The 123,037-nt window shown below is 44.7% G+C and overlaps 4 protein-coding genes across 5 annotated transcripts; 3 read left to right on the top strand and 1 right to left on the bottom strand.

The window, feature by feature from the left end:
• Nucleotides 1-7,168: 7,168 nt before the first annotated feature.
• Nucleotides 7,169-15,255, top strand: CDX4 (caudal type homeobox 4). The gene is made up of 3 exons (XM_033072620.1): nt 7,169-7,601; nt 12,462-12,607; nt 15,049-15,255. Exons 1-3 carry the CDS (start codon nt 7,169-7,171, stop codon nt 15,253-15,255), a joined length of 786 nt encoding a protein of 261 aa, XP_032928511.1.
• A 7,798-nt stretch (nt 15,256-23,053) lies between these two features.
• CHIC1 (cysteine rich hydrophobic domain 1) lies at nt 23,054-42,254 on the top strand. Its single transcript, XM_033072617.1, has 6 exons — nt 23,054-23,270; nt 29,526-29,580; nt 35,787-35,942; nt 37,531-37,587; nt 37,768-37,827; nt 38,499-42,254. The coding sequence occupies exons 1-6, from the start codon at nt 23,101-23,103 to the stop codon at nt 38,547-38,549; spliced, it is 549 nt and encodes a 182-aa protein (XP_032928508.1). The 5' UTR covers nt 23,054-23,100; the 3' UTR covers nt 38,550-42,254.
• A 3,397-nt stretch (nt 42,255-45,651) lies between these two features.
• On the top strand, nt 45,652-67,520 carry LOC117003017 (pre-mRNA 3'-end-processing factor FIP1-like). The gene is given in 21 exon segments (XM_033072616.2): nt 45,652-45,745; nt 46,994-47,033; nt 49,834-49,918; nt 50,778-50,884; nt 51,591-51,649; nt 52,663-52,754; nt 52,756-52,774; nt 55,149-55,229; nt 55,232-55,278; nt 55,977-56,061; nt 56,064-56,100; nt 57,048-57,153; nt 58,144-58,342; nt 59,184-59,210; nt 59,744-59,801; nt 60,281-60,336; nt 61,303-61,507; nt 63,323-63,440; nt 63,442-63,482; nt 66,210-66,258; nt 66,260-67,520. Coding segments are annotated over 21 exon segments (1,689 nt in total). The 3' UTR covers nt 66,344-67,520.
• A 1,238-nt stretch (nt 67,521-68,758) lies between these two features.
• Nucleotides 68,759-97,184, bottom strand: LOC117003016 (ligand of Numb protein X 2-like). 2 transcript variants are annotated; one of them, XM_033072615.2, is made up of 10 exons: nt 97,021-97,184; nt 84,721-85,161; nt 82,051-82,277; nt 80,605-80,801; nt 79,093-79,455; nt 77,016-77,198; nt 75,853-76,027; nt 75,487-75,697; nt 71,597-71,755; nt 68,759-70,813 (listed from the first exon to the last, which is right to left on the bottom strand). In XM_033072615.2, the coding sequence occupies exons 2-10, from the start codon at nt 85,107-85,109 to the stop codon at nt 70,678-70,680; spliced, it is 2,040 nt and encodes a 679-aa protein (XP_032928506.1). In that variant the 5' UTR covers nt 85,110-85,161; nt 97,021-97,184; the 3' UTR covers nt 68,759-70,677. The 2 variants fall into 2 exon arrangements, with proteins under 2 accessions (XP_032928506.1, XP_032928505.1); XM_033072614.2 differs by lacking the exons at nt 68,759-70,813; nt 71,597-71,755; nt 97,021-97,184 and adding an exon at nt 92,809-93,294 and having other exon boundaries at nt 72,358-75,697.
• Nucleotides 97,185-123,037: the final 25,853 nt, after the last annotated feature.

Below are 123,037 nucleotides of genomic sequence, written 5' to 3'. Positions count from 1 at the left end.
AAGGGTGATGGTAAAAGAGAAATTAGAGGAGCATGGGAAGAGCAGGATGGTTCAGGAAGCTGGCAGCTTTCAATACTTTGTAAATTGATTTATCATTTTGTTTGCAAGAAGGACAGTGCTAAACAAAGGAAGAGTTCAATGAAATGGAGAAGGTGCACTGTAAAATTCCCACTCATTCCTGTCCCAGTGCTCCATTTGCTGCCAACAGCACAGGTAACAGAGGGGAGAGGAACAAGCTGCAACTCAAAGTTCAGCAACAGAAAGTCTTGGGAACAAAAGGGATTTCCCATCCTCATCACTGAGCACTGCAACCAAACTGCTCAGCCAAAAAAGAGCCATTGGATTTACCCAAAAGAGGAACTCACTGGAAATACACAACACAGCCATTGTGCTGGCACAGGGAAATGTTAGAGATTTTATTCACATATACATAAATATTTAACTTAACAGAGACTGGAAAAAGCTTCAACAGGAAAAGCATCCTCACATCGGCCAATTAAATGGAACTGTGCTTGCAGACTAGAGAAAAAACAATAAAAAAATCCAGGTTTAGACTTTCAAAAGGTAAGAATACAGAGGGAAACTTTGTCTTTTGCACTGATATACAAAAAATTAAGACCTAGTTCTAGCTAAGTGATCAGAAGCCTGGCCCCAGGGCTCTGCAGAATCAAGTACACAGCTACCTATTTTAGTCACATTTTCATGACACAGCTTAATTTCACATTTGCATTTCTAAAAGGAAAAAATACTTCAAGGAAGAACTTTAAGAAATGTGTCTGAACACAACTTCTTTCTCTTTAAAATTATTTAAACATCATTCAAAGAGAGTGGGATCTGGCAGAATGACCTGGTTTATCTTGTTTACATGTAGAAGAGTTATTGAGGAAGATAAGTGACCACTTTGAAGATCTGCTTCATTTCTGCTCCAGTTTGCTGAAAGCATGCTTGCTATAGGTTGCTATGTGTTTCCAATCAGAAGTTGTTAAGTACACAAAATAAGGCTGGATTTTATTTGCAGAAGCACATGTTCAAAGGTTAAAATTTATTGCTCCAAAAGCAGTATCTATAAACCAGGGCAATAGCTTAGAGATTATTAACCTTCTAGTTATGCCAGTGGCTGTTTTAAGTAGCTCGATTTTTTTGTCAGAATTCTCAGCAATCTCTCCAGTTAAGTATTTCCAATGGGCTCTAAATCCTTTAAACAGTTGCCCACCAAACCCCAAAGGAAGTGATTTTTCTCTAAGAAGCTTGTGCAGTGCTGTTAACTTGCTGCACTCTGTCCAAATAAAAATAAGAGAGGCAGAAAATTGCAGACAAATCAGCTAAAATTACTTGGGTGCAGCACTGTGGGTTATGAAATACTGGTGCCATCCTCAGGCTAATACTCACTTTCTTCCTGACTTTGGGTATATCAAATAACTCATCACTTTTATCACATCTGAAAACTCAGGACACTAAAGCAGAGTCCTGTGAAGATTGATTGGTTGTTAGGGAAGTGCCTTGAAGAAGAAAAGCATACCTTAGGCTACATCACAGGAATATCTAAGCCCTTAATCCTAATTGTGATTAAAAGAACTATCAAGGAATTCACTAAACTTTAAACCCTGATCTAGATGGCACAAAAAAAATCAAGCAAACAGCACCTTCTACCAAATCTTCTTGCAGTTAAGTAAAATATACAATTGAAATGATATTTCAATTTTTGCTTAGGGGTTATGCAATCATTAAGGGACATAGGTGAGAGCATCAAATATGTGTCACCTTCTACCCAAGGAGGAAATTCAAAAGTATATTAATTGTGGATATCACCATAAAAATGAAAAAGCAGATTTCTGCTTTAGCTCCTTTGTTTGGTTTTCTGGGGCAGTCCAGGGGCACTGAAATGCCACATCCCTGAAAACGACTCACAGTCACATTTCAGATGGCACTGGGTGTTAGCTGGACACAATATTGTGCAAAATTCTCCAGGTAAAGAAATAGGCACAGGTTTTATGATGAAAATGTTTGCCAGCTGTTTTCATACCCAGAGAGCACAAACTCTTTCAATTCTCTAAAAAAAAAAAAAAACTGTTGGTAAATGTCTCACAATAAATGGAGAGAATTGAGATACACCTGGATGCTCTTGGCCATCTAAGCCACAACAGAGTCCCTCTAAGGCAGGAGAGACTTTACATGGACAATAATCCCAGAGTTAAAAGTGTGGGGCAGAAATGCCAGGCTGCCAGCACCAGAAATCCGGGGGTGGCAGGCACACAGGGAAGGCAATCGATTCCTTTGTTAGCTCCTGTGTAAGAAACCCCAGCCCCAATAATGGCTGCAGGATTCCCAGGGAGCACCCAACAGTCCCACCCGGCCGGCAGGGGTTAGCTCAGTAGCCACGAGCCCTGCACTGCTCGGGAAGGAAACAAATCAATGGCAATCGCGGATCTGTTGTTCTTTTTCATGGTTCTGCTAAAGAATTGATTTACCCTGGGGTCACACACGGGCTCTGTAACTCCTGCTGAATTCAGGCTGCTTGTGGAGCAGTAAGGATTGCTCTTATTTCTGCCAGTATTGATTTTGAAGCAGAAGTTAAATCATTTTGATTTCAGAATACTAAGACCCTCCTTTAGCTTCAGACCATTTCTTCCTGGCAAAAGGGATGCAGTTTGTCCATGAAATATAGTAGTAAAACACATTTTAACTTTTAGAAATTAAAGTAAGTAGTTAGCAGTTAGAAAAACAGAAGTGGGGTAGACAGAAGGATTAATACAATCAGCTCTCTACCAGCCACTTTTCATCATTTTTCAAAAGCATTTGTTAACAACCAAAACTTCAGAGCATGAAATTAAACCCAATACCACTGAGGAAGGCTTCACATACAGCTGGCATCTTTATTTCTTCTGTTGCTCTCTTATGAAAAACAAATCCCCAGTAGGGATCAGGGACACAGGGCAGAGCTGAAATTGTGCTATACCCCTTCTTCCTTTTCCCCAGAAGATTCAGTTCAGCAAGTGAGAACAGCTCAGTCAGCACTGCTCCTTCAGCTCTCTGGCCTGGGCCACATCTGCCATGTGCACATGCTTGCATTTCAAGCCCTGAAAATGAGACTTAAGTAGGTTCCTGTATATTAAAAAAGCCCAATCAAAAAGGGGAAGTAAAATTTTCAGAAGCTTTGTGTTTGTTGAAGCTTCAGTAAAAGCAAAAGTCACCTCTTTAGCTGTGTTTTAAGGTTTTTAAACCCCTCTGCCTTCCTTCATCACCAGTTGGGTTTTTCCCCAAAGAACTGCCCTCAGCTGAGAGCAAACCATGTCCTGACTGAACTTTCCTTAAGATTCCTACAGCTGCCTAAGAATTTTAGGAGGAATGAATGTGCATGCAAACCCAGCTTGAATATAGGGTCAGTAGCACCTCCAAAAAACTGCATCAGAACGATCAGCAATACAGAGTTCTCTAACAAAGCCCTGAGCATGAAATTCCAAGCATGCAGCTCTAAGAGTATGGGCAAGGAGCATTCCTAAGCCTGCAGTGTTACTGGAGTGGTCATCTGGAGGCAGAAAAACAAACATCTCTTCCTATCACCTGATCCACAAAGGGGCACACTCAGCTCACCTGCTTTTGGATTCTCCAACACAAGAGATTTCACATCATTTTCACGCTCCAAAGACAGACAGATTATTGTCTTCTTATCTCCATATAAAAGGAAGAGTAATTTTATGAGTAAGGGTTCCTAATAAAAACTATCAGAGTTGTAAACACCTTTAATGTAAGTTATCATTCTACAGACAAGTTTTAAAGTAACAGTAGCCCTGAAATTGCAGTTTTAATAGCTGTCATTAAAACACTTAATTGCACGATTGTGATTATGTTATTATTACTGGGGTGGAATTGCTCTCCAGAACAGCTCATATACAATAGTGCACCATCTCCACTGCCTGTACAAACAAACCCTTCAGAGTTCCATGGTGAGCACCACACTTGTAATTATTGACACTTTTTCATCAGCCACTTGTTAGAAAACTAGAAATTTTTCTTCCCCCAAGATTTTAAAGTGCATTTCATTTAACACACATAAAACTTCACTTTAACAACCACTGAGATAACTCCTGTGGCCACTGCTTTAGTAGATAAATTGCACCTGGCATTTGAACAGGTGAAGAAAAAAAACAACCTTGGAGTTCAGTTTTCCTGGCAATCCATCTCTCTGAATTCTGCCAAGGAGCACAGCACTGTTGCTGCTGGTGCCACACAGATCTGCCTGTTCTGCCTTTATTACCCACTGCAGAAAATGGTGCAAATACAGGATTCCACCTGGCTGAGATTTGTGGATTTTCATGGCAGCCCACTGCCTGAGAACTGTTTTCACTTCCCCACCAGCCCAGAGTCTGGAGAGGGCCCATGTTCCACCAGCACTGTACACAGGCAGGACACCAAACCCTTTCTCCACCCACTGCCATGCTCCACACAGTCCAAGGCAATGGTAGTTCACTTTTTCCCTTCTTTTTTGCATTCCCTGAAAGCCATCCCACCAGAAACGTGCATGGAACTGCAGTTTATGTTACTGCACTGAAGGTTCAGTGGCTCTGAAGCTGCTGACATGCTGGGCCTGAGCAGGAAGGAGCTGAGCATGGCCATGAAATGATCCTTGGGAAGGCAGACTGGGGTTATCAGTCAATGAGCTCTCAGCAAACAGTTACCCCAAAGTTTTGGTAGTCTCAAACTACAAGACAACATGCAAAGGGACGGCTCCTTTTTGATATCTCCACCCTGTTCTGTTACACAAAATAGGAGAGATCAGACCCAGGGAGCAGATCATTTGAACATTGCCATTTTAGTTATCTTATTCTCACTTTGGTGTTAAAAATCTGCAGTCCACCCCAGCAATCTTATCCTGCTATGTAAATCTTTTTAAACAAAATGCCTTATTCAAAGCTTACTATTGTTAGCTGATATCAAATCAGTGTAGCAAATTGCCATCGGAGTATCTTGATCTAATTATGTTCTGGAAAGAATCGAAATAGATCTGAAGAAAATTCAGATAATGGAACAGGCAAAACAAGAAAGGGAAAGGAGGAGCATAAACAAAAGATAAAAGAAGAACAGAGAATAAAGGATAATGTTCTGAGATACAAAAAATAGGATTGATACTGAAATAGTTGGGGGTATGTGCAGAGACATCGATAAAGCAAGAGGAAGCCCAGGGATTAAAAATGTTCCCATCATCTACTGCAGAATATGAGCTTACATCACTCACAGAGATGTGAAAATGGTGTGCTTGGGGAAAGTCAAACATGGGGCTGAGCTGAAATCTCTGAGCTGCCAATGTTCAGGGATACCCCATCAGTGGATGCAGATGCAGTCAATGGAGCCAAAACCTTCCCCTCCTATGGCTCTGCTGTGACTGACAGCCCTGCACAGTGCTCAGCAGTGCAGGGGAATAATGCCCACAGACAGCACAAACAGTCCCAGGATACAGGAAACATCTTTAATTTGTGTTCCAATTCTTTATCTTTCGAGATAAAGGGAATAAGTCTCTTTCCACTTATTTTTAATGTCGTTTTTATAAGGGTACATCAATTACAGAAGATCACATTTTTTTCCATGCCCTATCCCATGCAACTTGCCTCAACCTTCTGAGGATCCCAATGCTTAATGCAGAATTCTGTAAATATACCAAAATTAATTACAAAGATTTTGCTACACTTCTCAGTACAAATTCTTTCCCCAAAAAGGCCAGTCCCAAAGAGGAGGAATATCTTTCCTGTCTGTAAGTACACACTTAGAATCCTTTAGTGCTGGAATTAGAAGGGATGTGTGAATACGAGCAGTGTCAAAATACAAAGGATACTGAATGAAAACCCACACCTCCGTAAAGGGAAACAACTCATTGTAATTTGCACCTCTTTTGCAAGCATGGCCCTTACAAATAGCGCATTGCAAAGAAACCCATCCAAAATAAAAATACAGCAAATTCACTCCACAAATTGCAGCTACACAAGGCGGAGAGGCAATTCTAAAGTCCGAGGGTGTGGTTCAGTTCTCCTGTTAATAACAAGCTGTTAGTAACAGGATCTAAAGCCACTTTCAGAATCAATTTTCTCAGAGGGACACAGACATTGACCCAGGGAGTACCCGTGTGTCACAGAGCAGCATCGGAGCACTTCTGATCCACAAACTTAACAACCCAGATGTCTCTCCCTGCTGATTTCCCTGGCCCAAGCTGCCAAGGGGAGCAGACTATAGCCAGCAGCCTCAGAGGAAGGAACCAGCCTCCTTTCAGGCAGATAAAGCTTGGCTTGAAACAGAAGCCAACAATATTCCTGGGCCCAATCAAAGACTTTTTTCACTACTTTTTACTGTCATTTTCTTTGTACTTCTGGCACCATCTTTGTTAGGAAGATTTATTGTCTGCTTTTTAAAATTTATCAGTTTGCAACAGCCACCAGATGAAGGGATCTCTTAAATCACTTTGTACAGGGAGAGAGTGAACGTGTGTCTTACAGCCAGAGCTTTAAACTCTCCCATCCTAGAAAACCTCTTACAAACATCAACGAGAGGAACTTTTTGAGAGGGTTATACTCAAGATACGCTGTTTACAAGGTGCTCTATATTTTGAAGTTCTTGAATTACAATTATTCAAATTGACTGTGCCTGTTAAAGACTAAAAAGGAGATATTTTTAATTATATGAAAAATTAAGAGAGCAACAGATTTATTTGTTGATTGATAATACCTGACAAGAAGAATGTTAAATATTGCTATTATAGTTACCACTCTAATTTCTTTTTAAAAGGTGTATTTATTTAACCATTTAAGTTACAAATCCAAGCAACTGTTGCATCATCTCGCAGGACTGGGATCGCTGTTGAGTATCAGGGCAGGATAACAGGACAGATAAAAGTTCTCTGAAAGAGAAAGCCCCAGAACCAGCAGCAAGGTGGGGTTGGTCAGCCCTTCATTTGAATGTAAATGTAATTATGAGGCAGGCAGTTGGGCTGACGTCAGACAAGATCTTGGTAAACCATTACCACCAGCACCTGGTAACACAGTTGATAATAAAAGAGGATGAAGTAGAAGATTCCAAGCAGAGTGGCATTATTAGAGAAAACCAAACACAAATATTTTTGAGCAGTAAAAGAAGACACTGAGGAACAAGATGTTGTGACGCCGCGTTTCCATCTGGGACAGCCATGTACGTGAGCTCGCTCTTGGAGAAGGAGCCCAGCATGTACCCAGGATCTGCCAGGGCCACCAGCAACAACCTGCCCGTGCAAAACTTCGTGTCTGCTCCAGCCTACTCTGACTACATGGGATACCACCCTGTGCCAGCCCTGGACACCCACGGGCAGGCAGCCCCAGCCTGGGGCTCCCACTACGGCCCCCAGCGCGAGGACTGGAGCGCCTACGGCCCAGGCCCTTCCAGCGCCGTGCCTGCTGCCCACATCAATGGCTCGTCCCCTGGCCAGGGCTCCTACAGCTCTGCTGATTACAGCTCCCTGCACCCCGCTGCTGCTGCGCCCTTACCTCCTGTAGATACAATTCATGCCCAGCAAATCTCTCCCAACAGCCAAAGGCACAGCTCTTATGAGTGGATGAGGAAAACGGTGCAAACCAACACTGCTGGTGAGTGCAAATTCAACTTCCAACCTCAGAAAGCATCTTCTGCTAGCATGGAGCTTAGAAATAATTAACTTTACTTGAAGCACATAGGTTGGTGGGTCATTTATGACATTTATTTAACCTACTGCTGTTTAATGCAGTTTTAACTAAATTTGTGGTAGTTTCACTTTCTCCCATAAAGGCTTGATGTGGTTGCTGTAGTGGAATGGCTGATGTGGTGAGACATGGCTGGAGCTCAGCTCCAGGATTCCCTGTTGGAATATTCTGTAAAGCTTTTTGTGTGATAAACATGATAATCATGGAAGTATTATGGAGCAATGCAGCAACATTTAACAGTTACAGACAGAAACAGTTATTTTGTGCTGCAGGGGAAATATTAATATAGAATCAGGTTGATCTTTTTAAACCTTACAGACTCCTCAATAATTATAAGGAAAACTATGTGCTCTGATCTAACTGCAGAAATTATGCAATTTTCTGCAATTTTCCTGCTATTTTTCTGCCCAGATTTATTAGGTGAGCACAAATATTCCTAGAGAAGCAATCTGACTCAAACAATCAGCATAGACTATTTTGTTTCCAGATCACATAATTCCTTGGTTAAGCTTTCTTTTCATTTAATTTCACATCAGTTTTACTTTTCTTACACGCCAGAATCTTTCAGCTTCCACAATTACACAATTAAAAATCTCTTTCCTGTAAGTGCCACTCACTGATGTTCCTGTCCTTACCACAAGCTGCCTGCCAGATGAACCTTTCCATTTATTTTCCCAAGGTGGAAACTGGGTGTAGCAAGGTTTGCTAAATCTGTTGGTAAGGTTAAAAGTAGTAAGCGTGTGTTAGGGAGCATCAAAGAAATGCTCGAGAGAAAGCAGAGCAATTTCAACTGGAGCAATCTTAGAAGACACAGAAAATCTGCATTGCTGCTTCAGACAATCCTCCTTCAAATGGTTATTACTCAGGAGCAAAATTAGCCTGGTAATTGTTTCTTAATTATAAAGCAGGCACACATTGTTTTGTCTCTGTTACTAAATATAAAATGCCTGGTGAACATTAGGATATCACAATGCTCTCCTGCCACTTGGAGCCTCTACAAAGGCTTTCAAAGCCAGGCAGATTCAGTCTGCTTTCCCCCCCTTCTGTATACTCATGTAAATCCCAGTAACTTCATTAACATCATTGGAGATTGCCAGGTGTAGAAGTGATGCAAGACTTGAGTGTAGATCAAATTCAGCTGAGACTACTGAATGTCAATGAGGCAGCCCTGGCTGTGTCACTTGGCACTGAATTTTCAATGTGTGGCATTCTTGAAGAATGACATTCTTAAAGTTCAACACACTTGAAAATCTAAATCCTTGTTTTACACTTATTGAACAGTCTTGGAAGAGCCTGAAAGGTTTCTCATGTGCTTGTCCAAATTTGTAAAATATATTTGCAGTTCAGAGACACAGTTTTGGGCCTAAATTCATGTCTATTTTGAAAAGTGCTTACGCAGAATTTACACACATTCTGAAATACTTTATGAACCATTGGGGACAGGTGGAACAGAGCCCATCGATAGCTGCATGTCCTGAGGCCGTGCATTCCTAGAACCCGGTCCTTTGAAGTGGTAAAAACAGTGAGGACTTCAGAGAAGTGAGCTCAAGGCATCAACCCACCTTAAAAAAAGAGCTCATGAGAGTAAAGAACAAATGTAACTGTGCAAAACAAGAAAAGTACCAAAGAGATCTGGCTTTGCATTGGTATTTTTTTAAAAAATGGAAAATTTTAATTCTGACACAGAAAGACTTGTGACAAATGGAAGAAAATTCAAATAAATTACAAGGCTAAAATGATGCATGTGACTGCTCTGTAGCACCTTATCAATATTTTCTCTAGAAGAAAACTGACTTGATGCCATTATAATCCCTCTTTGAAGCACCACTTATTTCTCCTTATTGCCATAATATTATTTGGGTTATCAAAATAGCTACTGGTTCATCTCCTTCGATGTTATCACTGCTTAATAAAGTTTATTGCCTTAAAATCCCAGAATTACAGCCCTAAACTCTACAAATGCATTTCTATGCATAAACACTTGTACATCCTGAACTCCACCAGTGTGTACACACATCAATGTACATGAGCAGAACGGAGCAGCACAAACCACAACACACCTAATTAGATGAGGACGCCTCCTGAAATACTGTCCTAAAGACACTGGGAATTATTTTGAGTGAGGGGATGTCAGTGAGAGTGGTTTCCTCTCTGTTTAGACTCTATTAAATGCACTACATTGTGATTCAATATTCTTATTTAGCATTTGATTAAAAGAATCAACGGCAGGTAAAGTGAAATGAAACTTTACCTGATCAAGTCAATCTTCAGGATGAAACAAGATCACAAAGACAGAAATACTCTTTCTTTTCAACAGGTAGGACATGATTTGAAATTATACATGCTCTGACTAAAAGACTCTAACTGTGTATTCAGAACCAACCCTTGTTTTATTTCAAACACAAACATTGCACATATACAAGGCAATAAGAAATTTTTTAAAATACAAACATAGAAAGTGGGCTTGGTAAAGAGACCTTCCCAGTCAGGCCCTCCAAGTGAGGAAAAGAACATCTAAAGAATTCCTGACAGCCTGATTCTGGTTTTACTGAAAATCTATGATAAAATCTGCCATTGACTTCAGTTATGCTGGAGCAGAACTTCCAATTATTTTCTAATCAAGGTAAGATGTGTATTCTCTGACAGCAAGAGAACCTTCAAAGTGTAAAACTTACTGAAAAGGTATCTAAAGGGCCTAGGAAAAGGTTTTAAAACTTCATATGAAACTTCATCTGGAAATGTCCCTTCTCAGAAAGGGAAGGGGCTTTAACAGGACTAAACAAAAGGTGATTTCATATGTTACAAGCTCAGCCACAGGATTTTTTTTAACTATAGCCAACACATTTTATGTCTTTGTTTGAACGAGCAGCGATGTACAATTAATTCTGATTACAGAACAGCACAAACATGGCCAGAAAGCAAAACAGAAAAGCAGGAAAAAAGGGCAGGCCCCTGCTTTAATGCTAATTTATTTTGCTTTGTAAATTAGTTGTGACATCTATTTTCCACTGGCCTACATTGTCTGAGGTTTTGAGGCCTATCTGTCATATTGAGGCAACAGACCCTTTTAACACTTCACTTTGCTTTGATATGCACTCTTGTCTCTTCCTTCTCCCTCCTTTCTTCAGGAGTTATATTGCCGGAAAGGGTGATGATTTTCACAGCAAATAAAGAGGCCTTCTCCCAGCTTTATTGTCTTCAGAAGAAATACTCTGTGAATTTTATGACCAAGGGGAATGGGGAAAACTACTCCTTTTCTCCACCCCCTCAAATCATGGTTATATTTGCTGATTATAGTGAGGCCGGAATAACCTTGTTGAATTTTAACTTGTTTTCAAAGATTCCCTCTAAGCCCTCAGTTTACAAGGAACCTGAATATCTATACTATTGTTAGCATTAGAACTAGCACTGAGGGCAAATATTTCAAAGCCAACGATTTGTACTATGAAAAAAGTAAACTTAGTTGGATGATTTAGTCCTGCAAATTGAGGCAGCAAAATCTTCTGTGCTGGAAGTTGAAGTGGCATAGGATTTGGGAAAATATCCCTAATTATGTGTATTTCAGCTATGTCTACCTTCAGATAAAAATATCCCAGTCTGTCCTCGGTGTCGGTCCAAAATTAAAGAGAACTGAGGAAAAAATATTCCTTCATCTATTTCTGTCCCTTTTTCCTCTGCTAAGATGAAAGCGTCTGACATTTGTTTAGGGCTTGTAAATTCCAAACCAATTGGTTTGTGTTTCTGAATGTGAAAGGGGTTCTTGATAAGATCTCCTTGTCGCTCCTTTGTGTGGCGTGTGCTTCATCTTAACACCTCAATGGATTTTAGGGAACCACTTTAAAGGAGTCTTTGTCCTACAGTTTGTCCCAGAAAACTCACATCAAAAAAAAACTGGGAAGATCAGAAGAAAAAAGGAAAACTATCTAGTTGGCTGTTGAAAGTGCAAAGGAGAACAAATAAGTTGAAAACTGATCTCTCTGGATTATTATTACATGAAGAACTGCTGAAAAATTATATTAAATGAGAGATAATTCTAAACATTCACTCTAGCATTTATCCAACATATCTAAGAATATTTCTTTTATACATTAGAGAGAGGATGATCCTGAAATCTTTTTACAAGATTTTATTGCCTCATCTTACAAATTGTCAAGTACCTCCAACTCTAAAGGGAGGCCCAGCACAGAGTAATCTCAGGAATATCCTACAGGCACTCAGCACCTTGCAAGACTGGACCTTTCTGAAAAAGTAAATAAATTATTATTGAACTTCTAAGTTTATCCTATGGCCACACAAGAAAGGAAAAGCCTTCCTAGTAGGACATACTTTTGTGCTAAAGAAACAATCTTCAGAAACTCAGATAAAGAATTAGGCCATGGTACAACTGCACAAATTGTGACTGAAGCTCAGTCTTGAAATCCTGGGTATTTATGTTCTCATAGACACAGAAGTCACTTCACTGAGCACTGAAATGAAACCCCTTTGAGATTAATACAGCCAGCACCAATTATGTACTGCTGTGAATTATTTAAGATGCTTCAGGGTGTTTACCACTTAAGATCTTCACATTTAAATGTATGTTTATAGAGAGAGGGAAATAAAGAGGGAAAGACAGTTATGGTAACCAATACTCTGTTACTTCACCCTGCACCCCTATTCCTGCTCTGCACCACCGCAAACAATCCCATACAAGTATTCTGTGGTTTAATTAATGTCTGAGATGGAAAATCCAACTCAATATATGAATAATCTTCCTTTCCTCACCAGGTAAAACAAGAACAAAAGAAAAGTACCGGGTTGTTTACACAGATCACCAGAGACTGGAATTAGAGAAGGAATTTCACTGCAACAGATACATCACAATCAGGAGGAAGTCAGAGCTGGCAGCAAACCTGGGACTCTCCGAAAGACAGGTACAGAGAGCACCCTCAGGCACTGCCACTGCCAGGGGACACAGCAGCCACCTCCTGCCTCTCTGCATTTGTCACACAGAACCCACTACACAGCCCCACAGTTATTCACAGGCTCATCTGCCAGAGCCCTCCAGCTATATGGAACCCAACATCAGGAATTAACTTATACTTCAACATGTAGTGATTCTCACTTTCTAGCTTGCTAGCCAGCTGGAATTTAAACACTTCAGCTTAACAGGATCTTAACTATGGTCCCAATAGTTACAACATTCATCATTTCATTTCTTCTTGAAATCACACCAAATAATGGCCAGCAGAAAATCCAAAGCATTTGATACATTTCAGCTGGAAGACAGGAAAATTAAAACTCAATCCAATGAGATATCCATGGGGATTTTTGTTACAAATATATTGCCACAATTTCCAGGCCACATTCTTCCTCAGATTTCAGCATATTCAGGGGGGTTTATAGCCTTGGATTTTCAAGGCAGGATCTCTTTTTGCCTCACATATGTGTAGCCAGGACTATCCATCCAGGCAATGTTTAAGTGCATACTTGGATCACTGCTCCCATGGAAAGCAGCTCTGCATTCACTCATGTCTAGTACATATTTAATCTTTGTCCTGGATTAGGCTCCTGAGCAGGGCACAGCTACATTAGCTGTGTTCATACAGACTGTAGAGGAATTCAGGATGAAAATTCCCTAAAATCCCTAAAAAAGGTGTTGGAGAGCACCTTTCCCAAGCACAGCTCTGCAGTGTTTGGATATAATAACTGCTGGATCCAAGCCTCCAGAATTGCAATGGTTTTGCTACAGCTGGAGGAGAAGGGCAGATTTGATGATACTGAATTAGTCATCTCATTTAAAAACCAGATTATTGCCCCGAGGCAAATATAAACCAGAGATCTTTTTTTTTTTAGAATTTTACAAGCTCTTGTTCTTTCTAAATATACACATTCAGGTCTCTTAAAATGTTCCTCTTTCAGTGGCCTCCTCTGATTCTGCACTCAGTCTGTGGAAGAGCATGGAACAGAGAGGGAGGCTGGAAGTGTAGGAATGCAGAGACAATCACTGGTATTTTAGGCTCAAGCACTGGATTTTATGAACATATTTAGTGCAGTGATGTTCAGTCCAGACCCAAATAGCACAGAGGGTGCACTGCACAGACTGTGAGTGCTCCCAGGCAGGAACAACAAAACCAAGTTTATCATGGATGGACTGAAGTTTGTCACACAGTAGGACAGAGCTGCACTGGAAAATTTTCAGAGAACTGCAATTATGAGAGATTTGCAACCTCCACCTTAATGTTATGCAAGCTGGCTGATTTAGAACACAGCCATGCCTGGAGTCACCAGTAATCCTGCAGAAAATCAGCAGTTTCCTTTTACAGAGCTGCTGCTCCTAATGCCACCCCATTTTTAACTTGGTAAAGTTCCTTCAAGTATAATGTACACAAAATACATAATTGATCTGCATTTCCACAGGACAGACAAAGCTAAATGCTTCTTCATGCCAATACCAGCAAGGTAATAAAAATAATTATAAAACACTGAGATTTTTAATACAAAGCAAGGGTATAATTTCCTATATTGTATTGTGTTCAACACACCTTAAAGGCTGTAATAAATTCTGTGAATTAAGAACACAGCAAGAAGGAAAACACAAACAGAAGTTCCTCCCCATTCACACTTTCATTCACATAAGCAAAGAAAAGAGAGATACTTAGAGTAGATCTTAAACAAGCCTTTCACCTGCACAATGAACCTGGGAAATTTATTGTCTTTAGTAATGCTGATATATCTATTTATACATATAACAGTACATATGTATCTGTAAAATACATATTTAAATATATATTCCAGTAATAAAAAACACCAAAACTTTTTTAAATACATAAGAACGTATGCATACACAAAAATAATTCATAACATATATGAAGAAAAAAAAGAATCCTCACTAGTTGGCTTTGAATTAATCTGTAATATAGATAATAAAGAAATCTTCACAATTAATCCATAATTGCATCTTCCTGAATTATGACACTGGCAAAGCTGAAATTATGAACTCTGTGGCCTCTGAGTCTCAATGAGTTCATTGACTTCTGTGCTCCTAAATATAACACAGTGCATTCACTTTACAGCCAAGAAGAAATCAAGAAAGAATCAATTTTTCATTGATTATTATGCCAAAAATTAATACAGAATAATGCAACAACCTTCCACAGCACAAATTCAGTATTTTGGTTTGTGAAATACAAATTCACTATATTTGGTTTGGTTTTAGCTTTGGGGCTTTCTTCCTCATGGCTTTTTGTTTGTTTGCTTCAGGTTTGGGGTTTTTAAATAGTGTTTTTGAACTTACCTACATTTCCATTGCTATCATTACTGTAAAAATTGAGCAGCACTTTGAATTAATCAGGTATCATTTCTAATGCCCCAGGTGAAAATCTGGTTCCAGAATCGCCGAGCAAAAGAGAGAAAAATGATCAAGAAGAAAATCTCGCAGTTTGACGGCAGCGGGGGCTCAGCTCAGAGTGACTCTGGTTCACTCAGTCCAAATGAACTGTCAAATTCTCTGTTCCCACCACCACATGGAATAAATGGATTACAGCCTAATGACATTCATCAAGTCATAGTTTCAGAATGAACAGAGGGGAAAAATACAAAACAGAAAAAAAGAAAAAGCAAGAATGGATTTTGCCACCACTGCCACCCCCCACCTTGGAAATTCAACTTTTCAAGGCACCATTTTCATTTATCTGCCTTCAGGGTGCTGATTTCTAAGCAGGAAATCTGAGCCTATAACCAAAATACTTTAATTACTGCAAAAATCTCAGGGACTTTGTGCTGCTAAGATTCATCTCTTGGTATCTTTGCTAGCAGGTAATTTGCTTCAGACACTGACACAAAGAATGATGCAGCTGAAGATTCAGTACAGGTAGTTCTAGTCTGATCATACATATACACAGAAAACTAAGAGAACTGATTGTAAAATAGAGTCCTATTGCAGAAAATATAAGAACCTGGGTGTGTTTGGTTTGTTTCATTTACATAATTAGAGGAAACCGTAGATGTTAATAAATATTTACACTTAAATGGACTGAAAAGAATGCTACTTTTTGAAAACAGCAAAACCATTTAAAACACTTTTAAATGCTCAAGGGACATAATAATATTGCTATGCCAACATATTGCATTTAATTAAATAACACAGATCATCTCTGCCCTATGGAATTGTATTCAAGCAATAGTTACAGACACAGAATACACCAAACTTGCCAAGATTTGTCCCACTGTAAGAAATGCAGCAATTTCTCACATACATTAGGAAATGCCAGATAACTTGGGAGATAAGTATTGCCTCAATCTTCTAGGACTGCACATATAGTTGTACAAAAATCTGAGCACAAATGGAAGGGAAACAGAACTGGTACTACAAGCAAAGCACCTAAAAGCAAATAAAGAATTTGCTTGACATCTTTAAACGTTTGAAGTGAAACAGGAGCAGTCCCAGGCCACTGATTTCATCCCTGACACTTACTTGGGGCTGAAGGCAACAACTCTCCCAAAGCAGCTGAGAGGGTATTTTGAAGCTGTCACCTGCAGCTGAGCAATCACAAAAGAGATGTTCACTGCATGGGCACTCCTGAAAGAGCACAAATTAAGGACACAATTGCAGTGGGGTTTGCTTTAATTACTGCTCCGTGTTGGCAGGTGAGAAGGTATCTTAAAGACAAGTGATGAGTCTGGAAAAAGCAGAAAGAAAACCCAAAGCACTAAAAAAATCCCCAAGCCCTTCAGTAGTACTATTCTTTGGAATGTCTTAATATGACCTTTTTGCTGGTATACAAGTGAACAGCTCTATTGGGAAAATTTCATATTCCTGAAAATGTCAAGGGTAGCAAAGGTAATAAAAAGGGAAAAAAGCAGAACATAAAAAGAAAATAGCATTATGAAAATCATGCATCACTTATTTCAGCAATATCAAACTCTTGCTCTCAGAAACAGCAGAAAAAATTCTGCTTTTCTTTGTGTCAATGAGCATTGATAATGGACTGAACACCATGGACAGAACTCATCAAAGCTCTCATCATCTGGATCCAAACCACCAGAAAAACTTGAGGATATGCCTCACTATTCCCTGTTTATTTGAAAATAACTCTGTTAGAGTAACTCCATGAAAGCAATTCTGTTGGAAGTTACAAGAATAACACTCATCAGAACTAAATTCTGAATGATATCTTTGTAGCCATAAATGCCTCAAACTACACTAGGAAGAAATCCTGTACCACAGATTAAAACCTTACTCACTGTAAACATTTTGTGGGTGGTTCCCCAATATATTTTCTAGTCATCTCCTATCATATGGCTCAAACAAATGGGTGTATTCTAATGTAAACAACTGTAAACAGAAAGCTTGTGTATGTAAATAGTTATAAAACTCAGCCTGATGAGAAATTGAAACTACATCTGCATGGCTTTAACTCAGGATCTCCTAGATTTACTCACTGATGTTCCAGTGGGATCATAGGGACATTTTAGGAGCTAGAACATGTTGTGGAACCTGCACACACAGAGCTGCTTCTGTTCATATTCACAGAAATGCACATGTGACACAGAAATGCACCTGTGACACACACATGCCTTTTTTCTCTGCTCTTCAGTCAAATAAATCTGCATTTTTTCCTTGGGAGAGGAAGTTCCCCCAGTTCCACCAGCCCCTCTACCTGGATTGCCCTTCTCTACATGAAGGATGTAGAAGATAAAATAATCTCTCAGGAAACTCAGACTTTATATATGCAAGAAAAAAGGGAAGTGAACCTTTACCTCAAATCAGCAGAAGGGCCATTTCTATGGAAACCAGGAGAGGCTTTTGTGAGGCTTAGCAGTGGCACAGAAATGGAGACAGAGAAAACTTCTAGTTTTCAGATTTTTTTTTCTCTGATCAGTTTTCATATCAACAAGGAGAAATGGCAAATACAATAACACACAACACACCATTCATTGTATTTGTGTATTAGAAATGCATTGCTTCAGATTTCCTTCCTCATTTGGGACAAAATTGAAATGAAAGTTATTTACCAGGTTCACATTCAACATATTCAAGTCATCATCTTGCAGATTCTAACCAAGCTCCTGACAAACTGCTCAGAGGAGCCACTGAAGCCGCTGACTGCACTCAGAACACAGCTGACAAAGGAATCACTCTAAGGGAGCCCATTTCAGATGTTTTTAGAGTTGGAATGGGATACAAAGCACCTCCTCTGGCATGTTTCATATCAGTCTTGTCAATAAAAACTGGTTTTCTTTTTCATGATCTTTATCCCGAATTTTATCCATCAGATGTGTTTTAAATGTATCCCAAGCATATGTTAATACATATTTAGGGGACAGTCTCTTTCATCCACGAGATAATGATCTCTAAGCCTTCAGAGTGGATCAGATTAACTTCTCTGACTGCAGTTAAGTAAGAAGTTATTCCCCTTATCTGTTGCTGTGCATGACTATCCCCAATATGGATCACAACATCCCTTTCAGCCTCAGTGCAGTGGCACAGCTGTTTCTCAAAGTAATCTAAGGAAAAAAATATTAAACTCTTTTAGACTGATCAGGATATGTTTTAGTAAATTCCATCAAGGAGTAACTGCAGTCAGAGTATCAGCTCAGGAGGCTGCAAAGCCAGAGAGAGGGAAAATGGCAAAAAGCTCAAAAAAAATCCTTACCCTGCCTCTCACAGGCCTCAGACACTTTATCAGACTGCAGCTACGCCATGAGCCAGGAAACATCACCCCAAACCAAAATATAAACTGAGCACTCTGTGCTAGAACATTTCAGAGGCTCATTAAGGACTCCAGGCCAGGTTGACAGAAGCCCACCCATGGGAACACAAGATCAGGATGTGCACTTGGATGGAGACACCAAGTCTTTGCATTCCACCATTTCTGGGCAGCTGTGTTTGACTCTTCAGCATTGCTTCTGTGAAGGAGAAACTTCAGCAGATGTGATCAGCCCCTGTATTTCAATCTGTATTTACAAGGATGAAACACTAAAGGCTATAAATAACATTTTTCAGTATTTATCTTTCTTCCTTTGAAGACTTCTCCAGAGACTTTAGTTAGGCTCTCCCTTAGCACTGTTAAGCAGTTAAAATAATAATAATAAATCAAATGCCACACTTTGCACTCAGTGGGTCTCTTCCCCCAGCTCTCCAAGTTTCCTGTTTTTTACTGTGTGTAAATAGAAAATCATGACACTGAATTCAGCTGATTGACTGGTGGTTCCAGTCTGCAAGGCAGTGAGCCCCTCTAACACCATGCTGATATCAGAAGAAATCTCTGCATCACACAACTGTGTAATTCCAGCAGCCAGCAAATCCCTTCTGACATTAATCTGAATCACCTCAATTCTTATCAGAATCCTGGGAGGTGCCAAAGCTTTGGCAGAGCTGCCCTCCTCAGTCCCATGCCCAGAGATATTTCATCAGGAAGGGCTCTGGCACAAACTGCTCCTGCTCACACTCAGTGAAGCACCATGGTGAATTTGCTTTATTAATTAACTTCTAAATATTGATTAGTGGGGGGAAAGAAAGAAAAATACAGCTGGACCCTTAATTACAGATAGCTTAGACTAGAAATGGGAAAGTACCTCATTATAAGATATTTGCAGGATCAGTTTACAAAGACAACATAATTTAAACCCCTAACTGGCTGTTTGTAGTAGTCATCGTGGTGAAAAAAAAAACCCTGCATTAGAAACTTGACAACCTCTTGAAACTTAGATTATTTTTGAAAATTGATCTACATCATTTTCAGTATAGGCAGCACAGAGCTGCAGACCCCTGCACAAAGCCAAAACCCTCCCAGACATTACAAAACACTTGTATCACAAAATCAGTTTCAGTGAACCTCACACACAACTCTTGACTTGCCTTTCTTAACAAATGAACATATCCACATTTGCCTAATGAGCTCCACATTTCTACTCCTGAACAAAGCAATGGGAACCTGCAGTGAGATGCAAATCACCTTGGGAGAAGTTTGCATTAGTTGATTAAGAAGCATGAGGGTTTGTCCAACACATTCTCCAAACCCCAAGAGCATATTCCCATTATCCAACAACCTCTTCCTGTCTGGGAGGGAATTTTGGCAGCCAACCTGGCATCACTTGCTGTATATTCTTCCTCCTGAAGAATGCCTGTGTGGTGGTGATTTGTGTGGAATAAACAGAAAAAAAAGGACACTGGAAGAAAACTCAGAATCTCCCAGGCCCACATTAACATTCCCTTTCCATGTTCTCCCAATAGTGCCTTTATTTAATATGGTGGTTTGGTTTAACTCCTGGCTTTTCTGCTCTTTGTGTTTCATGCTCTACATAAGTACACTTCTCACTCCAAGAAAGAAGTGATTTATGTGGATAAACATCACCAGAGACCATCATCCTTCCACAAATCTTTCTGGTTTTATGGCATAATAGTTTCATCCAATAAACAGCATCCTAAAGAAGTACTGAAAATGCAGCTACTATTTCTTCCTGTGAAGCCATAAAGTTTGATGTCATGCTGAAAAAATTCCCTCTAGTATTTACTTCTCAGACTCAATACTAAACAGGCATTCTTTAAATACAGACATGGGACACAAAAGGTGCTTTTTTCCTAAAATAGTCTATTTTTACCCATAGTCATTGTTCCTATGGGAGAGAACACATACACATTAAAAAAAAAAACAGTCTACTGAAACTTCAGCTGAACTTTGACTTCAATTTAAAAGTACAAAATGTTAAATATGAAGCTGTTATAGCAAAATACCTTTTCCAATTAAAAACACTCTATTTTTGGTTTGTTAACACCTCAGACCCTCATTACAAAGAGGTCACACAGTAAGTTATGCTTCATTTTACACTCAATTCAGCAAAGTATTGCACCACCTGCCTTGGAGCTCATGCCTTAATGCCATCACATGTGTCCTTGTGGCACAACATCCATTTAAATGTCTGTAACATTGGCTTGTTTATTAAATCAAAACCCAGGATGCATTAAATGGAGGTTTTTCAATTAAACACGAGTGCAGAATGTGTTCCTGTTTGCCACACTTTGCCCTGAGTGTCACCATTGTCATACTGAATGTCACAGCTGCACATCCTTGCAGACAGGTCCATGGGATTTATTTCACTTTCCAGCACACATTCTGCTTGTCCCTTGCTCTTTCATCCTTGTGAAACTTTCAAGATATTTTTATTGGAAAAACACTGAACACATGCAAGCCCTGGAAGTGTCCAAGGCAAGGCTGGACAGGGCTTGGAACACCCTGGGAGAGTGGAAAGCGTCCCTGCCCATGGCTTTAAGTCCCCTTTCAATACAAATCATTGTTGTGACCTTTCCCCAAAGCAGCCATGAACCAAGACCATCTCAACTGAATATTAAACCCATAATGTAAATGCACAGCATCAGAGCTATCATTTCTTCCAGGGCTCTCAGTTACAGCACTCACCTTTCTGGTTTTCACACCAGTTAAAGCAAACATCCAGAATTTAACTGAGAGTAAAATAAAGACCAGTAACTTATTAACAGCCCTCTATATAACTTTATTTCAGCTGTTCCAATACTTTCTTCCCATTGGTTAGGAATCCATATAAAGATGAGTAGAAAAAAAAATCAGACCCTTAATATAGAATAATTTTTTCTTTTTTTATCATGTTTCTAAACAGGATGTGTCTTCAGATTTGGTCAATTACCTTCTCCACAATTTACTGCAACATTCAACACTAAATAAGAAAAAAGTACTTGGACAAAAATAGAATAAAATTTCACTCTATCACAATTTGCCTCTTATTTTTTTTTCTCTAGCTTAGAGTGTGATTTACCTGCAGCTCCACATGAGATGGATAATGTGCTGAAGTAAGAGCACGCAGCACTAATAAAACTGTAGCTCATCAAGTGTTATTTTCAGAGGCAACAAAATTTTCACTGTCAAGTCATCTGCATTTTGCAGCAGTCTACAAACTCCTGAAAAACAATAAAGATGATTTATGAGGTAAGTATTTTCCTGGAAACAACAGACAGGGATGGAGACGCGTTTTTACCTCATGCAGGAGGAGGTGAGCTCATTCTTTAGAGTACCTGCAGGTCAGGAATTCTGATTCGGACACATACCAGAGCCAACACTTTATAGGAGCTGTGATAATACTAAAAAGGACCAACACCCCCCTCATAATTTTGTTTTCAATTCTTCTATTGCAACTACAAACACCAATAGTTTTTGGATTATTTTCCATTTGCAGTAGGTGAGTAATTAAGTGCTATTACTTCAATAATAGCTTACACCTGTGTGCTGATGGGGGCATTCCCTGAAGTATTCTGAGAATGTTTTCCCATTTTTGCTATTTCTGTGTGAGTTTTCCCTCTCACCACCCCATTACCCACAAAACTCACTTTCCAAACCCACCAACAAATCCCCAAACTCCGGGAAAACTCCACAACCCCCGCCCTCCCCTATCTTCGCCTCAGGTACCACGGGGAGCGACACAGCGGGCAAAAACAAGAGGGGAAGGGCAGAAACGCTACTCGGCTGTTTTTATTAAAACTGTCACAAAAACGTACCTGGAAAAGAGGTTAAAATAAAGGAGGATCAGCACCTGCCCCGCCTTCCCTCAGGAGCCGCTCGCGACCCTCACGCACCTGAGGGAGGCGCGGGTGGGGGGGTTTGTTATAAACGCGGTAACAGTGGTACGGATAGTCAGGTCCTTTGTACGCCGGAAGTTTAGATGTGACTTTTTGTTGGGTTTTTTAAAATTATTTTTTAAAAGCAAATTAAAATCCAGTCAGTTCTTTTTTTCCCGGCTTCCCTGTAAATTAAAACTCCCTCAGGAGCCGCTCGCGACCCTCGCGCACCTGAGGGAGGCGCGAGGGGGAACCATAAATGCGCTAATAGTAGTACAGATATTCGCCAAGGGTTTTGAGGTGATTATTATTTGTGGTTGGTTTTTTTAACGCAAATTAAAATCCAGTGACTTTTTTTCCCCGCTGTAACCGGCAGATTAAAACTTCCCCCAGGAGCCGCTCGCGCCGGCTCGTGACCCTCGCGCACCTGAGGCGGGGGCGGCAGGAAGGGAGCTCGGGGTTGTTATCAACGCTAACGGCAGCAGGGCTATTCCGCCTCCTTGTACACAGAGCGAGTCTCTGGAAACAAGAGTTCAACGGGGTTATCCCGGCTTCGCTATAACCACCAACGCTAACTTCTCTCAGCAGCTCCCCGTGCCGGCTCGTTACTCGCCGCCTAGGAGCGGGGCGAGCGCACCTGAGCGGCAGCCCGGGCAGGGGGTGACCCGGACAGTCCGGCGCCATCCGCCACACCGGGAGTTCGGTACCGAGCTCCCCTCAGAGCCGCCACAGCCCCACCCAGCCGCGCTGCGCCTGCGCGCCGCCCTCCCGCCGCCGTGGCCGCGGCGCGGCCCCGCCCCCGGCGCGCGCTGCGCAGGCGCGGCGGGAGGGCCGGCGATGAGCGTCCTGCTGCCCAATATGGCGGACTTCGACACGATCTACGAGCTGGAGGAGGACGACGAGGAGGAGCAGGATGAGCCTGAGCCCGTGGTGCGGAGCCAGGAGCTGCCCCGGCCCCGCGACGCGCCCGATCCCGTAGCGGTACGGGGCGCCGGGCACATCACCGTGTAAGGAAGGAGCGGGGGCAGCGTGAGGGGCCGGTGTGGCGGGGCGGTGGAGCCGGGCGGGAGCACCGGGAGGGGTGAGGGCAGCGGGAGCACCGTGCCCCGGTCCTGTCGGCCCCAGCCCTGCGCCCCCCTGCCCTGCTCTGTGAGGGGAGCGCTGCCTTCAGCGTGGGCATTTTCCGGTAGCTCGAGGGAACCCCAGCCGTGAATGAGCAGCCGGAGTTGGCTGTTGGGTGCAGAGGCTGCAGCGCAGCCCTGGCAGCCCTCCCTGGTTGCTCCTCTTTATCCAAACAATTTGGTAGATAAAAAGCAAAGTCCGCGCGATGCGAGGACGAACAGCCTGTCCAGACCATCTCGCCGTGACCCTTGTGTGCCACAGCTGAGCCAGGGAGCCCCCACACTGCACTGCAGAGGAGGCTCCTGCCTGTGCTGTACTTTATCTGCTCCAAACTTAGTTGTGAGTTTGGTTTAGATTGAGTGTTTTTATCACTGGAACACAGCGTGAGCCAGAATGTTTGCTGCTCATTTAAACAGTTGAACAGAAGACGAGCAAGCTGTGTTTCCTTATATGTAATGTTTACTCGTAGGGATTTTCTTAGTATTCCTGCTCCAGCAAGCTGAAGAATTAATAGAACTGAGTGCATCCTTATCAAGTTGTTGGTTGTCACATTAATTTTCATGACCGGCAGGGACGTATTGAAATTTATGTATTGCAGAGACCCACCAAGCTTGTGTTGCTTTGGCTCTGTCTTTGGATTGCATAAAACTCACATTTCTCTCCGTAGATAGGTGCAGTGTGAGCTAACTCCCTGCAGCAAAAGCACGGGGTGGGGAAGGCTCTCCCATCCCATGGGAAGCGGTGTTGGATCTGATCCTGTGTCCTCATGGAAGCCTGGAGCAGGGTTGCATTGAGCTGGTGCCAGTGGGGAGTTGCTGTGCTGCACCGAAGTGCATTTGCTCGTGCAGATGGAATTTCTTTGTGTCCTCATCCCAAATAGCTGCTGGCCTGGCTAAAGGAGAGGTGGAACACAAGCAAGATGCTCAGAATACCAAGTACCCATCTTAGGAGTTACCTGAAGTGCTGAACTGGAAAAAACCATTACATACTCATCTGCTTTGCCTTCTGTGATGCTTTTTGTGTGTTAGTGGTGTTACTTGCAGTTCCTTCTTGGCTCCAGCATCTTTCTGGGATGGGGAGGAGCATCTCCAAGAACCTAGTGATGGCTACATCAAAAAAAAGCACTCTTGTCAGTGAGGTGGAAATCCTTAGCTAGCTATGTGCCCTTGTAACCACCTGAGCTGAATCCTCATCCAGCTTATTTTCCCTTTCTCCCACCCCTCTCAGCTTTCTTCCTGTAACAGGACCTACCTGCATGGTAGGAGGCAGCTTTTATTAGCTCATGTGTATTTTTAAATCTCCTCATACTGATAAAAACAGTTATTGGATGTTTCCAATAAAATGCAAGTAAACCCTGGCTACTGGAGCCCATAATCTTAACCTTCTATTAAATGGGAACTGGTTTGCTTCCCAACGAGTTTGTGTGTTGGAGCTCTGTCACTTTTTGATCACACAGATGCTGCTGCTTTTGAAATCAGTTGGCTGCAGAAGCAGCCTGCTCCAGTTACTGAAGGGAGAGCTGTCATCCAGGAAAACCTGGGTTTGTTTTCTGAACCTGTCTGGAGTTCTGCTCATGAAAATGTCTGTCCTGACAAGTCAGACATTATTTTAAAAAGAAAACCAGCTCTCTTTATGAAGCCATTGTTTTCCTTGGATTTTTGTTTCAGATGTCTCCTGTTCCTCAACTGACACTGGCCTTCTTGAATACTTTGGTGTATAGAGGGGATAATTCTCAAATTCCAGAGTCATCTGCTTCAGTATTTTGTGTCCAGTTCTCTTATGAAACTCCCAACTAACAGTGTTAGTTTCTTTTTATTCTTTTTATTCTTATGACCTTGTCAGTGAGCTGCTCACTCTAACAGAGTAACTCTTCTGCAGTATCCAGCAGTACTAAATATAAACTCCAAGAGTTTTCTGAGGGTATTTAGCAGAATCTTGCTTTTCCCACTTCACCTTCTATGTCTGTGCGTGCTAAGAGTGACCATGTGAAGTGTATTTGTTTTATTTTAGTCAGAGAGGATGTGTGTGAAAATGGTTGGCAAAATCAATGTTCATCTTATCCAGGATTCTTTGAAAAAATTCTGTCACATTTATTGTTTTTGAAAGCTCTTGAATTTTAGCACAGCTAAATTACTGGGTCCTACTAAATGCCTTTTCTTCTGCAGTCCCATTTTGATGAGTTATAAACACCTTGTTTGCTGTTTCTCCCATAGTCAGTGTGACTCTGCTTGGTGTATCCAAGTATCTCCACACAGACATTTGTAGTGAAGACTGAGTCATGCCTGGCAAAGCAAAGGCAATAACTTCCAAAAACAGAGCAGTAACCAAACTGTAACCTGGTTATAAGGTTGTATTTATCTGCTATAATTTTTCCATGTCATTAAGTCCATGTGGATGGATGTAATGAGGTAATGAAATAACTATTAAACATATTTTTGCCATTAGTGTCCAGCTTCCTGCTGAAGTCTGCAAACCCCCTGGTTCTGGCTAGAAGTTACCTCTTGGTTCTATCCTGTTTCCTGTAGGAGTGCCCCAGGGACCCACAGTCCAGGTGCTGATGCAAAGTTTATTTTCATCAGCAGGGGAAGGGAGGGAAGAGCCAGTTGAGAGAACATTTGATTATTATCTGGTATTGTTCCACCTTCCACATATTTAAAATAGCAAATGACCTCAACCTTCCACTCGTTACCAAAAACTTCATTTTCCAAAACATTGTCCGTGGGTATGGATTCTTGGATAGCTCTGTTGGCTTCACAGGAAAATGTTCTGAACTGGAAAATGTTAAAATGTTCAAAGAGATTTCAGCTCAGGGCTTGAGGAATGTCATCTTTACCATCTAATGCTGGCCAAAGCTCAGCTGATAGCTCATGAAGAGCAGTGGGATCTGAGCTCCACTCTTGCACAGAGGTTAAACATAACCTGGATTAGGTGTGGGGAAAGCTGTGCTCGAAGGGGGTTGGAGAGCTTCACTAAACAGGTTTAACTTGTGCAGTCTAGTAAGGCTGATTACTATCTATAAATACAGGAGTGGGAGAAATGAGAATGAGGGGAGGTGAAAGTCAAAATAGAAAGTCAAAGCACCTGTAAATATTTCTCTTCAAGATGTGTTTCCAAAATCATCCTGTTTCAGTTCTGGGGACAGAAAACCTGAGCTCTTGCTTTGTGGATTAATAAATGTTATGTTGTGGTACCTGTTGCAGGTGAGGTTTGCAACTGGTGCTTCAAGATGTTCCTTTCAGCCTTTCCTGAGGGATTTCTGCATTTCTCTATTATAGCTCCTTAGGACAAGTTGTGTTCTCGCCACTCTACAGAAGGAGGAAAATGAGGTGATGGGATTTGCCTGATGCCACCCATGAAAACAGGGAAAGAGGGCCAGAACTGGCAAGTGAGGTCATCCTAGTTCTGTTGCAGCCTCTAGGAAACAGTGCCTGGCTTTTAGAGGTACTTGTCATGCAGTGAGAAAAGTGCAACCAAAGGACGTGGGTGACTGATCTGAATTTCTAAATGTTACACTTTGGGCAGCTTGCACTGAGGAGTCACAGAACTGGCCCAGAAATAAATCACCACCAACTGCTGTTTTAAATGACTGAAAGGACAGCTACTGCAATTGATGATACAGTGATTTTTAATTAAAAAAATGAATTTTAGAAGATTTCATAGGCCTGCTCATGCTAGATCACTAGTGTGTTGTAGGAAGTCTAATTAAGTTAATTACCTCTTGATCAAGACTTGAGATTTTAACTTCTTTGCATGAAAGATTTTAATAACACTTCAGTACTTTTACAACATTACCTATAAACTATGTAACATCTTGCTTCAATATTTTTATTTTATTTGATCATTGAGTCAGCCCTCTGCTCCATCTAACAGGAGTTGAATGTTTCTAAACCCTGTAGTAAATAATCACAGAATAGTTTGTAAAACGGTGCTAAAGGCCATCAGTGATTCTGACTAAATATCCTATTTCAAGTATAGTTAAAATATAAAGTTAAATTCTTTAGCCACTCACAGGTGTCAGTGTGAGATGTCTTTCTGTAATTCAGGTTTCCTGGATGTGCTGCAACTGAAGGGAGTGATTTGGCAACTAATAAAAATTTGGGGGTTTTAATATGATTCATGACATCAGCTTTGAAATTTAACCCCAAACATATTGTGATCTTGCATTCCTAATCAGATTTATTAATCACAAAGCACTGCTTTATCTTGTTCTTTATGGAAATTGGGGTGCAGTGGGAATTTTAATGAGTGTATGTGATCAGTGAGATAAAAGACACTACCTGTGGCTTAGGAAGTGTTTGAACTCTGAATTGTTGAAGGTCAGAGGAGGGTTCTGAGGAGCAGCTGGTACATGTTTGCTCTTTTTTTTCTTTTTCTTCTTTTTTTTCTTTTTTTCTGCTGTGTCCTAAGCTTCTACTCCCTGCCACTGTAAGAATCAGTGTTGTGGACAAGATGGACCTTTGGCATGATTTAGTGGAATTGGTCTGTTTTATGTGGAGAGTAAATAATTCTTGAGTTTTCCAGTAGTTTTTTTATTGTGTTGTCTGATTGCTCCCACTTTGTGATCATTTCAGGTTGTTCCATTGCTGATGCACAGAAAAGTCTGTGTTCCTCAAAGCAAGCTTGTGAATGCACTTTATAATTTTAGTCTTTTTTTTTTTTTTTGAGACTGAAAAGACTACTTCATAGCTCTCCAAGCTTCCTTAAAACTAAATATATAACATTACAAAACCTGGAAGATTTCAGCTTAAAAAGAAAAGGTACAAAATGTGGAGGCTGACTTGCCAGATTACAAAGAGAATGGAAATGTGCTGTGTTAGTAACCTTTGTGCTTGCCTAAAATCTTACTGGTTTTACTGTTTGGGGTTTTTTAAATGTTTTACACAACTATTGTTCTTTACAAGAGGTTCTAACTTAAATTATTCATTGGAGGACTGGATTGAACTTCACCAGTGTTGCCAAATTTTCAGTTACTGGATTTCTAGAGCCAAGTTCTTCTGTTCTGCCTCTCTCTTCTTTAAGATTTATTTGATTTTTTGTAACTTCTGAACAATTTCCATTGTTACTTTTGGGTATCTGGGTTATTACACAGAGTGTGTGTGGTACCATGATGGGCACTGATGTCCAGGGGAAGGTGTTGGAACCTTTCAGGTCCTTTCCAACCCAAAGCATTGCACAATTCTGTGATATTTCAGCAATACTGGTATTGGTACAAGGGGCCAGTTTGGAGTATAGCAGGTGTCAGTTTGGCTCAAAGCAAAATTTCTTTCTTCAGTAATTCCTGCAATACCAAATGTATTTGTGCTCTTCTTTTTGCAGTGATTGTTTCAGGTATTTTGATTTTTTTGAACACAGACCCTCAGGAGATAGTTTAGCAGAGCTAACTTGATGTACAAGATATTTAACTTTCAGCAAACATACAGATTGTAGCTGAGGGCCAGCTACTGCTGTATTTTGTTAAATTACTGAATTTTAAAGGTTCAGGAGTTTTGGAATAAAAGCTAACAGGTTTACAAGCCAAATCTAGCTCCCTAGAGTTTTCTCTGGTTATAATGAAAACCTTTTGCTCAAACCCCAGAACACTTCAGTGAAGAGTAGTCACTGTGGTACCCAAAACTTCATTTTGTTGAAGTTCACAGTTGTTGTAAAACTGTCCTTTGTGTAAGCTCTTACACATTTTGCATGAGGCACCTTAATTCAGCACAAAGTAAGCTTTTAAAACCACATGGTTATAAATTTCTAAGATAATGATGAATGGGTTCCTTAAAACAAACTTCATCTGTTGCATGTGGAACAATTGCATGTGTAAGAAAACAAAAGGACTGTTGAACCTGGGATTTCATAGCTGGAGAGTTTTTTCTTACAGAAATCAAAGATTGAAACTTGCTGCTATCCAATTGGAAAAGAATTTTTGCACTTCTGGAGGTACTGAAGAAGGCACCAAGCTGTGTTTGCGTCTGGAAATGAGTGGTACATGAAACCTTGTATTAACTTAGGTCAAAAGCAAAATAACGCAAATTGGAAGGGCAAAAGAAATTAATAGTGGTTTCTTTTTAAAGTAAAAACTCTTACTGCATTTTTTTATTAAGGGAAACAAAATAAGTTAGGTGGAATATATTTTGTTTGTCTCTTTTGTTTTCAAGGTTTGGCTTGAGCAACAAGTTTGATACAGAATTTCCTTCTGTTCTGACAGGGAAGGTAAGTGTGAGATTACACTGTTCTTTTCAATGGGAAGAGCCAGTGCATCCCGTGCTTTCTGTGTTGGGTCCCTGAGCATGAACCCACTCAAATCTGTCCCCTGTGGCCTGTGTGACCCAGCTGCTCACTGCCCAGCCCCTGAGTGGAGCTGGAAACAAGAAGGATTTGCAGTGATTGTTATCATTATTGACATTCCAAACACAGCAGAGCTCACCATGGATCTGACTGTTTCCATGCAGACCTGAAACAGCACTCACTTCACCTTGCTTTTTAAAAACCTGGAGTTTGTGCTCCCTCCTGGGTGAATTGAATCAGTACAAGTACCAAACCTATCTTTTAGGTATGCCTGATGAGCCTTGAGTTGGTTTAGACAAATCTCTGGAAGTGAATCTGTTTTATCTGAAGCTTTACAGAGCAAAGCATAAGTGTTAAATGTACAAATTAAGCAGGTTTTTAGTACATTTTCACAAATACTGTTTAGTGTTAATTAGTAGTTAATTCTAAAAATTAGTGGTGGCAAGTCTCTTACTTTCTCTGGAGTCCTGTCATCTTACTTAATGCAAGTGTAAGAAACTGTAATTTGTAGCTATTAATTCAATCTTCCCTAAATTCTTAGTTTTAAATTCTTTTTGTAATTTTTTAAAATTGCTTAATTCTTCTTCTCTTGAATTTTTTTCTTCCTGCTGTTTTACTCTCTAGTGCTTTGTTTTTGTATCTTTTCCAGAATTTGGGAAGAAAAACATTTATTTGGCTCTTTCTACTTTGTCTCATGTCATCCCATAGAGCTCCACTCCCTCTGCAGCCCCTTGCAGAGGTTGAGTCATGGCAACAATCCACTAAGCACAGCTGGATGGTTGCTCCTGCTTCTGCCAGATCCATCTGGGCTTTCTCCTCCTGCATTTTCACACCATGAATAAAATCCTTGTGTTGAGGTTGTCCAGCTGTTCTGACAGCAGGACCCCTGGAAAGCAGATTCTGCTTGGAGTTTTGGGGTGCTGAAAATCAGCCTGGGAGTCCTGCCCTTGGTTTAGCTCTCACTGAGCTCAGAAAGACAAATCCTACTGATTCTAGTGAGAGGGCTGCTGACAACATTTTGCATTTCACCACCTTGTCTGAGGCTTATTCTTTTCTGGGAAGCTCTTTCTGATACCTGAACAGCCACAATACATTTTGGAAAAGAACTATTTTATGTTCTTTTATTCAAATTGTGGTTTATTATAAATAAGCCTGTAGGAAATCCCAGGCCAGAAATATTAAAACTAAATTTAATTCTATAATTCCATCTCTTTCTGTCTCTCTAAAATATAATTGGGTTATTAAAAAAACAAACCTTCAACCAGGTCTCCACTTTTTAATGCCAGCATCAATGGCTGTCACATTTTCCACTTGATTGTCCTCCTGTTGTTAAATAGACAGTGAACAAAAGCTTAATTTAAAGTTCACTTGAGTGCTTGGACTTAATTTAGCAAAGAAAGGAAAGGGGAAGTTCTTCTGTTGGCATTTAGCCACAGAACCCACACTTAATCAGTGCTGCAGAGGTGCCATGGACAGGGATTTGCTGGATTGGGGATGCTCCTCTGTTGAGAATCCTGATATTCTGTTACCTTGTGGGTTTGAGGGGTTTTCTGAGCAAGGAAATGAATTCCCTTTTGTCAGGGGAGAGCACCAATCAAACCAGATAGTAAACACATTTTTCTTCCTGCCTGCCACACGCTGCCATGAAAGACATTAAAAACCACAGTTGTGGGTCTTCTGGTTTTTTAATACTTTTGTCAATTGCCAGAAATAAAGGATCTGCTTCTTCCTCTGCTTGAGGCAGTCAATCATCTTAATCTCTATTGAAAATGTAAATTCAGTCATTTTTTCCAGGAAGTTTTTCTTCAAATACCCTGTTAAATAATTCACAATAATCAGTCTCATAGTCAGCTGAGACCCCACTTTAAGATCCTCTGTTGTTAAAATGTAATTTTTTTGCTTTTTATGAAATCAAAATTTATGAATAACAGTGACTGTTTATATTTACAAGTTGGGATGAAAATGTTTACTCTGAACTTGCATTAGTCCTCAGCTACTGTAAGACAATGTCATAGTTTATTCATATTGCCTGTGTAACATTAAGTTTAATGGCTTTGCTGTCCCCTGTGAATTGATATTAATAATAAATCCCATCTGCTAATGGAGTGTAGGAGGTGAAGCCACTAGATGGACTTGGAGTTCTCAGTGGTACTGGTTTTCTTTAGAATAAATACAGATGTAAAAGGTGTAGGTTTTTAAAGCAGGATGAAAATCCTAATTAGAGAAAACTCTGTAGCTACACCTTTCTCCCAGAAGCACAAACCTTTGGGATTTATGCCACATTCTTGTGTTAGTAATTTACTTAAGTTTCCTGCCTCAGTTTGCCCATTCACATAATGGTGGCAGCAAACCTGATTTTCTGAAATGTGGAATCCCCCTCCTCCTTCCCCCTTTTTCCCAGTTTTTACAGAGACTGCATAGCTGTAGGTTAGCCTAGAGCTACATGCTTGTAATTACATCTTCAGTGTTTAATTGAGACTTAATTTGTTGCTTTCCCTGGGAGAGGTGAATGTGTACATTTGAGGGTAAAGCACAGACAATAAAATAATAAAGGAGAGGAAAATCCCAGGTATGTCAGATGTTTGGCCTGGCTAATTCTGCTGGATTAATATTTGTCTTGCAGGATGAGACATAAACTCACCTGGTTTGTAAATCCTGAGCCAGACTTCTTTCTAATGGAACATTATGAGAAAAGATTTTACTGCACTTAATACAGAGGCAATATTTAACTTTTAATAATGTAATTGGACCTTGGCCTAAATGGGAATGGTGGTTAAATTTAAATTGTGTGTGCTACAGGTTTACAGGATTATTAATTCTCTTAAACAAGCTTTTAACAAAATATTCTCTGTGATATGGAGCACAGTAGCACACACTGCTCCAGGTGACCAGAAAATGATGGAGGCAGTGATCCTTAAGGGGAAAAGTGGAATTTCCTGCTCTGATCTTGAAACAAAAGGGGTCCAGCCCAGAGAGGAGTGTGCAGTGCAGGGCAGTGTGGGCCATAAAGAGGGCTGGGCATTGTGGTGCCTGTGATTGATAGGGCTGCTGATCATGGTGATTGAAGGAGGAAGATCAGGCCTGCTGGGCCTTACTGGCTCCCTTCCTGTGTTTGGAGATCCTCTGCATCCTGTTGTAAAATATTATGGCACCCCCTCCTTTCCTTTTATGTTTTTTTGTTTTTTCCCCTCCTAAAAGGAGCTAATGTCACTTCCCAAGGTGTACAGCACAGCCAGGAGCAAAGTGCTTATCTCGTCCTTTTCAAGAGCCAGACACAAACTCTCCAAGAGATTTCCAGAATTACTCCAAACTAGGATTTCTTAGGGAGCTGTCTTAGTGCAGGAGGAGCTGTTAATTGTTTGTTTGAAATACATCAGCCCCTTCACACACACCTTTCAAAAGCTGTACCTGCAAGAATTAAAACTGTGGGAGAAAATCAACAGTTCTGTGGTGACTTTCATTTGGATGCCATTTCTTTATTAGATTAATTATTTACAGGAATTTTGTTCTTAATCACTGTGTAACAATGCTTAACTGTCACTGAGCTGTAAACTGAGCAACTTAATTGTGATTTCTTCTGTTTATCGCAACATGAGGCTTATCTTGGTCTCCAGTTCCTTTAGTTTCAGATGAACATGTGTCATTAGTGACAGAAATATTTGTTGTGATTCCATTTCAGAATGGAAACAAGTAGAAACAATCCAATAGTTTGGGTTAGTCAAAAGCATCTTAAGTAATTTCTGATGAGTTAGCAGGTAGTGGTGCTTTCATAATATTATATTAAGGTAAATATCAGCCCAAAATTCCTGAAATGGAATTTTATTTTTTTGTTTAGTGGCATCCACAGTTGGTTTCTGTTTTAGCCATTTGTTGTGCAGGAAGGAGAGTACTTCAACTTTCATCTTAAAATGTAGGAACATGTTATCCTGATGTGAATAGTGACTCCCTAAAAATTATCACAGGAACAGGGAATCTCCCTGTGCTTTCTTTTTAGGTCCCAGATTTTTCTGCCAGCTGTGATCTGAGAATGTGGTTGAGTTCTCTTGGTGTTGGATGTTACCACTGATAAGGGTTATTCTTGTTAAACTGAATTCTGGGCTGTGCTGTTCCTTTGTCTTTGGCAGGTTTGTTCAGCTGGATTTGGAGCTTAGGCTGTGTTGTTGTCAAGGTCCAGTAAACTTTGTGTCTGCAGGAAAAGGAAACATTGTCTTTTCTTTGGGAATCTCATACAAAACTATAAATGGGTTCTAGGGAAAAAAAACTATTTATTTTTATATTTCACATAAACAGAATGTAAAATTCTAAGATTTATCACAGGAAGTGCCATTTGTAAATATCTGAATATGAGGCCCATGGAAACTTCCTTAGGAGTTGAGAATGCCAATTAATGTAGAATCTCAGTTTACTTTGAGGCAGTGAGTGCAGCAGCTGCCTGAGGTTCCTGCAAACCACCACCCAGATGTTCTTTCCTACAAAACACTCTCCCACGTTGAAGATGAAATGGTTTTGCTCATGTGCATCTGCTATTTGTTATATCCCTAAACAAGATCTGGCACTGGCAAAGAAATCCATAAAACCTTGTTCCAGAGACATGCAAGTACAGGACAGTTTGCCACATTACAATGGAATTTTTTCATTGCAGATGTCTCAGTACAAAGGATCTCAGGGGGTTTCTTTGACCATTTTCTTTTTTATTTTTTCCTAAACTAGGGTGTCTCTTGTAAAGCAAACAATTTTTTTTAGTTGCTCCATTTGTAGATGTAAAACAAAACAAGCAAAATAATTCCTTTCTATGTATTTATTAATTCTTGCTTTTAAATAATCACACTTAAATGATCTTCTCATGTTATTAACTGTAGGCCTGGCTTGTGTGCAAGCCCAGCTGCCCCCTGCCTCTGTAGTGCCTGGTGGGCTGAATGGCCAGGAAACAGATGTTGGATTTATTTACTCCCTTCCCTGCAAGCTTTAAAGAATTCAGCTCAATGGGCAGAGGAGCAGCATCAGGTCCTCTCCATTTCCTGCCCCGTGGCTTTGCCCCTGCTGAAAGGGATCTTTGTCATGAAATGAACTTTTGTTGGTGTTGCTGCCCTTGTTTGCAGAGTCAGATGAGCAGAGCTGGGCTTGCTTGGGGGTTGTGCAGCAGTGGCACAGCTTTGTGCACAGACTCACTCTGGGGATTTGCATCAACGTGGCAAGAAGGCAGGAAATACTAAATTTAAATTGTTTTGAGTTGTGCCTGCCTGCTCAAGTCTCTTGTTGGTTCTGATTTATTCTGCTTTGTGTATTTAATGCTGGATTGTGCTAGAATCAAGAGTGTCATCTTGGAATCACTCAAATCCATGTTTGACTTATCAGATGGATTCTGTAGGGAGAGGAGGGATTTGGGGTATGTGAGTAGGTGAGAAATGCAGTTATTGGAGAAGAGATCTTTCTGATGCAAAGTGGGGGTTCCACTGTGACTGCAGTGACAATGCAGGTGTAAAATACTTATTCCTTAATTTCAAAAAGCTAGTTTTGGAGAAGTAGGCTTTATTCCTAACCCCGTCCAAGGTGCATTGCTCTGCCTTAAATACAATCCCATGTATTTCCTTCTGGGCTTCCCTATTTTAGGAAGCAGCCACAAGGGAAGTTGTGGCTTCATTGTGGGCCACTTCAGGAAGTTCTTTGTGAACAGAGCCTTCACCCACACAGTGTAGGCTTGGATTGGTGTGACATTCATTTGGACAATACTCTCCCTTTCTGTGATACCTGTTTTTACTGCAAAGCTCCCTTGGAAAGCAGGGATCTGTCACAGTTCTATGTTTCTGCTCACTGTAGCCAGTGCATGTATTGCCCAGCTGTGTCCCAATTCTGATTTTGTCTGGGCTCACTGTGTTTCCAGGCCCATTGATTAATTACTGGTGCAATAAATATGGATGAGGCTGTTCATCTGAAAGATGTGGCTTTTTAATTCAGGTTTGTGCAGCGCACACACCAGAAATTAATTTCTTGCAGGAAAATGACTTTTCATGCTGAGTGACCAGTGCTTTAGAAGATTGTGTAATTCTCTGTTTCATTTTAACCTGTAGAGGCAATTTCTGAGAACATACACCTGTGCTGGCTCTCCCTGAAGTTGAGCCCTTGTGTTGCAGGTGGCCCCTGAGGAATTCAAGACCAGCATCAGCCGAGTGAACGCCTGCCTGAGGAAGAACCTCCCTGTCAATGTGAAGTGGCTGCTCTGTGGCTGCCTGTGCTGCTGCTGCACTCTGGGCTGCAGCCTGTGGCCTGTGGTCTGTCTTAACAAAAGAGTGAGTCCATGTTTCATCTTATTCTATGGATTTTTAAAATTACTGCTAGGATTAAATAACTTTTCATAATATCTTCCCAGTTTTAAAACCCTGGTTTGGCCTCACATGCAAAAAGGTTATTCTGGTTTTCACTTAGATAATAAAAAAAATTTGAAATTACACCAATTTACTCAATAGTTTTAAGAATAGCTGATCTCATCTCAGTTCAAACAGGATGGAATATATTACACCCTAAATTTCCAGGATTTCTCAAGGTATAAGAATTGACTGCAGCACTGAACCTCATGACCTTTAACGAATGGTAGAGTTTAGAATGAAAAATCATTTTTCCTCTTCACACCCCAAAAAAAAATTTTTAAAATTTAAAAATCACCTTTTTAATCTGCAATAGAAACCATAACATTTCAGTGCTGTGGTTTATTTTCCATAATTTACTGTGCTTTTTCTGTTAAGAACAAGTACAAATTTATTTTCTAAAAACTTCCCCCCCCAACACAGAATTGACCACTCCTGTAATCAGGTCCAAAGTAATAATTTTGAAAAGCACTTCAGTACTACCAGGTAAATATGATCTCAATTACCTCTGTGGTTTACATTTGGAATTGATTTATCACAGCAGTAAATATTTAGGAAGTGCATTAATGTGTTAACTTGTTGGAGCGCTCATCACTGAAGATGCATCACAGAAAATCTACAGGAATTTGTTTTAGTTCATTTTAACTGCCTTTATAAATGTAATTATTGCAGAGGTTTATGCCTGAGAGGTACAAAAGGAGTATTTGCACTTTTAAAGTCACTGTAGCAGTGAAAAATCTGAATAAATGCCCATGTGGTGGTGTAGTATTAATTATATTAAATTGTTGAGGCTACAGAGAACATGCAGCAAGTAGGGAAAATGATGGCACTTCTGTGGGGGTGTGAGGGTGATAACTATCATGCAGTGACTAAAATTAAATGTATACCATGCAGGGTCATCAGAGCTGTCTTTTTGTGACCTTCAAAATCACTGAAACTTGAGAAATCATCTCCTCTCCACAGTCGTGGAAAGAACAGAATATGAAGGACACATTTGATAGCCAAGAGCTGGAAATAATTTGTGAACTGGAGTTTGGTGGTGAGGGTTTTGTTCAAGATCCAGATCACAATTCCATTAGCAAAATCTGGAAATGAAATGTATGGAAATCAGTGTTTTCAGCAGAACAACTGCAATAAGTACAGGATTTGGCCAGGAGAATTTGGGAGACTCTGTTTTGTTGGCTCTGGGAGGTAAAAGCACCAAATTCAAAGGATCCCTTACTAACTAAATGAACTCTGGAAAAGCTGCAGGCTTAAGTTGGGCTTCATCTCAGATTTTTTTTCCAGTGATTCTAAGTTAACAAAAAACCCACTAGTGTTTCCTTTTTTGAAAAAAGGGGGGAGTAGGGGGTTAAAGTGATAAGATTTCCATTTATTTCTTCTTTGCTTCATTCTGCTTTTATAAAACATAACTTACTATAAATTAACCTTAGCCAGAAATGCAGCAGTGAGATCCTTCTGGATGAGGCTGGCTACTGAACCATTCCTGATACACTTGTGACTTCCTTTCTAGACTAGAAGATCAATTCAGAAGTTATTAGAATGGGAAAACAACAGACTATATCATAAGGTAAGAAATTTTAACTTCAGTTTTTTTCAGCTTTAAGAATATTGGCAATGAAGGATTTTACAGTCTTATCATAATTCCATACTTTATACTGATCCTAAATAATAGATCCTGATAATTCAGGATTGCTAATGCTTGTGGCATTACCAGACAATGCTAATCCTTTGTTAATTATTTCCTTAGCTTGGTTTGCACTGGAAGCTGAGTAAAAGGAAATGTGAAACTAGCAATATGATGGAATATGTGAGTATTGCTTGTTATTATTGCTGTTCAACAGAACTATGAATAAATAAGAGAAAATCCTTCACTTAATGGCCCTGTACAAAAAGATCTCCCAGACAGATGTGCAGTGTGGTTTGTAATTTGGAATGAGGGAGATCCACTGGGACTTTCTGTGTTGGAGTGATTCCCACACCAGCACAGTCCATAGTTCCTTAACCCTTACCCACCTTTTCCATCATTCCTTTGATTCAAAGAATTGTGCAGAAATATTGATTCTTTATAGTAATGTGGTTTTTTGGTTGGACTTTTTGTGGGTTTGTTTTTGGCTTGTTTTGGTGGTTTTGGTTTTTTTTGCCAGCTCAAAATTTCACATGGTTTTAAACAAGACAGACCTTGTAGAAAAGCAAAATTTCAAATATTTCTGTGGCTCTACCACTCCCCTATCCACTTTAACATGGAGGATTGTGTAGGATTAGGGAGAGATCCACCCCAAAAAAAGCCAAGCACCCAAATCCCTCTGTTTCAGAATGACTGGAATCTCTGCTTTGTTACCCTGGGGAACATTCCCTCCTCACAGACTATCTCAGATATATTTAATCTTATGAATTAGCTGTTGTTCATGGAAATTGTGCTGAAACTTTGAACTTTTTGGTTGCTGTCTTCAGTTCTTGTCTTTTTCCCTTCTTCAACAGGTAATATTAATAGAGTTCTTACCAAAATACCCCATATTTCGACCTGACTGAGGAACAACATTGGTCTTTCATGTTACCTGTCATTTTCTACCCTTAGTGCCTTGTAGATGATTTTGGAAAGAAGATGGTCTACTTTGCTGTGACTTAAAAATGTTCTTCAGTAGAAATCTTCCTTGCTGTTACTTTCTTTTGTTAAGAAGAGAACAATTTGCACATTTTTTATGTTCAACGAGGCTTCTGTGTTGCACTCTGAATTTTTAACATTACCAATAACTGATAGAGTTGCCACTAGGGATCTTAACATCAGTGCTGCTTAAACTTGTTCTGAGCATGCTGCCTTATTAATTTCTCTCTTTGCTGTCCATCCTAAAGCTGTGTCATCCTCTATTTCATCCTAAATGTTGCAATCCTAGAAACCCTCAGTAGGAATGTCCAGGTAAACTCCAGTAGTAATGATTTTAGTAGAACCTGCTTGCATAGGACTTGCAATCAACAGCACTGGTTTTGTCCTGCACTTTGCAAAATCATCATTTACATTTAGGGGGGTTCATTAGTTTACCCACTATGGATTTGTAAATATTGACTCTTTGCATAATGTAAAGTGTGGTATGCCAAGGTTTACAGAATGTATTATAGCTCTTATTCTATTGCCAACAGTCCCCCAGCATCTGTTCCATGTGCTCCTTCCCCTGGGATTGTACAGCCCCACCCACACTGGTTTTATGGGAAAGCCATAAAGAGTTTGTACATATGTCAGATGTGTAGGGCTCAGTTGCACTTTGTTTAGTAAATGGATGAAAAATGCATAGCATTTCTGTCTTTATTTGGAAAAGTATTGCAGGTGGTGTTTGCAGCACCTGAAATACAAAGCTGAAATCTTCACCTCTGCAAAAGCTGTGTTTGTGGGGTAGGTGGCAGCTGCTGTTAACAAAATACCCTAAAGTCTCTTTTGAAGTGAGGGATATGTGGATGTTAAGTTCTATTTTGTTTTAAGTCAGGAAAGATTAAGCTCGAAGCAGAGATCTTTGTTACAAAGGAGAAAAATTAGGACCAGCCAAATCCAAGCTGAAGTAGCACCTTTGTTATTGTGGTGTGCTTGTACTTCAGCTTTTCACAGCCCAGTGGCATGAAGTCCCTTCCAGTGGAAATGGGTTTTATCTCAGTCAAAGTGGAGTTTCAAAACATGCTGTGAGGGGAGGAAGTGCAGCAATTGAATATGTTTTGGCAGTCAGGCAGTGTCTGGAGAGCCAGGAATTGTGGAATTCAGTATTATTTTGGATTCTTCCCTGTTTGCCTGATCTCAGGAAGGGAAGTCATTGTAGAAAAACTTCCTCTAATGGCTGACCTAAGCAAGAGCACTCGATAAAAGAAAGCAAATGGAAATTGTTGCAAGTTCCCTGCCTTTCCTAACTAGAAATAACACAGCCAGGCAGATAACTGAGCATCTGCAAGTTGTGGTGCATTTCATTATCAGTGTCCAAGCATTTCTTTGCAGCATCTTGACTCCCTGCAACATCACCCAAGTTACTTTTTAGTTTCAGGGTGGCTTGGGGGTTTCCTCTGAATGTATTTGCATCTCTGCAGTTTGCAATATGCTATTCAAATACAGTATTTGTAAGACCATTGCATTCTAATACCTGTAGTAGGTCAGATTCCTTGTACACAGTGTTTACAGAAGGCCAGTTTTATGCAAGTTGTTACTGAAAGGGAGTTTGTGCTGTTTCCAGTCCCAGACTGATGGTTCAGAGTCTGAAATCTGCACATTTCATGCAGAAACTTTGTTTGACTGGTGACAACTAAATGTGTAATTGCATTTGTAACATGAATAAAAACCTCCTGTGTTGTTTGAAATTATCATTAGCTACACCTTGCAATCAGATTTCCTTTGCAGAACCAAGCAAAGTGTTGTCTCCAATTTATTTCTGTTTTTTTGGGGATGAGTGTTAACTGGAAGCAGAGAAAATAATGGCAGAAAAAGGCAGAGCAAACCAAAACTGAAATGGCACACCCAATTCTTTCCTTGGGTTTCCCTGACAAATGAGTTTCTGCAGTAATTAACAGCACAATGGAGGTTTCTTACTGTTCTGCCAGAACTTTGTTGTGTAAAAAAACTCAAGAAATCTCAGCAGGTTCTGATTTTCTTCTTCAGTGATTCCGTTTTCTCCCTGTACTTTCCAAGTGGGAGAACAGGCACTTGCCATGGAACCACAAATGGTTGGGTTGAAGGGACCCCAAAGCTCCTGTCATTCCACCCCCTCCTTCCACTAGCCCAGGTTGCTCAGAGTTCCATCCAAACTGGCCTTGAACACTTAAGCACATAAGATTAATTTGTAAAGTTTACATAAATCCTATACATTTTAATTTGTCCTAATTATTAATTGTGCAGTCTTCAAACCATGAATGGTTCTTGTCTTTGTGTTTTAATTGACATTTAATTATGTGGCCATAAAGCAACTGGTAAAGAACCAGAGCCAAACCTGTCATTTACACTAAGCTCCATGTTTTAATAAGTAGATAAATTTGCATTAAAATGCAAAACCAGCAGCAGTATTATATTTGCATGTGAAAGACACAGGATTCATAGCTCACAGAAAGGTGAAGGCAGCTGGCAGCACTGCTGTGAGCTCTGTACACAGGTTCTTTTTGCTTGGGCTCTCCTTTAATACAAAAACACCACAGGTAATCCTGTGTCCTGAGATTGGAAATCTCATTTTTGACAGTAAATGATCAGCATGAGTTGGTGAGGTGTTCATGGAGGATATCTGTCAGAATAATGTCAGCAGAGTGAGTGGAAGTGTGGAGAAAGTGCCTTGGCTGGTTCCAACCTTTGGGAGAGAAGGAGAAAAGGGAACTGGTCCCTCTCAGGAGTGGGAGTTTGCAGCAGATTTTTAAAAGCAGCTGCTGTCTACCAAATCAGTGTTTATTTCTTCACATCAACATGTTGACACTAATTTTGTTTCTAGATTTTATCCAGGAAATCTTTGGGGTTATCTCTAGAAAGTTTTGTGTCTGCAGAGTGCTGAAGGAGTGCAGAGCTCTGGCAGAGCATCAAAGCTCTCCTTAGTGATTCCCCACCTGCTCCTGCAAAGGTGTTTTCCCAGAGGAGGAACACAAAACTGTTCCAACATGCACACCCAAGTCTAGGGAGTGTGAGTTCAGTTCTAAATAGGTGACTTTAAAACAGGAAAAAAATTTATTAAATTGGTGTGGTTTTGATAAATACAAAAAAAAAAAGTTCCTATGCTTTCCTTGATAGGTACAAAACTCCATATGCTAAACCATAAATTGATATTTATTATTGTCCCACTCACGGTTTATTACATTTTCTTGTCAACACACTACCATTGGAGCAATAAAAATGTCAAGCTATTAACATTCACCATCAATTATTTATCACTTTAGTAAGCAATGTTATGTGATTCTTCTGCCATTCTTTTGTTTTCTGCTTTTGGTGTTCTTACAGTGTTGTAACATACTTGTATTGCTTCTGAAAAGTGGTTTTGTTTAAGCTGTATGAAACTGTGTTCTTAACACTTTTATTCTGTTTACAAGTGAACAGCCACTTTTTTAACAGGACCTCACATCTGGAGAGTTTTCTCTCTATTTTTTATTTTAAATGAAAATAAAATTCTAACTGAGCTTGCTTTCTACAATTTACTGCACTGGCTTGTGCCATTGAAAGAAGCTGGAAGTCAGACATGCTTCATCACTTTGAGACATTTTTCTTTAATTAAATTCAAAGATGAAAACCTTGAATAGTGCAATGTGTTTATGGGTAAAAAAATTTGAAATTTTCTGCGTCTTTCCCTGCAGAGGTGTTTTAGTGGGATGGCAGCAGTGCTGGGGTTTGTCTGAGACATCCCCTTGGCTGGTTCAGAGAACAAGACTTGGAAAGCTTAGGAGGGATTTCCAAAGATGAAAACTGCAGAATGCCCATCCTGTCTGATTTTCTGATTGTCCACCCTCCTGCCAGGACAGTGCTGGAGTCCCCATCCCTGCAGGTGTTGAAAATGTGTGGGTGTGGCCCTGGAGGATGTGGTTTAGTGGTGACCACGGTGCTGCTGCTGGCTGATGGCTGCACTTGGGGATCTCCAAAGTCTTTGCAGCCTTAACAATTCTATCGTTTGGTTGGTGGCTCACAGACCCTCCCTTGTAAGGACTTCCTGAAGGAATCTCTCCCTGCAGCATTCCTCTCCAAAAGCAGAGGTTTTCTCCCAGCTCACAGGGAGCCAGCCCGAGCAGGGACAGCGTGAGGGTGAACAGATCCCTGCCTTCCAGAGGGGTTTGTGCCCAGCACAAGGCAGCCCTTTGTGTGTGTGACCAGCCTGGCTTTGGAGCTGTGAAAGCAGGACTTCAGACTAAAGCCTTTGGCTCATCCCTGGGGGAAAAGCTGACATTCCTGACAGGGGCACGTGCAGTGTTTTTGTTGGAAGTAGTTCTGGGCAAACCCAGGAGCGGCGGGGCCGCCTGGAGCACGGAGCTGATCCTGGATGTTGGCAGGGAATGTTCCTGGCATGTTCAGCCAGAACGGGGATGAGGGGCTGAGTCAGGAGTCAATCCCCTCAGGGCCTTCAGGAGATGTAATTGCCCAGACTTAGCAGCACAGGCCTGTGTTAAGGATATTTGGGATTTGGCCCTGACTCTATTGGAAGGCAGTCTCAGACCTGTTGGTAGAGCAGCTCTGCTGTGCTGTCTGCCAGTGTATTTATAATGCCGTGTCTGCCAGCACTTGAACTGTTCTAGCTGAGTTTATTTTTCTACTGGAGCTTGGAAAGACTTAAACCCTTCATTTCTTAGACCAAATTAAATGTTAGCCTTCTCTCAAAAGCAAAGTCTGTTTCTGTTCATCCTGCTTGCATTTATTTGAATTAATTTTCCTTGAAGAGGAGTGACCAGGAACAATATTCCAGTTAGTGGCTCATGGCCAAGGCCTGTATTTATTTCAGTGTTGATAGTTCCCTCTCTTGTGTGACAAGAATGTGATCTATTAAATCTAAAGGGTCACATTTGTCTCCTTAGTGGCTGTATTGTATTTCTGATCCATAGCTGTTCTGTGATAAATCTGAGGCTATTTCTCTTCAGCCACTTGTAGTTTATACAAGTTCCCTCCAGACAGTCTCATTATCAGTCCAGACTCAGCATCTGACACTTTGTACTGGTGAATCTCTCAATATTTCCATTACTGTGTCCTCCTAGTCCTCCAATTCTCCTTGTATTTGTGTTCCCGCTCTTCCTGTAAAAAGTGTTTGCCACAGGCTGATTCAATCTGCAAAATTAACACAAATGAGTTTACTAAAAAGATTAGTTCCCAGATTGATGCCTGAATTTTACCTATGATTTTCTAAATGCCTTTTTACTTACTTAGTCCCTGACCTGCTTTAAATATTTCTATTATTTCTACATCTGACTGAATCAGGAATTTCCTTGTTTTGGTATATCTGGGAGATCAAATCTACCTGGACTTGGTTGATTTACATCTCTTTATTTTATAAACATGCAAACAGCAGAGTTGGGTCTGGGCTAAACTGCTGAATTCTACATTTTCCCTGATCACTGAATGTGTTTGGAGAATGATCCTTTCAATATATTCACATTTTATTTCACATTCTTTATGTAAACCCTATGATCTATAGTAGTCTTTCTTGAGCAGTAAATTAAAACTTGTGTAGGAAATAGGTTTGTATATTTGTATTCAGTGATAACAAATATAACCTGAGAATTTGGCTAGAGAAGAAACTTCTTAACAACAGTGCTGGTCCCATGGGATAGGTAATAAAATTGGAAAGAGGAATTACAGTAGCTCTTAGACTAATAAGAATTTGAAATTAAAAAGCAAATATTAATCAAAAGGTGATGACTGATCTGTATTTACTGTAGATTATATGGCGTGAAAGCCTAGAGGAATAATTGAAAACTACTGGTTCTCCAGACAGTTTCTACAGGGATCTCCTTGGACTTTTTTGACAGTGAAGTGTCTGAATAGAGCGGCAAAAGTCAAAAGGAATCCTGGGTTTTGTTGTAAATGAAAAGCCACTGTTGAGGCTTGTTGATGAGCAGCACTTTCCCACCTCTGGAGAGTTAACCTGGATCCATGAGTATCACCAGGGATCTCATCAGCTCCTGGTGATGTTTGGATGTCCAGTTCTTCTGGTGAGTATTCATTCAGCATTCCCAGTGTAGGGTCCAGCAGGGCACACGGACCTCAGCCACACTGGAACCACAGGGTGGAGAGAGGCAACATTATAACCCGGGATTTTTCTGGCACTGCTTAGTGCATGGAACAGGTAACTTGCTTCAGGACCCTCTATAGTTTTTGTGAGCTGAAAATCAACTTGCTCTGAATTTCCGTGTGGCACTGATGGAGTTGAGGGTTCTGGAAGAGAGGAGAGGGTGATGCTACAAACAGGAGCTCCAGATGGAGCTGCAGAAGGAGCCTCAGGCGCTGCATCTCCAGGCTGTGACATTCAGCATCCACCGAGGAGCCGCACAGCCGGACCTGGCAGGTGCCAACCCCGCCCAGCCGGTCCCGAACATGTCCCCAGCTGCTGGGAGCAGTGACACGGAGCTGCTGAACCTTCCCAGCGCGGCACTGCTGCGGGACTCCTCTCGCTCTTCGCCCGCTCGGGCTCTTCTGCGCGGCGCGTCAGCCTGGCGAGACTGCGGAGAGAGGCCGAGAGGTGAAAATCCCGGAAAGCTGAGGATCCCGGAAAGGTGAGAATTCCGCTTTACGGGAGAGGCGGCGGGCAGGGCCGCGCTCCCCCTGCGGCGCATGCGCGCGGGCTTGGCGGGGCGGGTTTGGCGGGCGAGCGGCACCGGGGCCCGGCGGGCTCCGAGCGCGGCGTTAGGGCCCGGCTTCAGGCGCCGTGAGCGCGGCTGCGGGGCTCTGCGAGGCCGGCGGCGCTAGGGCCCTGCGGGGCGCTCGTCGGGCGGCGTTAGGGCCCGGCGGGACAGCGCGGGCGGCTCTGGGGCCCTGCGCGCCCACGCCGGGGGTCTCGCCCCCCCCCTCCCGCCATAGAAGGAGCAATGGCGGCGCCGTAGCGCGGCCGCCGAACCCCCGCCCGAGCGCCGCGCCCGGGCCCGGCGGGAGCCGAGCGGGGCCGCCGCTCCTCCTCCTCCTCCTCCCGCCGCCGCTCCCCGCAGCCCCGCGGCCGCCATGGCCACCGAGCTGGAGCCGCCGGCCGCCGGCGCCGTGACGGGCGCGGCGCCGCTGGAGGCGGAGGAGGACGAGGAGCACTGGCTGTACGGGGGTAGGTACCGCCGGCCGCGGGGGCAGCGCGGGGCCCCGGCCGGCAGCGGGCCCGGCCCCGCCTCAGGGCCGCCCCCGGCTGCGGGGCCGTGCGGGACTGGGGGCGGCCCCGCGGGAGGGAGGGACGGAGGGACCTGCATCCCTGCATGGGCCCCCTCAGAGACACGGGCATCCCTCCATGGGCCCCCTCAGAGACACGGGCATCCCTCCATGGGCCCCCTCAGAGACACGGGCATCCCTCCATGGGCCCCCCTCAGAGACACGGGCATCCCTCCATGGGCCCCCTCAGAGACACGGGCATCCCTCCATGGGCCCCCTCATAGGCACGGGCATCGCTCCATGGCCCCCTCAGAGACACGGGCATCGCTCCATGGGCCCCCTCAGAGACACGGGCATCCCTCCATGGGCCCCCTCATAGGCACGGGGCATCGCTCCATGGGCCCCCCTAGAGACACGGGCATCGCTCCATGGGCCCCCCTAGAGACACGGGCATCTCTCCATGGGCCCCCCTAGAGACACGGGCATCTCTCCATGGGCCCCCTCAGAGACACGGGCATCGCTCCATGGGCCCCCTCAGAGACACGGGCATCGCTCCATGGGCCCCCTCAGACACACGGGCATCGCTCCATGGGCCCCCTCAGACACCGGCCTGTGCCCCCCTGGCAGCCGCCCCCGGCCTCCCTCAGGAGCGCTCCAGCGGCTCTGCAGGGCGGGTGGCGGTGTGTTATTGTCCTTTTATCAGTAACTGATGCACGGAGGTTAACGCGATGCTTTGTTAATAGTTTCAGTTCGCTTATCACCCAAACCGTGTGAACCCCTGAGCTAACGGGGCCGGGATGTGGCCGGCATAAAGCACAGGATTTTATTGAAACGTCTTTGTCCTCCCCATAGGCTTTCCACATGAATGCTTTATATTTCTTCTTGCCAGACGTGTTAAAATTCTATATAAAGACCTTCATAGGTGACTTCAGTTCCTGTTTGATTGTTGTCTCTCATCTCTGAGACTTAACATGTATATTTTGTATTTGGTTTGGTGTGAGACATCACCTCTGCAGATGGGTGATGTTTGTTGAGTTGGGGTTTTTTTAGTTGTTCCGTATCTAGTTGAACTTTGTTGAAGAGATGGTGTTGGGGTTATAGTGCCTTGGCACCACTAGGTATTTCTGTACCTGTGATGCCTTTAGTGCTTGAATTTAGCTTTTTTCCTTTCACTTGAATAATTCCTTTGTTCTTACTGTTGTTTTTGCAGATGACACCACTGGTAAGCAAGAAGATGGACCAATTTCTGGGTGAGTCCTGAGGCTGTTTATTCATGATAACAATACATGGTGTGAAGATTGAGCCTTGTTGAGCAGAACTCTGTGAATGCTTTGGAGCAGTGCTGCTGCCAGGAACAGCAGCCTGTCCTTTCCCCATCCCATGGGATCATCCCAGCTGGGGGTGGTAGGCATTTATGGATGTGGAAGCTGAACTGGATGAGTGAACTGGTTTGATTTAGAGCTAACTTTTAGCATTTTTTTTCTCTCAGTATTTAGTTTCAAACCAGATCTATTTTCCAGTTTAATTCCCTGGGTAAAATGATACCCTCAGTGAGGATTGGCTTTGTGCTGGCCTGGCTGTGCTTTAGTCTGGGAAAGGGAAAAACCTTGAGCTTGGGTTAAAATCTTGAGATGCTCAAACTAGCACATTTTGTGAGATCTCTCAAGTGGTGTGGGTAAGACTTGGAGGTAAAACCAATAATGAGTTTGGCTTTCTGTGTGTGGAAGGGATTGTATGTCCTGGGATTTATTTCCTCTCTATTTGTAGCTCTGTGTTTTGCACCAGCAGAGCTTGGTCTCAGCACAGGATTACCTGTTTGCCATTTTAAATGTAACATTTTTCAAAAGGTTTGGTTTTCACAGGGCTTGTGTGTGTTCAGCCCCTTCCAAAGTTCGGTTTAGTGTTTATTGTCATTGTAGGTTCAGTGTCTAGAATGTTGAGGTTGTTACAGGCACTGTCCTACTTCTGGGCTTAAGGAATATGAAAACTTGTTCAAATAAACAAGTAGTAAAAAACATGGTGAATTGTTACCTAAAAACATCAAATGAGCTCTGTGAGGAGGAACAGCTTTTAGACAGAAATTTACAGCTGCTTTACATAAATCTGCTACTCCTTGTCACATTCATCTGAATGTAATTTTATTTTACAAGCAGGACTAAAAATCTGAATTTCCAGCAACTGTCTCCAATAACTGCAAAATGCAGGAAGGAAGAATATTAGTGGCCATACTGGCTCTCATTTCCCCCTGCTTTTTACTTTTTTCCCCCATATTTCTTTGTTGCACAATGAGAATGTACCTAAATGAAGAGCTGTGGGGTGTTTTAAGAAAAATGACTCTTTGTTTGCTCTGCTGTCAGCAGCTGCAGCTCCAGGGATGCGCTGCTGGCTTGTGTGGAGTGTTTGTCCCCAGCCAGGAAGCAGAAATCTGCAGAGTTTGGGATGCAGCATCACTGACATTCCCAAGCCTGAGGGATATGTTAGATGCCAGCAGGATGCTGGGCTGTCAGCAGTGCCCAGGATTGTGTTGGCATTCTGGGGCAGTGAAATCTCTGTGTCATGTTTTTCTGTGTCCAGATGTTGCTGAGGATCTGTCAGAGAGGTTAGGGAAAAGCTCCTGGTTCCTGAGTGTCACCATAACCTCCAATTCATACATTTTAATGCACACCCACAGGTGCTTCATGTGACTTGCAGCTGAAGGTAACACTTGTCACTCTTCCTGAACACAGTCATCTCAGAGTTCTGAGGAGATTCAGGGGTGGAGGTCAATGCTTGGATTAGGCAAAAAGGTTTTGGATCCATCAGAGAGATTTTCTCCAGTAATCCACGCTTTGGTCCTCACATCACAGCCTGTGTCTGCAGCATGGAAATACTGGAGGCTGATTTTCCCTCTGCCATCTGGGCTGCCTTTTACACCTGGAACTGTGTGCAGGTGTCACATCAGGAACTTGGCACCCATGGGGCCTGTGCTTGGTCAGCTGCCCAACCTTCAGCCCTCTTTTTGATCTCAGCCTGATGTGGTTCTTTGCATATGGGACTTTCCCAAAGTGGGGCTTCAGTTATGCTCAGATTGTTCTTTGTTTTACGCTCAGTCGCTGTTGGGTTGTGTTGTTTTGCCTTTCTTGGGTGGTGTCTCAGTCTGAGGTGGCTTTGACCTGACCAGTGTTTGGATTCTGTAAGGTGTTTTTGAAGACAATCCTGTGGATGTTTGTTGTCTGACATGGGATTTTTAAATTAATAGCAACGTCTCCACAAAGCACCGGTGGAGAATTGGGTTTCCTTGGCCTGGGCAGTTCTGATTGTCTCTGTTGAAAAAACTCAGAATTATTTTGAAGTCCTGCAAAGTTTTACCTATGACATTAGAGACAAATGAGCTCTCTGTATTTCAGTTCTGTAACACCTGGCACAATCTTTTCTAGCATGTTTACATCAATTCCACTTTCACTTGGCCGGTGCAATAAACAATGTTAACATTTGTACAAACTCTTTAAACTGGAGGTGAATCCAAACCTGACCATTGTTTCATCAGGTCTGATTTGTAATGAGTGAGAAGAATGGGTGCATAATTATCTGACTTTTCCTTTTGGAATTTTAACTACTTACTGTAAACTATTTGTAGAAACACTAAAATCACCTTTTCCTTAATTTCTCTGGGACAGATGCCTTTGCTGCTGACTAAATGCATGTGTAATTATTAGCATCCTAAAGGAGGAGGTGAAATTTTGCTTATTATGGTCTTATTCTTATCAGTTGTGATTGTGCCAAATCCAAGCAGAGCCAGCTGCCACTGAGCTGTTGAGTGCTGTCAGGTGCTCTCTGGATGTGTGAAACTGATTCTTCCCAGCAAAAGCAAAACCAAGCCAGGAGAATGGATTTTTTTGTCAGGTAGTTGAGCAAATGCCAGCAGAACAAACATACAACAAGAATAAAGCATTGTGTGAAAGCCACCTGGGAAAAGGCTTTAGAACCGGTTGTAGGTGACCCTCTAGGCTGGGCTTGTCCGTTTTCTCTCCTGTGTCATGGTCACTTTGTTTTCTCTGTCCCCTTCTCCAGACACACAGAATCTGCTCACCCTCTGCAGGATGCCCCCCAGGAGAGCCGGCCCGTCAACAACGAGGACAGGGAGATGTCCCAGCACGTACGTGGGCATTTCTGTGCTTCCCAGCACTCCTGGGGACAAACAGGGACTCTGAAAATCCTGGTGCTGCCTAACACTCTGTATGTGCAGTGTTGGATGTACTGCCAGCCATTCCCAAAGCAGTGCTGACAGAGGAGGGAGAGGAAGGTTGCTTCTCCCCACCCTCCTCTCCTGGGTTCTTTGATGGGTTTTTCTGCCACTGTTCTTCCACATCAGACGGTTCTGTGACAGACCCATGTGCTGTGGAAAAGGAGGGAAGGTGAGGGACACCTTCCTCCTGCAGGGTGAGGTGTTAATTCAGCTCATGCTTCTCACAAAACTGCACTTGCTGCAGATCTGGAATATTTCTTTGTCTGTTCCTTTGTGCCCAGCGCTGGGGTTGCACTGGAGTCAAATCTGTAAAGTGAAGTGATGTGAGGGCTGATTGTGCTAAATCAGCCAAACCAAACTCCTCAGCAGCTCCCTACCACAGAAGTTGTGGTGAGGGATTATTTACCTTGAGGTTCTTAGGTGAAGCCTGGTGAAAATGTATTTTGGTGGTTTTCACTTGTGGTTGTGTACTTTGACCATGGCCCTGGTGAAGGAGGTGTGTCAGAAAAGCCCCAACTCTGCAGAAGAGTGGGGCAGAGGAACTGAGGGATGTGGTGAAATTGTTAGAACTAAGCTAAACCTTCCCCAGGTTCACAACTATTGCCCCAAATTTCAGGTAGGGCCAAATCTTCAAAGGACACAGGAGTTTCTCTGTGGGCAGCTGCCTGTTGTTGTTGAAGGCTGTTCAGGAAGCTTCCAGAGATTTGGCTGTGCTGGAGAACTATCAGTTGTGTGCACTGATAGCTCCTGTGTGCCTGTGCTGTTGCAGGCCCTTCCCAGTGGTGAGGATGATGAGGATGACAGTGACAGTGACAGCGATGACGACGACGTGAAGGTCACGATTGGCAACATCAAGACGGGAGCGCCGTCCTACATGTGGGTACTGCTGGGTGTGGGGCTTTGCTGAGGGGTCCCAGCATGCTGGAATGGAAAGGGATGAGCTGAGAGCTGCTCTGGCTCCTGGCACCAGCGGCCAGAACACCACAGTGGGCTCAGGAGCTGATGGGCAGCTCTGCCCTGCAAGTGCTTGTTGGGAGAATCTGTCTGGAAAATGGGAATGGTGATCTGTGGGGCTGCTGCTGGAAAATTAACTTACTAATTCCTGGGCAGAATCAAAGGTGGGAAGTTCTGCTTAACCCATCTGTGAAAACTTCCAGAAGCAAAATCTGTATTGCTAAGAATTTACATAAGCTGTGAATTTACTAATTTCCAGCTGTCTGATTTTCTGTGGCTCAGAAATGGCGAGGCTGGATTTGAGAAGCAGGAAATTATATTTTTTACAGCTCTGCCTAATGTGCATTGAATAAAAATAGTAAGACAGCACTTTTGCTTGCTGCTAGCAGCCTTCCTCTTACACAAGCCACTTACCTGTGCTTTGCTGCATATTCTAATTTTTCCACTTTATGGATAATTTCCTTCTCTTGTTGTTGAGGTGGTTTCACTCTGATGGATGACTCTGAATAGCAAACCCAGGTGAAATAAAGCATCTCCTGAAGGGTGTCAGGGCTTGAATATATTTTGCATGAGAATCTTTAGCCAAGTCATTTGTTCAAATGCCAACATAGTGATTCTTTTCCAATAGGGGAACTCCTATGAATCTAAACTTAAAAACGGGTAGAGGCTATGGAGCATCAGCTTCAGGTATTGCTGTTATTTTTATCCTTCACCTTTGCAGTATTTCACCTACCTGGCACTGACAGCTGCAGCAGCTGCAAATTTTGCTCTGTTTAAAAGGATACAGAATTAGTGTAAACCAGGAGTAAGAAGTGCATTTCTTAAAAATCAGTGCTCCCAGCACAGTCTGAGGGGCAGGATGCAATGATTTAATTACCCATCACTGAGCAAGGTGATTATAATTCTATTTCAACTAGGAAAAAAATGTGTTGATTGATACTTTATAATAAAAGACAGAATATTTCTAAAATACATTGTTGCACTGGGCCTGAGCATTGCAGCCCTGGAACTCAGTGCCCTGGGCTACTTGCAGAGTAAAATTCTAAAAGAAACAAAATCTGACCTTGAGTATCAGCTGTGCTTATTGGGCTGCTGAAATTTTCCCCACCATTCAGTTCAGTTTCTCCTGTAGATTGAGTCTTGGATTCTGTCCTTCCACATATGTGAGACTGTCCTTTCACGGGCTTCATCTGCTCCCTTCCGCTAATTGCTTTATCCAAACAAATTATCTTCTGATTGAGAAAATAAGAACAAATTCCCCTTGTACATTCTGTACCTGACAGATTTCTGCAGGCTCCTCTTAGTCCACTAAAGACTGATCCTGAAAAAGTCTCTTATTATGACAAAATGTGTCTGTCTTGGGAGGGGAAAAGAAATACTTTGCCTGGGGAGAAAAATTATTAAATTTTATTTCCATTTGGGGTAAATTTCATGCATGTCCTAATGATTTACTCTGTCTGCAGTACCAATCTGGGTTGAATTTGCTTCTCTGCTGTTCAGCTGCAGGTGCTGCACACCCTGTTTGTTTGTGGAGTGACTGGAGTCCTTTTTATTAAAAAGCTGACTGTGGTTACCTGCGTGCTGTAAAGCCGGTGATTAATTCACTGCAGTGCTTTGTTTTTTACTGGAATAATTTGCTGAGCAAATGAGTGGATTAAAGGCATTGCATTAAAAGTTGTAACAGTCCCTCTCTCCCAAAGCCAAGCTGCAGCCCAAAGGTATTGACTTGGATGCTGCAGGGAATATAAATGGATTGCCTGTGATAGAAGTGGATTTGGATTCATTTGAAGACAAAACCGTGGAGGAAGCCAGGTGAGGCCTCACAGTTCCTTGTGGTAAATATTTTCTGCAGTTCTACTTGTGTCTCTTATTTCACATGTAATTTCTGTCCATTTATTGTTGCCAGGGAACAGGGAAGCTGGAACAATGTGTGTTGCTCAGCCTCTGCTGCCTGGCTAGACAATCAATGGCATTTACTGATTGAGCAAGCTATGCTCTATGTAAAATTGGGTTGCATTTATTCTAGTAATTGAACTTCCCTAAAGGGAGCAGCTATTTTTTTTAAATGGTCTATTTTATTAATTCCCTGCTTCCTGAGAACATTGCACTGATACCAATCCAATAATGCTTGGCCTTAAAGGCAGCTGAGTGGGGTCAGGATTTGGGTGTTATTTGTTTTCCTCTTCCTGTGCAGGAGCTTGTTCTGTGTCCCCAGGCCATGCCCAGAGTTGTCCTGTGGTCCCTCCTCATTTGGGTCCTGGGGCTGCCCACACTTATTTGTAGGAGGGAGATTTCTCCCCTTACAGCTGTAGGATGCTACAAATCAACTGCTGTTTTCTTCTGATACAAAAGTAATTGAAGGAACTAGACATCCAGATTTTTGCTGTGCTACTCTCATAAAATGTGCTGTGATTAAATGTCAACTGAAACAAAAAGTCCACTTGCCTTTTCTCAGCCACCATTTTTCTCCCTGCCAGCCCCTGTATTTTATTTATCTTTCAGCAATATTGCTGTGCTGAGTAAGTAGAGCTTTCCTGAGGTTGCCTGTGCTGTGGTCTGGGTATCTCTTGCCCACATCAAGGGCACTCCAGTGCTGAAAGCTCCATGGGCATGTCCAGGTGTCAAACCAGCACTGAAGCACCCTGCAGATGGTGCAGGCAGAATGGAACAGAAGCTTTTTCTTCTGCAGGGATTTCTCCTTGAGTGCCAAGTGAGACAGAGGGGAATGGGAAGAAAATGAGTTAGAAAGGATACAGTGAAGTTCAAAGATAAAGCATGGACATGGTTGTGGCCATGCTGACATCCCTGGACCAAAATAGAGCCAGCTGCCCTAAAACAGTGTTGGAATGCAATAGAGGGAAGATTTCTGCAGAGCTGTGTGGTCTGTAAGTTTATTTTAGATAGCAAGTAGCTCATTACTCAACAGCCTTTCAAGTTGATATCCTTTACAGTTAATTGTTCAGCAGCTTGGTATGTCTGAGTGAGGGAAGTGGAGGGAGAAATCCTGTGTGGAAGAGCTGATAGAGGTCTGAAATGGAGGCTGATAAAATCCACATGTAAATGTTGTGTTGCTGAGTCTGTGTGGATGCAGTTTGCATGTTTGAGTGGTGCAGCACAAAGAGTGGCCAGCCCAGGAGATAAACCTCACTGCTTAGACCTCACAGTTAAACCAAGCTCAGCTTGGGCAGAGTTCTGCTTGCCCCTTGTCGCAGCTCTTTGTTTTGGATTGGTCTGTGTAGAAATATCTGTGTGTGGGGGATGTTTGAGGGACACCTCAGCTGGGCAGGAGTTGCTTTGTAGTGCTGGGAGGTGGGAGGGGAGCTCCTGGAATTCCTGCAGCTGGGATTGCCCCTCTGCATCTCTGCTTTCTTGGCAAGCAGTTTGTGGTCACCCTCTTATTCACAAGTGCTCGTGCTGAATTAGCACATTGCACAGGAGCCTGGCAGTGGGAGATAACGCTGGGATGGCTAATTAGGATTGTGATGAACTGTAATTACTTGTGTAGTCCAGGGTGCAATCAATAAAAACCTTGCTGCCTTTCACAAAATGGGCGAGCCCCAGAATCTCCTCTCAAAACAGCAAAGGCACTGATGGTCAGCAGGGGAATGCGTGGGCTTAGTTCTGCCAGGAAAAAGGTTCTGTGGCTCCACCCCATTTTTGTGGTGGGGGCTGGAACTGTCACTCCTGTGCTGTGCCCAGCACTCTGCTCATGTGGACAGCTGGAAGAAACCAGCCTGAAAAAATCAGCCTGGTGGATAATGATTGCAGGGAGCTCCCAAGGGCTGTGGAGTTGCTGTGCTGTGTCCCCACTGCTGTGCTGTGTGTCCCAGTGTGTGTCCCCACTGCCTGTGCTGTGTGTCCCCACTGCCTGTGCTGTGTGTCAGTGTGTGTCCCACTGCTGTGCTGTGTGTTCAGTGTGTGTCCCACTGCTGTGCTGTGTGTCCCCACTGCTGTCCCCCAGGGGTCCGACTGCTGCTCAGGCCATGTCCCTTTCCCACCCAAGGTGCAGCCACTGTCTCCTCTGTGGCACCCACAGCTTTCTGTTTGGTATGCAAACTTGGGAAACAAGGGAAAGCACAAGCTGGGCTCTCTGGAAAACTTTTGTTGCCTTAACCCTTTTTGTAAGCAGTTACTTGAGAATGCAAGTGTGCAGAACCTGTGTGTTAACTCCTGCTCCCTCTGCCAGGTGCTGATCTTTCTGATTACTTTAATTATGGATTCAATGAAGAAACATGGAAAGCTTATTGTGAAAAGCAGCGGCTGCTCCAGCTGGGCTGGACCCTGCTCCTCCCATCAGCACTGAGAACAAGATCACGGTGGGTGATGTGTGACTCCTGCTCCTGCCCCCAGGAAAACTGGGATTGTGTTTGTAGTCACAGAGATGAGGTGTAAGAGCAGGAGATAGCTCAGTTCTGAGCTGTTCTGTGTCCTCTCAGCAAGGAGAAGTGCAGAAATTAATCCTTAAAAGATTCAAGATCTGTTGAAAATCTTTTCTGTGAGGAAGGAATAGTTCATCAGCCTGGCAGGTTTGAATCACTACAGCAACAAGACTGCAGTGTATTTCCAATTGACTTGTAGGGGTGTCTGCTTGGAAAACCCTCTGGATGAGAGAGGTGCAGGGAGGGGAGCTGGGTCCCCAGGCTTGTTTTGCTCACTGCTGGTGCTGCTGCAGTGGTGTGGCTGCCTTCTGTGTTTGCAGACTTGCAGGAGTCCATGGTGGCCTTCAGAACTTCAGCCAGATTGTCAGTACAGCAGGTATTGCTCAGTCCAGTTTTGACTTAGTGACTCCATGGAGAATAATAGGAGTTTAATAAGCTCATAACAGGACTTTTGATGGGAGACAGGGACAGCAGGCTGAGGCTGGAATGGCCACTGGCTGACAGAAATGGCTGTGCCTTGACTGAAGAATAGGTTGCTGTGATTGTTCCTTTTCTTTTGCTGAGGGTCAATGTCTGCTGCTCCATTCAGTTGAAAGAAGGGCACAACACTGTGTGTTATCTATTACCTTCCATAGGTCCAGCAGGGAAGAACAGGAAATGCTGAAAAAGAAGTGGAAAACAACATCATCAAAACAGAGTTCAAAACAGACTTCTTGGCTCTGGTGGAGGACGAATGAAGGCTGGGCCTCCTCCCAACAGGTAAGAGAGGAGCATGTTTTTCATGGGGGCACCTGGGCCACATCTGAGTCTCCTCAAGCCTCAAAGAGAAGCTTTTAAGCTTGGCAGGAAGCTGCTGTGGTCACTCACTCAGTGTCACCTCCAGCAGTGCAAGCCCTGCCTGCCCTTTGTCCCTCCTTGGTGCAGGGAGGGAATCCTGGATCCCAGCTGATGGGACACATCTCTGGGAGTGGAAGGAGCCAGGCAAACACCTCAGCTTTGAGGGCTCACACTGCTAACATTGCTTGTGCTTGCTTGGCTTATTCCTACTCCCACGATGTTAATCTTTGCCTCCTCAAGTGGAAGTGGATTACGAGTTTGGCAGAGGATAAGAGGAGCTGTTGGTTCCTGAGCCTGTGTGCGACGCTGCTGGACGTGTGGTAAAACAACTGAGTCATTCTGAGGGGCAGCCTCTGCTGGGAAACCACTTGGCCCTTAGCAGATCAATGGGGTTTTATCAAAAGCTTCAGAAGAACACACCAAACAAGCCAGAGCTTTGGGGTCAGGGTGTTTCTGTTGCTTCATTCACAAAACAGCTTTTGCACACCTGCCTTGCAGAAAGCAGCCCTGCATCCCAACTTTACCCCTTGTCTGGGAACCAACTCTGCTTCAAGGATGAGCATTAAAGCTCTGCTCAGTCTGTTGGATTTGAGCACTTTGGGGACATTTCTGTCCTGGTGTGTAATCCCTGTTTTTACACCTATTCGTGGTGGTTCTTTGGATCACTCTGGGTGCTCAGAGAGCACAAACTCACCCCTGCTCAGAGAGAAATCCTTAGGAATGCAAATGGGCTTCTCCTCGGCTTCTCCTACCAGTTTGAGAGATGTTTCCCAGGTGGGAAAGAAAGCATGAAAGAAATCTGCTGACAGCAGGGAAAATTGTTCCTTTGGTGCTTGTGAGCCTGACAAGATGCCTGTGCTTTGTACCAGGAAGCTGGGTGGGACCATTGATGTGATCGGGGGCCAGGCAGGCACGATCCGCAGGGTGGAGGGGAGACGTCGGGATAAACACGCCTCGGAGGAAAACCCCATCCAGGTAAAGCTCTGTGCTGCCTTCACAAATTGCTGCTTTCACTGCACTTCTGGTGAGCCCTGGGCAAAAGTCTGTGTGTTCCTGACCTCCCAGTTCAGACCTGCAGAGCAGCAGGTAAAACATGGACCCTGTGTGAGGTGTGTGCATGGATCATTCCCTTCTGCAGGCTCAGTTTCTGGGTTAAAAGCTTGGTCTTGATGAAAGCCAGATTTGTCCTTTAAAGGCCAATCTTCCATTTGGAATGTAAAGGCCCTGAGTTCTTTCATCACCAGCTCTCCCAAAGCTGGGAGTGTGTAGCTGGGAATCTGTTCCATGGATTATTCCCTTCCCTTCCACTGTGGGGTTGGACTCTTCAAATCTGTAGTGAGGGTTTTTACGTGGGGCTGGTGCTGCTCTGTAGTTTAAAGTAGCATTTAGTCTCAAAGCAGTTGATGCAGCTCACACCTCAGACTGAACCTGGGCCTGTGTTACTGGATTTCTTGTAAGAAGTGAAAGCCTGAGTTAAAAGCTGGTGTCAGTTCTGGGCTTGCCTGCCCAGTATGTGACCGTAATGTTCTGGCTGATTTCTAGACAGGAAGCTGCAGGGTCTGAGACCATCTGCCAAACCCCCTTTTCTTAACCACCTTCCTCCTGCCAGCACTGCTAACTTGCCAGAAAAACCTAAACATGGAACCTTCCCCTTCCTGGGCCAAATCCCTCAGGTTTTTTTTCATTGGTTGTGTGGTCCATTTATTTTTTTAGTAGTCAGTTTTCCAGATCTTGCCAACAAGAAGAGTTTGCCTAAGAGACAGAATTTGCTGGGAAAGGGTTGTTTGCTGTTCCTCCCCCTCACAAGCACTGCCAGCTACACTTCAGCTCACTGTGGTGCTTCTGCATTTTGATCACTCTTCAGCCATGACCACAGTCCTGTTGTGATGCTGCCAGCCCTGTGAGGGCCCTGCTGCAGGAGCAAAGGCATTAAAACACTCTTTTCTCATTCCTGTTCCCCCTAAGGTGCTGGGAGACCATGGCAGTAAGCCCCAGCCCCCTCAGCAGCCCCAGCAGCCCTCCCAGCCCCAGCAGCCTCCTCAGCAGCAGCCCTTCGCTCCACCGGCAGGGCCTCCGCCTCCCCCGCTCGCCGGGCCTCCTCCTCCTCACTTCCTGCACCCTCCTCCTCCTGTGACTTCTGTTCCTCCTCCCCTGCATCCTCCAGGTACGTGTGCAGTGGGGGTTGGGATGTACCGGGCTTGGAGCAAACCAAAGGTGTGGAGGTTCAGTGCTGTGGGAGGGGTGAGCAATCAGGGAACAGATCCTTACCCTGGCCAGGCTTTGTTCAGTCTCCATCAGCCTGTTTCATATTTGCCCCTGAATGCTTCAAAATGGCTTGAAAAGAAACCTCAGAGCCTTGTTTCCCTGAGGGAGCCTTCCAGTGCTACTGATCCGTTTGATAAAAGTCAAGAAGCAGGTTCCTGTTTCTCTGCAAGAAGCTGAGAACTGTTGCTTCTGGCTGAAGTGAGGGGCACACTCTGGGCTTCTCCTGGTCCTGGAGAGCAGCCAGGCTCTGGAGAAGGCACCAGGAGCACTCCATGCACTGACTCCTGCCTGAGGGAGGATTCACTGCAGCTCTCACAGGTTCTTTTCCCTGGTAACTTCTCCATGGTAGCTTTTCCTACTGCCTTGCATTAAAATGCTTGCAAAATCAAGATGAACACACTGGAGTGGAACCTGCAGCAGGTTCTCCTCTCCAGCTCCTCCAGTTGTTCTGAATCCATTGTTTGTGTGTTCACACTCAGAAAAGGAGTTCCTCAGTGTAAGGGAACAGCAACACTTTAAATTATAAGGGTAAAGAGATCATCATTTGGGAAAATTATATCATTTATATGCTAATTCCCACTTAGTAGCACCAATTTTTCTGCTGCTCTGTTTGCTCCAGAGATGAGAGATTTATTCAAAATTGTGCTTTGAGGTTTAGCTTAGGTACAGGGAGTCCTGAAGTGCAGAGAGGCCATGATTTCCCTGTTGTCCTCACTTGTTTTCCCTGCTTATTTCCACAGGCCTGCCACCTCCAGGTCCAATTCCAGGTAGGTGTTACCTTGTTCTTAATAACAGCAGCAATTTGATCACACAGATTTCAGAGCATTTGGAAATAAGTGACATGAATAGGATGGCAGCAGTTTAGAGCACAGTTAATTTGAGATAAACTCCAATTGAGCATTGAACCTGAGTTATTTATCTTCTCTTCTGACATAAATTTGTAGGTCAGAATAACTTGGTTGTTATATTCTGATCAGAATGCAACATGTCTGCATCTCAAGAACCACTTTTCCTCCATGGGGCTGTAAGAGTTAATTGTTACTCCTTGATGAATCTTATGCTCAGTATTTATAAGCCAAGATATAAGTAGTTTTTGCTTTGTTTTTCTTCCCATATCCCTACACAAACTAACAGAGCTTTAGGAGTATGAATTTGGGGAGGAGATCCTACCCTGAAGGAAAATTATTCCATTTTAAACAGGGCCTTGTTTAGAGTAAAAAGATGCTTTAATGGTTTTTAACTGTGAACAACACTTGTGAAGCTGCAAGATCTTGGTGCTGATTTGCCCTTCTGTGTCTAGGGTTGTTCCCACCCCCTCTGGCACCACCACCAGCTCTCCTCATCCCAACCTTGGATGGGTAAGAGCACACCTGGGTAAGATCACACCATGGGAGCAGCTCCCCTGGAGGAGGGAGGAGGAGAACAGCTCCAAAATCAGTGCTGGGGGTGCATGGTCTGGTCTTGGGGTGGGGTGGGGGATGAGGGCAGAGTCTGTCAGGAATCCTCTGTGCATTCACCTGGATTTGTCATATTCAAGGCACAGGAAGGAGCCAATAAAATCTAGGTAAGCCTAGAGGAGTTGATGGCAGGATTTGTTACTGCAGATGCTTTCTCTGGAGGTGCCCCAGGTAGTTTGTGAGCACTGGTGCTTTCCCAGGGCAAGCAGTGTGGTCATGGCAGATTTGGAAGCTGTGGCAAAACCCTTGAGCATTTCTGGTAGTGGGGTTCCCATAGGAATGCTCCACAAACCTCCAGTAAAAACAGGGTGGAGCTGCAGCACAGCCAGAGCTGTGGGGGTCCCTGATGTCAGTAACTCACCCCCTTTTCTCTCCCAAAGGCAGCCAGCCAGCTACAACAACAGGCAGCCACCTCCCTTTGGCTACAACTCTGCAGGTGAGCACCAGCAGGACACATCCAACTGCTGCTCTCTCTGTTCCCTGGTTCTTGGCAGCCCAGGCCTTTCTGGGGCTGACACACATCACGGCTGCTCCAGCTCCAGGGTCTTGCTGCGTCCCAGACAATCCCAGGCAGGAGCACAGGCTGGGTTTGGTGCACTGGGTGTTGTGCAGGTGTGGTGCTGCAGTACTGAGGCTCAGAGAAGCCCAGAGAAGCTTCCCCAGTGTCTCAGCAGTGTTCTCCTGCCTGTTTGCACACACATGTGCTCACCCTCAATTACATTCTCTCCCTTTTCCCCACCCTCAGGGATTAGCACAACCATCCACAACTCCTCCTGGAGCTTTTGAATCCCTCCTCCCCTGCTTCACCCTCTCCCTTGCCTACAGGCTCCATCTCCTGAGGTTTTGTGATGGAGAGGCAGTGCCAGCATTTCAGCAGATTCCCTTCCCTGGTGCATCCCCAGTCCTCTCCCAGTCCTGTAGTGCCCAGCTGGGAGTGGCTGCTCCTGAGTGTGCTGAGCAGTGGAAGCTCAGGGAGCCCTGCAGGGCAGGATTGGAGGAGTGGCAGTGCCATCCCTTCCCAAGGAGAGGAGTGCTGCCAGATGTGGCACTGCTTTGGGATACAACCTCTGTGTTCCAGCTGACCACCTCTGCCAGGGAAATGCTGGTGGCTCTGGCCTTCCCAGGTGCTACCCTAGATCAGAATGTACCTGGTGGGAGGTGGGACCAGGGCTGATAGAGACTGTGCAGTGCTGCCTGTAAATGCCTGCTCTCATGCCTTCCTCTGAGAAAAGTGTTTCCTGTTCTTAGCAAACTGCTGGAAGTGAAGGGGAGGGCAGCAGGGAGCTGGGCCATTGTCCCCTTGGATCCAGCTCTGCTGCCAGAGGGGATTTTTGGAAGGGGAGCTGCAGAGGGGATGCTGGGCATGCTCTGGCTGACAGAGGGTTCTGCTCTCTGGCTGCAGATTCAGGTTTCATCAGCTACCCCCCCATCTCCACATCCCACACGCCCTGGGTGACCACGGTGGACAAGGGCACGAGCAGCTCCAGCAGCAGCCACTGGGAGTACTCGGGCTCCAGGCGGGACAGGGAGCGGGACCGCGACCGCGAGCGGGACAGGGAGCGCGAGCGTGACCGCGACCGCACCCCCACCACCAGTGAATACAACAAGTGAGTGCTGCCCTGCTGCTCCCTGCTCGCCCATGGGACTCCTGGGGGGGTCTGGCCAAGCTTGGGTGATAGAGGACACCAGCTGAATTCTCTGGAATGTCTGGGGAAGAGCTCCTTTTGGATCAATAACTACAGCACAGAGCAGGGGCTGTGTCACTGCTGATTTCCTGTCTCTGGGTCTGGGCTTTTTTGTTTAAATCCAGCAGAACCAGTTCCTCTTGCTCTCCCACGAGGCCAGTCAATGAAATAGCCCCTCTGTGTTTATTCAGTGTTTCACAGCTCGGTGTGAAGCACTGGCTGCAGGGAGCTGCTGCTTCTTGTCTCCTAAATGTCACTGTCAGATCAAAGGACAAACAGCCTGCTCTCCTCCAGTCTCCTGTGGGGCTGGGAGTGCCATTCCCTGGGAGTCAGCCAGGAAATGGGAGCAGGACTACAGAGACCACCTTGGTGGGAGCTGCTGTGGCCCTGGCTGGCAGCACTCGGGAAAGGACAGGAGGTTTTGGAGCCTCCCTTTGTTGATCTAAGGTGGAGGCTGGGCTGCTGAGCCTTCCCAACCCCATCCCTTTGGTGTTCAGTCAGCAGCAAGCCTCGGTGTTTTTGCAGGCTCCAGGCTCAGAAATGCCAATAATCATTCAAAACATGATCAGAATGTGCATTCCTGGCACAGGGTGCTTCCTGCCAGGGAGCTTCCCAGCCCAGGGAGGGAGCAAACAGGGCACTGTGCTCCTAATTTATTTATTTTTCCTTTATAAGCTCTTGTGGCACTGTGGATGTGGGGGGAGGAATGAGAAATAGAAGACAAACTTGCTAAAATTGGAAGGACTCAGACTCCCCCACTTCCTGGTCCATGCTGGAGCCAAGGGCTGGGATCAGCACTCCTGAGCACATTGCTGCCATTTCTGGGTGGTGTTGGGAGCACCCTGGTGCAGGTCAAAGCAGGACAAGCGGCCTCTTGGAGCACTCCCAGCTCATTGATCCTGGACATTTATTTGTCCAGCTTGTTTCCAGGAGTGTCAGAACAATGTTTCTGACTTCCTTTCTCCCAAGTCTGAGTATTGTTCCCACAGAGGGACTTGTTAACCCTTCAGATTTTGGCTTTCAGGAGTTCACCAGGGGTGTTTAGAGATGTTTCTGGGTGGGAAGAACAGGGAAAATAATTTTGAGGGGTTTTGGTTTGTCAGGATCCTGCCTTTCTATTCATGTGAACCCACCAATGTCTCATTTTCCTTTGACTTGTTATTTAAAACTGTCTGAAATATTTGTCCCAAAATAATATGGTTCTGAAATGTTCTGTATTTTTTGGTATTGAAAAGCTTGGAAGTTTGAGTGTGCTGGGAAGTGCCAGGAGAGCCCTTTGGTTTGGTTTGGGTTCAACATTGTGCCAGTGCAGTGATGGGTTTGGCACTGCCAGAGGGTTTTGGTCTTCATGGAGTTTTTTTTGATGTGCTTGAGGTCCTGGGGAATGTGTGTGCAGGGTGTAGAGGGGAGTGTGGGACGTGTCTCAGTTTGGGGTACAACCCTGCCACTCGTGGGGATTGAATGAGGTGCTTTGAGCAGGTACAGAGAGTAGCAGACAGAAACTGTGCTCACAGTTTGAGGTTTTGAGCTTGTGGGGAAGAAAACAGAGAAGAAACAAAGGCTGAGAGGTTTTCTGGGGGTGTGTGTGCTGAGGGAAAGCCCAGCAGCGATGAGAGCAGCGTGTGGAGCTGAGTTCCTGTCACAGGCATTGAGAGGTGCCAGGTGTTGCTGTGACAGTGGCAGCAGCCCTGCCCAGGTGGCTCAGGTCCCTGTGCCCACTGTCCCCTGTCCCCACAGTGACGACGAGCGGTACCGCTACTACAGCCGCGAGCGCAGCTACGACTTCGAGCGCGATTATCGGCGCAGCCGCGACCGCAGCCGCGAGCGCGAGGAGCGGCACCGCGAGCGGCGCCACCCGCGACAAGGACGACAGCAGCAAACACAAATCCTCCCGCAGGTCAGTGGGTGACAGCAGCAAACACAAATCCTCCACAGGTCAGTGGGTTGACAGCAGCAAACACAAACCCTCCCGCGGGTCAGTGGGTGCTGGGTGGTATTCTGAGGCGCAGCAAACACAAACCCTCCTGCAGGTCAGTCAGTGCTCAGGGAATTCCGTGTTCTCGATCAGCCTGCCCGTTCCAGCTCCCTCTGTCCTAGAACCTGAGGTGGGAGGAACCATAGGGGTTGAGTTCCCACTCAGGAGAGATTGAGCTGGGACTCAGCCTCCCAGCAGAGTTCCTCTCTTCACAGAATTCACAGAATCACCCAGGTTTCAAGATCATCAAGTCCAACTCATTCCCTACACCTCAGCTAAACCATGGCCCAGTCACTCTGTGAAGAATTTCCTTCTGCCTGCACTCAGGAAATTGAGCAGGAGGAAGCAGAGCTCTTGCCAAAGCCTGATAGTACCAGGGTGAAACTTCTGGGGCAGAGCAGCATGTCCTGAAATCAAGCTTTTGTGCAGAAACTGGATTTTTAAGTTGGTCTTCCTGGAAGAGCAGTCCCCAGCTAAGAGGCAGCTCTGCTTTCTGTGCTGAGGCAGGTCCTGTGCTCAAGTCCTGTGTCACTTCACACCCCATTAATGACTTGTTCTTGGTCTTTTTTCCTGATGCTTCAGCTTCCTTCTTTAGGTGAAATTCCTGTCAGCTCTGTAGGTAGCTACCCTTATTTTGAAACTGGTATCAGAAAAACTCCTATGTAGTGACTGGAGGGAAAAGGCAGTTTTTATCCTTAAGGAGATGAGTAAGTTTTCAAGGAAGGACAGACTGCTGAAGGGTTGGAAGCAAAATGATAGGAAGAAATACTAAGACCATAACAGAAATTGAATACAGCTGAGCTGGTATCAGACAAACAAATCACTGGCTTTAGGGTTATTTCTCAGCTTCCTCTGCTCAGAATTAAAACCTTGGAGTAGATACCTCACTGTAGGAACCCAGGCCCGTGGTCCCCTCCAAGCCAAACCATTCTGGGATTGCCTGCTTGAGGCACACTGAGGTTTGAGCCTGTTTGAGGCATCTGCACATGAAAGGGTTTCATTTCCAGCTTCCTGCAAACTGAGCAGTGTGCAGGAAATCACTGACGCTGCTTCCAGTATTAAAGGACAGGGACATTGTCCCAGCATCAGCCACTGACACATGGGCCACGAGGTGGCTGAAGGTGTTTTGTGGACAGGCAGCAACCTTTTATTTTTCCCCTTTTTATTTTTTTGCCTTTAATGACTGTGAAACCATTTATTAAACCAGACAGAAAATTACTTGAAGCCAGAGCTTTTCAGCCAGGTTTCAGCCAGTTCTGTGTCTGCTGCTAAACTGGAATTCCAGCTGTGCTAAGAATTGGTCTGTGCACCTATGCTGTCCCTGCTCATGGAGCTGTGCTGCACAGTCCACAGTTTATCCCAGGATAAATTTATCTGCTTGTTCTGCACTCTGGGCTGGTCCTGACAGCTCACCTTGGTTTGAACCTGTGAGAGAAGCGGCAGAAAATCTCCTCTGAGGAGCAAGCAGAGCTGCCCCCCTTTTCCTGGGGGAGGCAGAGCTGCTCCTGGGGCTGTGTTAGCTGCAGGGCACAGGCTCAGGGCATGCAGGGCCTGCTCAGGCCTCTTCTGCCTGGGACTGCTCCCACATCACAGAAGTCCTGGGGCAACCGTCCCCACTTATCCACCCACACGTGGAAGCTGGTGAGATAAAGGAGTTCTAAAGCATGAAGGCAGGGAAGAGCCAGGGTCAGGTGTGAGTCAGCAGAAGCAGAAACAGGATCTGCCTTCCCATGGGGACCCCATTTCTCTGCTCCACTGCTCCCTTTGCTGCCCCTAGCCCAGGGATTCCCCCCAGGCCCAGGATTCCCCAGCACACCCAGGGCAGTGAAGGTTTCAAGCACCGCTTGAGTTTTAGGACTCCTTCTCCTCCTCCTCCTCCTCCTCTCCTCGGTGCTGTGTCAGAAATTGTTGGCAGCTGGCTCAGGAGTGGAAGAACAGCAGGTGTTGCCTGTGGACACTGCCAGGAGTGGCTGTGACAGTGGCAGAGTGTGGCAGTATGATGGTGGCAGTGTGTAACAGTGTGTGACAATGTGTGGCAATGGCAGTGTGTGGCAGTTGCAGAGTGTGGCAGTGTGTGACAGTGGCAGTGTGTGACAATGTGTGGCAGTGGCAGAGTGTGGCAGTGGCACTGTGTGACAACGTGTGACTGTGACAGTGTGTGACAGTGTGTGACACTGGCAGAGTGTGGCAGTGTGTGACTGTGTGACATTGGCAAAGTGTGGCAGTGGCAGTGTGTGACATTGGCAGCATGTGACATTGGCAGAGTGTGGCAGTGTGACAGTGGCAGTGTGTGACAGTGGCAGTGTGTGACATTGGCAGAATGTAGCAGTGTGGCAGTGGCAGTGTGTGACATTGGCAGTGTGTGACATTGGCAGAATGTGGCAGTGTGTGGCAGTGGCAGTGTGACAATGGCAGAGTGTGGCAGTGTGGCAGTGGCAGTGTGACAATGGCAGTGTGTGACAGTTGGCAGTGTGTGACATTGGCAGAGTGTGGCAGTGCTGACAAACCCCAGACATCCCCGCCGTTGCCCTCAGCGCTGCCGCGGTGGCTCCCGTGGGTGGGGATCAAAGATGCCCCTGTGCCCATCACTGGTCCCTGCTGTGGCAGGGCTGTGCCTGATGTCACTTTGTCCCCTGTGTCCCCTCGCAGGAAGCAGCACGAGAGCGAGGAGGGCGAGAGCCACCGGCGCCACAAGCACAAAAAAGAACAAGCGCAGCAAGGAGGAGAAGGAGGCGAGCGAGGACGGTGCCCAGGAGGGCGAGGAGCAGGACACCAAGGAGTGAGGCAGCCCCCAGCAGGAGCTCACTCCTCTGTAGCCAGCGTGGCTTTGGTGATGTTTGGCTTGGGGGGTGATTTTTTTTTATTGTTCTTTTTACTTTTTTCCAAGGGAAGAGGCTGACTGGGCGAGCCGTGGCACAGCCGAGGCAGTGCTTCGGGAGCCGAGGCTGCGCGTGCCCTTAAACTTCCTTTTTTTGTTTGGTTTTGATACAAGACAATACAGCTGTTACTAGTTACAAAGCACTGAGCTACTCTACTCATTCCACATCCCTAGGGAGAACTTTGGTGTATCAGATCCTATGGTTTCTGATGGAAGATGGCTTCAGCTGAAACTAATGCAATTAGGTCATAGTTCTTGGTTCTTTTTGTCTCATCATTCCTTTTTGAGAAACTAGGACAGTAACGCAACTTGAAATTTATTGTCCAAAGAACAGCGTGACTTAGATCCAGGAGCAGCTTAGAGTCTGGTGTCCAGTAGTTAAAAAGTCTCATCCCCAAATAAATTTCTTTATAGCTACAAAAGCAGCTTCTAGTTTCTCCGTGGCCAGCTGGGTAGTGTGAGGAGGAGCTGCAGGATCTGCTCCAGGTGGGCACAGGGCCTGCCTGGATGGGACAACTTCCAGAAGCTGCTGAGGCGTATTCACACAGCGTGTGCAGAGACTCCAAACCTGGCTTTTTTATCCATTGCAAAGGTAGTTCTGTCATGTTGCCACCTCTGTGTGGGGAATCAGTGAAGATCCATAGCAAGAGCATGAATTTCTCTTTAATTCCTTTTGGCTTAACTATTTTATTTCCTTTTTTTACGAAGAGTTGACTGAATAACCTAGAGTGCAGTAGAGAACACCAAGTCCCAGTTAGCAGTTTGCCCTCATGGGGTTGGCATTTCTATTTGGGTATCACCAACACTCCTGTCCAATGCATTCCTTTCCCTTAGATCCCAAAATAAATTTAGTCAAATTCCAGAGTTTCTTTGGACTTAGTATTGGTTGGGGAAGGGGCAACAGAGATGTTTTTGGGTGGAAAATAATTTTGAGGGGTTTTTGTCTGGTCCTTGGGATCCTGCCCTTCTATTCATGTGAGTCTGCCAATGTCTCATTTTCCTTTGACTTGTTATTTAAAACTGTCTGAAATATTTGTCCCAAAATAATATGGTTCTGAAATGTTCTGTATTTTTTGGTATTGAAAACTTGGAAGTTTTGAGTGTGCTGGGAAGTGTCCAACCTGCGCCAAGAGAACCCTTTGGTTTGGATTCAACATTGTGCCAGTGCAGTGATGGGTTTGGAACTGGAGAGCCCAGGGGACTTCTGCTGGGTTTTGGTTTTCATGGAGTTTTTTGATGTGCTGGAGCTCCTGGGGAATGTGTGTGCACTGAGGCAGGGTTAGCTGGGACAGGCTGCAGGCTGTTCCTGCCTCTGCAGCCTCGCTGGAGCCCACATTTGGGAATATCACTCACTGCCCCCTGGGCAGCTCTGCAAGCTGCAGCATCCCAGCTCCTGGCACTGGGTGTGCAAGGAACAAGGGAATCCTCCTGGCAGCTCCTGCTCAGGGCAGGGCTTTCAGCTGGCAAAAAAAGCTGTTAGGAGAATGGGGGAGAACTTGCTGTGTCCCAGGAGAAATCCAGACCAGAGTGGTGAGGAGGATTCAGGAGTGCTTGGTCTGTGCTCAGTGGCAGCACACAGGGCAGAGGTGCCCCCCTCCCTCAGAGCCTGCATTTAGTGCTGAGATCTGATGGTTCTGTCCAGCCTGGGCAGTGCCCCCAGCCCCTCTGAGCTTGGCTCTTCCTGCCTCAGGCTCTGGAATTTTGCACCCAGCTAAGGCATTTCCTCCCAGCTCTGCATGCTCAGGTGTCCCTGGTGCTTCTCCAGGGGTGGCCAGGGCTGTTCCACAGCCACTCCTGAGTCCTGCACTGTTGGAGTGACACAATTAATGATTAATGATTAATGAATGATGGTCACACCCAGTCTGCATCCCACCAAGCCCTGGGGTGTGCTGCGGGACTGGGAATAGGGAATCCAGCCAGGGATTCAGTCAGGGCTGCATCTCCTCCTCTGTTATTTCAATGTGCTGAGGTACAGGAGACCTTCACTAATGTGAAGGCTTTTGGGGCCAGGAGCAGCTGGGAATTTAAGGTAAATAGTTTGAGTTTCTTTTCATTAAATAGAGATAAACTGTTTGCCTTTACTCTCAGGGAATGTAAAGGTGGGGTGTTGGAAATAATCTGTGCTTGCATCAGGAAGCTGCTGCAGGTTTACTGCTGTGGGATGTGAGTTTAATGTTGTTTTTAGTGGGATTTTTTCCCAGCCAGGGAGAAGCAAAGACAATTCCACCGTTTGCTGCCACAGGGTCACTTCTTGGAGCAGTCCTGCTGAGGTGACCTGTTCTGGGGGCTGGAAAGAAAAGAGATGAAGACCACACACCTCTCATGCATGTTTTTCAGCAATATTACAATAATTTATAAAGGCATCAAAACAAATTCAACGTCTATTAACAAGCTGATTTTGGAAACAAACTTTAAATTATGAGGACATTTTGGTGAAGTTGAAGGCACCTTGAAAGGAGATGGAGTAAAAATGGTTCTGCAGCCTCCTCCTCCTCCCTCCACTGCCAGCCCAGCAGCTGCACAGCTCTTCCCTCCTGCCCTTTCCCCACGTTTGGGGCAGGCACTGGGAATCACCCTCTGTGTCCACATCAATATTTACTGTTCCAGGCACAGATTCTGCACATTGATTGGAAAGAGATAAAAAATTGCTTCATGTTTGTGTCCCAGCGAGGTCAATGATGAGTTTTCCCTTGTGGATGATTTTGCTCTCAGCATTCAGCAGAACAACAGGAAAAGCAGCCCTGGAGCCCAGGGGCTGTGCTGTCAGAGTCCCCAGATGTGTTCCTCAGCCCAGCCAAGGCTGCTGGGAGGATGGATCCGAGGTTCCTGCTGTCCTGGGCTCTGGGACAGGCCCTGCTGTCCCTGCTGCAGCTCCCAGTGCAGGAGGTGAAGTCACTGTGTGTAAACAAGGCCCAGGGACAGCAAATGCCAAAGTGCCAGCCCAGGAGAAGCCAGCCAGGAATTAAAACATTCATTCGAGGCAGCACTGGGACAGGGACAGACTCTTTGCATTCTCACTAAGCTGGTCCTGCAAAAGGTGCAGCAGAGGCAGCACAGGAGGAAAGATCTCACAGTGCAACCTGGTTTGAGAAAATCCCATCATTTCTACTGCTCATGAAGCTGCTAAAAAAGGGAATTGATTCAGGTGGAGTTTTGCAAGTAGGAACTTTCACAGTGTCAGAGGTCAAACACCCTGCCTGGGCTTCAGTTCTTGAATTCTAAATTTTAACTGCACAGTGGGTTTGAACTGAAGCCAGGCTGGGCACAGTCTCCTTCTGGAGGTGACTTTTCCTGCAGCCAAGGATCCTTTGAGCTTCCCCTGATCCCAAGAGCTGATATTTTGCTCCAGCTGCAAGAGGGACATGAACAGAAACTGCAGGAGAAATCTCACCTGGCAGTACAGGTGCTCCTGCCTGAACTCTGCCCCTCCTCACTGGAAACATGAAAATAAAACAGGCATCAGGCTGGGCCAGGAGTGTCTGATCTCAGCCCATTCCCTTCCTCACCTTCCTTCTGGGCAAAAAGCTGATTTTATCAATCCTAAAACCAGGGAAACTTGTGTGCAAGAAGTGAACCTTGCCCTTGACCTTAGGTAAAGTCACATTTTGTAACATGGTATTTCAATGAAACCCCTCCTGCTGCTAGCTTTGAGAGTGGTTCTTCAGGCTGTTGAAATTGTCCCTTTGCAATAACTCAGTGGAGTTGCAGGATCCTAACTTGGGGTTTGTGACAGGACCCTCACACAGGTAACAGCTCTGAGATACCCTGGGGTTTTAAAGGATGAACACATTCCTGGGGTTACTGACACCTAAAAATGAGCTCTGGGAAATCCTGATAGGTAACAGTGCCTAAACGGGGTCCCCATCCTGACAGATTTTAGCAGCTGCTTGTAAAAGCCTCTGTTTTAACCCATTGAAATACTCAGTGGAAAGCAGAGCCTCAAATCAGGACAGGCCTCAGCAGCCTGCAGGGCAGGTTGTGGAGAAACACTGGGATGAGCTTTCTGTGCACCACCAATCCTCAGGAGCTTTAACGAGCCTGGGAAGCTCCAACAGCTGCTGGATTAACCCTTACTTTGAATTCAGCATCCAGATTTGTTGGCAAGATGTTTTCCAAAAGGAAGCGAGGAGTCTTCCATGGCAGTGCACCAGGAGCAGCAGTGGAGCAGTCCCTGTTTCCCTGGCAGGTGTGGCCCAGCTGCTCTTGGATACCTGCAGGTGTTGGGGTTTGCTGGGGCTGTCACACGAGGCTGCCTGGCCAGGACACCACAGTCAGGGTCACTTTGTTCCTCTGCTCCTTCAGCATTGGGATTAATTCTGAGTTGCTCATTCCTATGGCTGGCACTCCGTTCACTGCCACGATTTCATCTCCACACCTGCCCAAAGACAGGCTCCAGTCAGGACTGGCTTCATGATTCACCCTGAGCCCACCCTGAGCCCAAGCATCAACAACTCCTTGGAAGAACTTGTTCCCTTGAGGCAGAGGGGAAGGGAAGGGGAGAACACTGCTGCTGCTGGGTGGCAGCAGTGAGGGTCAGGCAGCAGGGCAGGACTTGCACTGATGCCCCAGGTGAGTCCTGCAGCTCCAGGCACTGAGGGGTGCGAGGGACCTGAGCCCCCCACAGCCCTGTCCCAGCACTCACAGGAGCCCAGCTGAGCCCAGTGCTCCCACCTCAGCCCTGGGAGCAAAGCCCAGCTCCCTGCACCCAGCTGGGTCCCCTCCCTGTGGCTGTGGCAGCCCTTGGTGCCCAGGAGCCAGCTCAGCACTCCACTCTCACCAACAACCACATCAGCAAAGGCTGAGTTAGAGCTCCTGCACAGAAAGGCTTTTGGGTTACTTAATCCAAGAGCTTTTATACTCTGGAACCTGCAAGATTCATCTCAAACATCCCCCTTCTACTTTTACCTAATTATTCAATTAAACCCTTCACAGTTAGGTTTTAAAGGGCTGTAAATTCCTTTTCGTTTCACCTTTATGGAGAAACCAAAACACCACTTAACGCAGGGCTTACTTTGTTACAAGTTTGGCAACAGCATTAACTCTCAAATGAGTGCAAGAGGAGTCATTAACTCGGAGCTGAGCTCCTTCCAAGGGTCAGAGTGTTGGAAAACCCGCAGCCCTGGTGGTGGTGGTGATTCCCCGGGTACCTCACACCTACTTGAGTTTCCTGTCGCGGAATGCCGGAGTCCCAGGCACGATGGTTTTGATGAAGAAGGGTTGGTTTCCTTTGCTCTCCTCAAAGCCTCCCACGATGCTGAAACCCCAACTCTCTAGGTTTCCTTTACTAAGGACAATATCTTGGCAGAAGTGAAGGTAGCTGTGTCAAAAACAGAGAAGTTAGGAGAAAAATTGCCTGACCAGGAATTTATCTTTTCCTTCATGGAAAGCACAGCTATGAACAACCTCATTTTCCTCTGTTTTAGTATTTGAGACACCCCTTTGCAAGGCATGTCAGAGGATTAACTCCCAAATGGGATGATGCCAGTCCTTTAGAAATCTTTTCTGAGTATTGAGTTAAGAGCTAAGAGGAAATCCCCTGGCTCTAAAGGGGTTTGGGACCTGCAAGACTCCTGAAAAACTTCATAAATTCTGGTAATGAGCACCTAGTGACAAACCCAAATTAACAGTGATGCAGTTAATGAGAGCAGAGGGGTTTTATCCCCTCTGTGCACTGCATTGGGAACAAGAAAAGCTTTCAACAGCTGCCAGGTCAGAGCAGGGCAGGGTTGCTGCAGGATCCAGGAGGTCCAGTTGTGATACTCAGTTCTGGATGCAGTCCCTGTCTCCTCAGGGAGCCTGGGCACTGTGAGATGGAGCTGCCCGAGCTGTGGCACAGAGCCCCTGAAGCCCTGAGGTGACACAGGAGGTGTCACACAGGAGGTGTCACACAGGAGGTGTCACACAGGAGGTGTCACACAGGAGGTGTCACACAGGAGGTGTGGCTGGAGCTCTGTGTGCCCTGGCTCCCAGTCCGGCTCCAGCTCAGGTTACATCCTGGCACTGGAGCTGTGAAGCTGCTGCTCATCATCACCCTGCTGAGCTATTCCAGCAGCTAAACTTTTCCTAATAAACGTTTTTGCCTCAAGGGCTTTGCTTGAGCAGTTTGCAGAAGAGTTTCAGATTTCAAAAGCTTTGCTAGTTAACTTCTCACCAGGAGAAAGATCCAATTATCTGCTTTGAAACTGTAATTTACTTTTGTAGGAGTTTTTCACACATAAACACCAGGAAACCCAGCTCGAGCTTACTGATTCCTCCATGGTTTCTTTCCACAGGTACCACACAAAAAACACAGCTCTGAGCCATGGCTTGTGGCAGCTCTGCTAATAAACAGCCCCAAGAGCAACAGTGGCAAGGGCTAGTCAGCACAGAACATAAATAAAAACATCAGGCACATTCTCCAGGAGCTGGAAAGGGCTGCTTGCTAGGAATCCGTTTTCCACATTAAAAAAGGTTTCTAGGAAGAGAAACTTTAATTTACTACGATCAAAAATGACTGTGGGAAAAGAATTTGGGAGTTGAGGGAAGGTCGAGGTGCAGTTTTATGGTGCCAAGCACGCTGCTGAGCTGGCAGTTCCTGGTCCCTGGTGGAGTTTGCAGCTGCAGTGGGGCCAGGACTGGGAGCTCCACTTGGTTCTTGTGGGAAGAGTGAGACTGGAGTTAGATAAATCCCAGCAAGGACTTGGAATGTCACAAGCCACACAGTGCACCGTGTTTTCAAGAGGCAGAGGTTTCAGAGAGAAAAGATAAATCAATCTGTGAACTTCTAGATTCAGGGTGTGTTGGATTAGAACATGGGCCCAGTCCAAAGCAGCTTTTCAGATGGTATTTTATACTGTCAGTGCCTGGATTTAACACAGTGCTAGGAAGAAATCAAAGTTTCTCTTTGACAGAAACAGGAATCACAGATACAAGAGGCCTGAATGAAACACTGTGGGCTCAAGTGTTGCAAGGGTCAAAAAGCCCTGAGCACTCACTTCACACCTTTCAGCATCAAGTCTGGGTTCAAACTACAAAGAAATACATTGCTCTAAAAAGAAAGGGATATTTCTGCTGGAGCAGAGGGAATAACTGAGGAAAAAAAAAAGCTGAACAAACCCAAAAGTGCACATGCAGTTAGCTTTGAGTTTTCAGCCTGCAGGACATTCCAACAGTGAGGCCAGGGCAGCCAAAAGGAGCAGAACAGCTGGTGCTGGCTCCAGTTTGGGCCCTTTGGGGAGTTCTGTGTGCCAGTGTGGTGCACACAGGGTCTGTCACAATGGACATTGCCCTGCAGCACCGAGAGTTGGGTCCTGTGCAAAGGAAACCCAGCTCGGGTGGGTCAGGAACTGTCTGCAATGAGAACCACAGCACAGCAGGTGAGGGCACTGGGATCTCACTGCAGCTGCAGCTCCCTGAGCCAGCCTGAAGTGCCAGAGGCACCTGAGCATGCCCAGGTGACAAACAGATTCTGTGGGTGACCAGAGACACCAGAGCATGCCCAGGTGACAAACACAGGCTCTGTGGGTGACCAGAGGCACCAGAGCATGCCCAGGTGACAAACACAGGTTCTGTGGGTGACCAGTGGGACCTGAGCAAGCCCAGGTGACAACACAGATTCCGTGGGTGACACCAGTGGCTCCAAGATGGGAAAGGAGTGAGGAAGCACAGGAATTACAGCTCTTAGGGCTGGAAACAGGAGGAGGATTCTGTCAGATCCCAAAGTAGAATAACCTTGCTGTGTGCCTCCTACCAACCCTCATAGCTAGAACTGCAGACATCCCAAGGCCAGAATTCAGAAAAAAGAAGTGAAGAGCAGAAAGGGCACCTGGCATCACTTCAGGAGACAAATGAAGGGGGAACATCACTACCAGCAGCAAAGGAAGTTCCAGCAATGCATTAAATGGAGGGAGTGCCAGCACACCCTGAAATGAAGGCAGGAGATCCAGGAGGAGCAGAGAAGACTCCAGTCCCTGCAGCAGAAGCTGCAAGTCACCTGTGAGCCAGAAAAAGTGGGAGAGGAAGAAGAGAAGCCCAGGCAGGTTTTGCCTTGCTGAAGTTCACTGCAGCAGCAGCACAAGGAACAAACACCATGTGAGGGTTTGTGCCCAGGTTTGGGCTCTCCAGGTGCAGCCAGAGCCAGCTCACACCAGAGCTGCCTGGAGCAGCCAGGCCAGTTCCTGGGGCAGCAGAGGGAGATGGGAGGAGGTGCTGAGCACAGGCCAAGCACAGGAGACACAAAAGCTTTCCTTGGGCTGCTTTGTTGAGCATTTACAGGCTGCTAAGTAGCACAACAGAGGCTTTGTGAGTGCTGCTTCTTTAGGTGTCTCAAGGAAGAAGGCTGTAAATGATCCAGGCTTCCCCCAGCAGGTCTGGCTTTATGTCCCACCTGCAGATGCTCCTGCAGGCAGCTGGGATGCCAACAGACCCTGCATTTCACAGGGTTTGATGTAACTGCTAAAGGGAGGGAGCCTGAGGTTCACCTCTCCAGAAAGGAAAGGGAAATTCAAGCTTCTCTTGGAACTTAACCAGGTTAAAACCTGGCCTAAGCCTGTGCTGCAAAGCTTTGGAAAACTCAACTGTGCAGAATCATCTCTGCTTCGTGCTGAAGATGACACAGTTACAACAGCCAAGAAGAGTTAGCTTGAAAGAATGTCTGCCCCTAAGTGAGATGATCAGATTAGAAATAGAAACTCCCAGACAGCCCAGGTGTCTTCTTGGCTTGTGTTAGGGGATGCAGAAAGAGCCTCAGAGAAATTTCAGTCAGTACTTTAGCAAGGACTGTATCTAACATTGACTATTTCTCTTTTAAAAGGGGGGTTTCAGAGCTTCTAAAGCATGGTTACTGTCCAACAGGAGTGTGGAATGATGGGTCACTCCAGAAAAACTGCAAGTTCCTTATGTACTCATCATTCTATGATCTCATTGGAATGAGGCTTTCCACTGCCTTTCAGCTGAACAGGAATACCAGCAATGCTTCCAAGTTCATCAACAAAGTAATTAATTTCTAGTGTTTGAGTGAAAGTCAACCCTGTAATTAAGAGCTCTCCAAGCAGTTCCTGACAAACACACCTGGGCAATCCAAGCCACGTGATCCAGAGGGGAGACCAGCTGAACCCCTGCTCTCTGATGTCCAGGGATGCCTCTGGGGAGTTCAGGGAGAGGATTTCCAAGGCTTTCAGGGTGACTGAGTGGGAAGCTGCATTGGATTTCAGTGCTGAGACAGCTTCATAATAGTTCAGATGAGTCAAATCAATGCCATTGATGCTCAGAAGTACATCCCCTGTTGATGAAATAAAGTGGGATTGTTACAGACCCTTGGGTGTGGGGCCCATTTCAGCCTCAAGGTGTTTCCAGCCTCTCTTCAGTTCCAAGTCCAGTTCCATGGAAAATACCCCACAGTTCCCAAAGGATAAAGGGTCTGAGAGCCTCCCTTACCTCTCTTGATTCTGCCATCCCTGAAGAGGCATCCAATGGGCTGCACACTTGTCACATAGATAGGGAGCTTGTTTTTGTTATCCCTTCCACCTCCAATTGTGATTCCCAAAGATTCCTTTGGCTCCTTTTTTATTGCAACTGTCTTCTCATGACTTACATATCCCTGAGGCAAATCCTACAAAGCAATGACAGCACAAAATGCAGCTTCATTAATGCATTTAACAGAAGCCCAGCTCTGGAGGACAACAACATTTGTCTCCTTCATCCAGAGCATTCCAGCAACATTGCTGGAGGGCAAAATCAGCTTCCCATGTCCTTGCTGTGGGTGGGAATACAGAGCAGCATTTCTCAGGTGAGCCATCAGTGCTGTTGTAATGATCCCAAAGCCATTTGCTGCAGGGAGATGCTCCCTCTGAGGAGGGGGATTTTGCACTGAGGAACAAGCTGTGAGCTCATCTCAAGGCTGCTCATGCCAAGCAATGAAGCTCTCCCTGAAAGTTTAGGTTGCAGGGAAGGCACAGGTTAGAGCACAGGCTGTACAACAGGGTGTAAATGCTACTCAGGGGACAGCAACTCCCTGAGCTGCAGGGACACTGAAGCACCATTCTGAGGAGCTGCAGCTCTGGGCACTCAGCTGGAAGTTCTACACACAGATTTTCTCTGGGTTCAGCACACTGGGGATTGTCCCCTTGCTCCTGCTGTTTGTTGTGCCCCACTGAGGGGTGGCAGACCCACACTGCAGGCACAGCAGCACCAAGGGACCACCTGGGGATTCTCCTCCTGGGCCATGAAGGCCTCTGGCTCCACATCAGCTCAGCTGGGTGTCACTGCAACACCCTCAGTGTGTGGGGCTTAACGGATGTCAAGAAGCAAATCCCAAAAAATCTCATGGATGGCAAATTTCTCATTGCACTTTCCAGACAACAAAGGATTAAACACCAGCTCAGCATCAACACTGAAGAAATTTTGAAAGACCTTTTTCCCTTATAGTGATGTTTCCCTATAGATGACAAAATGGTTCTTCAGTCCCAAAGCCCCAAACCTTCCCAAGCAGCAATGGAGCTGCTGATCAGCCTTCTGAGATAAAACACCATCACAGAACAACACAAGGCATTTACTGAACCAGCAATAAGCAGCAGCTTGGCCTCATTTCCCAGTCCCACCTTCTGGTAGTTGGATTTTCTTCTGTAGTGGTTCTGGTCTGGTCGTCTCCTGTGGTGCACTGGGCTCCCCCCATTGCTGCTGCTGCTGCTGCTGCTGTTGGAGGTGCTGCCATCCTCCAGTGGCTCCCCCAGCTGCACCCCAGGCTGCCTCAGGATCACAAAGTTCACTCTGGATTCCGTGGTCTGCCCAGAGCAACAAGGAGTGGAAATTAAAAAGACAGAAAAGATGGGTTAGAAATGAGGGACAGGCCTCATTGCCTTGGGGAGAGAGAAGGGCTGGCATCAGTTCCTACAGAGGTTCTCCAACAGGTCCTCAGTGTGATGCAAAGTCTTTTGTGATGAGCCAGGGAATGTGATTGGAAAAAGAAAAAGGGAATTAGCAAACATGAGTCAGAAGGAACAGGAGCAGAGGCAGGCTTCACTCGTGCCTCCCTCCCCCACAATCCCAAACAAGAGAAGTGGAAAGGGATGATTAATTCCTGCACTTCAGCACAAACAACCAAAATAGCATCTTGTGTTGTGCTACAGAGTGAGCAGAGCTGGAGGCCTGGCTGCTCCTCACACAGTGACCATGACAAGCACTGGCTGCTTTTATTGCACGGGAAGTTGTTAAAGCTCCTTCCCTCCCAGCTTTGATCATCTATTGTTCACCATCTCCCATCCATTTTTTCCCCACAGTGGCTCTGGTTAAGCACTTCACCAGCTGCATGTCTGGCCTTGGCAGGGCTGCAGGGGAAGTGCTCCCATTGTTCCTGCTGCTCTCCTTGGGTTTGTTCCTTCAGATCACCTGACAGAACCTTATTGTGAGGGACTCACCGGGGGAAGGCCCACGTGCTCACTGGGGTATTTCCTGCCCTGGATGGCAGAAATGCAGTTGCTGCTCTCACTTCTTGCCACAGGACCCTGCTTCCTTGGTACCAGAGTGAATTCCCTGGCCTTGGAAGAGGGACTCTAAGTTACATTTAAGCAAAGATTTAAATTAGCCCTCAAAGGAACAGATCATGTTTGGAAAACTGCCACAGTTTTACACAAATGTCACTTCCAAAGAGATCCAACCCTCAAACCTGACAAAGCCAGTTCTGAGAGTTTGGTTGCTGGTTCCAGAGGGATCAAAAGAGTTCCTCATACAGGAGTTGTGTGCACATGGCAACAGGAATGCAGCAGCACTTGTGGGATGCAAACAAATGCTAAGAGGCCACAGAACGGAAGCACAACATGAAAAAGGCTCTCAGGGCTGGAACTCTGCTCTTTCTCCCATGGCACTGCTCTCCTCTGATAACTGAGGAGAACTGGCTCTCCCTCCTGCTGACCTCACATCCTTTCTGGGATATAAACAGAATGGGATGAGGTGCATTGTGTCAGGATCTGTAGATAAAAACACAGGCTGGAGGCACTCGCCTGGGGAGATAAAGAATTTAAATTGATCTGTGAGATATCTGCTGCACATGCAGCAATCCTTAATCCTTTAACTAGAATTCCTTGCCCACTCCTTCCACCAAAACGTCTGGCATGCTGCAACAGGAGCACATTCCACAGGGAAAGACCACCCCTCTTCTACCCATTTACCTGGGAATGTTTTTAGCCTGAGGTGCCCCACGTCTTTTTCCAGTCTCTCTTCACAAATACAGGTAAAATGGGGAGAAAGGGCTTCAAATCAGGGCACAGGGATCTGTTCTGTGCTGCCAGCCCATCCCATCCCATCTCCCAGTCAGCACCTTCAGCCTGACTGCTGGAAGCAAAAGAGGCTGTCCTGATCCCTCCCTGACTGCTGCATGAATCCACACAGTGCATCCCAAATTCCCACTGCAAGGCTGGGAGGCTGCAAACACCACGCAGGAGATGCAATCTCCTCACATGAACTCTGTGCCATGAGCCACTGCTTCCCCTCAGACCTGCCAGGGGTGACTCACCACGGATTCCCACTCCTGGTGTTTATCTTCATTTGGAAGTGGTGCTTCCCACACATCCAGAGGGGAGTCACTTTCCATGAGAGAGATTTGGGGGAATGCAGCTTGCCCTGGTGTGCTCTGTTAGCCCTGCCATCAGCCACTGTCAGCCTCTCCATGACCGAACTCACCTGGATGATCTGAGCAGCAGCCTCAGGAGTTCCTTGCCTCAAATCCTGGCCATTTATTGACAGGACTCTGTCATTCCGACTCAGCTTCCCATTCTTGGCCGCCAAGCCTCCCTCTAAGAGATCCAGAATGAAGATCCCTGCCTCGTCAGTCTTCCGGATCAGTTTGATTCCCAAGGGCTCCGATCGGTCTCTCTTGACCAGGGTGACGTGGATCACCTCCCTGGCAGAGGAGCTGCACTCCTGCTGGGCAGCCTTGGAAAAGCCCTTCTCCTGCAGCACCATGAGCTGCACAACAGGGCCTGGGTGGCGCAGGAAGGAGACAGCCTGGCAGTGAGTCACACTGCTGATGTTGACGCCATTCACCTACAGAGACAAACAAAGCACTCACTAATCAGAGCCCACATTAATTAGGCACTGTCCACAGTGTGGGGCATGGCCAGGATGGAAAACTCCCTGTGCAACCTCTGACTCTGATGCACGTTAGGGAGGAAAGTTTTCTACAAAAGAATGAAGCAAGCTGATGGAATGAGACTGTAATTGGTGAATAACTGAGGACAGGGACAAGACAGGACAACCCACACAACTAACAACCCTAAAAACGTTCAGCCATTCCTTCCATGCCATGTAAATGCAGATCTGCTTTTCCTTCATTTCCAGCATTCAGTACAGGCTTGGAGAAGACCCAAATCTCCATAGTCTACAAGCTTCTGGAATCATCCATCTAATTATGGTTTTAGCAGGGTGATTCTGAGAAGGCAATGTTTTGCTTTGCCCGTTATCACATAATGTTCTGTGCAGTTGTTTTGGAGGCTAAGAGAGCTCCTAAGTGTGGGACCTGCCCTATTTGCTGAGACTGAGACAGGGACAACCCAGCTGGATAAAACAGAAGTCACTCCATTGGTCTATGGAGAAATCAACTGGGACATCTCACCAGTCACTGGTGTGGGGGCTGCCAGCCCTTCCTGATGCCCAATCCCATGGGACAATGAGGATTTATGGCTTGGCAGATGCTTGGGCTGCCACTGCTGGAGGTGCTAACAGTTGTCACTGTGTGTACAAGGTGTCACCTCGGTCACCAGGGCCACACAGCCCTGCCAGAGTGGGCAGTGCCCTGGCCATGGCTCAGGCTGGAGCTCTGCATTGCTCACATTTTGGAGCTGATACTCACTGCCAGTCAGCAGCTCTCACCCTGGACCTGCCCACAGAGAATATGCAGCTTAAGCAACACAGTGGAGCGAGCAATTAAGAGACTTCCTAACTAGAGCAGAGAAATGGGGCTGCTGTGTGAAATCTTTCACTTTATCCAAAACACCCTGAATTCCAAAAAGCTGTCAGAGATGCAAGGGAAATATGAGTCTGGCTGGAGGAATGCCAGAAGTGTTCCTGAGCCCCAGCAGACACACAGTGCTGCTGACACAGAGGTCTGAGCAGTGCTCTGAAGCCCCCAGCTGCAGAGATTGCCCAGCTCTTCCAGCCAAGGGAAGCAATGGGGCTACCAGGGGGTTTCCCTACCTCAAGGATGTGGTCTCCAGGAGCAATTCTTCCATCAGCAGCAATCACAGAGTCCCTCAGCACTTCCTGAACAACGATGTTCCCCAGGGGGGTGTCCTTACCCCCAACTATCCTCATCCCCAGCTCTTCCTCCGGATCTTCCCGGTGGATTTCGATGGTGGTGGTTTCAGCCACAAGACTGGTTCTCTGAGGAAGGTCTGCTTGTGGAAATTCAAGAGAAAAAGCAACACATTAATAGATTTTTCCTTTTCACAGCACCCCAAGATTCAAACCCCTGGCAGGTTTGTGTTCAATGTAGCATCTGGAGGGAAAGCAGCTATCAGGAGACCTAAGGTCACATAAAAAGCTTAAAACTCCTCTGTTTCTTTAGAGTTTCCCCAGAATTCTTCCCATTTTCTCCTAGCTTTTGCTGAATTCAAACTCTTTATTGTTGTTGCTTGGGGTTTATTAAAAGGCATTCAGTATGGTTTGGCTATATTTAGAGATTTATTTTTCTCCTGTGACAGCTGGCCTGCTAGAAGCATGCACATAACAAATTCCAGTTTCCATGATGCCCATGAGGGAAAGGGACTACCCAGCTGTAATTACTGCTCTGCAACTTCCTTCCTCTAATTTCCTTTGCTCCCCTTTTCCCATCCCCCCTGTAAAACAGGAGGACTGTTTGGCTGTTTCACTGGAGATTAAGCAATGCTGCACTTTGAAGATGAAAGTTGTTGGTAGCAAGTGGGCTGAGATCTCCCAGCACAGGGACACTCAGCAGGGTGAGGAGCAGATGTCACACCAGGGATGCCAAACCTGCTCCAGGAGTGCTTTGGGAAAAAGCCAACAGGGAGCTGAACTGACCTGGGAGTTGCCTCTGTCCCAGGCACAGGGGGTGGAAGCTGAGCCTAACTTTGAGACGAGGCACTGAGGTTTCCTACCAAGCTGAGACAAGAGCTGCTACACTGCAGTGGAGATGGTGATTGGATCTGCAAGGCTTTCAGAGCTGCTTGTTAATCCAAAACCTAACTAATGCCAGAAAAACACCAGGAGGGAGGTACTGACCACTCCAGGAAACTGACTGTATATTTAACTTTCCTAACAAGATGAAAAAGAACCTGGAACACTTCCTAGTTACTAATTATCTGGCTTCTGCAAGGGCTTTAAGTGTTCCACGTTCACATCGACAGGGACTGCCTTTGTTTCTGCACAGAATGCTGCACACACTCACTGCAATCCCACAGAGTTTCTCCAAATGGTTTTGTGCAGTTTTGTGCTTGTGAGCAGACTCTGGCACCCCTGATGCACAGGAATACATCTCCCTTCTGCTCAAGGATTGGCCACTAATGGCTGAGTGGCATCAAGGGTATCTGACAGTGCTTAAAAATTGAATTTTCTGAGATAATTGCCTCATTTGTGTATTATGAAAGGTAAATACATAGTTCTACTTCTGTACCAAACTCTCACCTTCTTCAGTCTCCTCAAAGGCTGGATTAACCAGTCCAGGCTCTGCAGTCCCCAGTGACACCACAGCAGCTCCAGAGCTTTCTGCCACAAGTGAGGAGCCACCACTTGGGACCTCTGGATCCTTGGGCGTGTTGGCCTCCCCCTTGGCAGGAGGATCTTCCTTCCCTTTGGAAATGGGATTCTTTTTCCTCTGGAGCTCAGATTTGTATTTCTTAAACCCAGGACACCTGGAGAGAGATTGGCAGGGACTGTCAGTGTGTCTGCCTGGGCAGGTGACCCAGCACATGAAAGCTCTGTGGGAAGAAGTTGGTTCCAGATCTCACCAGTGCAGTGCTGATTTCTCAGATGATAAAACTGATTCTTATTTGACCTTCAGTTGCTACTTATACAACTATCAGCTTAAGTGCAGGCTTGTTATTTCACTATTTTTAAAATTATTAAGCAAATTATTTGAAAAAGGAGAACGTAATAGAAACAGGAGTCTCCCTTGCTAAACATTTACCTGGCAAACACTCCATGAAGAAAACAATCTTTCTTAAATAGAAGCAAACACTGAGCTCTGACGTTTGGAGATCACTATGAACAGTACCTTGATGCAAACAAAGTGGCTCAAGTTTCAAGCTCAGCCTTGAATTAGGCTTTGTTTTAACACAGGAGCTACACACAAGGAAGATTGGGCATTTTCTGTAGTGGAATGAGACCTGGCCCTGGCCTGGTGCACTCCCAGTCCTTGCAGGTGATGGCTCTACCTGAATGGCAGCAGTTTAATTCCTAATCCCACTGACTGCTCCCCACAGGGATCCCAGAACTGGGATGTGACTGTACACACAGAATGTGCCCTGGATGCAGATCCATCAGCAGCCTGTCTCAGCACTAATGGGTGAGGAAGAACAGCTCTCTTATCACAGTATTTATAAAAAAGGTGACAGGTGAGGAGGTGATAAATGCAGAAACATCACTTTCAGAGACATGAGTAGTAATGGGTGTTTATCAGAATCACTTTTCAATGTAAACTGAACTATTTACACTCTGGCTAAACAAGTCTCATCCCAGTATTACTTTCTCTGGTTTATTTCTACTCATTTATTCTCCAAGCAGTAAAATAACCCTGAACTTCATGACAGGAGCTGAATGATCCACTTGTGCTCATGTCCCTCTTAAGATACCAAAACACAAATTCAGTTTGCAAAAGGCAGGGAAATCCCCCAAGAAAATAAGTTACTATGTGCTCCTTATTGCCTTAAATCTTCTCCTATCAGTTAATCTCATTTAAAACAAGAAAACACCCAAATCCCAGTGCAATTTTCTTATCTGTTTTTTTTTTCTCCCTATTTTTGAGTCTGACTGTACCCACAGCCTAGGTGAAATAGCCTTGAATGTTAGAATACTCTGTCCCCAACAAAGATACAAACTGTGGAATACATAGGGGAATGATATAGTTTCCAGGCAGGTCTGTAATGTAAACATTTGAGGTGCTCCCTCCCTCCCTGCCCTGTGTCTAACTGCTGTGCCAGAGGGATTACAGAGTGACAGCAGTTTACTGATAGCAGGGCAGATTTGCAGAGCAGAGGAAGGCCCAGCCCTGGTGTGAGCCCCAGCCCCAGCCCCAGCAGCCAGGACAAAGGGCTGCTTCCAGAAAAAGGAGATCATCAACTTTCACTGAAGGGAAAGGGGCACCCAAGCACCTTCCATCCCTTCCCCTGCTCTAACAGAAGCTCTCAGTTTGTGGGACTGAAGACAAGCAAAAACCACAAGGGTACATCCCTGGCTGGAGCTGCAAAGGTATCTTAAGTGTACCTGGTCCCTAGCTGGCTTATTTTTAAAATAAAACTACAACACAGCTGAATGGAACAAGCCTGTGGCATTTCTCATTGATGACAAATACACCCTGCCAAGGAAGGTCTGTTCCACCTGCAGCAGGGCTTGCCCTTAGCTCCCTTCCCTGCAAATCATTAACCAGGCAGGAACAAGGGTTCTGCACCACCACAGCAAGAGCTCTGTCACCTGCACTCCTTTTAAAGTGACAATGTCCTGCCTGCCAACAGCTCAACCTGCAGTGAAGTAGCAAAAAGTCTCCATCTACACAAGAGGAACAGAAAAAACATAGTGATTTTCATTTGCTTCTCTTTCTCAGCAAAAGAATGAGGGAAGATAATGGAATTATAAGTAGGTGATTCAGCAAGTGCATAATGTGCTCCTTGGAGGGACCTGCACTATTTGAATCACAGACTTATGTATTGCACATCTTAATTGGACCAATTAAACTGGCAGCACTGCACAATCCCTTGCTTTCAGAGCCTTGACTTTGTGCCTTTCTTCTCTGCACAAGGGAAACAAGAAAAAGCTTTGTTTGTAACAACTGCAGAGCTGCTGCCCCAGTTCAGGACCCACAATGTCTGGGTGTTTGACAGGTTTAGAGCCTGCAGATGGCCTGAGGTGAGCAGCTCACCCTGCTCCTCCAGAGCACACACACAATTACTGTGTCCTCAGCCACCCACCTCTGCAGCCTCACCCTGGCATCTCTGCTGTCCCACCTTGGCCCAGTTTGGGAGGCTGCTCTGAGAATGGATGGCTCAGCACAACAGCCCTGGCACTAAGGATGGAAAGGGGAATTCACCTGTTGTGCAGGTGAGAGCAGCCCTGGCATTAAGGATGGAAAGGAGAATTCACCTGTTGTGCAGGTGAGCTTCCAGCTCACAGCGCTGCATGGTCTGCTGGCACTCAGCCTTGAAAGGACACAGCACAAGGAGCTTATCCAGCAGGTTCCTCACCAGCAGGCTGGACTTGTGGCACTGCTGGAAGGAGAGCTTCTTGCGATCCATGGGACAGAAGTTGTACTCCTGCATGAAGTTCTCAAGGCACTTGAAGCAGTAGGTGTGCCCACAGGGCGTGTCCATGGGCTGCAGCAGGGGCTGCAGGCAGATGTGGCAGATGAGCTCATCGTCCACCTCGTCCTGGAAGTTGTACAGGTGATTGTCCAGCAACGGGTGGGCCTGGCCACACTCACAGCACAGCTCGGGGACTTGGGACGCGCTGTCCTCAGGGATGGGGTCAGCCATGGCAGCCAGCAGCAGGGAGGAGATTGTCACACAGCAGCTCTGCCACACACCTCTAGGGAAAAGGAGAGAGAAATTTCCAGCCAACTGCCTGCTTTAAATCCAGCAATTAAAAATTAAATTGTGTTCCTGCCTCGAGCTTCCTCCCCCAGAGTCTGCACCCCCAGCTGTCCCTGTAGGGCTCTTCCTTCCAGAACCACCCTGTGAATGAACAGCCCAGGGATCAGAGGATGTAGCACGTGGATAAACTGAGGCTTAAACTTCACACACACACCACAAACAGACTAAATAAACCTTGGCCAACACAGGGATGAGCAAAGCTGAGATAAAAACTGCATGTTCTTGAAGTAGAACAAGCTAGAGAGGGAAGGGAAAGGAAGGATACACAAGACAGTGATTTTTAAACTTCCTCTGGCTTCCTGATCACACCAAATCTTTTAAAGACGTGTGTGGTGAAAAGCCAATCTGGGGACTTCTGGTTGTTAGGATTTTTGTTTTGTATTTGGGGGGTGGGGAGGATGAGGCAGAAGAAGAGGAAGAAATTTCAAAAGAAACTTAAATCTAAACCACATTTCCTTCCTTTCAAGCCCACTCCCTTCAAAAAAATTTGTTTTAACAAACAATGCATTGTTCCCCACTCATCCATGCCCAAGTTCCCCCATGGAAACAAATTTCCTATAAAAAGGCTAAAGCTTCCTAAGTGGAAAAAATGTAAAGAATAGTCTACATCATTTGTTGTAAGGTTAGAGAGAGGATTGAGCCTCAGCTCCTTTAGGCAGGGACAGCAGGGTAAGAACAAACTGAGTCCTTGCTGCTCTGATTTTAACAGAAATATCTTCAGTCACATCCATTTTGAATCTTGCCTGTTATAATTAAATATAAAATTCAGTTGAGTTTCCTAGCAGATTACAGACACAGGGATGACTGCAGGGAGGATTTTTTAAACCTGGCAGTTATTTTAATGAAGTAGGAAATGTGGTATTGAAGGAAGCAAACTGCATTACATGGTGGGAGGGTTGTGGTGATGTTTTGAGGAGTTTGTGATTGGTGTAGAGAATCCCAGACTCTGAAAACAAAAAAACATAAATTGCAGAACTGTGATGAAATGGAAAATTTCTGAAAGATGATGTGGAAAATAGCTGAAAACAATGACTTTATCTGGAACAGGTAAAAGCCCAAGCAGGAGGGAACGCTGGTCTGCAGCAGTGCCTGGAGGACACAGCTGGCACACAGCAGAGCTCAGGAGGAGGGGAGACAAGAACAATAAGATAGCAGGAACGGCAAGAAAAAATTACTCATGGGCTTCTAATAAAAATCATACATCACTCCAATTAATTGTCAAGGTAAGTCAGCTATTTAATTAAAGGGAGAATGTATCACCAACAGAATCAGGCAGGATTTTACCCAGCCATAGGAACTTTTTCACAAGATGAAAACATCACTGTCACGGTTCCAGGTGGGTACAACAGGAGTTGTTTGCTCCTCTCTCCCCTGCTGCAGTGCCAAGAAAGCATCTTCCCCTTGAGGGAAGCACTCAGGCTGGCTGAACATCCCTGACTCTTCTGTTTGCATTCCCTCCTTAACTCCTGCCTGGCTCAGTGCTCCCCAGAACAAAGAAAATGAGAGCAGATATGTCCATGCCCTCTCTCAGAAACCCCCCTGCTGTTTGGGGCTCACCTCAAACAGGCAGCCCTGTTCGCCTTCTTGGACTTCTTGCCAGCCTTCAGCTGATCTCCAGTGATCTTACAGGTGCCAAAGGAACATTTCAACATCAGGCCATCACTTAACATCTCCCACCAATTCTAATCAATCAGCTCAGCACCAGCAGCTCATGGAACAAGGAGCTTCCAAGGCAAACACCACCGATCAGAAATACTTGTGCTTCGGGTTGGACTATTTGCATAAAACTTTGGCAGGTGATGAAACAAATCCACTTTCTCAGCAAAAAAACAAACCTCTCAGTAATTTTGCTGATAAACTGCTTTTATTGGGGGGTTTTTCAGATTATTTACCAAATTCATTCTGTGCTCTGTGTTTAAAGGTTACACAAGATGAATCCCATTGATGAGTAATTTCTGAGTAACAACTTGAGGAAGATAAAAATGTCACCACAATTTTGCTGCTCCAAGCTGATTTGCTGTCTCACTTCTAGATCCTTGAAAACAAGGGGTGAAGATTTCATTTAAAGGTGAATTTTACTTTGGCACCACTGTCCCATCAATAGGGAGGCCACTCCTGCAGACAGCAGGGAATCCAAGGCTGACACCTCCGTGATGAAACCCAGCCCAGAGCCTTGGGCAAGGCAGGGCTGAGTGAGCAGCACGGGGAGGGCAGCAGGCTCAAACAAGCCTCCCTTGCTCAGGGACTCAAAGCTGAGCTTCTGCAAGGGGAGAATTGCTAAAATCTCATCCAGCATTGATGTTGCTGCAGCCCAAGAAGGCACAGTTGAAGTGTGTAGAAAATCACTGCTTCATCATCACTGTCCCAGCTCCCCTCAGCTTCAATGAGCCACTCTCAAAAGCCACAAAGAGTCCAACCCAATCAACCCCTCCATCCCTGTGCTGCTTTTTTTGTAACATCATTCCTCACTCTCCAGCTTCCTTCCAGCAAAGGGTGGCACCTTCCCTGCCCCTGCCATTCTCCAAAGTGCTGGAATCTCTCTGTGGCTTTTCACTCCAGCTTGGTCCCCAGTTACAGCTCACTGACTGCATGGAATTGTTAAAGCCTGACATGCACATGTGCTGCTCTAATGGACTCTGCTTTTCTGAAAGGGTAATACAAGAAATTCCTCTGGAATATTGGAAATTTCTTTATTATTCTAAATAATAAAGAATTTTTTTGAGAGTAACACACCCTACCCCCATGCATAACAAAGAATTGGAGGAAACCAGCAAAAATCTCTTTATAATTCCTATTTTCTTATCTCATAAGGATTGCTTTGGGATCACCTTTACCTTTACTGTATTAAAAAAAAAAATCACTGTTGGCTTTTTTTAAAGTAGGATTCCTGGTACTGTAACACTCACTCAAAGACTAGACTTTTTTTTTAAAGATGACTTATCAGGTAGTCTAATCTGTATTCCTGCCAAAGCAAGACTATTCCTGACAATATTAGCACATTGCCTATTCTTGTTTTAGCTCTGCCAGGGCCCAGAGCCACAGATCTGCCCCCCTGCACATCTCCAACACTGCTAATAGCTCTGGGAGGGGTCTGCCAAGAAGCACAGCAGCACTGAACCCCTGGGCACCATTCCTGGTGGCCAAACTGCTCATTCCCTGCTCAGCAGCCCAGACTTGGAAGCAGAACTGATGACTCACTTCTACAGCTTGCACACACACACCAACAAAAAAAAAAAAAAAAAAAGCCTTCTTAAAAACGTGATTATCTAAGAAATCTCCCCAGCCCTGTGCCTCCACTTGTGCTGTGACTGAGCAGGAGCTGTGCCTGTGCTACCTGGCTGCCCCCAGAGCAGATTCCAGCTCCCCAGCTTATCAGCAGCATTCCCAAGCACAACTTCTAAGGCATTTCACTGTGCCACTGTTAGTGTGGAGCACAAATTGAAGTTCCATTCAATCCGGGCCTGTCTGCTCACACAATTCCTGCATTTGATGCAAATTTTGGCCATAATGTATCTACCTGAATTTCATTTCTTTGAGAGGTAACATTGCTGCTATTCCCATTTAAAAGCTGGGAAATTCCATCACCAGGAGCTAAAACAGACCCAGAGAGGCAGCAGCTCCTGGGACTTGAACACTTTGTTATGGCTCTGAAGAGGATCTCAAGGGACCCAGCTAAAACCACATAGGAAGCTTCCAGGGAAAAAGAACAACCCAAACAAAAAAGAACAAAATCATTCTGTTCTTTTAACTGACTGATTTCTAAAACCACAAATATGGTGAGTAAGCAGAGCACATTGCATATTGCAAAACACAGAACCATGCAGCCAGTCTGCAGCAAGGACACAAAACACAAGTGTAAAATTCTTCCTGGAGGATATGGGTGACTAGAGAATGTCTCAAACAGCTGAAGTTAAGAAATAATTTTCAAAAAACCCAACAAATAATTGGTTCTCAATATTAAAAAAAAAAGAGTTGTACTGTGGGAAATATTTTAGAAATGCCATGGTTTCTGCTTTTGGGCAGCTGTAGGTTAGCATTGGCATGTTGATACAGAAATATTGGGCTGAAAACCCAAATAAAAGCAGGTTTGGGAACTGCAGGGCACGTGCCCCACGTCTGTGCCATGTAACACTTCACTGCAATAATTATGTCAGTTATTGTATTTATAACAACATTTCCCTGGGAGACTGGAATTGCAACATTCCTACCAAAGGCTAAACAATTAATTAATTTTTTGGGGGTGGACAAAACAAGCCAGCACAATCTGGATGAAGATGGCTGAGGGCACACACCAGCAGGGCTCTGACCAAACCTAAAAGCAAGTTCCAGATGGATTCTGATGGAGCACACCCAATCCTCTAGAAATAAAACAGAATAAAGGGGGTAGAGCTTTTCCTAAACTTTCTTCAAACAGTTTTCACTCAGTTTTGTGTTTCATAGAATGGCAATTTTTTTTCATTCCAGAGACAGAAAAAGTCATTGAAAACGTGTCCTGTTACAGAGGGGTTTTGCTGAATTTCATCACTGTGAAGGGTTCATGAAATGAGGTTTTATAGGACAGGCACTCCAGTCCTGACTGAACACTAATACTGTTACCACAGCATTTCACAACCATCTCTGAGCTGTCCTTAGTTTACAGCAGTGGCACAGAAAAGTGTTGAAATAGCAGAGGAATTTTATAAACAATATTAATTGAAGGAGGTCAATTTTACAAAAGAAACACCACCCCAAACCCAGGAATGGTTTCAGGTGTTGATACAATTTCCTATTATCTTTATTTTCTGATATGGCTGAAGATCAGGCCACTGAATATAAAAATCCTCAGGAAATGGTGCATTTAAAGAGCTAAATAAGCATCAACCCTTTCACTAATTGAGCTTGCCTTGAAGCCACAGCATTTCTAATGAGCCACCTCCAAGAGTTACTTCTCAGCACTTGTGTGAACAATTTAACTCAGAAACTCTGAATCAAAGCTGCTTTACTGGAATCAATATCAAGAGAAATGGAAATTTAAATTTCCATTGTCCCCATCATTTTTTATACCCATTCTTTAACCATCAATGTGAAAAGAAGTTGTATTTAACTCCCTGGTGTTCCTGTGCTCGTTAAACAATTTGGTGTTTTATCTGCCTCAGCTTCTGGGCAAGTATCTGTTTTCTCCACCAGAAAACAGAAAGCCAATTGTACTTTCATTAATTATAATCAGAATCATTATCCTGTTAGCCCAGAAAAGGGTTTTATCTAAGGAAACCCTACCCTGAGAGATGAGCTGAAAGGTCTGAGTAGAGCAGGACAATCCCAAGGAGTTTTCTGCTGAGCAACTTCTGCAGGATCAGCCCTGCAGCATTGATGGATTTCCATTTTTAACATAACTCATTTCCAGACAGGTTTATAAAACTTTTATAAAAAATCCTCCAGACTTTTATAAAAACCCTGTCTGGTTAGTACATCTGAAAGTTCAACACAGGGAAAGATCTGTAATACTCAATTTAAAAATCTTGCTAGCAATCAACAGCTTAAATTGTGAGCATTTTTAATTTGAGGAGAATGAAAAGCTGACATGAAAACTCAAGAAATACTTCTATAATTTCTTTCTCTCACTACCATATGCTCAGAACATTTGCTTCTCTCTCAGTTAATGATTGCACAGAACAGGAACTGTCTCTCAGGACCCAGAGTGCTAAACAAATGTAATCTCAAAAATTAATCCCAGTTCTTTCTGCAGAGCAGGAGGTGCTGCTGTTATCTTTCTGTTAATATTATCTGGGCAATGAGAGCCAATAAATTTCCTCTCCCCCCTTTTTAAGGATTTAAGCTTTCCACCTACACTCTACTTCCAAAGGGGATCCTACAGTGACTATTTTAACACAGTGCTCAGAAAAATGGATGCATTGAATGCCATCAAACTGAAGTGCTGCAGAAAAAGCTGGTTTATTGATGTATTTCTTCCTGCTTTCTCACCCTTGCAAGATGCTTCCACTGTATCCACCCTCCTTTCTACCCCACATTCCACACAAACATGCAAGTTGCTCATTTTGTGCCTGCAGGAATTCTTCAGTCACTTAAATCAATTTGCTTCTTCACAGAATTTGATCCAAATTTTCCTATGGAAGTTTTACCACCACAAGGGTGGGTTGTCTTTATTTTTTTTTCTATTGTGTCTATAATCATCTCTCCAGGAAATTAAATACTCCCACCTCCACCCTCACCTACGTTTTCAATTTGGCAGCTATCTGCAACTCTATCCCTAAAAATCAGTTTGATGTTTGTGGGAGAAGCTTTCTACAAAGAAAGAAGGAGCCCAGTGCTATTATTTAAGGATTTAATCAGTAATTAATAAGCAAAGCTTCTCCCACAACTCAAAAAGCCCAAAACCAAAGAGGTATTAGGAGATGTGATGTTAAGATTTGGGTTCATCTGAATATCTGGGAGCACACTCACTTTCCAACGAGCTGTGTTTGCTCCTGGGAGCATGGGATCAAGACTGAGTGTCTAATGGCTATAAATGAGTGTCAGATGCTGTTCCCTCCTCCCTGCATGTCTAACTCCAGATTCCTTCTTTCCAGAGAGAGATGAAAGCAAACCTGCACAGCACTGTCCATCCCAGATCTGTATCTGTCACACAGCTCACAAACAGGCAATGCTTTCCAGCACAGCACTTCCAAAGGGTACAGGGGGAGCAGCAGACTGCATTTTATTTAAGACTGCACTGTATTTTATTTAAGTGGATGTGTTTGAATATCCTCACCAGGGTGGTCACATCTGAGATATTTCAAAGCAATGTGAGAAGAGAGGAGGCGGGAAGAGAGAGACTCTTGCTTTTGGGAGACAAAAGGTATTTCTGTAGCTCTAAGCTTTGCTGTCTTGTGAGAAACTCCTACAGAGCTTTAATCTTTATCACATTTTATCAAAGTGCTACTTTAAAATTAATTTCAGTTAAAAGAAATTAATCTTGGCTACTCTCAGCCTTAAGCATGAAATAACTCATTTTCTGAGTTTGTTAAAACACAAACAAGGAACTCTTGTTTTCTACAAAACTTTACCACAAGCAATCCAACAGCATGAAAGCACTTTTGCACCTGGAGATGAAATATTTCCTATCAACAGACACAGTTTTTAACATCAGAAACACCAGATTAAGGCTTTGCTGCAGGATAAAGTAGCACAGAACTCCTCATTACCTGGTCCAAGTCTCAGTTTCAGTAGCACTATTTTTTTAATGCTGTTCTGTTTAAAGAGTTTGGCACTTGGAATCTCAGCTCCACAAAATAAACCCAAGGCAGGATGGCTGAGAGTCATTGCAGGGGGACCAGCACAATTTCCCTGGCTGGCTCTTCTTTCCCTTCAGCTCCAGTGCCCGATGCCATGGGTGACAGCAGGGTGACAGCAGGACACATCACCCTGCTCAGACTTCCTTCCACGGGCTAAGAGGGCTTTTTATGCAAAGCACTTTCCAGCCCAAGCTTGTTCACACTCACTAAAAAAGCTGAATTAAGAGCTCATTAAGTCTGTAATTCCCCTTTACATTCCATCTCACCCTCGGATTGTGGTAAAGGGGAAGGAAAGAAAGAAAACAAGTTACCTTCATTTAAACAAAACCTTCTCAAACTGTGGCTCCCCAGGGCAGCTGCAGCTGAGTTTGAAGTGAACTTAAACTCTGCCAGTGCCTCTGGGTAGGCAGAGCTGCTGCAGCCAGTAGCTGAAATGCCCTTCACCACAGGTGACAGCTCCTAAGTAAATAATGAAACAGCAGAAGTCAAAAAAATAAAAAACAAACTCTCTGGATTAAGATTACCTTCCCCTAGAGCCAGACAGAACAGTATCATATCTCATTTTCAGAAGACCTGAGACTTTTTCTGCTGTTTAAGACACCTGTGTTAATGGTTCATGAGCTCACACAGTTGCACATGGAATTGAAGGTGCCTTTTCACCCAGTTTCTCCTGGTGTATCTTCCTGCCTTCAAACAGCCCTCACAGCTGGGAGAAACAAAATGCAAAAGGCATTTTGTATTTGGGATGTGTTTCTTTTGAAACCTTATCCCGATTTAAGGCTGTGTCCAAGCTGGCAGCAGCAGCACTTTAAAACCCATTGTTATGTTGCCATACGGGGCACGCACTTGCAATATGGGTGAATTGATAATTGTATTTTCCCTTGTTCTAAAAATAATTTTAAAATGGGAGTGGCTGCCCCATCAGCTAAAGGAGCTGAAGCAACAGAACAAAGTCCTTGAGCTGTTCCCAAATCAGTGCAGCAGCCACATTCCTCCTGAGCCGGCCGTGAACGACCCGGGGAGGGAAGGGGAGGAATTTCCTTTCTCTGCTCGCTTTTCATCCCCAGAGATTCGGATTAAAGCAGCCCCAGGTGTTGCTCTCACAGGGAATTGGGTTTCAGCCTGAGGACTAAAAGGCCCAGGAGAGCCATTATGTTTATTTTTATGTATCCTCCCCGAAATAATCACGCAGCAATTTTTGTTCCCGATCAGTTGTGATCACGCACAAGAGGAAATCCTCAGCTCTGCGCTCCCAGGGCAGGCACTGCCGCCGTTATTTGCGGTTATTTCAGAGATCTGCAATAGCGTTTATTAGGTGAGAAAAATTTCTCTGTTATCAACCCCCCAGCACAGATAAGTCTGAGAACTTTACAAATAGAGCTGCTCGCGATTTACCGAGCTTTCAGCAACAGCCACGCTGATGGCACAGGTGAGTCCCTTGAACCCTCAGGGGAACAGGGCAAGTTTTATCTCAACTCCTTTTCAACTGTCAGAAAATCAACTTTAAAGAGACTCTGCTGCAGCCGCTTGCAAAACGTGCGTGATTTAAGGTAGAGGCAAAGAGTAGGCAAAGTTAGACAACACTTTTTAAAAAACACCTAATCCCTTCTAGTGCTTCCCTTCCAGAATATTCCAAATAAGGAACACTGCAGTCTCCAAACAAATTTGAACAGGGAAGCTCTAGACTTAGGGGGCCACTATATAAATATATATATATATTAAATTTTTTTAAAAGCCTTTGTAAGCTGCTGATTGTCTCTCCAAATTCATCCAGCTTTATTCCATTTCCCTCCTTCCAGCCTTAAGTGCTTTTTCCTGGACCAGCACATTAATTCTTACTGCTCATTCATCTAAATCCCCTCTAACCCTTCAGATGGCTTGTGAGATACTGACTCATGGGCAATTTCTTATCTGCAATATCAGAAAAACTGCCGGATATTTTCATATTTTCAAACTTCATTCATGTCAAGAAATTTTTGAAGCCAAGAGCAACGTTTTATGTGCTATAAATCAGGGACTATAAACTGATGAGGGACTGTCAAATGCAATTCCTAACAACTGTATGAGCAGCACCACTAAAGTAAACTGAGAAGGAAAAGCCAAACAAGAGGGTTTTGTATTGAACCAGCAAAACATATTCAGGCCTGTGAGTAAGGCAACAGCTGCAACTCCTCTGGGGAGATCCACACGAGCAGAATGAAATGATGCAGCTTCATTTTCAAAGTGAAATCAATAGAGCTGTTGCAGCAGGAAGTTTTTATTTTAATGCAGAAAATAAGATATATGTGGCAGGGCAAGGAGAAAGAAAATACAGCAGGGGTGTTTCATAAGCTATGGAGTATTTTATTATGCAGTGATATTTATTCTTTTAGGTATGGAAGTCTAAGACTCTACAATCCCATAAATGTGTAAATTCTTTCATTAACCACATTTGGGGAAGTACTGTAGTTTACAAACCCATTAATTAAAATTTCTAGGAGTTACTGGAATCGCCATCCAGGGAGCACTAAGTTTATCCAGAACCAATCTCAACCTGATTCATCAGGAATCTTCAAACCTCAGGGGGTTTTTTGGGGGGGCTCATGTAGCTGCCAGGTCCCTTCTGGAGCTGTTTCTTCCACCTTTTGGAGCTCTCATTCCCCAAGCCATATGGTTGGGTTGTTTTCTTAACTCTTGCTCACCTCCTCAGTAATCATTTGGTTAAAAGCTTGAAATTTGTCATTCAACAGATGTTCCTTTTTGCTGCACACCACAGATCCTGCTCTCCTGTTCATCCCATGGGTTTTGTGCCAGTGTATCCCCATAACTGAAATGAATCCCATCTGCACCCAGCTTCATGCTAGTACTTGCACAGGGACAGTGAAGGTGTGGATTTCCAGCACAGCTGACTTTTCCAACTGAGGAATCCCCAGAGAAGGTTGGCCTCCTATTTATCATTTCCCTGCCCCATCCCCAGTCATATGACCCCTTTGTTTTGTCCTGCACAAGCACTGGTGCTGTTCTGACTCCATAAGCTGGTCCAGGGAGCAAATCCCTGTGGGAGAGGGAATAAATATTCCCACTGCCTTAGGCCCTTTCAGCAGCAGACACACTACATCTGCTCAGGGAAATCGTGAAAGACGACGTGGAGTGTGCAACTTCGGAGAAAGAAGTTTTGTTTGGAAGGAGCCATGTGTGCAATCTGCTCTCCCTTCACTGGAGAGCTGCCAAAAGAGCTCCGGCATCAAGGACAAACGTCAGCGCCGTCCCTCAAAGGCACAGCACACAACTGGCGCTGCCTGGAGAGCTCCAGCCCTCCCCACCACCCAAACCTCGGGCTGCTTGAGCCCCCAGGGGCTTCAGGATTACACAGGACAACTCGGGGGTTCTGTGACAGTGACAGAAACTTCGCTGGGCTGCCAATTATCTCCACTGTGCCCCTGCCGTGACACACCTTCTGTACAGCAGAGACCTCTCCTACCACTTACATCTGTGCTTGAGCCGGAATAATTTTTTCCTACGGAAACTTTATGTTCTGGTCCTTTCGCCTTGGCTAAAAAACTGGAGCAGAAGTTTAAATATGACACTTTTTCGCCTTGGTAAGCAGCAGGGAAGCACTCATTTGGCATTTCTTACTTTCCCGAGGTGAAGTAGGTCCCAAAAACTGCTGGAGGAGTTGAAAGTGCTGTTTCAAGCGGGGCTTGAAGCAAACTGAGCCTGCAGTGCCACCGAAAGGGGCAGTCCCGCTGTCCCTGCCACCTCCTGCGCTGCCATCAGCTGCCTGCTGCCTGATCTGCTGCTTTTGACATTATTCGAGAGATAACAAGTGCACACAGCCAAACAGAGCAGGATCACCCCTTCAGCAGCACACAGCCTCACCCCGCTTCACACCCCTCATTAAAAAACCTGCTTAAATAAAAATCTTTCCAGATAGATGCTTACTCTTTGGGTTAAACTCAGCCTTATCATCACCTGTACTTCTTACCTTTACGGTATTTCCAAAAGGTCCTTGCTGTGCTTTCCTTGTTTATCTCAACTTCTATTTATAGGCTTTTTTCCCCCTGCATTAATTACCAGCAAACTCGCCGACTTTGCCGCTCTCCGTCTCCTAGCAAAGACATTTTTGTCCCGCAGCCTCCCTGCGACCCCCACAAGCAGAAAATCGCCGGGTTTGGTGGGTCTTGCCCAGACATGAGCTGTGAAGAGTTAAACCCTAGGGCCAGCAGCCTTCACCTGCGCTGCCCGTGTCGCTGATAAGGGACATTGGCTGCGGTCACGGCCGGGAGCCCTGGGGAGGGCTCTGCTGGGAGAACGGGAGCCTCGGGGAGCCGACCTCAGCCCGGCGGGACCCTCAGAGACCCCGCGTCCCTTCAGCTCCGGTGGGACCCCCCCAGCCCCTCATGGACTCCCGGCCTCAGCCGGTCCGGAACCCCCAGTCCCTCACAGAACCTCAGCCCGGCGGGAGCCCCGCGCCTCCTCAGGGACTCCCATATCGCTCAGTCCCGGCGGGACCGCCTCGCTCCCCCCACACCGTCCCCGCTCACCTGCGGCCGCCGGGGAAGGGAAAGCGCTCGCTCGCCGCCGGGATGGGGAGGGAAGAGGCGCTGGAAGCCCGGCGCCGACCCGGCCTGCGACGGCGGCGAGCGCGGCGCCTCCACCAAGTTTCCGGGCGGGGAAGAAAGTCGAAACCTACGTGAGAGGAGGAGGAGGCAGCGCAGCCGCCCAGGTGTCACTCGCCCGCCCGCCCGGCACGGCTCGGCCCAGCCCTGCCCTCCCCTCCCCTCACCGCCTCCGCCTCCTCCTCCTCCTCCGCCGCCGCCGCCTCCCCGGGCCGCGCTCACCCGGCGGCCTCGGCCCGCCCCGCCAGAGGAGCCGCGGGGGCCGGGCGGGACCCGGGCCTCGACCGCCCGCTGCCCTCAGGGCATCCCCGGTGCCTCGGGGCTCGTCCCGGGCCTCGACCGCCCGCTGCCCTCAGGACATCCCCGGTGCCTCGGGGCTCGTCTCAAGCCTCGACCGCCCGCAGCCCTCAGGGCATCCCCGCTCCCCTCAGGGCATCCCCGGTGCCTCGGGGCGCATCCCGCCCCCGGCTGCCCGCTGCCCTCAGGGCATCCCCCTGCTCCCCTCAGAGCATTCCTCCTTCCCTCAGGGCATGCCCGCTGCCTTCAGGGCAATCCCCATCCCCTCGGGGCATCCCTGTTTCCCTCAGGTCAATTCTTCTTCCCTTCACACGGCAATTCCCATGGCCCTCGGGAAAATTCCTATTGCCCTCAGGGGCAATTCCTGCTCTGCACAGGGGCAATTCCTGCTCCCCTCAGGGTGTCCTTGTTCCCCTCAGGGCATCCTTCTTCCCTTCAAAGCATTCCTGCTCCCCTCAGATCCATTCCCATCCCCCTCAGGGGCAATTCCTGCTCCCCTCAGGGCATCCTTCTTCCCTTCAAAGCATTCCTGCTCCCCTCAGGGGTGATTCCTGCTTCCCTCAAGGGAAAGGATGGCACTGTGTACAAGGGTGTGCTGATTTCTATAAATTTGTGTTGTTTCTGTAAACTCTGAGTAGGTCCAGGATCCAGTGCTCCTATTGATGCAGCTCCTGGGAACTCTCCTGCTTCAAACCAGCAAAATGACAAACCACACACGTGGGGTTTAAAAGTTTTCAAGCTGTGATAGCACTATGTCCAAGCTTGGAATTCCTCCCAAAGGAAGAGACTGACCCCATCATAGTTTGTGGGTTCTAATTTCTTTCTCTTGTTCATCACACAGCCTTGGAATTGCTCCTGCTGCAAGACAAGAGGGTCATGAAGTAATAAAGCAGATGACGTTCTGACAATAAAGAAAAGAAAATAGAACTTTAAACCAGCAGCTCAGAGGAGGAAGGGAACCTTTGTACACTGAAAGGTAATGTAGTGTAGATGGAACAAGCACACGCCTGTCTGCACTTGGTCGTTTAGGATATCCCAGAATTGCTGATAAAGGCATAAATAGAGGGAGAAAAAAGTGCTTTTTATGTCCTGAAAACGCCTTCTCTGCTTTTACAAGGTTGGGGATCTGTGTTTTTCAATAATATTCAATAAATGAGACAGGAGACCATCTTTTATTTGGGGACTGGAACTAAATTACGTATAAGGCCCTTTCCAATCCAAGCCATTCTATGATTTTATATCAGTTTTTTAATTCAGTTTGTCCATTTTGTGTCAAATTTCCTATGGAGCCTTTCTGATTCTTTGCTACCTCATTAATTCCTTCTGTTCCTGTTTTTGTCTTTTGAAGTCTTCCAGTGAGGGACTGTGGGCTGTGCTTGGCAGTGAGTGAGGGACCTTTGTGTTGCACAGGTGAGGCTGTAGGAGGTACACCATGTACTAAAAAAGCAGCAAGGCCCTTTCATTATTTTATTTAGATTATTGTTGGAAATCTAATGGAATTGGGGCACACCAACAATCCATCTTTGCCCACATGAGATCCATGTTTCCATAGGACATGAAGTGTAAGGTGTTTTTGTAGGGCTCAGCTGAGAGCTATGATCCAGCTCTGCAAACCCATCAGTTTTGGTTAGGATAAATTAAATGTCAGATAGGATTTCCTCTGAAGCACCAAGGCTGAGGAGGCTGGGTAGCATCCATCAGATCACTGTGAACAAAAAATATTTTAGGAATAGATCTGGAAATGCATTGCCCACTCAGCCACAAGCACCAGAATCTGGAGCAGAAACGTCAGACTGGGTCTGCACCCCAACCTCACAGCTGAGCCTGAACTCCTTAATCCAGAACTCATTTAATCTGAACAGCCTGGCCTGTAAACAGGCAAAGCTTAAGCTGAGCTCTGTAGAGCTGGAGCACTCCCAAGGGGAGAGGTTTAAACCTTAGCACAGAACCATTCCCTCTTTTGTGCAGCTCCAGGGTGAGGACAGGAAATGTGTGGGTGAACTTGGGGAATTGGGGAGACAAACCCCAGGGAAATCTCAAATGGATGCAAATCTTCAAAACGAGCAATTCTGCCAAGTTAGCACTCGCAGGAGATTTTTATCAGGTGTTTCTGAGTGGACAGCATGACCATACATCATTCAGATCTGGTGAAAGTTTATTGTATAAGCGTGCTGGAATTCTGGTTGGGTTTTGTAATAAAGGAATCCCACTGAGTCATGGCTGCTAAATGGACTCGTAGAGGACTCAGGTCTCTTCTGCAGAGCTAACACAAATGGAAAGAACTGAAATTAATTTGGTTTTTAGCCCAGGCGAAAGCAGCCACGTCTTAAATAAGGCTTGGCTTGATGACACAAAGTCTTTGCTGTATTACTGGTTCCTACCTGCTCCTGTTCCTGCCCTGGAAACAAGGCACACCAACCCTTAACTCTGCACTGTGAACCAGATCAGGACGCTGATCCAGCTGAAAAACAAACCAGGTGAAAAAAATCTCTAGAAATCTATATATAAACACATTTAAAATATATGGATGTATTTTTAAAGCCAGATAGAGTTGCCCAATATAGTTTTTAATTCAGAGGTGGAATGGGTGGATGAGATTGTTCCCAAGAAATGCTAAGGAAGCAGTCAGAAGAGCAAAGTGGCTAAATATGAAACTGATCCTGGTGAAGAAGGATCCCAAACCACAGCTGAATATTCAGTTTGCAGAGTGTAAACTAATTGCTCCACTGGATTGTTGTGCTGGCAGTTAATGTGTTGTGTAAACCTGAAGAGAAGGCTCAGATGTGAGTGTTCTGCATGGAAAACATCTCAATATTTGGGACAGAAATAGTTTCTGGAGTAACACTCAAATGGTGACTTTGGTTAAATTGATGTTGGTGAGACTCTCACTCAGCTGTGCCTTCTCTCTCTCACAAACCCCACACTCTGGTCTTCACTATTGATTTGGAAACACCAAAATTCTGCTTGACTCAAGGAGTTTCTATTTACTAGCAGTTCTGCTGAACTCCTGTGTGGTTTTGAGAGCTGAAAAGACTCCCTGTCATAAAACCCAGCAATCTCAGGTGGAGTTTTATCTGCTTTCACTGCTGATAATTTCCTCTGTGTGATTTGTACAGTAACCACAGTGTGGGAAAGATTATTGTCCACTCACCTGTGCAGTGCATGTGTCTGGATTAAAATGCAGGTTTCTGGCAAGCAGAATTAAAAATATCAACTGAACAAACTTGCATGTTTACAGATTATTAATTCTTTTATTTCAGAAGATTTTTTTTTTTAAATCTGAAAATAGGCATTCAATTCAACTGAATAAACTTGCATGATTACAGATTACGAATTCTTTTATTTCAGAAGATTTTTTTTTTAATCTGAAAATAGGCATTCGATAAGCAAAATAATAGGAAAAATAACAGCAGGAAAACTGAAGGAGAAAGCAAAAACTCACCACACAAAGATTTGTAGATTAGTTTAATCCCATTAAAGTTGCATAAAACTTGGTAACTGTGTGTGTGGCTGTCCTCTTGTGGGATGGTGCAGGGAACACACAAGTGCACAGTATTAATTTGGGACTCAGCTTTGATGTTTCATCACAAACAAACCAAAATTCCCAACCCACACACAAGAATGTAAACACAAGAAAAAAACAAATCCCACAAACAAGGAGAGAGAGTCATCCCAGGAATTTATGATTAAATGCCCTGGAATCTCCCTTTTGTGGAAAGATGGAAGCACGTGTGCAGGAGGACCAAGGGCATTCTGGTGAACCCAAGGCCCCAAACTTTTTGTTTGGATTCATCCTGCCAGATGCTAAACTTTATTTTTGTTGGTTTTGCAGTATTTTGTTATGTTTGCTGCAAATTATAGTTACCTGTGCATTGCATACTGTGTTTTATAGGGAGTAGCCAAAGTCCCAGGGTTTGGAGTTTATAAATGGGAGCAAAGAGATTATTAAGAAATAAAACACAGGAATCTTGTATGAGCTAGTAATGATTTAAGACTATTTCACATTCTCTTTCCTCGTGGTGTTTTGTTAACAGTGGGCAGTTATTAACAACATTGGAGTGCTTTATTTGATGGATCTGTAGGATGTTTTCATTAGATGTAAACAGACTGATTCCCTGCTTCCAGAAAAGTGCCTCTTGGCAGATATAAAGAGGGCATCTGGCTTTTCTTAGGAGGGGAAAAACCCATCTGGCTTTTTGCAGTGGAGCAGATATGATAATATAAGGACTAAAAAACATACATGGAGATAATCACTTTCTGGGTTTGCTGTTGTGAATGTTTATGCCTGTCCCTTAATTTTTAAATGATACTGTTGAAAAGCTACAGCTGCTTTGTAACCAACTCAGATTTCCTTTTATCATAATGCTTCTGTTGCAGTATTTTCAATGAGAGTTCAGAAACACTTCACCTACTAAAAAAGATACTGTAGCAAGAAATAAAATTTTTCATTAGGCCAATTCAGGTCCTACTGAATTCTCCTTTATTATTTTACAGGAGTGGACTTGATCTTTGTGGTGCTCAGCCCAAAAGCCTGACTCCCCTCTCTTATTAATTCCTTGGAGAAAAGAGATAAGGTACCAAGTTTCCAGCAATTATTTCTATATAGCAAGTATGGTGCTCAATTTAATTTATAGCCTGTAATTACATCACTATTCTCTTAGTTAAAACTGATAACAGGTACTGAGGAGACTTGATGCAATTCAGGAATATTATCTATAGAGTTTTGTGCCTGGGAGTTACTGCTGCTCTCTGATACAGTCTGTAGTAAATAATGTGTTCCTGCAGGGTTTAGAATTTGACCTCCAGCCACTTTTGTTCTGCTAACTGGTTAAAAACAAACCTGGTTTTCTGTCTGTGTTTATGAGCTTCTTGGGCAGCCAGGCCAGAGGAAAGGGCTGTGTGTGTCAGGGGTGTTATCCTGTCCCTGACAGGAAACACTTCCCCTTGGGGTCCTGAGTGAGGCTCTGATCTTCCTGGAGAGGCAGGAGCCACAGGAAATCTGCAGCACTGCTCCTGGAGGGGCAAACCCTGCCACGAGGCTTTGGGAGAGCAGCAGTGACCATGGGATACAGAGAACAGTGTGGCATTCCTGGAGAAGCTTCAGGGTAGTAGAGCACCTTTATCTCTCCAGAATAAATGCAAAATGCATTTATAGGTGGGTGTGAGTTTGAGGTTCTGATCACCTTCCATTTGGAGCTGTCTGCCAGAGGATAATGCTTGGCCCAGGCTTCTTCCAGTTTTCTGCTTCAGCAAGGGCTGCTTGGCTGTACAATGTGTTGAAGACACCTCCACTTGGAAAACTAAACCAGAGATCCCCTTGGTTCGTGCCACCACAACATCTTTCAAACTATTTTGAGAAGCAGAATCTCTCAAGGTGTCTCTTTTTTGTGGTATTTCACCCAGCCATACATTTACAGCCCACACCTGGGCTCAAGAAACGACTGCAGCAAATCCTGAGTGTCAAACCAGCCACCAGCAGTGGGACCAGGAACTGTGACAGCTGTGCAAAGAATGGTAAAGGATAATGATCCTAAAACTCATAAAAGCTGACAGGTTCCTCTCATCACTTCTTCATCCACAGCTTGCTGCAAGCCCTTCAGCACAGCAGGTGCCAGAGCAATTTTAATGTGCATATAGAGAATATCTCCATAGAGATGACTCCTTTGATGCCTGATTTTCACTCACTTCTGGAACAGGAGAGGCTCAGTGTCCATTTATTGAATAGTGTTTAGCACCATCCTCCAACAGAGTGAAGAAGCATCTCAATATCAGAAATGCTGAGATGTTTGTTAGAGAAGCAAAATGTACTGAGATAATTTGACATTTCTTTTCTCCCTGGAGTTTCCAGTTACTAATGTTCCCCTGGAATACCTTAGGTATTTACAGATCAATTTTTAATAACAGTAATATACATCCCAAAGGAATGTGGCATGGCTGCAAGTCTCATCAAGCTCCAACACAGATCTGGAGCCATACTAGTTAAACACACTTTTCTTCAGAACTCTGCTCAGGCAAAATGACATATTTCTAGTAAGACTGTTCAGTCTACACCAAAAAAAAAAAATAGACATATCCTGAGGAAAAACAAGATCTATCCAAATAATTGCTATGTGCTGCAGCTGGAGCTGTTTCCAGAAAATAGCTAAATATAAACATTCCCGACTGGATGGGTGGGAAGCCAAGGCTGCCTTGCAGCACAGATACCCCCTAAATAGGATTATCTATTAAAAAGCTAATCCACAAGAATTCATTCTGCACTGAGAGGAGCTCAGAAAAAGAAGCAATACAGCTGCTTCAAGTACAATTATGTAATTAATATTACTTCTCTGAAAATGCCACTGTGGGCTCTGCTAGGAGTTATTTCTCACATTCCCGGACCAAGGTGTTCATTTCCACATCCAGAGGTTCCATTTTGTGAGCTGCCAGTCAGGAAATCTGCACCATCCCAGGTGACCTGCAGCTCTGCTTTTCCTCTGCCTGCTGCAGCACCACTGGAGATGATGTGAGAAGGAGCCACAGCTTCAGTGCTGCTGTCCCAGATTGCTTGGAAAGGACACTGCAACCCCAGCTGTAGGACTTTACATAATCCTTGTGCTTGTACATCACTTCTGCTTTTCTAGGTGACCTCTAAAATAGAAATCTGAAGTGTCACAACAATAATACAGCTGTAAAAATAGAATAAACCTTTCATAGAGATACTTTAACACAGTTCTGCCACAACTTGGAGCTGGGTTTTGGCAGAGCCAGTCATTAAACCCTTCCTGCTTCTGTAACCTTCAGGGTCTTTTCTGGTGAAATGCAATCCTGAAGAGTTGCCACCTGGAATCCTGGAGCAGATGCCACAGATTTTCTGAGGGTTTTCATGGCTGTATTACACGAGTTTGCTGGCCATAATTATGGATCGTTCCAGTAATGAAAGTCCCGTGTGCTTCCCCATTAAGCTGAATTCAGATGCAAGGCATGGTGCTAAATCCAGTTAAAAACAAAGGTGCTGCACATGACACAGAACATCCCAACAGTGATCCTGCCAGTTCTCCCCCTGAACATTCCAGTCACCATCTGCCAAACCAAAGATTTTGTGCTTTTGTCCACAAGACTGTTTGAGGGTATTTTACAAGCCCATCTTGTGAAACACAGAGCAGCCCTCAGAGACTGTTCTGACCAGTTTTAGTGGCCTGCCTTGAACTGAAGCTATGCATGACTTAGGAAGAACGAGCTCGTTAAATACATTCCAGAGGTGACTTAGCATAAGAAAAAAACACACCTCTTCCGTGCAGTGCTAGCAAATGTGCTGCTAAGTCAGGTGGGGTTGGCCTGTGAATAATTCGCTTGGCTCAAGTTAAGATTCTGCTGTCTGAACATAATAAAAGAGGTTGGGATGAGGCAGGTCTGCCTCCAGCCCAGTCATCCACACTTGTAATTTCTTCAAAATACTGAAAGAAGTAAAAATAGTTTCACAGGAAAAATGAAGGGATCTGGTATGAGGGTTGCTTTCAGGAATGGAATATGTCTGGGACTGCAGATATTTTAAATAGATCTTCACCAGAAAAGCCTTCATTTGTGTTTTGACCAAAGTGTTCCTAGGATGGACCTGGACAGAGCCAATACTCTCCTCATACTGCACAGTAAAACAAGAAATGTACTCAAGAAATTAATAATAATTTTAGTAAAAACTCAGGGATGTCGGGTGAAATGGAACAGAGATCTGTGATACAATACTCACTGAAGTACATAAAGTAAATCTGCTCTTGTGCTCATAGCCCACTTCAACTTCCCCTTTTGGCTGAAATGTGGAGCCCAGCTCTGAATTCAGAAGAAATGCAACAGCTACACCTTTTGTCCTCCTCAGAGGAAGGGTGTTTAGGAACACAGTTTGTCCTCCTCAGAGGAAGGGTGTTCAGGAATCAGCTGCTCTGGGAATACCAGCTGCTCTATCCCAGTGTGTGATCTGACATTAAATCCATTCAAGATCAGAAATTTCTCCTCACTTCTGGTGTTATCCTTTCTATATTTTCAGAAAAGCCAATGGTCAAAGTAATGATCATTATATATTAAAATCATTATACAAAATCATTATATAAAAAAACCCAATCAAGCAAGCAAAAGGGCCAAACCCACAAATTCTACATTCCTGCTTAAGTGAGTGATGTCCAAACTATTAATCTGCATACCAGGGCTTAGCTAGTTTAGAACTTCTTCAGCTGTGGGATTGAGACATATCCCCAAAAATGAATTACCCAAACAACATTTTCAACTGTCTACTCCATCTCATAGATGCAGCAATTCCCTCCTGGGGCTGAAGATGCTTTATTTTGGTTGTGCAGCTCACAGGACATCTTTTGTCCCAGGACATCTTTTGTTTTCTGGCCCAGCTGCATTCCTCACCTGCCATGGCAGTTCTCTGCTGATGAGTCCAATGGCAAGTTTGTCTTCTTTACTCATGATCCTTGCTCCTTCTGAATCTTTTTCCCAATCATCAAAAAGCACTTTGCAAATATTAATGTGCAGATCTGCCTGCTGACAAACTCCCAGTTTCCAGTTCATGTTCCTGATTTACAAACTGTAGTGTAGTCACTACAGGACAACAAAGAATGTGTTTAATAGAACCCAAGGAGCTGCTTTTATTCTTATTTACATCTACTTCAATTTGACTTTATTCTTTTGCTAATGGTGGAAATTAGCTCAGCACTCCTCTTGTTTTCTATGAGAAGGAAGCTTCCTAAGTGATTTAATTTGCTGCTGGGGAGGGGAAGGCTCCTGTGTGGAATTTTGGGAAGAATTTGCCAGATAAGGCCCCAAGTCCAAGCCAGGCCTGCTATTTTTATCCCTGATATGACTGAGCCGCAGTAGTGATGTTACAGTAGCAGTTAATTTAGGGTTCAAAGCAAGGTGAAAGGCAACTTGATACTCCACGATGTTGTATTATTAAACATCGCTTCTGAAATGTTACTTCTGAAAAGGCTATTTTGTAAGTACATCACAAAGAAATTCCTTTTTCTTGGCATGGAGATCTTGCTTCCATGGATCTTGGCTCAGAGCAGTGTGAATCTATCACATTGTTGCATTCCAAAGCAAAGTTTGGTTCCAATACAACAATAATAAAATGAAGAAAGGGGAATAATCTGTGTTAATTAGAGTTAGTTGTCCATGCACAAACAAAAATGCTGACACCAACACAGACTTTGCAGTTCAGCAGAACCTCTGCAAACAGGGGTGTTCTCTGCCTGACAACAACAACACTGCAGGTGTGGCTGTGAGTAAAGGAGCACGACAAAAACCTGTCCCTGATGACACCGAGCTCAGGTGGAAAAGAACCCTCGAGCTCCTCCTGTGTGTGGTCAGAGTACAACAAATTAAGATGAGGTTACCCTGAGCACTGCAGCTAAATTTTAAACTGATCTTAGAGGAATAGATCATGTGGTAGCTCAGGCATGAGCTTTCTTGCTGCTCTTTGCTCTCAAATTGCCTTTATAATAAAAATTTTCAGTGCCTGCTTTCCCTTTTCCCTGAGGAATGGTTGGGTTTGGGGCTTGCTGCTGGATATCCTGGCTGCTCTGAGCTCAGCCCTGTGGTGGGAGCAGGATCTGATGGACAATGAGCCCTGCTCAAACCCCAGGTTTTGTAGTGATTTCACTGCTTCAGCAAAGAGATTTGTGGATTTATTTTCAAATCAATTAATGCCTACATTTTTTTTCATTTTTATTTCAAATCAGTTAATACCTACAAGCATAGGAGGTAAATATTCTGGTTTTTTCCAATCTGCATTGCTATGAGCCCATACACTGATTATATTACTTACACTTTGACTTTTATTCCCTTACCTGTAATATTTTAGCTACAAAGCATAAAAAAATCCATGAGGATAATTCCATTAATCCAGCTGTTTGTAGTAGTTGTGACCTTCTGCTTGTCCTGGAAGCCTGAAGGTTAAAGAGCAGCTTTTTGGAAACAAACTATGGCTCATTGTGTTTGGCAACAATTTCAAAGTTATATTCTTTCCCTTGCTCGGTTACTAAGGAAGCTCTTTAGTGGCAGGAGAGCCCAGAGGTGGCTTTGCTTGTCCCTGACGGTGCCCTGCTGTCCCCCGGGGCTGTCCCTCCCTTGGGAGCAGAGCAGAGTAAAGCAGGAGTACCCTCTGCTGGCACGTTTTGTGCTGGACTCTGTCCCGCAGCTCTCCAGCCTGCTTCTGTTAGTTCACAGCACATTTCCCAGTTCTCTTACTTCCACATATTCATTGACACTTTTCCCTTCAGAGGCAGTTTTATATTTCAGTAACTTTAACTGTTCTACCTAAATCTGATATTTTTTCATCCTAGTGTGATGTTATAAATAATTTCTTTCCCTGCATGGCTTTCAGGTCCTTGAGTTAAATATTTTTTCCACAATCAGCACCTGGACAAAACATATCATGATTTGTTTTTAAGTGCTGATACACTTGATACCATACCTTAAACATGGAATGCTGATGGGATTCCAGATCACATTCCAGTGATCAAAGATAAATAGTAAGAGTAAGAGGAAGTTTCTATAACAGAAATATAAGGGGTAGAAGAGTTTTGGTTTCCTTTCAACCACAAAAGTAAATAGCAGAGGAGAACTGCTCTTCTGAGACTGGGAAATAAAATTTGTTTGGGTTAGAGGTGAATCCAGGCCCTGTTCAGCCACTCTTAGCTGGAATTCAGAGAGGAAATCCTGAGATCTGAGTCCTTTGGTGAGTCTTGAACTCAGTGGACATTGAGCTTAGCTGGGAGAAGGGAGTAGCTGCAAATCAAGATTAGAAATCCCCTGGGGGAGAAGAAGGAACAGATTGTGCTGCCTGTGGTTTGCCCCAGGGCTGCTTCTGAGCATTGCCTCTCCCAAACGCTCCAGCAGATTTTTAGGAAAGAAAAGCCCCCGTTCCCTCGGGCCCCTCATTGTCCTGCTGTGTTTAACTCTGCTCTCTGCCCATCTCTGGCACAGAGGAACCACCTGCCTGCTCTGGGGCCGCTCACAGATGTTTGTAGGGATGTTTTATAACGGGGCAGCTGCTGTGCATTGATGGAAAGGCACAGAAAACCACGGCTGTTGCTTTTTCACCTTCTTCAGTGACAAGTGTCTAAAGAAAACCTGGTTCTGTAACAGCATCAGACCCACCCAGAACATCAAAGCTGTGACTGAACAAGCAACACAGAGGGCACAACAAAATCACACAGAAAATAATCAATGATTGTATTTATTTTCTATGTTTACTTCAAATAATCCTTTGGAGGTCTGAAACAAAAGCGAGGCCGTGCTCGGTAGGTGTCAGTCCTTTGAGACTCATTCCACAGCTCCAGCACCGCACCCATCAATTGGGTAACAGCTGAGCCGAGGAGGAAAACAACACAGCTGGGTTTCCTCTCCTGGCCTTGACACCTGCGAGCTCTGGTGACTGGCACGGCCCTGCTTGGATGTGTCACCTTGTGAGACAGCACTTCGTGGGGCAGCACCTTCCAGAGGTGTTGCATCAAGAGGAATTCACTTTGGAATGTCTGTGTTTCTATGTTGGTATTGGCTATGAATTATTAATCACAGCTTTGCAGTTTACACTGCAACCCAAAATTCCATTGTATTCCAATTTCTGTCAAAATATCCATTTCAAAATGCTTTGACAGCTGCTTTTCTGGAGAAATGGGATCTGCTCTCTTTCCCTGATAGCTCTGTCACCCTGTGAAAAGTAGCTGGGAAATACCTGGTGCTTTACAAAGCCAACACAGCTCTAAGAGCTTGCAAGTCTGAAACTTGTGATCACTGCAGATCGAGAAGTCTGTTAAACGAACAGATTTGGATTTTCTCTTTCCAGGAGGGAAGTTGTGCAGCTGGCTTTGCTTTGCTGCTCTGATTCATATTTGAAGTCAGGCACAAGCAGAGCTCACCTCAGCCTCTTCTTTCTTGGATGCAAAATCTTGACGAGCTTGTAGATTTTTGACTTGAGATCACTTGGCTTCTTTTCTAGGGTCTTCTGATTGGAATGATTTGTTTTCAGGAGGCTTTATCTGTGCTTTGTAAACTGAGGGGCCAGATCCAGCTGAGATCAAAAGGTTCCCATCAGATTAAGGGAGGGAGGTAAACGAGACCCCTTTCAGAATTCAGAGACACAGACAGAGCTGTCATTAGCAAAGCAGACAGTGGGATTTCTGTTCTGCAGCCGTAACTATTGGCCCTCTCACACTCATATGAGGTTATCAAACCTCATACCATGATAGGATATCAATATCTCATCCAGTATCCCACCCTAAGTTATGCTGGATAACTGCAAACTACAGGGAGTGTGCTCATCTGAAGGACAGAAAACTGGGAAATACCTGTTATTGTTTTGGTCCAATAATGCATTCATTAAGGATTTGTCAGATGAGGGTGGAAAGAGGTTTAGTGTTTCTTGGCTTAGCACTTTCTAAATCCTTCCTCTTCCTCTTCATCCTCCCCAAAACAACACTCACACCAAAATGCTTTGACTTCAGAACTTCAATCTTGAAATACAGCTCCATGATTTTTGCATCTCCATCCCCAAAAGTCTCACCCAGATCACCTAAGCTATTCCCTGAGTATTTGTGTTGAAAATGATACAACTTTTTAAATTTTTTTAAAGTAATTTTGTCATGGGTTTGTTGGCAGGTTCTGTAAGATCTGCAGACCCCCCCTTAAACTAAATGAATATGGCAAACTTCCAGGAAATTTAGAGATTTGTGTCCTGTCCTTGCACACAATGTAGTGTCAACAACACACTCAATATTTATCATTTCCAGCTATCAAAAGGCAGTCACAATATTTGCCCAACTTCTTGAAATGACCGGAAATCCTTCAAGGAATGAAATCCACGTATTAAATACCTCACGTCGCTGGGTGAGTGGCAATTGAAATATCTGTGAGTGCATGGCACGGTGTCCAAGAGCCTGCCACGACCTCCCCGCCATCCCCGAGCATCCAGCGAGACACAGCGAGCGTGTGTGAGTCTGCGAGAGGGTGGGGTGGAATATTCATGCCATTGAAAAGACTCACGTCGTTACTTAACAGCTACATTAACCTCCTGTCACAAGTCATGACCTTGTGCTGACCCTGGCCAGCAGAACAGCCCGGCTCTGAAGTACAAAACATGAAAGTGGGAGAAGGAAGGAGCAGAGGAGGAGGAAAGCTCGCCTCTCCATGGCAGAGGCTTCCAAAGGCATTCAGACAAACGCGGAACAAAAGCTGCTGTGCACGGGCCGTCCCCACCCAGGCACTCACTCACTGGGAAGGCTTTTCCTGGGGAGCCTTTCAGAGCCAGCTGCAGCCCCACACGACCTTTCAACTGGGAGCTTCCTTTTCATGTCATGCTTTGGTAAAGCAAAGCAAAGCAGCTGAGAGCACACAGACAGCAGCCTTTAGATCTCTTGTTCCTGTCCTGCTTGGCCCTGTTTGCACAAGTGCTGCTGGAAGCTCATCCCACCTGAATTTCCACACTTCAGGGGAGGGAAAAACTTCGCTATTCAAAGATGCTTCTTCTTCTGTAGCTTTTTGGTCCTTGGAGTAGTTTTGATGGGAATGAAAAGCCCAACTCTGCAATGGCAAAGTGACCCCAGTTTTAAGGAGGAAAGAAAAAGGTGGGATCTGATTGGTACAAGTGAAAGGGCAGCAGGAATTTGTTTGGCAAAGAACAGTTGGAAAAGTTCTGTGGAGCTTTGGAAGCAGGCTGGGAATCTCAGTGAGGGCTGTGGAGAGAGATGATGAGAAATTCCTCTTGGTGAAGGGCTTTGAGTGGAAATATCAGCTCACAGAACTCACAGGTCAGGCGAAGTGGGGTTTTCCCTCTTATTTTCTAACAGAGTAGCAACAAAAGTGGTGACACCTCAGGGTGGTTTCAGTGAGCCTTGAGGAGTTATTCCCATGTTTTGCTGAGCACAGATTTTGGTCAGCAGGCACCTCACTGCTTGGGGAAGTGCTGACCCATCTGACCAGTGGTTCATTTATTCATTTGCCCTCTCCAGCAGATGTCAGGACAGGATGTTTTAGAGGAATTTTCATAAAGAGCCTTTCTAAAATAACCTGCTTCAAAAAGAGGCTCTTGGTGCAAGCAGAGATTGGCTTCTGTTCTGAAGCTTGAGGTTTATGAAAATCACTGTTTCTCTTTGATTTTCCAGTAGTAAATAATTATAGGTTTGACATCCTCAAGCTTTTAAGTATCGTGAGTCAGACATCCAGCTATGAGATGGTTCATAAAATTCTCACTAACCTAAAAATAAACACTGGGCTATTTTTGCTTTCTTCCTGGATTTGTATCCTTTAGGGTTACAGGTTTTGGTTTTTCTCCTGTGGCTTTTTAAAGTGTTCTCCTTATTCTGAAGGCTGAGGACTACATGTGCACAGCAAATTCCAGGAGTGAGGTCATCCAGAGAAGCTGGACAGCTCTCAGGAATTGCAATAAAACCCTGACAGCAAGCAAAGGAGCTCTGGCACAAGAAAGTAATCATGTGCCAGGTCAGGAAATTCCCAAATGTATAAAACCATATATTGTCCAAGGGCTGTATGTTATGTTTGATGTGCAGGAGCCAGCAGCACAGAGCCCTTCCCTCTGACACAGCCAGGCCAGGCCAGCTCCCCTCCCACTTCCCTCTGCAGCTCCTGCCCTCAGCTCAAAGCTGCTGGCCCAGCTCTCCCTGTTTACATGTTTCCAAATTCAAGGAGGAAAAGGGAATATCAAACAGACCTGGGCTCTTTTGAAGTGACTGGAGGATGCTATCAGGTCCAGGGGGTGTGTTGTGCCTTTGAGGCTTGTTTGTCTTTCCCTGCTCCTTTAACCATTCCAGTCTCCATCCTGACCCCAAAGGAGTTTGAACCACCCAAATTCCCAAAGCCATCCCAATCCCAGTGGAGCAGCCCTGGGTCTGTACTGAAGCATTTCTCTGTGTGGTTTTCAGGCATGGAAGTTTCTTTATTATTTTGAAATCAATGATTGGACTGAAATAAGTTATTGTCTGCCAGGAAGAAAATCAGGGATTTGATTTATTTTTTAAGGAGGAGATTTTGTCCCTTGGCAGAGAACAATGTCAGCTGCAATTTCAGCCATTTGGAGACCTGCAATCATATCCACACACCATTAAATAATAGCCTAAAATCATCCTTCTCCTTCTCTCAGCTTTAGCACTTAAACCAGGAGCTCACTGCGGCTTTGGCTGCATCCTCAAACCCTTGTCTGTGCCTGCTCTCTCCTGGTCGGTGCTGGAATTGCTGCTTGGGCGCTCAAGATCGTGTTAAAGCTGAAACTCAAAGCACCTGGGATTTGTTGGGGCTTATTTCAGGACCGCCCCACTTTGCCAAATCTCCTTTAATGTGAAAAATCTTTTCTAGGTGAAAGAGGGTGCTTATTTCAATTAGAAAGTATCAAGGAAGATAAAATTTCGAAATTCCAAATTCTTGAAGTGAGTTGCAGTTTTGAATATCAATATTAGGGGGAAAAAACCCAATAAAAATATTTTCTATTCATTACTAAGAGCTTTGTTAAATCCAGGCTCTGATTCATCGAGTCTTTTTATAGATTTTCCAGGAACTGGACTAAAAACAGCTCGGACATAGAATCACAGAATAATTGAGGTTGGAAAAGACCCTTAAGATCATCGAGTCCAGCACTGCCAAGGCCACCACTAACCCATGTCCCAGGTGCCACATTTACACATCTTTTAAATCTCTCCAGGGATGGGGAGTTCCCTATCCAGGCAGTTTCTTCCTTCTAGCACAAATTTGTGCTCTGGCCTTATGCAGCCAGCAACAGGTTGAAATATCCTTACTTTGATTCCATGTACCTCTGTGTTGTGCTACTTGCATTTAAAAAAAAAAAACACCTAAAATTAATTTTAAAAACTGCTTGAAAACAAAAATGATCAATGACATCTCTGAAAAAAAAAAGAAAGATGAAAACATTTCTTGACTTTTATTTAAGCTTATTTTCCCCCTTGTTTTCACTTTAAAAATATGAAAAGTATTAATTCTGTTTACATGAATAATTTTAGGTATTTGGGGGTTTAGGCAGCTGCTATTTCTGTTTGTAGATCAATTAGCTATGCCCTAAATGGAAAGCAGCAGGAATTTTTCATTCTTTAGTGTCCTAGCCAGTGACTCCAGGTAACCAGCAAAGGCAGCAGGGTTGAAGTTTCAGCATGAGCTGGATTCTTTTTTATCTGGGCTTTAATCTTCCTGTAATCAGCCTTTTGTTTTCACCTCTCTAGGCCTGGTGAAGGCAAAGCTGGGTTCTATAGGATCCTCCTTCTTTGCTTCCCAGATTCCTGGGACATCTCTGCAGAGCTTAGAGTGCAGCAATAGGAGAAAAGTATCTTTTCTTTTCAGCTAAAATTATTTTTCATATCCCTTTCCTTACCTGGGAAGAGTTTCCTCTGTTGTTGAAAATCACTGTTGGGTGATTTTTATGTAGGAGTAATTTTCAAAGGTTTGGATTTTGAAACCAAACTCTGGTAATTGCACAGGGTGTCTATAACAGAAAAAGTCTGCAAGACTCAGATTTAAAAGATCAGAAATCTTTCTGAGAATGTTATGTTCTGGTGTGGTTTGTTCTTAAATTTTGGGGTCTGATGCTTAGGGAAAAAAGGTTGGGAGCAGCATGAGATGTCCTGGCCAATCTTCCCTGGATGATCTAGGGGGATTGCATTGAATCCTGTAAAAAATTACCTCCTACAGATTGGTAGATTTTGTACTTGACTGATTATAAAGCATGGGCAGAGATTAAAGACTCATCTTTAATTGGATGCCTTTTTAGGGCCCAAAAACATTGTGTGATTTCTTTTCCTTCTGAGTATTGTCTTATGACAAAATATTCTCTTCTATCTCCTGTAATTTGTCATAAAATTGCTATCCTAGTCTTAGGGATGTGGTGATAATTTCCATGACAACACAGAAAGCTTCCAGAAACAGAGATTTCTGACTAAATATATGAAGGTTGTTGAAAAGCACAACTGTGAGAATTCTGCCTACCCACTGTAAATAACAGACAGAAAAGTTAAGGTTGCATGATCTCATCCTTTGAAACTGAAATGTTCTTCACATCATGCTGATTTACTGAATTTTTTTTAAAATTGGGTGAACAAGCATCTCTCCAAAAAATAGCAATAAACCCTTAATATGCTGATCCACAAAGTCTTGCTCTGTGTCATTAGATAAAAATACACAGAACAAAAACCCAGAAGTGAGGATTTCTGACAAGATGGCTGGAAAGAATTGAAACACTTCTAATCCAGCATCTGACCTGAATGTAAAACTCTGTAAAAGTCCAAATGTAAATGAAAAATATGCTCAGATCTCAGCTTGCAGTTTAAACCTGTGATAAACTAAATCCTAAATTCTCATGTTTGGAGATGTTCAAAAACAGAGACTCCAACCCTGAGCTGTCGCTTCCCTTGTTGGCTGATCTACCCTTGATGGAGTATCCAGTTTCCTTGGTGTCAAATGGGATTTTAGAGCAGTTTTCCAGGATTTTAACCCTCATTCCTGTCACATGAACAGCACCCCTGTGTTTGATGCATTCTGAGGCAGAATAAAACCAATTCTTCAGCAGCTTAAAAAGAGAAGAAGCCACTGGGCCTTGCCCAGGGGCTGAGCAGGATCAATTCCATGGAGTTCTGTGCTGAGGAAGGAGTCAACTTTTTAATAGAGGTATTTATGGGTTTAGAAAAGCTCTCCCTGAAAGCAATGGTGATCATTACCTGCGTGCTGCACCCACACTCTGCAGTGACTCACAGTTCCTAACTCGTGCTCATAACTTCCCAGAGGAAAATGGGAATGCTTGGCCTTTCACCCTGCCTTGCTCTTTTGTTGTGGTTCCTCTTTACACAATTTAACCAGGTGAGAGACCTGGCCATTCCCACCTTTCTGCTGCCCTGATAAATGCTCCATTTGCACGGAAAATCCTGCAAATCAGCTGTTGAATTTTTGCCTTACTTAATTGCAAGGCTGGTTACTGCTCTGTGTAAACAAGCTGGTGGTGTTTTGTTTGCTGACAGGAAAAAAAAAAAACAGAATTGGGACAGTTTATATTTGGCAATGCTTGGTTTTTGTGGGTGGCTTATGGCCTAATCCTGATGGAGACATTTGGTTTTTATTGTATGCTAGAAAATAAGAAGATTTTAGAAAAGAAATCCTGACTCTTCTTGGCGTGAAGTGTTTGATTCAGCCCTCATCCATTTTTTCCCTTCTGTTATATTAATAAAATCTGAAGTAGCAAATGAAAGGGGATTAATTGCACACTGGCATCCAGCAGCTTTGGTTCTATTTCCCCAAATTTTCTGTTGCTGCTTTCATTGCTAAACGCTGTAAAATGTTAAAATGCTCTGTAGGTGAAATTTCATCTCTTTCCCTCCTCTTTGCAGAGGTAGAAATAATTCCAAAGGGGGAGGAAAAGACATTTTTGCATGTTAGTTTTTCTGTGTCATGTCTTATACCCTGAGAATACCAGGAATTATATCCCTGTGTATGGCACCATCCAGAGACAGCACCCCTCTGCCCACAGCTCAAGGACAATGCTCAGGATTGGGGCTTGAGGGGGGAAAAAACAATCCCTGGGGAGGGCTGGGGGAATGTGCTGCACTGTTTGAGGGAAGCCAAGCACTCTCAGCTTCTCCAGAATCAATTCCCACCTCTCCTGGTTTGCTGTCACAGGATGCTCTGAGCAGACTTTTTAGAGAGTTCCTTTGGAGGTGTCTGCCACATTCCAGGGAATTATGCAATAAAAACCACCCTCATTTCCCCTGCAGACTCTGTGTATGTGTGAGACTCATGAGATAAATTCAGGAGATTTCCATCTCCTGGTTATCCCAGACAGCCACAGAAATGGGAGCTGGGCACCTCCACTCAGGTGCTCCAGGACCTGATCCTCAGAGAAACACCTGGCTGGACAAGTATTGATGGTGATGTGATTTGGGGAAAAAAGGAAATCCATCTTTTCATACAACACAATCTTAAATTGGCTCAGCCTCTCGGATTTCCAGTGATCCAAAGGACATTGGCTCGGCCCCATGACTCCTTTTCATTCCACAACAGCCTGTGGTATTTTGGTGATAGGGAACTGTGGGGAGCTACATAAGTCTTGTTGTTCTGGGCCAAAAATAGTTTCACAAGAAGTGATTCCTGCCAAAGAACTGGTTCTCTTAAGTCGCAGACTTTGGCCTCAAAGTGCTGTGGAATGCCATGAGCTCTAAATGCAGGAGGAAAAACATTTTTGCAGTCAGAGTTTTCATTTGATTCTATCAGTGAGGACGCCGAGTAGTATAAATAAATGAATTTCAGGAACAGGCTGTATCTAGCTCTCATTAAAGGAAGATTTCAAGAATTGACAGATTAAGTAAATACTGCATTAGCTCTGTCTGTTACAGCCATGGCAAACCAGCCCATTTGGAAGCTGAATTGTTTCCTGCAGGCACATAAGGAAAGAGAGTGTTCTACATGTTATTTTAGCACAGAAAGTTTGGGATGTGCAAAATGCTCCTTATGCCCAAATTAAGAGCCCAAATGCTGCTCTGCAGTGATGGTTTTCTGTGCTGGGCAGGAATTGCCCCTCAGTGACTGGTTACACAGCTCCCAGAAACATTTAATGCATTTAATCAAATTTCCTACTGTAGGAAATCTCACCTCAGCTCATTTTGCTTCTGGTGTCTCAAACAAGAGAGACTCTGAACCATGGGGAGATTTGATAGAAAAACAAGACAAATGTGATGCAGTTGTACCCCTCACCTGTGCCAGCTCCTTGGTACAGCCTTGGCTCAGAGGTTTTGTACCACTGGAGCTTTGGCTGCCTAGGTCTTGTGGGTGTCTTTTGTCCCACTTGAATTTTTCAAAGAGGTAATGGTCAGCATTAAAATATGTGGGCTAATGAGATCATATCAAACCTATTTCAGCTGAAAGTTTAACAAAAAATCCTGTAATCTCTTCATAAAAGGAACTAGCAGGGCCTCTCTTTAGGTCTTTGCAGTAGAAATTCATGCAATGTACAGCAAAGGCTGAGACAAGAAAATCTCTCCTGTAACATGAGGGCAGAGCTCATCTCTCCACACTAAATATTTGTCACACCAGAGAGTTGTCCAGACTCTCCTTACAGGATCTTTTAGACAAGGTTTTATATCTATTGTGTAAGGTTGATATATATGGTGTGTCCAAATAAGGGAAAAATAGGTTCCTCTCTGAGGCACAATTCATCTCACCCTGGCTGAGATATTTCCAGATGTCCAGGATAGACAAAGTGTGCCCTTCAAGTGCTCACTTCTCCCAGTTGTAGAGAGAAGTTGGAAAACTTCTGGGCCTCAGATATATTTATGTGTGCTCTGGAGAGATCCAGAGGTACTGACATTAATCTGGGCTGTGTGTTCTTCAGGAGTGCCAGCAGATAATCCTTCTGTCCAACTCTTTACCTATTAATAAATACAGAACATTCTCACCCTGGGTTTTCTTTCATGCAAATGAATAATTTCAAGTGTTACAGTCTTAGGAGTAATTTGGGAAACTTTCATTATTTATACATGGTTGTAGTGTCACCCAGAAATATGTTAGAAAAAGACAAAGGAGACAATTTAAAATTTGGGACAAATCTGAGGAATTCAGGAAAGAACTCTCAACTGGGATTTCTGAGTCTAATTAATTTGCTTGGATTTCTCCTGTAATTTATGGCAGCCTGTCCAAGCAGAAATCATTCTGGCAGTGCTCCAGCAGACTGACATGACACAGGTTAAAACCCATCCAGCTTCCAAAGAGATGGCTCCCCCCTCCCCACTCCCTTTCTTTCCACTTTATATCTTCAAAATGAGCAAGCCCAGTGAGTCTGAGCTGAGCACTGAGACTTTGCACAGTCTGGCCACGTCTCCTGCCTTCCCCTGAAGTGCTCAGTCCTCCACAGATTTGGTCAAAGTCTTCATCTTAAGGTGGGGGAAAAAAGAGAGATTTGAGAGAAATATTATCCCTGGCTCTGAGACTTCCCAGTGTAAGATTAAGCACCCTTGTTTTCCATTGCTGTCTGCATTAGGAGTATTTTATGGAGGTGGTGCTTGCTTCAGTTCAGGGTCTGGGTGTTATCTGTGACAGCTGCAGATAAAGAGGGTCACCTTCCAAGGCTTTCAGGGAGCAGCTGTGCTAAGGAGGAAGTTTGTGGGTAACTCCTGCCCAGTAGGATAACAGAAGCATTAGTGTGGAAACACGGGAGTGGTGCAGGAGATGTCCATGCCATCCACAGCTGCCTGAGATGATGGAGAGGAGCACTGGACTCCCAGTGCCCACACTGGGCACTCACTGACGACTCCAACATGGATTTTTCAGTTCAGAGCAGGAGACAGAAATTGAAAATGAGTGGTTTGAAAATGTGGCTAAGCAGATCCCAGCCTCCTGCACCACTGTGAGGAACCTTGGTGCTGGAAAGCCAGGATGTGAAATAAATCCCTTCGGTTTGGAAGCAAGCAGGCTGAGTTTGGAAGCAGGAACATCCTGGCTACCAGTAGGTGTCATTGCAGGTTTGCAGTCACTGGGGCCCCAGCGCTTGTGACAAGCACCCAAATCATGCTCCTGCTTCTTGGAACTTCACCTGCTGCCATGGATGGAGCCAGCTTCTAATTCCCACAGCGCTGAGAATCCAAGGCCACTCTCCTCAGTAATTCCTGCTCAGCGTGGTTCCTTAGCTATCAAATTTGTCTTCAGCACTCCAAGGGGTGTGTAGCAAGCAGCTTTGTTCCTTCTGGGCACACATTCCACACCCAAAGAGGGCACCTTTGGGAAAGCCTCTCCCTACAATGGAAATGTGACTTGGCCGTGATTCCCAAATCACCATCGACTGAGCCAATCTCAGATTTCAAAGAAGCCCAGGCTGCTTGACTGTCTGGAGACTGGATCTAGAAAAACAACCTTGGTATTGCTGCTGCATTGTTTTTTGGGTGGATCAGGTTTCTGTCTGCCTTGCCAGGTTGGCTGCAGGATGTTTGTGTCAGCAGGAGGGAGAGGAGCAGCCTCTGGGGCAGAACAAGCAGGTGGAGGTTGCAGTGGGGCTCTACTCCCAAAAATCCAATCCCACCTGAGCTCCTGTTTCCATGTGCTATCTCACATGGATGTAAACCCTCTCCAGGCTCTTTGGATGTCACAGGTAAAAAATGCAATCACAGCTTCAGCCTCCTGTGGTGGGACAGGTTTCCTGCTCCCAGTTTCTCCTGTCCCACACTGAGTATGGGTGGCCAGGGCTGGGGCAGGACCAGGGAAGGTCTCAGGGAGCCCTGGCCGTGTCACTCCCACCCCCAGCTCTGCTCTAATTATTTTGCCCTCAGATTCCATTTCCTGTTTCAGAGCTGCAGCACAATGACATCCATACATGTGCTGTAATACACTCTGGCCTTTCTTTTCCTGTGTTGCTTCTGACTGATCAGAGGAGAAATTCTTGTTCTCAGTCCCAAGGCATTTGTTCTTGCATCCCATTACCATGATCCAGTTCTCCAGAGGAATGCCATTCTTCCTGTAGGGCACTGTGTATTAATGGTGCCTTGCAGCTTTACAGCATCAGCAAGTTTCACTCACATGTTCTGACAGTCCTGCAGAAAAATATTTTACAAGATTGGTTGCAAATCTGATCCTTCAGCAATTCAAGTAACTGGCCAATACCAGCTCAGTCCCATTCTATTATCATTTATTTTTAAATAGTTTCCTATCTAGAGCAAAATTCCTACAGCAAGCCTTGTTTTCTGTGGTTTAACTATGATGTCCCAGCTGACATTTTGCCAAATTCTGCCCTGACCCACATGGATCAATTACACACCCATGGATATCTGGTGAGCTGCCATTCCCTTCCATTCCATCCCCAGATGCTTGTTTGGATGCCTGAGTGGGAGCAGTCACAGCACATAGTTTGGGACTTTGGTAGTGGAAAATGTTAGCCCTAAAGTCTGGTTCTGTCCCTCACAAGTGGCACAACATAAACCTGAGTGCTCAGTGACACAGAAAATGGAAAATGTAGTGAGGATGCTACAGAGATGAGGTACAAATGAAGAACCAAGAATAATACCTTACATTCTAATTGACTTAATAGAATGCAAAACTAACTTGCTGTTATCCTTTCTTTAAAGCCTGACCCAGCCTAGACTCCCAATTCTCACATTTGTGGGGTTATAGACTGCTTTTAGCCAGAAAGAAAGGACAGCCATGCACCTGCCCAGCATTTTCAGCTGAAAGATTGCAAAAGACATTGTTGATCTGCAGGGCAGCTGCAGATCTTTTCTCATGGCCTTGGAAACCATCAGTGATCTGGGAAGCACAGCTGTAGCACCAGACAATGTTCAAGTTCCTTTTTTCTCCTTCTTAGAAGTCAGGTTAAATTATCTTTCTTAAAAGAGCGTGGAATTTCAAGGCAAAATTTATTAAAGAAGCTGATCCACTGAAATCAAGTGAGAAATCTCATGCACACAGAAGTATTAACAGAAAAATGGGTTGGCAATGGCAAAGTGGGCTTTTTTTGTTTGGTTGATTGAGGTTTTTTGCTTAATAATTGCTTGAAATATGATGGTACTAAACCTATGTTTTTAAAATTTTTGAATGTCATGAAACTCACATAGTGGACTGGGCCAAGTGGCTCTTATAGTTAATTTTATTTCCTGCTCTTTTCTTCACAGGTAGTGATGATCTCTTCTTGGAGCATCTGGACTCACTGCAACACTGAGAGGTAAATTTGGTGTGAAGAATCAGAAAAGCACTCAGAAATCTTGGTGTTTTTGTAGCTGCTTCCAGCATCAGAAACAGCAGAGGGAGGGAGACACACCAAAGAAGGAACATAACCAGAAAACTGAATTTAAATAGTATGACCCAAATTTTCCATGACTGGTTTCATCAGTATCTCCTCAGTTGCTTTTACACCCTGCTAAGAGCCCAAGAGAGTCCTGTTTATTTTTATGTGAGAGCTCTTTCTGAGACCTGGATTTCTGGACAGGCACAGCTCCTGCCATCACTGATGCTGTAATAAATGAAGATGTTTGGTGAGCTGGGATGTTCCCAGGACACTGCCACATCTCCAACTCACAGCACAGCAAGTGTGCAGAGAACATCTTTTAAACACTGCTAGAGCTTTAAAGGCAGGGGGATGCTGCTGCTGATGGATTCAGGCTTTGTTTTGCTCCCTGAATTCTTGTGGTCAGATTATTTACTTTATTGTGCCATTCAAAAGCAGCAGGGAGGTAATTCTTTGTCTGTGTATTTTTCCATTGATGTTGAGCAGGGCTGGATGATTACATGGGTTGTGCTTTGTTAATTATGAGCACTTAGAGAAAAATCCCATTGCATTGTTGCTGTGGCGGGCGGGTGAGTGTGCAGCCTTTCCAGAACAAATTCCCAGCTGTGCAGCTCCAAGGGCACGGCCACATCACACAATGGTGTGAATTCTGACCAAACCAGCTCCCAAACTGGGAGCAGCAGGGCTGTGTTAGCATTTTGCAGTCGGGATTGTTAAGTAGAATGCAGCTCTCTGCTAACGGAGCTGTGCTGGGCCTGGCGTGGCTGCACTCCCTGGATGCACCAGCAGGACCCCACGTCCTTCTGCATCATATAGAACCTATAGGAACCTATAAATAATCCATTTGGCTGTTGTTGCAATATCAGATTTGTCATGTGATAGCCCCACAGGTGGATCAGGGCTCCCACATCCCTTGGAGCCATCTGGTGCTTCACAAAAGGGAATTGGATATCCCAAAGGCATCAATCCCAGTTGCCAGGAATTCTTGGGCCAGGGTGAATCTCACTGGGCTATTCCTGGAAAGTGAATGCAAAATATGCATGAGGAGTTTAAAGCAAATCAGAGAGGCCACTTAACAGGCAGGGTTTTGTTTACACAGCTCTGAGACTTTTTCCATGTGGTTTCATGGAGACTCTCAGAAGATTCCAAGGCTACCCTGCACAGCTCAGGGCTTTGGCACAAGGGTGCCCTGCTTCACCTGCAGATGTGGAACTGCCTCCCTGGCCTCAGAGATGGCTTTTGCTAGGGATGATTTTCAGTCTGGGTTAAACCCTCAGCTAACAAAAACCAACAGCTGGATTTCTTTTGATCCCCAAAACTCTGATGATGCTATGGCAATTTACACCACTTGAAAATGTGGCTTAGGCACATATTAAAAAAAAACTCCCAGGCTGCAGAGAGCATTTGCAACAGGAAACCCTGCGTCAGAGCAGTTATATTCCAGATCCCTCCCTTGGAGAATATTCACAAGGTGAAGAGGAGGCAGCCTGCCAAGCCAACTCTGTTTTAATTCAACTCCCTGGGAGACATCAGTCTGGGTTTCTACTTCTGGGATTCACTTGCCTTAGAAACAGTTGCTCATTCCTAGGTTTATCCAGAAGCTACAGAGCTCTTGTAGCTTTTGTTTGTAATTAGAGAGCAAAGTTTAATCCCCACTTCCTGCTCTATTAATAACAAACCATCAGCTCTCCTCCTGCACAAGGGAGCAGCAATTGAATATTGAAAACACTCTGACACCTGGCTTGCACACAGGGGTTTTGATCAATAGGTCTCAAAACACTTAGCAAAGGAAAGAAAAATCATTTTAATTTGAATGGAACCGAAGCACAGGGGTGGGACAAGCACTCTGCAGTGCTCCCAGCCCCTTGGATTACACTGCACCAAAACATGCCCAACAGACAGGGA

Source organism: Catharus ustulatus, chromosome 14, assembly GCF_009819885.2.
Source record: "Catharus ustulatus isolate bCatUst1 chromosome 14, bCatUst1.pri.v2, whole genome shotgun sequence".
In the NCBI taxonomy this organism is placed as follows: Eukaryota; Metazoa; Chordata; class Aves; order Passeriformes; family Turdidae; genus Catharus; species Catharus ustulatus.
The sequence above is the reverse complement of the archived record's forward strand: the minus strand, read 5'-3'. Positions and strand labels throughout refer to the sequence as shown.

What these genes read in the sequence shown, in the direction of transcription:
- CDX4 (XM_033072620.1), top strand. Translation starts at nt 7,169, where the DNA reads ATGTACGTGAGCTCGCTCTTGGAGAAGGAGCCCAGCATGTACCCAGGA. An exon ending in GGTGCAAACCAACACTGCTG is followed by an intron (nt 7,602 to 12,461) that starts GTGAGTGCAAAT and finishes TTTCCTCACCAG; the next exon opens with GTAAAACAAGAACAAAAGAA. An exon ending in TGGGACTCTCCGAAAGACAG is followed by an intron (nt 12,608 to 15,048) that starts GTACAGAGAGCA and finishes CTAATGCCCCAG; the next exon opens with GTGAAAATCTGGTTCCAGAA.
- LOC117003016 (XM_033072615.2), bottom strand. Translation starts at nt 85,109, where the DNA reads ATGGCTGACCCCATCCCTGAGGACAGCGCGTCCCAAGTCCCCGAGCTG. An exon ending in CTGCTGCTCAGATCATCCAG is followed by an intron (nt 77,199 to 79,092) that starts GTGAGTTCGGTC and finishes TGCTCTGGGCAG; the next exon opens with ACCACGGAATCCAGAGTGAA. An exon ending in TTCCGCGACAGGAAACTCAA is followed by an intron (nt 70,814 to 71,596) that starts GTAGGTGTGAGG and finishes GTCTTTGGGCAG; the next exon opens with GTGTGGAGATGAAATCGTGG.
- CHIC1 (XM_033072617.1), top strand. Translation starts at nt 23,101, where the DNA reads ATGAGCGTCCTGCTGCCCAATATGGCGGACTTCGACACGATCTACGAG. An exon ending in TGGTCTGTCTTAACAAAAGA is followed by an intron (nt 35,943 to 37,530) that starts GTGAGTCCATGT and finishes CTTCCTTTCTAG; the next exon opens with ACTAGAAGATCAATTCAGAA. An exon ending in CTAGCAATATGATGGAATAT is followed by an intron (nt 37,828 to 38,498) that starts GTGAGTATTGCT and finishes CTTCTTCAACAG; the next exon opens with GTAATATTAATAGAGTTCTT.